The 129958-nt window shown below is 35.5% G+C and overlaps 6 protein-coding genes across 13 annotated transcripts; 3 read left to right on the top strand and 3 right to left on the bottom strand.

Moving 5' to 3' along the window:
• The first annotated feature begins 11775 nt into the window (after positions 1-11775).
• On the top strand, positions 11776-19225 carry LOC126821607 (maleylacetoacetate isomerase). Its single transcript, XM_050550070.2, has 8 exons — positions 11776-11819; positions 12416-12467; positions 13112-13179; positions 13534-13614; positions 14227-14304; positions 14758-14884; positions 15392-15494; positions 16266-19225. Exons 1-8 carry the CDS (start codon positions 11787-11789, stop codon positions 16387-16389), a joined length of 666 nt encoding a protein of 221 aa, XP_050406027.1. The 5' UTR covers positions 11776-11786; the 3' UTR covers positions 16390-19225.
• Positions 19226-27728: 8503 nt separating this feature from the next.
• LOC126821604 (potassium channel subfamily K member 16) lies at positions 27729-54831 on the top strand. 3 transcript variants are annotated; one of them, XM_050550065.2, is made up of 7 exons: positions 27729-27847; positions 42701-42810; positions 44030-44502; positions 48252-48419; positions 49285-49620; positions 50875-51038; positions 52062-54831. In XM_050550065.2, the coding sequence occupies exons 3-7, from the start codon at positions 44352-44354 to the stop codon at positions 52236-52238; spliced, it is 996 nt and encodes a 331-aa protein (XP_050406022.1). In that variant the 5' UTR covers positions 27729-27847; positions 42701-42810; positions 44030-44351; the 3' UTR covers positions 52239-54831. The 3 variants fall into 3 exon arrangements, with proteins under 3 accessions (XP_050406022.1, XP_050406021.1, XP_050406023.1); XM_050550064.2 differs by lacking the exon at positions 27729-27847 and adding an exon at positions 31094-31462; XM_050550066.2 differs by lacking the exons at positions 27729-27847; positions 42701-42810 and adding an exon at positions 43787-43900.
• Positions 54832-57849: 3018 nt separating this feature from the next.
• LOC130012819 (endothelin-converting enzyme 1-like) lies at positions 57850-90178 on the bottom strand. Of its 3 annotated transcripts, none has more exons than XM_056100770.1 (18): positions 90029-90178; positions 81814-81977; positions 79151-79281; positions 75344-75547; positions 74641-74760; positions 73760-73936; positions 72207-72380; positions 71340-71429; positions 70539-70663; positions 69827-70049; positions 69226-69402; positions 68465-68568; positions 66137-66247; positions 64570-64637; positions 64008-64132; positions 61207-61365; positions 60424-60500; positions 57850-59164 (listed from the first exon to the last, which is right to left on the bottom strand). In XM_056100770.1, exons 2-18 carry the CDS (start codon positions 81944-81946, stop codon positions 59065-59067), a joined length of 2298 nt encoding a protein of 765 aa, XP_055956745.1. In that variant the 5' UTR covers positions 81947-81977; positions 90029-90178; the 3' UTR covers positions 57850-59064. The 3 variants fall into 3 exon arrangements, with proteins under 3 accessions (XP_055956745.1, XP_055956744.1, XP_055956746.1); XM_056100769.1 differs by lacking the exon at positions 90029-90178 and adding an exon at positions 84719-84851; XM_056100771.1 differs by lacking the exons at positions 81814-81977; positions 90029-90178 and adding an exon at positions 80815-81602.
• Positions 90179-93275: 3097 nt separating this feature from the next.
• Positions 93276-110988, bottom strand: LOC126821606 (leucine-rich repeat-containing protein 57). The gene is made up of 5 exons (XM_050550069.2): positions 110828-110988; positions 103295-103430; positions 101367-101635; positions 99263-99448; positions 93276-98226 (listed from the first exon to the last, which is right to left on the bottom strand). The coding sequence occupies exons 1-5, from the start codon at positions 110909-110911 to the stop codon at positions 98185-98187; spliced, it is 717 nt and encodes a 238-aa protein (XP_050406026.1). The 5' UTR covers positions 110912-110988; the 3' UTR covers positions 93276-98184.
• A 28-nt stretch (positions 110989-111016) lies between these two features.
• Positions 111017-115307, top strand: LOC126821609 (cancer-related nucleoside-triphosphatase). The gene is made up of 5 exons (XM_056100871.1): positions 111017-111140; positions 111845-112007; positions 112161-112266; positions 112948-113148; positions 113749-115307. Exons 1-5 carry the CDS (start codon positions 111104-111106, stop codon positions 113827-113829), a joined length of 588 nt encoding a protein of 195 aa, XP_055956846.1. The 5' UTR covers positions 111017-111103; the 3' UTR covers positions 113830-115307.
• On the bottom strand, positions 114345-129543 carry LOC126821600 (serine/threonine-protein phosphatase 5). 4 transcript variants are annotated; one of them, XM_056100867.1, is made up of 14 exons: positions 129381-129543; positions 127626-127795; positions 127366-127437; positions 126311-126455; positions 125848-125969; positions 124931-124996; positions 124507-124605; positions 123142-123247; positions 122572-122632; positions 121645-121726; positions 121238-121325; positions 118710-118929; positions 117911-117992; positions 114345-117114 (listed from the first exon to the last, which is right to left on the bottom strand). In XM_056100867.1, the coding sequence occupies exons 1-14, from the start codon at positions 129517-129519 to the stop codon at positions 117058-117060; spliced, it is 1509 nt and encodes a 502-aa protein (XP_055956842.1). In that variant the 5' UTR covers positions 129520-129543; the 3' UTR covers positions 114345-117057. The 4 variants fall into 4 exon arrangements, with proteins under 4 accessions (XP_055956842.1, XP_055956845.1, XP_055956844.1 ...); XM_056100870.1 differs by lacking the exon at positions 129381-129543 and having other exon boundaries at positions 114346-117114; positions 126617-127437; positions 127626-127703; XM_056100869.1 differs by lacking the exon at positions 129381-129543 and having other exon boundaries at positions 114346-117114; positions 126311-126898; positions 126981-127437; positions 127626-127703.
• Positions 129544-129958: the final 415 nt, after the last annotated feature.

Genomic DNA, 129958 nt, shown 5'->3' with positions numbered 1-129958 from the left:
GGGGGGGGTGTTCTCAGGGGTGCTGCAAAATTGACGGACAATGTATATCTATTTTTTTATGGTCGAAAATTTTTTCACGTGGGGGGGGGGGGGGCGGGCGGCGAAATTTTTTGCAGGGGGGCTTTGCCTCCCCCACCCCCTGAGCCCCCCTCACCCAGTTACGGGCCTGAGCAAGACATTGTCAGATGTTGCTCTATCTGTCAAGGAGAGGGTATTGGACATTTGAAAAGATAGATTCGGGCAATGTGATAAGAATTGACATTGGAATCAGTGGGAAAACTTAAGTTCTCTACCTCAAACTGTGTATAAAATTATTAGATAGAGCCTTCAAACAAGACTAGTCTTACCGGATATAAATATCAACATTGTCATCGAAGATCACTGACAATCAGAACGTGTTGAACAACTCACACAAATTTCAAAAAGTGCTAGCAGAATTTTGTACCAAAGGGGACAAACTCGAACAATTATTATCAAAAATAAGGTTCTTTCTTCAAGAAGATAGACAATCAATATAAATCTCAGAAAGATGGATTAATAATTGCAGTGTATAAAGTTCTAACAAGATTTCATAATTATCGAAAAATGTTGGAAATCAACAGACAACCAGTTGCCATTTCAGAAAGTTATATGGATTATTGTAGCCTCTATTGTACTTGCAAGAAAGATGAACAGCAAACGGGGTATACACAATCGGATATCTGAACATTGTCAAATCGCATTCAAATAACAAATTGTGAAATTTGGGTTTTAAAAACTCCACGATATTGTTCATTGTGGCATAAAAAATAACCTTATCAAATCTTTAAAATTTCCAATCCAAATTTCGAAGGCATTTGCCGGAGTTGTCTTTCATTTTAGTTTCTGCACAGAGTTCAAAATAAATTGTTACAACTTCCTCTGTGGGATTTTTTAATAATGATGGCCAAGTTATTTTATTAAGCCATTAAAAATGTAATTATACTGATAAGTAAAATTTATATCGGAAAGGATTCATTACGAACAATACATTAAATGGTCTTATACATTATCGAGATCTTAAACATGCATTATGCAAGAGCTAATTCTGCTTATTACAAGTCTTTCTTTAGGCCTGAAATGTTATCTAAATTATCAATTAGACATTAATTAACATATCCAGACCATAATAAACTCTCGATGTCAAGGCTAGCCTTCGATGTTAGCTGGATTAGATTCCTATATGCCGCTAACGGCCGTTGATAATTAAATCCGAAAAAGTGGATAATCGAGACTATGCTGTTTATATTAATGATTTTAGTAATGATGACCGAGACTATACAAAAATTTCACCCGCTTCTTTCTCGGCTCATAGTGGATCAATTTGACTGAAATTTTCAGCAAATTACCTTTACACTATCTAGTTTTTAACTATTATAGCAAGAAATGCCATCTCTTTATCTTATCTCCCATAATGTATCTTTAAATTACAATTCGACATTACCAATCATGTTTGTGATATAGTGGGTATATACTAGAGCGGGTAAGGACATGTCTTGTACTCAAAGTAAATATTTTGTCACCGTCTGGTATTGGATTAAATGGGGAATTCCCCGCCATCTGGTACTATCAACACAAATAGCTTCATTCTCATAATACTTATGAGAATCTAGATAAATTGTTTTAAGAGTCAGTATATCACTTTATGAGAATTTAATAACGAATTTTAAAGATGCATTATCCAGTCGTGTAAAAATGAAATGGGGTTTAACGTCCTATACCGCGGTTCCCATCCAGTGGGGGTTTGCTGATATGCCCAGGACCAACTCCAAGATTGTATGCTCCAAAGAGTCAAGTATTGAGAACTGTGAGAAATGAAGACATTTTAAAATGAAACGGTGAAATAAACTTTTAATGAGATTATGTATACAGAGCAGCATGTAGATGGCTCCTGAAATAGATGCCCCCCCCCCCACCAGCCCCTCTCTAAATGGCAACGGTATTGTCCAAATCCATAAGAGAATAAATGTCTTTACATTTATATCATAATATTCAGAATAAACGTAAATTTGCTTGATTATACCAGAAAATCCCAGCACTGGCACAATTAGTTTGAATATCACTGGAAATAGGCTTTGCAAGAAATTTTTTTGAGATTAAAGAAAATTGAAAACGTCTTTGGGTCTAACCCCATGGACCTCAGATTTTGCACACAATCAAATATGGACATCCATGATTTAACTGCTCAGTCAAATTACGTAAAATCGAAAAGGATTTTTTTTTTTTTTTACAGATAAGCTACGATCGCGGAAGTAAGCACGTCGCTTTATCACAGTGACACCAACCCGAAGTATCATAAATTATTCGGTAGTCTATGTATTTTACCACATCGTACAACAATTGCATTCAGCAGAAGAAAAGATGGCGTTAGGACCGAAATTTCTGGCAAAAATGGATGAATACAACTTCAAACGTTTTTTTAATGAGGCTGATGTTAATAGAGATGGTTGCTTAACGATAGATGAATTTGCCAATGTTGTCACATCTCCCGCCAGAATGAAATTAAAGACATCGCGAATGGAAATTGCGGTAAGATATAAACTGGAAATGAAAATGGGGTTTAACGTCCGAGTTTGTTCGATCCCTGCGTGGTTCCTTCTTGTCAGTGGTGCAGGACCGAGGGCCTGGCAAGGGATAACGTATTTCGGATTGTACGAAAAACCGAGGTAAAAATTCCCTCTTAGCACACTGTATGGCGTATGCCCGTCTTTATTAGCCCAGTCGGAGCAGAACAGTAGGACGTTTAGCCCCATTTCATTTATTCCCTGTGGTGTCATTCCGTTCTACTACACAAGTCGAATGGAATGGAATGGGACAACTGGGGATACTGAGAATGACTGCATGACATATGCCAGTCTTCATTGGCCCAGTCAGATCGGAAAAGTAGGACGTTAAACCCCATGTCATTTTATTTTCCATGATTTCAGGAAGTTTTCATAGATATAGACACAGACAATGACTGGAAAATTACCTTGGATGAATTTATGTTTGGCGTCGACAAATTACGAAAGTAAGTGTATTATTTTATTTGCTTATAACTAACGCCTTGACGTGTTTATTCAAGCGATAATTTTGTCTTAAAGATGCATTATGTAAGAGCTAAATCAGCCTAATGCTGATTTTCGTTTGTCCTCTATCTTTATATATACCATTAATTATACATCTATTCACATACCAAACCCATAATCAACTCTCTAGTTCATCGGATGGCTTTGATTTTTCAGCGTATTTAAACACGAATGCCTGTCAATAATTCAATTAAAATTTGGATAATCGAGACTTTGTTTCTTATCGTAACAACGGTAGAAATGACAATCGAGGCTACATCGTTCTTCAAGCGGCTATAACTACTCTCAGAATGAAGTAATTTGACTGAATTTTTCAACATATTCCCCTTTCATTATCTATTCTTTAGCTGTCAGGTCTTTATCTATATCTTACATAATGCACCTTTAATCTTCTGTATAGACCCTAATATACTATTCAAAAAAAGTAGGGGATATTTGATTTTGGGGGCATAATACTAAAATATGCAAATGACTACGAAAAAAGTCACTATAGAACCTAACAGAAGAAACATTTCCAGTTACATGTGACGCCCAAACGCACCAATAGCTACCGCATGGAATGCAGGTGATGCTTGGGATCATCATGGGGGTCCAACCCAAGATTTGCACGACTCTGACTTTGAATGTTACAGTCATTGTGGCATTGAATTCCAGGGTGGAAACATCAGTTTAATTGTTTTAGTGACCAGAAAACAAATTTTGATATGCGTCGGCTTACCCAAAATGAAAGGTTACGTGCCCTTGGCATGCTACAGATCGGCACAACACAGGCGGCTGTGGCGCGGACGATGAATGTTTCTCAGTCTGTCATAAGCAGGCTATGGTCCAGATACCGTGATACACAATCTGTACAGGACAGACCACGCTCAGGTCGACTAAGGGCAACAACTCAAGCCCAGGATCGATTTATCCGTACCTTGGCCTTGAGAAATCGTGTCATCACAGCAAATCAGATCAGCGCTCGTCTTCAAACAGACACTGGTGTGAGAGTGAGTGGCCAGACGATTCGGAATCGACTGCATAGGGGTCACCTTCGCGCCCGACGTCCTCGCGTGATCCCTTGTTTGAGAGATCATCACATTCAGGCAAGACGTCGTTGGTGTAGGGATCGTCAACACTGGGATAATCGACGCTGGAGCAATGTGATGTTTTCAGATGTGTCAAGGTTCACTGTTGAGTTTTTGGACAGACGTAGGAGGGTGTGGCGTCGTCGAAACGAGCGCTTCCAAGACGTTAACGTCATCAGACATGATCGATTTGGGGGTGGTTCTGTTATGGTGTGGGGAGGCATCACTGTTGCTGGAAGAACGACTTTACATGTTGTTGCAGGGCGTGTTACAGGCCAGTACTACCGGAACAACATCTTGGCAGTCCATGTTGTGCCGTTCGCACGACGTCATGGCCGCCGTTTCATCTTCCAGGATGACAACGCAAGATGTCACAGGGCCAGGATCGTTACAGGTTACCTCCAACAACAGAACATCACCACATTACCTTGGCCAGCACTGAGTCCCGACCTCTCCCCCATCGAGCATGTCTGGGACATGCTTGGACAGAGGTTACGTCAACGTCAACAACGTCCTGCCAATGTCCAAGAACTTGCTGCTGCGTTGCAACAGGAATGGGACAATCTGGACCAAAATGACCTTAGACGTCTCATTAGGAGTATGCCACGTCGGATCAATGCTTGTTTGGCAAACAGAGGAGGATTTACCCGTTACTGACTTGGTTGTGATGCTGTGGTAACTTTGCTGTTTGACCCCGGGTATCATTTTACCCTTCTAATGGTCAGTCTGTGCCTTACTTAGTCTAACGATCATTTGGAATAAATCGATGAATGTGAACTTCATTTCATTTTGTCATTTTGGATACCTGAATGCCAAATTTTATATTCTTATGTGAAACACTGAAAAGATCTATCATGTTTTAAGTAGTTTAATCATAAAGATATAAACGCTGGTCATTATCCGTTACTACTGTTCATGTACTTTGCGTACGGAAAGTCCATTTGCTGATTAGGCTATTTTACCGATATTTCCTCTAATCGTTTGGATATGGCGGGAGTGGCGTCAGGCGTGGTAAGCTTACTCATCCGGACATCTGTAAACAGTCCATTTGCTGATTACATTATTTTGCCGATACCGTTTTTTAGGACTTCGAATGTTGTCTAATGGTTTGTATTGTTCGTACTTGGTTTTATTTTATTTCATAATAGATAATGAAAAATGAATATATTGAACGTTTCAGTCATATTACTTTCTTATGAGAGAAGTTATGAGTGTTTGAAGTTTTGAGAAGAAATCGCCGATTGTCAACTAACATTGCCAGGATAATGAACGAAATCTCTATTGTCAGTCTTTTTATGAAACAGTCATTATTCAAGAGCTAAATCTGCCTATTGCGGGACTTTCTTTGGGCCTTAAATGTTATATAAATCATTAATTAGACATTTATTAACATGGTAAGACCATAATCAACTCTCGATGTTATCCTAAAATGGATAATCGATACTTTGTTTATTATCGTAACAACGGTAGCAATGACAATCATGGCTACACTGTTCTTCTAGCGACGATAACGAGGCTAAGAATGGAGTAATTCGACTGAAATTTTCAACATATTATGTAACTACTATAATGAGTACTACCAGCTCTTTATCTAATCTTACACTTGAAGTGACGTCCATCGTAACGTTAATGACTAATGTATTATTTGGCGTGGATTCAATACATGCAATAAATCAGTTTCTAATATCAAGAGAGTTGATAACGGGCTTGTCACGTACACAATAAATGTCTTAAAAGTGCATTATAAGAGCTAAATCTGCCTATTTTGGCGTCAAAAAATTTATACATGTATAAACTATTATTTAGACATTTATTCACATGCCAAGCCTATCATCAACTCTCTAGATCATCTAATGGCGGGGATTTAAACAGATTAAATTACGGTCGCCATTTAAAGATTTAATTTTAAAATGGCGAAGCAAGGCTAAGTCTCGAGTAACAAAACAAGTACCTTTGTAATGATAACAAACAATCTATGCCACATCCTGACAAACGTTCAAACCGTGATAACTCCGCTCAGAATAAAGAAATTTTCAATATATTCATTTTGCATTATCTATTTTTGAACAAGAACGGTCAGTTCTTTATCCAAATCTTACATAATTCATCTTAAAAGGAGCTAAACCTCATAACTCAATATTTTCCATGAAATTTGAAATTAAAAACACACATTAAAATTCAATATTGGCCAAAATCAAATCAATATTGATGTTATTATCTTGCTGTGAAAATATGGGGTCCTAATATCCAATATTTAAGACATAATGGACATTTTAAAATCAGTACACCAGTAGTGTATTTCTATGGTATCGGGTGACATTTGTATTGGACAAAGAAAAATGTATCCTACAAAACAATGCAGAAAATAATAATGGCTGATTCACAACCAACAAAATAATAAGAAAACGTAGACGTAAACGACTTCAATATATTTCACCGAACATAAATGAATCTAAATCACTTGATATACATTCATATTACATTAATAAGGGCGTTCCAGAGAATAGAGCCATACGCCCTTTATATAATATTTTTTATTTTATGATCAGTAGTGGAATACCGCGTTTTATCAGTGAAAAAAAAGTGTTATTCCACTGGCTAGTTGTTTTTACCTAAAATGATTGTAAAATCATAAAATAAATAGAACATTTGTCGTTTTGTCGTGAATAACATATTTTATTTCATCTCTAAGCAAGAAAACTTATATTTTCACTCATGCATGAGTTTTCTTGCTTCTCGATGAAATAAAATATGTTATTCACTCTAAAACGACAAATATCCTCTATATATAACATTTTGAGTCAGCAAAAAGACCAGTGATTTAGGTCTTGCGTAATTCATCTTTAACCTGAACGTATATGGTTATTGTTTTATGAGCATATTTATTTCGTTGTTTTTCCTGATTGAACTACTTATGGGAGATTAGATAAGAGCTGGCAATTCTCACTATAATAGTTAAAAACTAGATAATGTAAAGGCAATTTTCTGAAAATTTCAGTCAAATTGATCCACTATAAACCGAGATTTTAGCTATTGAATATTGGGGCTAGCCTCGATCATCATTACTAAAGTCGGTATGATAAAAAACATAGTCTTGATTATCCACTTTTTGATTTAAGTATGAATGGAAGTCGAACAGCAAATCGGAACGCAATCCAATAAACATTGCAGGCTGGCGATGCCATCGAGAGTCGATTATGGTCTGGATAAGTTAATTAATGTCTAATTAATAATTTAGATAAAATTTCAGGCCTAATGAAAGACCTGGATTAGGCAGATTTAGCTCTTGCATAATGTATGTTTAAGTGTTATTACACGAGTGTAAGCTCAAAATGACGGCGTGGTTCATGATTATTACTATATTATCTTAAAAGTTTAATTTCATACCATGTCATTACAAATTAGGAAACGTTCATATTAATGCGCTATTTGGTTCCGACTCTCACTGTAGACGGAGGGCCATGTTGTACAAAGTAATTTGACCAAAGTGACTAGAAATGATCATTTGGTTATGTTTATTCTAGAATGGACTACCTTCAGAAGAAAGTGACAAATATCAAGCAGGATGATTCAATATACATTTCCCAACTAGCAATTGGAGATTCGCCAGATTCACCATTCACACAGGAAGAAGTGGACCATGCTTTGAAGGATATGAATATCAACAAAAAAAATAAAATCCCACCATCCGTGGTCTTATCAACACTCCTGAAAGTTGTCAAAAATCTTAAAAATAAATAAAATTTTCTGAATATGTATATTATAATGTTAGCGAATTACAACCTTAATTTACTTGGACATGATGATTTTATACTCACATATTATGCATTGTCGTCGTTATAAAATATTAATTTGGTCGTTTTAAGTCTTTTTTCTTATAGACTGGACGATAGACCTGCAGTGGTTTGCAACAGGGGGCACATTGGACGATGGCCCATGGCATCCAATAAGACGGCATCCAATCAAAGTTTGAAATTTATTTTGTTGCACAATCTGCCCTATTAATTTGAATAAAAAGCTTATTTCATCTTACCCATTGAATACACAAATACCCCATGGATGAACCCTGCATATAGTAGAGTAGAACGGAATGAGACCACTGGGGATACCGAGGATGTGTGCCCACCGGAATTCAAGATTTTGTGAAGGGGGATGGGGGGGGGGGAGAAATGAAATGACACGGCGCCAGAAACGTTTGAAACCGCGTTTTCCTGCCATTCTACAGCATCTCGAAAGTGGTACAAATATAGCCTTCTTTATGTGGTTTTGCAACCGAAATCCCAAACTAAGCCCACCTGAATTCGCCGGACACTAGAAAATTCACTTCTGAAATTCTTGTAATCTTGTTGATTTTCTTGTGTCGGTAATTGTCCAAAATCACATTCCTGCAGTTCCAGTCAATTCAGTGGTACGTCTTAATATATATAAAAGGAATAGAAAAATGAAAACGAATACAGCTAATATGTCGATTTAAATCGTATTATATATAGTTTTAGTCGTCCGGTCAGCATATACTTTCTGGATTCATCAATGTTCGGCTGAGAAGAGGGGTTTACCGTTTACTTAAAAAGAAACAGGTTTCGGAACTAGAGAGAGAGAAATGGGGTTTAACGTCCACTCGACATAAACTTGGTCATTTCGGGGCTAACACATGGTTGAATTTTATTTCAATAATTCGCTTGCGCGTAAGGGTCTTTAGCAGTGGGAGGAAACCGGAGAACCCGGAGAAAACCCACGAGGTTGGACAGGCGCCCCTACTCCTTGTCACGTACAACCGGGGAATCGAAACCACGCCAGCTGACTCAATGACAGACCGTATGATACAGCGCGCACATGCTAACCATTCGGCCATCCAACCCCTCATTTCGGAACTAACTTGTGGAATTTATTTATTTCAATAATTTGATATCGCACTGGGTTCATTAGCACAACACTGGAAACGAAATTAAAAAACATACAAACATCAGTTGATCACGCAGATATTTCAAGTATGAAGATAAAGCACAATCCTGGAAATAAACTTATTTAACTGATAAAGGGTATTCCCCTGATTATTCAGCGAAACCATCGCGAAACTTTATCTGTGAGTAAAAACACGTTGGAGCACATATAAATTCCTTTCACGTAAGTAATTGTTTACAAGCTTTATGCAGTTTTTAAATATCTCAAATACATAATCACTCGTAGGGGGTAGTTTAGAGAGTATTATATACTATTCAAAAAAAGTAGGGGATATTTGATTTTTAAGTGTTATTAAAGTCACCTAATGAAACTGACGAAGAAACAAATGACAAAATGAAATGAAGTTCACATTCATCGATTTATTCCAAATGATCGTTAGACTAAGTAAGGCACAGACTGATCATTATAAGGGTAAAATGATACCCGGGGTCAAACAGCAAAGTTACCACAGCATCACAACCAAGTCAGTAACGGGTAAATCCTCCTCTGTTTGCCAAACAAGCATTGATCCGACGTGGCATACTCCTAATGAGACGTCTAAGGTCATTTTGGTCCAGATTGTCCCGTTCCTGTTGCAACGCAGCAGCAAGTTCTTGGACATTGGCAGGACGTTGTTGACGTTGACGTAACCTCTGTCCAAGCATGTCCCAGACATGCTCGATGGGGGAGAGGTCGGGACTCCGTGCTGGCCAAGGTAATGTGGTGATGTTCTGTTGTTGGAGGTAACCTGTAACGATCCTGGCCCTGTGACATCTTGCGTTGTCATCCTGGAAGATGAAACGGCGGCCATGACGTCGTGCGAACGGCACAACATGGACTGCCAAGATGTTGTCCCGGTAGTACTGGCCTGTAACACGCCCTGCAACAACATTTAAAGCCGTTCTTCCAGCAACAGTGATGCCTCGCCACACCATAACAGAACCACCCCCAAATCGATCATGTCTGATGACGTTAACGTCTTGGAAGCGCTCGTTTCGACGACGCCACACCCTCCTACGTCTGTCCAAAAAATCAACAGTGAACCTTGACTCATCTGAAAACATCACATTCCTCCAGCGTCGATTATCCCAGTGTTGACGATCCCTACACCAACGACGTCTTGCCTGAATGTGATGATCTCTCAAACAAGGGATCACGCGAGGACGTCGGGCGCGAAGGTGACCCCTATGCAGTCGATTCCGAATCGTCTGGCCACTCACTCTCACACCAGTGTCTGTTTGAAGACGAGCGCTGATCTGATTTGCTGTGATGACACGATTTCTCAAGGCCAAGGTACGGATAAATCGATCCTGGGCTTGAGTTGTCGCCCTTGGTCGACCTGAGCGTGGTCTGTCCTGTACAGATTGTGTATTACGGTATCTGGACCACAACCGCCTGTGTTGTGCCGATCTGTAGCATGCCAAGGGCACGTAACCTTTCATTTTGGGTAAGCCGACGCATATCAAAATTTGTTTTCTGGTCACTAAAACAATTAAACTGATGTTTCCACCCTGGAATTCAATGCCACAATGACTGTAACATTCAAAGTCAGAGTCGTTCAAATCTTGGGTTGGACCCCCATGATGATCCCAAGCATCACATTCATTCCATGCGGTAGCTATTGGTGCGTTTGGGCGTCACATGTAACTGGAAATGTTTCTTCTGTTAGGTTCTATAGTGACTTTTTTCGTAGTCATTTGCATATTTTAGTATTATGCCCCCAAAATCAAATATCCCCTACTTTTTTTGAATAGTATAGAAGCAAACGAAGGCGGGGCTGCCAACGACTGCTAATCGTTTGGATATAACGAAAACCGTATTCCACCCTTGTACTAGTTCGATGAAAGGTAATAAGTTTTATTTTGGCTTCAAATGTTTATACATTTATTAAAATGACAAACCCATAATCAACTCTCTAGGACATTGGATAGCTCCGATTTTAAGTAGATTAGAACGATTCGGCCATTTAATAATTTAATTTAAAAATGGAGAAGTGAAACAAAGTCTTAAATAAAAAGTACCGTTGTTACAATAATACTGTCAAAACTCCAAACAGTGATAACGTTGCTCAGAATAAAGTAATTTGAATGAAATGTCCAATATATTCCATTTTTATTATCTATTTGTGAACTATAATAGCAAAAATCTTACATAATGCATCTTTAAACTAATTTCAGTTTTCAAAATGTTACTATTGCACTGGTTGCGTTTACCAGCGATTATTTTCATAAACGTTTAGGCACGGATTCATTTGACATAGACAACAATCCGAATCTTATATTTAAAGGTATATTATGTACGAGCTAAATCTGCCCGTTTGAGTGATTCCTTAACCCCAAAAGTTATGTATATTATTAAATCACATGATAAGCACATAATCAATTCCCTAGATCATCGGATGGTCGCGATCGATTTTCAATGGACTGAAACACGATCGCCATTTTTAATTTAATTTAAAAATGGATAGAATCGTAACAATGGTATAGCCGGTACATCCATGGTTTGTAATGTTTGCTATCTTTGTAAAGGTTTTCTTTTAAGTTGCCTTTTTATTTAAATAAAAAAAAATTAGTCATATTATTCATTTTCCCTGATATTGTGGTCAACTATTTTTGATTGCCTGGTAAATTTAAAAAGTCCGTGTCTAGTCATTCGTACGGCAAGAGAAACCGACGTGAACCGAGTGTACCGAATGCTTACAAATCAATTCGCCATGTCAGCAAAGGTGAGTTTTTCATTACTGTTTACTGGATCATTTTCATTTTATTATAGACTGTCAAGTGATGTATATTCGATGGACTTAAAACTGGAGCATGCACATATGAAATAGCAACGTAGTGGCTTGTAATGATCGTAAATATTTCTCGAAATTCACAAAACAACTGGAGTTGAATAGGCGTGTTTATAGTCAGCCACTCGGTCATACCTCGGATTTTAAACCATTAAATATTTCACCTTGTCGGATTTATATGGCGGCAGATTTATTATTTAGCAGCACGAGATCTATTACACATTTATTGATGAATTTTCACACTATAAAATCATTAGAAGAACATTAATCTAGAATTACCTTTGATTCAGTATTAAACATTGAAACTAATATGAATGTATTATAAATGTTCACCGCAAATGATGGTCTAAGTAAGTAGATGAATGAAAGAGTATCATTTCTATAGCGAAGCAAATTTTGTACAAAATTTCAAATAGTAATTTCTGTAATATAGCGCTTCTATTAAAACCATCATGACTGATCAATGCCTGAATTTATTATACCATACATGTCATGCATATTTAATAATATTTTCTACCTTTATATTTCAGCCGATTTTATATTCATACTTCAGAAGTTCCTGTTCATGGAGAGTTAGAATTGGTAAATAATTTTACTATTTAATCTTTCCTATTTTCTACTGTTATGTGAAACAAGGAAAAGATGGGTCATGTTTTTGTAGATTAATTATTAGGTTGGTTTTTTTAGGAATAAGTAACAATTGCATAAGGATTGAATAAGCTTTTTTGGATCATTTTAGAATTTAATTTTTTAATTGGATAATCTCTACCATTTTATGCGACTTATCTTGACAGATTTTTAATTTTAACAGTTGGTTGAGAGTGAACATCGTTGCGAAACAAATGAAATGAAATGAAATGGGGTTTAACGTCCTACTGTTCTGCTCCTAAACTGGGCTAATGAAGACGGGGTTGCGAAACAAAAGTTATTTCTACTCATGACACTTTAATATAATGAAGTTGATCAAACATGGAAAAATGGCTTGTAATTATATAATTATGCAACTTCTGCATTGTGTTGCCCTTCATTGCACGGGTAGAGTTTTTATTCCCATTATTGTAACATCCATCCATAATAATGCAATAATCATCAATATTCAGTTTCACGCTACACCAAATACAAAATAAATAGACCATTAAATTTCTTGTATAAAACTTCCGATAATCTTATCCTTTAAGATTTTAGACTTTCAAATAGATCGTTTATGAATGTTTTTAAATTTACAGCATTAGCAATAAAAGGTGTAGAATATGAATATAAAGCTGTACATTTGATGAAAGATGGCGGCGAACAGGTATGTTATACTTTCTTGACAAGGGTTTTTTGGTAATCATGTGGGATAAATAGCTTTATGATACTTTAATCCTGGACCATCGATGGTGGTGTATTTAATTGGCCGGGGACAGTACGATATATTAAATGTTGTGTTTGGCCTAGAACCCCGATTCTAGAACTTATTACTCCAACCTGTCTTGATATTACTTTTGTTTCAAGGTCTCTTGTGTTGTAAAATAAAAGAAATGGTAGTCGCGTCTCTCTCTCTCTCTCTGCTAGGTGAAACAAACACTCGATTTTCATTTCAATACGTGCCATTGCCTTTTCCCCTTATGGCTCCGCTATTGCGCATACAATTTGTTGTTATTTTCAGCATACTGAAGATTTTAAAAGTAAAAACCCAATGCAACAAGTTCCTGCATTTGTGGTTGACAACCAAACTCTTGTACAGTCTGTAAGTAAAGAATAAATAAATAAAAAAAAACCCACAAATATACTGTTCAAACGTATCGTATCATTAGCCAAATCATATGAAGAATTGTTTGTCGCCGACAAGATGTTTGGAAAAATACTCCCCAAACACTACACTGATGTTCCATCGACAATTTTGTCATGAATGAGAATTTTCCATCGCCATTTTGATATCATGGTGACGTTCAATAAAGAGTAAACGCATGGAATGATTGGTCTATGCAAAACTAAACCCAACAGCTTTCGTCAAAGGATCAAACAATTAGTCTCTGTATATAAATGCATTCATTAATGCATGCATTTGGAAATAAGGTTTTTGGTGAATATTTATGATTTTAATGCGGATGCATAACAGTGATAAAGGGTTGGTTACATTGAAATGTGCGGTGCATAATTACATTTTTACTAGTATGCTATTTCTTGTTTGTGTATCTCAAGATTTCCGTGGTGAACTACATACATGTTTTTGAGCAAGATGTTGCCACAAATTGCTCTGAGTTATCTCCCATCATACACTCAGTTGTCTTTATGAATCCATTTGTCTTGAATACAAATATATGTATATTACTCCATTTATGTTTTTGATACAATATAGCTACCAATAATAGAGTATATAGAAGAAGTTTATCCTGGACCATCTTTATTACCAAAAGACCCAATACAAAGAGCAAAGGTAAAGATGCTATACAAAAGTGAACAATATTGATAATGTACTTTTAACTTTACTATTTAACTACCTTTAAAATACAGATGTGACGTCACCCTTTGATGTTGGCGTACCATTATTTCAAATAATCGTACGGGCAACTTGCCAATAGTACTTTATTCATACCGGTGAGATATTGGACTAGTGTGACGTAAAAGCTCGTGCGGAGTGTCAGTATTTTAAGATGTTTAATGGTCTCGAGCTTACGACATTGCGTAATATATTGTAAAAACATTCGGGCCTACGGCCCTCATGTTGTTACAATATATTACTTAATGTCTCGCTCTCGACCATTAAACAATACTTAATCAATTAAATGAATTTTAAATTGCACTTCAACCAGACATCTCAAAAGGTGTCTCGACAGAAGTTTTAGTTTTTGATGAATTCATACCAATAATACTTATTGTTTTTCTTCAGGTAAGGGGTTTGGCAGAAGTGATAAATTCAGGAATTCAGCCATTGCAAAATCTAACCGTTCTTCAGTATCTTAATGAAGACACTAAAAAAGACTGGGCCAAGCACTGGATTCATTCTGGATTTGTTAGTGAGTTGAATATAATTTGTTCGTACATGGGGTATTTTTTAACCACGAAGATCTATATTATTTGTTTCAGACTTTGTCAAGATCATTTACATAATAATAATGATAATGACTTGAAGGATTGAAGATTAGCATATAATAGCCTTTCTAACATCCCACTCTTTATAGAAAATATAATACAAAATATATAGCCTGATAAATTAAATAATGTATCACAATGAATTAAAATAGAGAGGGGAAAATATACAAAATCAGTTAAAAAGATTAAATAAGGTATATATGTGAGTCATAAAATCAGATAGCTTAAGATAAGCAAATATCTCACTATCCTCAACCAGGAAGTAGGTACACATGTAATCCAAGGGGCGTGCCATTAAACCTACAGAAAAACAGTCTCTAAAAACAGTCTCAGCACTTCTCAAATAAGAACAATAAATGGGTTTAATTATTTACAGTAAGCTTTCTTTTGTAACTGTCAAACATTGAGAACCTTGGGGTGTTTTTTTTCAGACCTAGAAAAGATGTTAAAAGAGACAAGTGGTAAATATTGTTTTGGAGATGAGATTTCTATGGCTGATTGTTGTCTACCACCTCAAATTTTTAATGCCAACAGGTTAAGTTTACATTTTGTTTTAGCTGTCATATTATAATAAACAACTCCAAGTTCAAGAAACATTATTATAAATTTTGGTAACCAGGACCCTGTTTCTCGAAAACTATAGTAGATACTTCAATTTTGATTGGCTAAGCACTACAATCAATCTAATATTATCCTATCAAATTACTAAAATTAAAATCAATCTAATATTATCCAATCAAATTACTAAAATTTGGATTTTATCTTAGTTAAAATTTCGTGAAACAGACCCCTGTTTATTAACTTTTCGACTGGTGAGTGAATATTTAAAAAGTGGGTTGACTGATAAGGATTACAGACTGCTAAACCCTGTGTATACCAATCACTAAGAATTGAGTGCACTAATCTTAAACATTCATTAGCAAGAGCTAAATCTGCCTATTGCAGGTCTTTCTTAGGCCTGAACTGTTATCTAAATTATTAATTAGACATTAATTAACTTATCCAGACCATAATCTACCCTCGATGTCAACGCTAGCCTGCGATGTTTACTGGATTAGGACCCCATTTGCTGCTCCACTTTCATTCTTGATTTAATCATGAAATGGATAATCGAGACTATGATTTTTATCGTACCGACTTTAGTTATGGTGATCGAGGCTAGACCGATTGACAATCGCTAAAATCTCAGTTCAGAGTGGATCAATTTGACTGAAATTTTCAGCACATTCCCTTTACATTATTTAGTTTCTAACTATTATAGTGAGAACTCCCATAATTTATCTTTAATATTTTGTATTTTGACAGATTTCAAGTTGATATGAATGAGTTTCCAATAATTTCAAGAATCAATGAAGAGTTATCTAAAATTGAAGCCTTCAGAGTTGCTGAGCCTAAACGGCAGCCCGACTGTCCTGATGATCTGAAATAATTTGTGGCTATAATATAAAATCTGTCGGGGTCTTCTTTTTTTGAAAATACTCGAAATATTGCTGCAAATATATACACATGGAAAAATACAAAATATTACATTTGTATTATAAAATATTCGTATATGACATAAGCCACATTCACATTAAGAATTGGTAGGCACTAATGTATGACGGGGGATTTGAGTCAAAAGTCAGTGCTATGTTGTTAGTGCTTTTACATCTACAATGTTGCAAATGTTGAATGTAATGTGTAAATTGGAGGACGTCAAATGTAAAAAAATGATATGTAATACTGACAAATACATCATGTAAATTAACATCTACTTTTTGTCATCAAACATTTCACATTAGACATTTCCAAATTTCCACGCCTAACTCCATCTACCCAGATCTTTAAACACTGAACTCTCACATCTTCTCATATGACACGCGCACTATGTATTGTACCGTTCAACATTTCACTTTTACATCGTAACACAGAACTTACGACATGAAATTAGCCAGTTCACACGTGACATCTCGCGTGAAGAAAACATAATTTTCAAGCAGGGAATTCCCCCCGGTATGAGACCTGCAACCGGATGTTGATTTCATGATTTTTATACGCCCACATTGAAATGTGGTCGTATATTGTCGTCGCCCGTCCGTCCGTCGGTCCGGCGTCCACAATTGCATGCGGACGCTCTAGAGACTAAAGTTAATATCCGATTGACTTTAAATTTAAGGTCATGAGACGAAGAAGCCTATTAATTTTCAGCCATTTCCGATAATTACTGCCAGAGTGATGGCGACATGATCACTTCAAAAAATCTTGTGGACGCTCTAGAGGTCAAAGTTAATATCCAATGGACTTTATTTTGATACACAGTGTTTAAGGTCACGCGACAAAGACGCCTATTGATTTTCAGCGATTTCTGATAATTACTGCCAGAGTTATGGCCCTTGATCTCTTCAAAACATCTTGTGGACGCTCTAGAGGTCTAAGTTAATATCCGATTGACTTTAAATTTATACATAGTGTGTAAGGTCTTGAGACGAACCTGTACATGTATATTGATTTTCAATGAATTTTTATGACTTGAACAGCTAAACCCATGATGTTAAAAGTTTTGTATACTAAACGTTAGCATTGGGCAGAACTTTATCAAAACCAAACAAATTCTAATGGTTTTCTGATAATTACTTAATGAGTTGTTACTTTTAATCTGATTTTAATATATTATAAATGTTTCATTACCGAAAAAAGTAAAAATATGCGACAACTCTTGTTGACTGCCGGACGATTTAACTGCTGTGGGCGTATGTTTCGTTGCCTGGCAACCTATCTTTTTTCTACATAAAGAAAGAAAAGTAAAATATCTCGGCTTCCACATATAACACAAGAGATTGTTCGTAGAATTCATAGACTTTATCGCCTGTCCAACCTCGAAGGTTTTCTCCGGGTCCTCCGGTTTCCTCCCACTGCTAAATACCCTACGTGCATGCGAATTATTGAAATAAAATTAAACCATATGTTAGTCCCAAAATGACCTAGTTTGTGTCGAGTGGACGTTAAACCCCATCTCTCTCTCTCGCTCTCTCTCTCTCTCTCTCTCTCATAGACTTTACTACTGAATAATTTTACTCTGAAGTCACGGGGTTTTGTGTGAACGTGTGTGACAGTCTATGAGCAATGTGGACATAGAAAGTTGCCATAACAACCATCCTGCCCTTCATGAGAAGTATACATAATACAAAATATAATAGCTCAACAAATAAAAGGAGAAGAATTACAATGGCCCATGGATGGGTATTATATAATTTATAAACAGGATAGCATTATAATGCAAAAGATGACAGCACCAAAAAGAGACAGTCATACAGCTTAGATCTCGCGTGATTAAAAATAGGTACCGTATGAACTAATTTGCATACTGGCCAATTTCATTACTTGTTCTGTGTTACGATACACAAGACATATGTCGAAGGGTACAATACATAGGGCGAGTGTCAAATGAGAAGATGTCAGTCAGAGTTCAGTGATTTAAGTTCTGGGTAGATGGACTTCGGCTTGTTGTGAAAAGTCTAATGTGAAATGTTTAATGACAAAAATTTACACGATGTATTTGTCAGTATTACTGGATTTTTTACTTTTGACTTAGTCCAATTTACACATTACATTCAACATTTGCAACATTGGACATGTAATAGCACTAACATACAACTGACTTTTGACTCAAATCCCCCGTCATACTAATGCCAGAAGAAATTTATTTTTAATTATCCAGGCTCTTGATAATAAATTTTCACTGAGTTCATTCTACTCTTATTTGACTATTTCCGGAAAATAGACAAGTAGGCTATCAGCCGATGTATGAGATTTTATAACGTCGATTGTCGGGGTGATGTCGATTGTATGGACGATGATGTCGATTGGATGTCGATTGTATGGACGATGATGTCGATTGTATGGATGTCTTTGTGCTAAAGTAAACTGGGCATGTACATTTTAACTGCGATTACTTATATATTGATGCAGTATAAGCCGGCAATACATTTATTGGATGATGCATTTAATTTGTTTTGATGGATGTGGTTCAAATATTGAGTAGAGTTATAATACATGTATGTCTCTTTCAGTTATATATTTATAAATATATTGTTAATTATCTTTACTGTACTGAATTATGGATTTTTGGCCTGGGACTAGATCTTACATGGATCTTCAATCAGATCTTAGCCTTAGGAAAGTTGCAGACTAATTTCCGTTATATATATTATGGGGACATATGGTGCTTACTGATATGGCAGCTTATATAATTTGAAATAGTATTAATAAAATATACATATGATTTATTAATCTCGTCGTTATGTGGGGGGTTGGATGGCTGAATGGTTAGCACGTGCGTGCTGTATCATAAAGTCTGTCATTGAGTCGACAGGCGTGGTTTCGAATCCCCGGTTGTAGGTGACAAGGAGTAGGGTCGCCTGTCCAACCTCGTGGGTTTTCTCCGGGTCCTCCAGTTTCCTCCCACTGCTAAAGACCCCGTTGCGCAAGCGAATTATTGAAATAAAATTAAATCATATGTTAGTCCCGAAATGACCTAGTTGTGTCGAGTGGACGTTAAACCCCATTTCTCTCTCTCTCTCTCTCTCTCTCTCTCTCTCTCTCGTAAAAATGATTACAAAACATAAACGTACATGATTTTGGTGACCGACGACAGCGTCCTTTTTTTAAAGGAGCTAAATCGCTAATATTTGGGACCTAGAAATTAACACAAACGGGTCGCAACGCATATAATAATGTAATATGAATGTCTATAACTGATTTACATTCCACTGTAATTTCTAATCAGTTATGTTCGGCGAAATACGCCAGAAGTCTCAATCGAATGGTAATCTGTAGCGTCTGGTTATTCCAGTCTACACCGATAATATTTATTGCGCATGCTCTCCAGACAAGAATATGTCGTCACCGTTCAACATGACCTTGTGGAATATGTCTAGCCTCGTTCTTTGAGTCCCTTGTCACAAGGGGGTCACGGTGGCTAAGTGGATAAGACGTTGACTCGCTAGGTGTTCGCTCCCTGCATTGGCCGTGAAAGTTCATCCAGATTTTCCGGCGTGGTTCCACCTTGCCAGTGATGCAGGACGGACGACCTGACAAGGACAGCTGTCTAGTCGTTCGGATGGGACGAAAAACCGAGGTCCCGTGTACACATTGGCGTGCACGTAAAAGATCCATTGACGGCTGGAATTTGATATAGGAGTAGGCCGTAGTGCCGCTGTCCGGGCAAAATTTCCTTCATAGAACACTCTATGGCGTATGCTCGTCTTCATTAGCCCAGTTCCGAGCAGAACAGTAGGACGTTAAACCCCATTTCATTTCCCTTGTTACAAATGGTGCTGAAACGCATTATGGTACACGATTCGTGTACGAATGGAAAAAGGCTTATTTTGTCTTAAATATTGGATATCAGAAGCCACCAATTCCCGGTAAGACCACAACATCAATGTTGATTTAAACTGACAAATAATTTGTGTTTTCAATGTCGAAGACTTTGGATGATATTGAGTTCGAGACTTAGCTACTTTAAAATACTTCAATGTACACAAATATATTGAGCCTAGATCGTGGATGAACTGAGACGGAGTCTTTGAGTATACTAAGTTAGGATCCTTAAAGAAGTTTATATTCTTACGTAGTTTGGTTGTCCTTTTTATACGGAGTCTTTGAGTATACTAAGTTAGGATCCTTAAAGAAGTTTATATTCTTACGTAGTTTGGTTGTCCTTTTTATACGCTCACATTTTCATGTGGACGTATATTGTCGTTGCCCCTGTCCGTCCGTCCACAATTTGTCTGTGGACATTCTACAGGTCAAACTTTTTATCCGATTTTGACGAAACTTGAAATATAGGTCTATCTCCCAAAGATCTCGTTTCCTTTCGATATTGGCATGTATCGGACCGTAACTTCATCGATTATGGCCCCTGATTGTACGAACAATCACATTTTTAACTTGTCGACACTCTCGAAGGCACAATTTTTATCCGAATCTGATGAAATTTTATTTCATCTAACTTACCTGACAAATACGTATAGAATATCTAGCAAAAACCGGAAGTAGCGCAGTCATGCGCACTCATAACTTCCTTTACCTGAGTGAGTGCGCAAACACCCATCACTTCTTTCTCGGCGATAAAACAAGTCACACGTGTTTTAGTTTAGTTGTTTGACTTAGCAACAATCGTTGTTACGATGGATAATATTTCGAAAGAAAGATCGGATTCTGAATCTGAACCCGATGAATCAAAGGTTGGTAATAAATCATCGAGTAGTTGTAGAACGGACGGTAGAGGCCGTCTTAGTACAAGTAATAAGGTATCAAATTTAGAAAAAAAGTTTGATTTATTACTTAACGATTATCGAGAAATAATGCAGTTTCGCCACGAAGGCGACCAGCCATGATAGTTTCTAGTGAGGACGAAGACCTCATTTCCCTTCAACCGGGACAGACGGAAACTCTGACTAGTGAGGACGAATCAGGGATGCCTCGTTTGGATCCACAACTGTCTTCGGATTTTTCAAAGAGTACTAATAAAGGGCTTTTTGATTTGTTTGGCAAGGATGCCCTGACTAAAGCATCAGAGGACAATACACAAGGGATTACTCTAGACAGCTGTCAGAAGGAAGTTTTACTCCAGAGCTGGAGGGCTGCTAATCCCAGTAATGTTTCAGCTTTTTCTGAAGAAAATTTTGAGACTTTTTCTGTGTCAAAAGAGACACAAGAGTTTTTAAAGGTGCCATCATTAGATGAGCTAGTAGAATCCTGTCTAGTTAAAAAATTTGGGAACAAGGCAGCTTTTACCAAGTCAGGAGCCTTCCTCTTTTCTCAGCTGTTTAAAATGCTGGAGAAAATGGCATTTAGAGGACAGCAGTCCGCTTATTTAGGAATTGTCATTCAGTTGTATTTACAACAAAATTTAGCCTCTTTGTTGGAAGTTGTGCAAGACAAGGAGTTTGACAAGGCAGACACAGTATCTCGTATTAAAGATATTTTTGCTATGTCGACTAAGGGCCTGGATCAATTAGGTCGAACAGGTGCATTCCACCATATGACTCGTAGAACGGTAGCCATGATGGGGTGTTCGGGGTAGACTTAGAGAAAACTCTAAAAGAGAGAAAAGAAAAGTTAAAGTCTGTAGCAGACATTTTACCTTTTTCTGCAAAAAAACGTAGAGCCCCTATGGAAGAAAGCCATAACTCAAAGCGCCCACGAACATCGGGTCAGAATAATACGAACTCTAATTTTTCAAAAAACTATAACCATAATAATGATTCCTTTCGTTCCTATGAACGAAATAGCAGAAGATATGGGCACCGTACAGACGATCAGGGTAGAGGTTTTAGAAAACCGTCAACCACAGTCACGAGTAACAGTCAAGGAACAGGGAAAAAGCCCTCCTTTCCCAGACAGTGACTTGGTAAGTTTGAAGATGAGACCAGACATTCCTGTCGGGGGTCGCCTGTCATTGTTTTTGAAGGAATGGAAGTTGATAACGAAAGACATGTGGGTATTATCAGTAATAGAGGAAGGCTACAAACTAGAATTTGTACAAATACCACCTTTTTTAGGGATAAAACAAACAATTTTAAGAGAAAAAAATTCAGATATTATTTTGGCAGAAATAGCCACTTTATTAAAAAAAAGGGGCAATAGAAACTGTGTCTTCTTCTCAAGCAATGACAGGTTTTTACAGCACACTTTTTCTGGTCCCAAAGAAAAATGGGGAAATGAGACCAGTAATCAATTTGAAACCGCTCAATCAATATTTGAAAAAAATTCATTTCAAAATGGACACATTATTGAAAGTCTTGACATCAGTAGTGCAGAAAGGGGATTGGGCAATATCCATAGATTTGAAGGACGCATATTTTCACATCACCATTTTTCAGAAGCACCGAAAATATCTACGCTTCAGTGTAAACGATCAGGCGTACAAATTCAAGGCGTTGCCATTCGGCCCAACATCAGCCCCACGGGTATTTACGAAGGTGTTGTCAGTAGTTGTGGCCCACCTCCACTTCATGAATGTCCGAATGGCAGCTTATTTAGACGATTTATTAGCAGTAAATCGGCAGAGACAGGTCCTGCTAAGAGACAAAAGGGTGGTGTTGGATTTTTTAATACGACTAGGGTTTGTCATAAATATCAAGAAGTCCGAACTGGTTCCGGCCCAGAGAATTGTGTATCTGGGTACCGAATTCCATTTGGATGCAGGCTTGGTGTTTCCCACTCAAGAGAGGGTAGCCCTGTTAGTTTTAGGGATAAAACAAATTTTCCGTCCAATGTCAATAGCTAGGGACTATCTTCGGGTTTTGGGAATGATTGCCTCAGCATTGAAGATTATACCAAACGCAAGACTGTTTATGCGACCAATCCAAATGTATTTGTTGAGAAACTGGAGACCTTCTGTAATGAGTATGCATACTCCTATCCCTTTTTCTCAAGACCTGGTAGTACACTTAAATTGGTGGTTGCAGGATCAAAACATTCTAAAGGGTCAATTTTTGCAACCCATGCAGTGCACGGTTTCTCTCACGACCGATGCGTCGATGATCGGTTGGGGTGGACACCTCGCACAGAGAGGACCATTTGTTCAGGGGATTTGGCCTCAGGAATTATTTAATCACCACATAAACTTTCTAGAGATGAGAGCGGTTTATCTGTGTCTGGAGTATTTTTTACCACATTTGAGACACAGGGGAGTTCTAGTGAAATCAGACAATTCAACAGTAGTCCAATATATAAAGAAGCAAGGCGGGACCCGTTCTCTGCTTTTATGTCAGGAAACTTGAAATCTCTGGAATTTAGCGCTGTCAAATGGGATAATCTTAAATGCAGTGCATATTCCAGGGGTCAAAAACACACTGGCCGATTCATTGAGCCGGAACATGATGCGAGCAACGGAATGGTCTCTGAATCAGGACACTGTTCAAAAGATCTTTTGGAAATGGGACCGCCCGTTAATCGATCTGTTTGCCACAGAGAGCAATCGAAAGGCTCCAATATTTTGTTCATGGAAGTTTCATCCCAAAGCTCTAGCAATAGATGCGTTGACAATCAGTTGGGAGGGAATGTCAGCCTATGCATTTCCACCAGTTTGTCTAGTCCCATTAGTACTTCAACAGTTCAATTTGTGTCAGAACTGCGAAATGATCCTGATAGCCCCATTCTGGCCGCGACAAATATGGTTTCCAAACCTTCTCAGTTGTCTGGTCGATCTTCCTTTTCGATTACCCAACCGGACAGACCTACTACAACAGGGACACCACCCAGTGGTTTATCACCCAGATCCACAAACACTGTCGCTGGTGGCATGGAGGTTATCAACAAACGTTTCGAAAAGGAAGGTTTTTCTTCGAGAACTAGGGACTTGCTCTCAGCCTCTTGGAGAGCGGGAACCTGTAGGGACTACAACTCAAAATATAAAAGATTCTATAGCTGGTGTAGTGGGAAACAGGTTGATCCTTTTTCAGCATCTCTGAATCAAGTTGCAGAGTTCTTATCAGGATTATTCGATGAAGGTTTAAATTACAGAACAATAGCTGGCTACAGGTCAATGCTATCATCTGTCCTTGAACCTATTGACAAAATACCTGTCGGACAACATCCTTTAATTATTAGACTGCTTAAGGGAATGTTTAATACTCGACCTCCATCCAGACGGTCGGCACCAGAATGGGATTTAAATAAGGTTTTATTAGTGTTACAAGAGCCGCCTTTTGAACCTATGCACAAAGCAAATTTAAAGTTTGTTACTTTCAAGACAGTGTTTTTATTTGCCATCACGTCTTATCGTAGGTGTAGTGACCTTAATTCTTTAAGATTAGGAGAAGGCAATGTAAATGTCCTGGCTCAAGGTTTACAGTTTATAAGATGTGGGTTGTCTAAACAGGCAAGAATTGGCCATGAGGAGCCTATCATTTTTATCCCGTCTTTTTCGGAAAATAAAAAACTAGATCCGAAGAGGGCTTTCAAATACTATTTAAAATTGACAGAGCCTTTTAGAGCACAAAAAAGTGTAAATAGTACAAAAGTTTTTCTCAGTTACACCAGACCGCATTTACCAGTATCCACTCAGACTTTTTCCAGGTGGATAGTGAAAACAATAAAGATAGCCTATCCAGATATGGTTAAGGTACATGCTCATTCAACCCGTTCTGTTGGGCCATCTTGGGCATTATTTAAGGGATTTTCAATGAGACGCATTTTAGAGAGTGCGGATTGGTCGGATTCATCAACTTTCATAAAATTCTATTTGCAGGATAAGCATACATGTAGTAATATAATGAGTTAATGGTGTTGGTGTATATATGTTATTGGTACAAGCCACAAGGTGTTGGATATATAATATATATGTGATTGGTACAAGGTGTATATATGTTTAAGAAGGTTAATCTTCTTTCCCCGGCGAGTTTTTTCGGGTATGGTTTTTACAAGGTTTGATATAACCTTTGTGGAGGTTATTAATACAAGGTATATTAGATGAGTTTAATGCTTACACTCTGTTGTTCCCACCTCCTTTTTTAAGGATTGCTTAGAAATCAGGTATATTCTATACGTTTGTCAGGTAAGTTAGATGAAATAAAATTCATAAATTTGAAATAAATTCAAATTTTATGAATATACTTACCTGACAAATACATGACACCCTCCCTGCCTACCCCTCAGAGCAGGTTTCAGCATTTGGGCGATTTGTTTTAGCGCCTCGATCAAGTGATGGGTGTTTGCGCACTCACTCAGGTAAAGGAAGTTATGAGTGCGCATGACTGCGCTACTTCCGGTTTTTGCTTTTACCGGAAGTGGCGAGTTTGTGTGACAAGCGAGAATAGATATTCTATACGTATTTGTCAGGTAAGTATATTCATAAAATTTGAATTTATTTCAAATTTATGAATTTGAAATGTATGTTTATAACCTAAAAAGATCTTGCTTCCTTTCAATATCAGACCGTAACTTCCTGGATTATGGCTCCTTTTTGTACGAAAAATCATATTTTTTTAGCTTGTGGGTTCTCTAGAGGTCACAACTTTTATCTGATTTTGAAAAAACGTTTAAATATATCAACGTTCCACCATAATGAAGGTTGCATTAGAATTTCGGAAAAATCAAAGCGAAACTGCCGGACAAAATGGCCGCTTCTTGTACGCAGATTGTGTAAAGGTATGTATATACGAAAGTTGTGGAACCTCTAGAGGTCACAAGTTTTATCCGATTTTGATGAAACTTAAAATACATGTATATCTTTAAATCCCAAAGATCTCAGTCGATTTCGATATTCGCACATTTCGGAGCAAACCTTCCTGGGTTTTGGCCCCTGATAGTACGAAAAATCGCTTTTTTTTTAGCTTGTTCTCTATCCATCTCTTGCAAAATGTGGGCGTATCTTGCCTGACAACCGCTGGGCCAGACTGGGAAGCCCCCGGCCCCGGGCCCATCCCTGGCCTAGATGCAAAAGGTGAGGGTCGGGGGCTAAGCCTGTTCCCCAATCCCATTCAGACATCCTGAATAAAAATATTGTTTATACCCCCCCCCCAAAAAAAAAACATGGGTAACCTATGCAGTGCAATTTCGTCACATAAAGGGTGGGTATAACACGCAATGGCATACGTTTCTAGTTTCAAACACATTCTCATTAATTGGTCGTTTATCAGAAAGTTAAAACTTGATTCTATCCCGGCTTTGGCATTGCAAGATTTTGCAGTGGCACAGGACGCAAGGAATGGCGTCTAGTCGTCGTTAGGATGGGACCGAAACCCGAGGACGCATGTATACCGTTAACTACTCCCTGTCTGTTGGGAATGGAAGCAAGAGTATCTGGCAACGTGTCTGGTAAAGTTATAGTTAATCGAATCCCCTCAGTTGCTTTAAACCGATACAGTTAGTTGTTTGTTTCAGAAAAGTTGCTTTATGACCCGACAAAGATGTATTTCTCTTCGGGATAATTAGTTAAATATATTTTAAAGTTATGGCCCTTGATTTTACGTTATATGTATAATAGCTGTCTCCATGTCATAAAACTTGTTGTAAATGTTGTGAATGCGATAGAGGCTACCGATTTGTATGGATTTATTTGAAGCATTGTGGTCACGAAAGGGCGAACCTTGTCGATGTTCCGCGAACTTCTGTGGTAGAGGCTACACATGTTTCGAGACAAAGCTGCTATGTGGGCGTGTAGTAGGGATACATAATTATTCTTACAGTCATAGCTCGTCAATGCAATCTTTTAATGCTGGGCTATTTTGTCCGCTTGTTTTCAGTATAACAGTGTTATTATCTCTAGCGCTAAATTCAACAGATAAAAACACGACTTCACACATAAATGGGACCTTGTTCTGTTAATGGGACCTTAGCTATATGAAAATATAATATATATTTGTGCTTCACACATCGCCCATAACTGATTTTTCATTCGCCTGGTATATTTACACTTTTATAATATTAGCTTCTTTTCCAAGCCGACATTCTTTCATTTCGTTGTTCTTTTATCTCTGGAGAAGGAATGACTGCCATTTTTTCAATAAATCTTTATAGAACGCGGCGTCCTATGAGGCTGTATTACAATATTCTCCATTTAACCCTATGGCTGACTGGTTTATTGAACTGGTAATTGAATACAGCAATTGTCATAACAATAGTTCGTAACTTACATGGTATAAATATTATTTATTAATGTTATTCAATTGTCCCATTTTTTACGACACGGGGGCCGTATATCGGGATAAAAAGGCATATTTTATCAACTAGTCTCTACAGAACCCTAAATATTTTTTGTTGTTGGTATATAAGTAGGGTACTTGAGCCTTAAAAGTAATCTGATAAAGGTGTGTGTGAGAAAATAGACGAACACCATTTAGGAATAATGAATGAATGAACCACTTCTAGAAGAATCGCCAAGTCCTTTATTTTCTGTAAGTATGTTAAACATATGCTTTGGAAATAAGAGTAATTAATAAGAAATATCTGGATTGGAAATTAGGTGAACGTGGTCATTTATTAAGGTTTTTTATTATATACTTCATATACGTATAGAGCGATTGAGATGTGTACTGATATGACGGTAGGATATTTGATATTACTTTTTTCCCATTTTTAAACTCCAAAATTAAGGTTAGCTTAACGTAGTAACGATAACTCTATCTGATTGAAATCAAGTGACAATGCACTACACCACAATCAATGAAACGTACAGCATATCAATCACGCGTTTCGTTTTATTATTTTGTGTGGTGAAAGTGCATTGACATCTGACATTCAGATCACATCAACGTATTGACCAATATCGAATTGTCTGTATTGGAATACGAAATTTCGTTGTGTTATACATTATGTGAATTCTAAAGCAAGCATATATACTCGTATATTAATGGAATGGGGTTGCGAACGCAATATTTCGTTTATGTTGACAGTATCAAACGTTTAATTGTATTCTATGATGTTCTAATTTTATCCAGATAGCGCTAGAGGTGTGCTGGACAGGTTTAGCAGCCGCCCTCATAAATGCAAGAAACAAAAGTAATGTGTGATATCCGATGTGATTTCCAATCGCTGCTGGGTTACTTTCATTCACTGGGACGGGGAACCAGTCAATGGTGCTGGTGATCGATTTAATGTGGCTGGTATTTCTCTGATTTCCTTTTCGACTAGGGTGTGCGACAGTCAACCTGTGCGTGGATCAGTATGAGTATTTCATGCAACGATGTGGGGTGGGGGGGGGGGGTGTCGTCCCCTGGAAATTTTAAAAAATTACCTCGTCGTAGATAAGATTTAGAGTTCTTTCCTGTGGGTTTTAGATAGAAACTGGAACCAAGGATTTCGTTGTCCAAATCTGTGGATAAACAAATGAAATTGGGGTTGTAGTCTATAAGTCAACATATTTGAATATCATGCAACCTAAAGTATCCGACAACAAAGTGCCCAGCCGTTCATAAAACAACCCCCGTCCTTCATAAAATAACGTTTGTTACCCAAAATGCATCGTCCACCACCAAAACAACCACCCCCTCCATAAACCAGCAACGCCCTTCATCACAACACAGCACTGTACTCTAGAATCACTGTCGCAAATGAACTTTCGCCCCTCGCAACAGCCACCATCATCGCATCTTCGGTATCCCCGTTCTACTCCACTATACTTTGGTTTGATCCATGGAGTATGCACGTATTCAAATCATCTGTCCTTGATGGTAGATTGGTTCTAAGAAACAATCAAACAGTTTACAAACCAGTCTTAGCCAGGGCCGGCGGAAGCAATTCTTGATTGGGGGGGGGGGGGGCTTCCATCCTAGGTCCTTATAGGCAAGGGTCCAGGGGCCGCAATAAACTGGAGAAAAGAGTACTTGCGGCCCGGCGTTTTAGCCCCATTGTTTACGTTCACAACAATATGGCGGCTTGTTCGTTCGATTATGAGAAAGTTTGCAAGAAATTTAATATAAAAGAAGTGACCTGCACACAAAAAAAGATGCCCTAAAACATCTTTTCGATGTGAAAGATGTTTTTATATCAGTCCTTATGTATTTAACGATTTTTTCGATTGGTCGATAAAAATAGTACAAACATCAAAGGCAGATAATTTGAATACGTGTCCCATCCACGGATGAACCCAGGGTTTAGTGGAGTGGAACGGTATGAGACCACTGGGGATATCGAGGATGTCATCCTCTATAACATACCCCTGTTTCATAAAACAACCCATATCCCCCACATGGGCGTAGCGTGTTACTTCCGGTCCGGTGAAGTTTCTAATTGCCAAGTGATATCGCTTCAGGTTTAATTTGTAATTAATAACACTGTAAAATGACCAATTTAATTACCTCGGAAGCTACACAATGATCGAATAGAGTCTCGTTGGCAATAAAAACGACGGGAAGTGTTATAACTAGTCAGTATTGTCAGATAATAGCATACGAAATGTCGTCAACGAGTCAAAACAAGGTGGTGGCTGATACACGTTATTACTGTAGTATATGGACACAGATCACGAAACAAGGGCCAAAGCTATTTTTAGTCTTCCTCTCCCTTTTCCTTTTTCCCCCTTTTGCATGGCGATTTTTGTTGACTTTTTGGTGTAGAATCGAGGAAAAGGGTTTGAAAATACATTTTCTGCCAGGTTTTGGTGAATATTCATAATTTTGATGCGGAAGGATACAAGAGTTGAGAGGTTGGTTAGGTTGAAATGTAGGGCCTGAAATTGCATGTTTATTTGTCTCTACTTCCAGCTTGTGTATCTCAAGTTTTTCATGAAGAACCGCATACGTGCTTTTGGGCAAGTGGTTGCCACATGTTGCTCCATCTGTGGTAGAAAGCGTTCTACCCAACGAAAATTTGGGAAAAAGTTAGAGCCGGTCTAAGATACGAGAATTAACATTGGAGTCAATGGGGAAATCTTTAGTGATCTGTGTCCATATAGTCCAGCAATAGTAAGAAGTTTTATTTTAATCCCTTCAAGTGCCTGTGGCATTATGAAGCGGCAATATTTAAAGCTAAATATGGCACCGTTAAGACTTAAGACGTTTTATGGAACTAGATAACATCAAGCGATGATTTCAAATTATGAAAAGTTTGTAACACATCTTGACAAACCGCATGAAAAGCACGAATTTATGCCTTGTGAAGGCGATTAACACATACTATAAATGTTATACTTGTATAGTGAGAAGTCTATTCATGAAGCACAATTAAGCAATTTTCACTTATTTATTTGCGTAGTCATTGGAGGAGTGGTCATTCACCATATTGAATACATCACGTAAAGAAGTACCCATTGGACATTATAAGTAAAATATATCTATATAGTATACTTTTACTAGGCACTCCTATAATTGTCGAAGGACGGATTAAAATTTCACGTTTTGAAATTTAACTAATGATTCGTTCACTTACGTATTCTATAGTATATAAGCTATTGTATGTATTTAGACGAACGCCCAGACTTCACACTTGTAAACAAACTACTGCTGTGACTTGATATTAAATGCTATTTAATGAATGATCTATTGATTATTATAATAACAATAACGAGTCGTTCTTAATAATTTACACCACGAGGTTATCAGTACATTAAATAGTTTCTCTCTCTGTTATAAACTTAAGCAGATCTACAGATCAAGTGTTTCTGTGTATAGAAACTCGGGAACCTCAGGACACGGAATTGTAATCATACACAAAGCGTACATACACCCTTGGGATTATTTCTGTCACCATTTCTAAACTTGCCAACTTAGAATGGCTAATAGTAGAAACTATTTAATAGTGTATTGAAAATTATGTATTGTATTGACCATTTTCAAGATGCCGTTATTCCCAAGGAGACAGCAAGTGTGAATAGTTAACAACTTCTGTGCGATCTTGATATTTCAATAGCAATCTGTTCGATTTATATTTTCGTGAGATCTTGATATCATCGACTTAATCGGAAATGACTAAGGAATTGTACAGCGAGGAAGTTATAAATAATAGTTTCCGTCTTGTACAGATAACACGTAAATGTTTATTGCGTTTACAATGCAGGGATAACCATTCTGGCAGTAAGTATATTTTAATCACGTTAAACTCTTAATGTTGAAAGGATTCAACCGCACAACATATTGGAATAGAAATCGACAGTCGGGAAATACAGGACCTGCCTTATATTATGTTCTTTTGATTAATAATGCTTTGACATAATGTTACCTTTAAATGTTTTGACATGAGGTTAGTTTTGGTTAAATGATTTTAAATAATGTTATAATTAAATACTTTCACATTTTAAAATTTGACATAATGTTATAATAAAACGTTTTGAAACAATGTTATAATTAAACGTTTTGAAACAATGTTATAATTAAACGTTTTGAAACAATGTTATAATTTAAATGTATTAATGTTATGATTAAATGTATCGATGTTATGGCTCTAACACCAAAAGTAATCATCCGATCTGTATGAAATTTATTTGCAGCATTTAAATTTGTGAAACGGAGGCCTATTGAATTTCAACAATTTCCGTCAATTATTTCTAGAGTTATGACCCTTTTTTTACTATGTGAACCATGTCAACGTTCGAATGACAAAAGTTATCATCCGATATGTATGAAATTTATATGCATCATTTAAATTTGTGAAACGGAGGCCTATTGAATTTCAACAATTTCCGTCAATTATTTCTAGAGTTATGGCCCTGGTTTTACTTTGTGAACCTTGTGAACGTTTGAATGACAAAAGTTATCATCCGGTCTGTCTGAAATTTATATGTATCATTTAAATTTGTGAAACGGAGGCCTATTCAATTTCAACAATTTCCGTCAATTTTTTCTAGAGTTATGGCCCTTGTTTTACTTTGTGAACATTGTGAGCGTTCGAATGACAAAAGTTATCATCCGATCTGTATGAAATTTATATGCATCATTTAAATTCGTGAAACGGAGGACTATTGAATTTCAGCAATTTCCGTCAATTATTTCTAGAGTTCTGGTCCTTGTTTTACTTTGTGAACCTTGTGAACGTTCGAAGGACAAAAGTTATCACCCGATCTGTATGAACTTTATATGCATTATTTAAATTAGTAAAACGAAAAAGCCTGTCAAATTTCAAAATTTTCTGTAAATTACTTCCAGAATTAAGGACCCTGTTTCAGTTTGTAGAACCTTGTGAAACCTCAAACGACAAAAATTATAATCTGATCTGTATAAAATTGTATGTAAATGGCCCCAGTTACCTACAAAAGAATAAATATGCGAGAACCCTTGTCGACCTCCGGACGATTTAGCTGCCATGAGCGTATGTTTCGTTGCCTGACAACCTATCTTGACATACTGTTATAATTAAATATTTTGACATATTGTTATAATTAAATATTTTTACTTTATGATATAATTAAAAGTTTCGGTATAATGTTATAATTAAATATTCTTACATAATGTTATAATTAAAAATATTGTCATTATGTTTTAATTAAACGTTTTGACATTATAAATGCTTAAATGTTTACACTTTGCATAATTCTGGGTATGCTTACTATTTCTCTATCAAAATCTGAAATTGATTGATGATCCCTTACACACACAATATCCACAAAAAATATAAGTATATGTATTTAAATAGGGGAATTTCGTATAATTTGTCGTTCAGTATATGAAAGAAAGTTTAACGTCAAAAGCTCCAACAATGCACGTTAAAGGAAGGAAACTGAAATCATATAAATATAAATATTAGTTATCATACTGTAGCAGGAATTGTTTTAATATTATACCTGTTATCAGTGACAATGAGATAGAAATTTAATTAGTTATGTGTTATTATTGCAGCGTTTAATCGCCTTCCATTTCAATCCATAACGTTATGTGATATTGGCAGTCGTAAAGCCTCCTCATTAAACTAGAATTAATTTGGAATCGGACGAGTCTCTTATTTCTTAATGCATTCTAGATGCTTTATGGTGTTGCGTTTCTAATTTAGAGCGTAGTCACGATATTGATGATTCATCAAATTCTCGTTAGATAGAAATCGGCCGGAGCAAAAGCTGATAAGGTACAGGGAGTGTGCACATCATTTAAAACATATAGTCAACAAAAACATGATCCCACGTACACATTACCGTGATTTTTATCTGTACTGTTACCGTGATTTTACGTGTGGATTGGTTTCAACTATTCCGTTATTTCAATGATAGAAAAATATTATTAACTCATTGCTCGTGATATCTCTGTAATTAAAAAGACAGCATGACGAAATACTAATAAATATTAATTAATTTTGTTTACGTAAACGTCAGTCAAAGCATGTAGAATGAATAACATAGAGTTTGAAAGACCAAATGCAATCAAAAGTACATTTATTGAAATTTACATTTTAGTTCAAATCGATAAATTTTTAGTTAAGTTTACTTTGGTTTCTATTGATTTTACATGCCGACCTATACACAATATATAATAATTCCGCCATTATTTTTTTTCGGCTATGCCAATCCCGTTTTTAAAGAGTGCTGTTTCAAACAAAACTTTTCGAAGATTGAAACAAAAATTGTAGGGTAGTTAATATCATGGAAATCTATAACTTTAGACCATTATCTATTTTGGTAGCAGTACCTTTGTGCGTGGCCTTATTTGTCGTTTATCATGGAAGGCGGTCCCTTTAAATAATCTTAAGATCTCAAATGTTCAGAGTTTGTCATTTGAGATACAAAATAAAGAATGACCAGACTGTAACTAGAGATATAATTAGAACGGTCTCTGGTCGGACCTATCCTCTGACCGTTCCTATTCAATCCCTATTACCCTCATCTCTGTTCTAACTAAGGCTATTTTGGAATCTTTGCCTTCCATTTTTCACCGTGATTCTTCTTTGGTGGCCATAAGGGTCATTTCTTGCCACATATTACACAAAGTTTTAATAATTCAAAACTATTTTCCAGTAAAATTTTGCGATTAAAAACATAACCAAAATGCGTTTGAACTGACCCGCCATTACGATGCTCAGACCTCTTGCTTTTTTTAATCGCAAAATTCTACTTGAAAATAGTGTTGAATTATTATAAATTTGTGTCGGATGTGTCGGGAAATGATTCCTTTAAAAAAATAAAAATAAATTGATGGTAAATATTCCAAAACAGCCTTAGAACAGAGTGGGGTAGTGCGGTATTTTCATATTGCAGCTTAATAGGGATGAATAGTAACGACCAGAGGACAACTTCTGATCAGAGACCGCTCTTAAAGGAACTACTAGAGATGGTCCTTTAAATTGGATTCATATTGTTATATGGGATTTGGGTAGAGTCCTCTTATTAATAGCTTACTTCAGATTCGGGTGGAAGATTCGCAACTTATAAAACTCCCAAACGTTGAGTTCTTTGAAATAGCACATTTATTTTTGTGCTATCGCGTATGGAGATTGTTGAATAAAATACGTAATATCAATATGATGATAAAATGATCCCGACAATTATATTCTATTTAGCATGTGTTTATATTTTATGACTATATTATACTAACATTAATTATAATACACCATCCAATTTATAATAAGTTATAAGATTAAGCTGCATACTATACAACGCCTACCCGGGATGATTTCTCAAAGACTAGAGGTTGGGTTGTTTGTTTATATCTGCTTGATATTACCAGAACACTAGTCTCTATAATCTAGAAAAGTATGAAGACTAGGAGGTTCTGGATGACCGAGACTACCAGAACGCGAACACGGAGGCAATATAGACCTTAAAAATACTTTCCCATAACAGTATTTATCGGGGAGTTATTTCCAATAAAAGTATGTCATTTTCGGTATGGAAAGTAGCGACACCCAATCTTACTAGAAAAATACTGGATTCCTTGAAAAACACCCATGGAGCGCACACAGGACAAAAATGAGTGGGTGTCACTGAATGGCAGCCTGACGACTAAGGGCTGTCTTCTTGAGTAACGTCAAAGGTTGCACGCGTATTTCCGTATTTTTCTTTTTCAATTTAACTTTCCAATTTCAATTTTATGGCCTGAAAGGGGGTGTGCATGTCAAATGCAGGTGCAAGGTAAGGGTGATATTTTCGCTAAAATTGAGGTGTATATTTGCGCCACGATGAACATCACCAGGACTCTGACCTGATTTTGAGAAGGCGTTTTTGGTCAGGAAGTGGTCCCCAAACTCATCTTATTGATGTTCTTCTTCGGGCTACGCTCTTCGAAAAAAAAAAGCCTAATACTCAACCATTTCAAGTACGACAGACATGAAATTTGGCACACTTGTTTCTTGGACAATTGCGCATCATTTGACGGACTTTGATTTCTAGATGGTTTTGATGAAGTCACGCCAGGTTTCTGGTCCATACAATACGCTTATTTTTGTTTTAAAACCTGGCTTATCTTTGCTGTCTAAACGAATCTATTTCAAAATGCGCCTACAGTTAAGTTTTCTACCTTGCAAAATGACATGTGCCCATGCGTACTTAAGTGTAACCTCTAACCGACGAGATAATCCTCTATCGCCTTGATTGTTTTTTGCGTTCACCCACACAATGCGTTGTTCATACAAAGCTATATAAAGTAAACTCCATTAAAGGCTTAAAGGCTAACATTATCTATAATATTTGACATTCATAAAAAAAACCCAAAAAACAAAACAAAACAAAACAAAATAAAAACAAAAAAACGAATGAATAATGTGGTCTTGATTTGTTATCTTACAGTGGAAATATGAGCTCCAGGCATCCAATATTTAAGATACAGTGAATACTTTAAAATCAATTCCCGATGTCGGGTTCTCTATGATCTCGAGCGCCATTTGCCATGGGAGACTTGATGAACAAATCACAAAATATCCCGCACTTTAAAAAAAGGCTGATCTACAAACAATAAAAGAGATAAACGTTTAGACTAGGCTAACCAGATGCAAACGACTGCCATTTAAATTGAACTGCTCATGAAATAATAAGGGGTTGAAGGTCGCACTTTTCTGGGATAAGGACATGCACCATGAAGTGTGCTATTAGGAGAAGGATATTCTTCATCGAATTCCAGCTTGGTGATCAGATGATCTATTGGTGGGCTGTAGTTAAAAAAATCTGTCATCAATTGTTATTGGAGTGTTTGGTTTCGATCCCACGCATATCCCTAATCCCATTTTTTTTTTTGCCACCCCCACCCTCCACCCTCCACCGCCTATAACTCCCACGTCCGCCCCACCCACCCATACACATACACACACATTGCCAAATAAAAACAACCTTATTAAAGATACATTATGGGAGATAAGATAAAGAGATTGCAGTTCTCGCTATAATAATTAGATAACATTTCAGGCCTAAAGAAAGACTTGTAATGCATAATGCATGTTTAAGTTGATAACATTAAATGATGAACAGATTGTTTACATGAGTTGTTTTTTATTGTTTTATATTGATTTTTTGTTTTAACAGAACAAAGGGTGGATTTTTTGGATGACATGTTTTTTAATTTTTAATTTGAGAGTATTGTCTGTGACGTTATCTAATATCAAACAACGACAAATCAGAGGCGTAAAGTTCTTGAATTAAACATACATAATATACAGAATAAAAGATGTAATAAACAGAATCAAACGCAATAAAAATGCAGAATATAGGGAATGAATTTTCCTCCAATTTTAAAGCTGAAATGGCAAATTTAGAAATTTCCCACGTTTAGATGCTTGTCATTGGGGCATGTGTCGTGGTTTATATCCCAGGCAAGGAGACTAACCTTGTCACTTTTCTCCGCGTCCTACGGTAACTTGAGACTAAAAATGTACTATACTGTATGTTAGTCCCAAAGCAAGTCAATCTGCATCACGGTGGGCTCGCTAGTCTGGAGGTCGCGGGTTGATTCTCTCCCGGTATTGGCCGAGAAAGTTAATCGAGATTCTCCAGCATGGTTTCCTCTTGTCAGTGGTGCAGGACGGAGGGTCTGACAAGAACAGCTCTCTAGACATTCGGATGGGACAAAAACCGAGGTCCCGTGTACACATTGGCATGTACGGTACGTAAAAGGTCCCTTGGCAGCTGAAATTCGATATAAGACTGGGCCGTAGCGCCACTGTCCGTCTTCATTAGCCCAGTCGGAGCAGAACAGTAGGACGTCAAACCCCATTTCATTTCATTTCTGTGTTGAATGGACTTTAAACCCCGATTATCCCCGTTTAATTTTAAACCACTTGATAGATTTCACACAAACGGATAACATTCAAGTTTGTTTAAATGAAGCAGCTCTTTCCGCCACGGGCGTTAAAGTCCATTTATACTAAGCGTGATCGCGATCGCAACCACAACCTCGACGAACGCGGCGACCGCATTTGTTTGCTTAACTTTAAATGAAGTCGTTCATACTAACGGCGAACGGGAACACGGCCGAACTTTTGCTCGCGTGGAAAACCGCACAGATTGCACAGATCGCGCGAACGATTTTCAGCTTAATACATGGTGACATATCTGTAGCAGGTGGCTCTAGACGTCTTCGTCATGTCGCAAGTGACAAGACAAAAGAGGGAATTTCTGTGCATATCGTCGATCGTCGCTTTTAATACGACCGGTTTTTCGTTCGGAAAATCGCAGAGGTCGCGGTTTGCGTCCGCGTTCATACTAAAAAATCGCTGAAAAGGATGGAGAATCCCACATAAATAAATGAGGATTTCTCTTTACCAGCATGGAGCCTGGCACTGCCTTTTTATAATAACACCATGTCTAAAATCTGCCATTTGCCAGCAGAATTTACAATAACAATGTGAATACTTCAAGCGAGAAAAAACGCTACGGAAAACTCACATAAGGATTAGACCGACTTATATAGCCGGCGAAAACGCGCGTGGAAACGCGTACATGGAAAGCGAACTCTAAGTTTCACGTTGTAGAGGAAAATTTAAACACTTCTACATTCCATGGACCTTGAAATTTGTAGAAAATGGTTGTTTTTGTAGTTTCTACATAATAAATGATGTGTCGATGATAGAGAAAGATTATATAGAACTCAACCCCAAGGGACACGCGTCGTTTACGAGATGTATTATGTGCATGGATGACAATGCAATGATGCAAAAAGGCAAAATTTGCGACTAGTATGAAAGTAAACTTTTATTCCAAAACCGGTTTCTACATGGCGTTAAACATTGATTTTGGGTGTTCAAACTCCTAGAAGGTTTAATCTTATTCCAGCCATTTAAATCGTTTTAGAATAAGATATAAAAATAGCTAAAATCGGTTGTATTCCTCGAAATGTATCGATTATCTTAATTGTAATCGATCAGTGATTGTACTCGGAGCTCGATACGCTTATAAAGTCTAACGGTGTCACTATCAATCATATACTTAAAAAGAATTATCATTTAAAGATGCATTATGTAACTAAATCTGCCTGTATGCTTCTCTCCAGATGTAAATGTTATATAAACATTTAAACATTTATTAACAAGACAAACCCATAATCAACTCTTTTGGTCATCGGATGGCTCAGATTAGAACACCGCGACCATTTAAGTACTGTTGCTACGATAATAAACAATATACGCTACATTTTGTCAAAAACCCAAAAGACGCCTAACTCCGCACAGAATAAAGTAGTAATTTGACTGATATATTCATTTTATTTTTCATTACCTATATTTGAACTATTATAACAAGAACGACCAGCTCTTTATCTAAACCTTACATAATGCATCTCTAATGAATAACGACGGATATACACGCTTCGATTTGGATGTAAATCATTGAGATATAATTGGTCGTACAAAAGCCAATGTGTGTTATTTCAATAAACAATGGAGCATGGTTAGCATTTTACATGTATGAAGCGAATTTTTTTTTATTGATGTTGGCTAACAAAAAATAAGTTTTAATTTCTGAATTTGGTGAAACCTTACTGCAGGAGGTCTCGGTTTCGCTCCCGGTGTTGGCCGAGAAAGTGCCGGTGCAGAATGGAGGGTCGGACACGGGCAACTGTCTAGTCGTTCCGATTGGACAAAAAACCGAGGTCCCGTGTACTCATTGGCCTGCACGTACAACCCCCACCCCCCAAAATCCTTGACAGTTGGAATTCGATTTAAGAGTAGGCCATAGCGACACTGTCCAGGATAAATTTCTCTCATCGCACACTGCATGGTGCATGCACGCACGTCTTCATTAGCAAAGTCGGTGCAAAATATTGGTATTCTTATGACTGTGTGATAATATATATACCGGTATACTGGTATTCTGTGGTATTATGTAGAAAATATTATATATTATTCTATAATATTTATTATTGATATATATAAGTAACCAGAATCGAACCCGTTACCTCCTGGTTAGTGAGCCAGCGCTACACTAACCAAGCCATTCTAGTTACTGTGTTATGTAAACTGGGTATATACTGGTATTCTGTTGTATTATGTAGAATAGTATTGCGGTATATTATTTATTAATGATATGAATTAGTAAGTCAAATAATTAAACACAGAATTGGGTTAGAAATATATCCCCAGGGTATCAAGATAAACAAGCAAAGGTTTAACATTTACTTTTTACAAATAGTATAAATAAAAAGAACAAAACAACTCCATACTGAAAGCATCCCGTTAGTGTGCTAGACAATACTAATATTTTCAACAGTTCTACTAATCATTACTTTAGTTACTGATCGTGTTTATTTTGGGACATTTATCGGTTTGATGTACTGGTGTCAATTGTTGCTTTATGACTAATAGACATCCGGTTTCAGATAGATTATATTGGAGAAAGGTGCGATAGGTATTGACTGGATAGAAATCGATGTTATACTTTGCTACCTTTCTCTGGGGGGATCACGTGGCTAAGTGGGTAAGACGCTGGCTCGCTAGCCTGGAGGTCGGGTGTTCGATCCCTGCATTGGCCGAGAAAGTTCATTCAGATTAAAGTTCATCCAGATTTTCTGGCGTGGTTCCCCCTTGTCAGTGATGCAGGACAGAGGGCCTGACAAGGACAGCTGTCTAGTCCTTCGGATGATACGAAAAACCGAGGTCTCGTGTATACATTGGAATGCACGTAAAAGATCCCTTCGCAGTTGGAATTCGATATAAGAGTAGGCGATAGTGCCGCTGCCCGGGCAAAATTTCCCTCATAGCACACTGTATGGCGTATGCCCGTCTTCATTAGCCCAGCACAGGAGCAGAACAGTAGGAAGTTAAACCCCATTTCATTTCATTTCTGCTACCTTTCTCAGGTTTTTTTGTGTCCGCAAGAACATCAATCTTGAACACAAATATCGAAACCAGGAGGCTTTTACCATGATCCATTCACGGAAAAGTAAATAAAAAAAAGGTATATTCAGTTTAACGTCTTAATTTTCTCCACAAACCGGGGTAAGGAAGACAGCCACACGCCATGCAATTATGGAAAGTTTGCCCTGGCAACGACCTGGGAATAAACAGAAAGAAACAAACATAAAACAACCCTTTAGGCTTTATATTGTTAATAGACAATAAAACTAGAAAATGTATCATCTTTCAATTACAATAATTGTAATAGGTAATATCAACGAGGAGGACCGTGCGCTTTGATGTTTTGAATGTGTTTACTAATTAATAAGACAATATTATCTACATTAACGTCTACGGACTTGTATATGAAGTCCATCCTACCCATCATAAATGCCGGTGAACTTTAAGATACTTTTGTAAGCAACTCCAGACGTAAATCACTGGATTTCATTAAGATTTTTGTTTGGGTTATGCATAGAATCTCTCCGCACCGGTATATTCGTCATAGAAGAGAAATCTGGGAACGGTTGATGTTTTGCATTTTTCACACCAGTGGCTACTCAACGCATCCTCATTTAACATACCTGGTTACAATTAGGCACACACATACTGGGCTCTCTTAGTCTTATTTAGTATGCCAATACTTCCTGAAGGTCTAAAATAGATTAAATGATTGCAGTTGAAGTATTGACCGGTCATGTGCCCTAAAAGTGCTATATCATTACTATATTATCGTTTGGTTTCAGTGAGTGTTTAGTTTGTATGGATACATGTTTTAGTTTGCGGGTAAGTTTGATATAGTACACGAGAATGCTATTTATTTCTTTTTTAAAATATAGCGCACGTATTATAGTATAGTTTCAATGTATCTTTGTGCTAAATGATGTATTTTTGTATTTTCTACTTGTAACATGAAGGATATTATAATACTTTTTTTTGACGTTAGACTTACATAAAATGTATGTATTACAAGCGGTGGTATATTATGTATCATTTTATGTTAACAATATGTTACATATTATTCGTATCACAGATGCATTCAGCATAAACACGATAAGGTTATATACTTTTGTATACCGGTATTGTAAACATAACATTACCTGTATTACAATAGTGTGAAACGTCACATAAAATATCGTAAACATACGGTAAATGTAAGTGTAATCATAAAGTTACATAATGTTTGTGTAATCATAAAGTTACAAGTTGTTTGTCCCATCGTATTGTAAACATAACATTAACGTATGCTTGTATTGATCAATTTAAACACAGCGTTGCTGAATTTTCATATCGCTGTACTGTAAATATAAGTTCATTACTTTATGAATGTACCGCATATAACGTTACATGATGTTTATATCATAGTATTACAAACATATGTTGACATGATGTTTATATCATAGTATTACAGACATACGTTTACATGATGTTTATATCATAGTATTACAAACATAAGTTGCCACGATGTTTATATCATAGTATTACAAACATATTATGTTTGCCATGATGTTTGTATAATATGAAAACATATTAAAGTTTACATGATGTTTATATCGTACTATTATTAACATAACGTTACACAATGTTTATATCGTAGTACAATAAACATGGTGTTTATATCGTAGTATTATTAACATAACGTTACACGATGTTTATATCATAGTATAATAAACGTGGCGTTTATATCGTGGTAATAAATACATAACGTGTTAAACGATGTCTATATCATAGTACTATAAACATAATGATGAAGTTAAGTTTTTCTTAAGTTATAAATGACAGAATCTCATAATTGATAACTTAACGTTACATTACACAACATTTTAAACATTATGTTTCCCCATTCTTGAAGTACAGCACTGTAATTGGTAAACACAAATTATATTGTGCATGCTCGGATTTACATAACGCCACGCCCACACGCCCGTATCCTTGATCTATATAATGTTGTATACTGATATAACACAAGTGGATACAAAATGTTACGTGTTTGTATTTGTTTACTGCATTCGCTTGGTTGAATTATACATTAATACATACATTTATATTCAAATTAGTCCCTTTCTTCTTTCCAGTGTTATTAGAAATGTCAAGACAGACCACACCTGAGCTAACTGGTCACATATGGAACTGAATAACATTAGTTCTATACCCTTGATGGTTGATATAATAACGAAGTGTGAAGGTAATTATATGTATGAATATATTTCAATAGTTAGGACATTTGATTGTATATTCGGACATCTTGGAAGAGGAAGTGTTACGATTTAGAATTGGATAATCCTCGCGTGATGAGAATCAATTCATGGCAAATCACTAAACATTCTACAAGAGTCGATAATAGTTTGTTGAAATGTTTATTTTCTTTACTAGTTGTAGGTTTGTTTGAAAAAAAAATTAGATACCAACCATCTATTGACGGAAAACGCTTATTAAAGATACATTATGGGAGATTAGATAACGGTTGGCAGTTCTCACTATAATAGTTAAAAACTAAATAATGTAAAGGCAATTTGCTGAAGATTTCAGTCAAATTGATCCACTATGAACCGAGAAATAAGCGATCGAAAGTTCCGCATAGCCTCGGTCATCATTACTAAAGTCGGTACGACAAAAATCATAGTCTCGATTATCCATTTAATCGTTAATTCGAGAAGGAAAGGTATGCAGCAAATCGGATCATAATCCAACAATTATCGCAGGATAGCGCTGACATTGAGAGTTGATTATATTTGGATACGTTAATTAATGTCTAATTAATAGTTTATATAACATTTCAGGCCTAAAGAAAGACCTGCAATATGCAGATTTAGCTCTTGCATAATGCATGTTTAAATAAGCTACAGTTTTATCATTCTTACAGTTCGGTTATCATGTCGATTTACGTATGCAGATAGAGATATAAACTTTATAGTTACTCGAATATTGTATAGAGTGCATGACATACCATACTTTCTATCAACAGGCAAACAAAACCATGGTTATTACGGATTAGGTATAATTGTGTATGAATTACTTAGTACAGTTCTTTCCTGCATAAATGTTCATAAAATAAAAACCTATTAGCTTACATTTAAGGACACGTGTGGCGCAATCATTTAATAATACAATAATAATTATTGGTTTCCATAAAATTGTGTCAATTATATACATATAAAAATTGAATATGCACAATGTTAGTTAGTTAGGGAAGTATTTTAAAGAAAGGTGGCAATCAGAACAGATGAAGATGAACTGAACAGCAAATTGAACAATCTGTTACAAAATTCGGACGGGTATGCCATTATTGCCAATGTAATCCGCCCATTTCTCTTACGCTTGAAGTGATAAGTATGTTATAAACTTTTACAACAAATGTCAGTATAGCATTTAATAAGTTTAATTGTTCTCCTTATTTATTTTAGCTTGACTAATTTCTGTTGAAGCTGAATATACATCTGAAATAGCAATTAGCAATATGTTTCCCAATTTTATACTCGAATGCACCGATAAATAACTGTAATGTGGTAAGCTTTAAAAACACCCTGAAGTTATTTGCATGTGTAAGTTCACAGCTGGGAGTTTGATGTTTACAGATAAATCATATGGACGATATTTAAAAAGAATAATGTTTTTCCATGTCGCAACTGTTGGGCGCGTTTCTGTGCTTGACTGGATATAGATCCTGTTTCAGAACGCGGATGTGTTGTGATAATTTTGTGATAGTGTAACCAAATTGTGATCAATATGGATGGAATGGACGGTAGAAAATTATTATTATTAATTATTGTTCTGGTGATTTATCTAAGTTTGGGGTCGGTGATGTTTAGAATGTTAGAGGGTGAAGCTGAAACAGAAAGACAAAGATCCCTAGACTCCTTCCTTAAAACATTTTTGTGTGAGTATAAATATTGATTTTTGTTTTATCATTTCAAAACTAGAATTGGCTTGGTGAGAATGGAGCTTGCTCTCTAACCAGGAAGTTCAGGCGCGTGGCTAGAGGAGGAGGCTGGTGGCGCAGGGCATATTCATTCTCTATACATTCATAGAAATAACGTTGAAGTATTGTCGCCGTTTTTGGCTCCCTCAACTGTAATCCTATACATGTATGAACCTAAATGAGCATAAATATTGTCTCAAAGTTTCTGATTTTATCAAATTCGCGGGTAATCCCCGCCTCCTCCCACCTCCGACCTAACGCCAAACGTGACGATGTCTCCACCTTGGACTGCTGCTCCTTAAATTTCTGGACAAGTCCCAGAAGTTCTGGGTTCGATCCCGGTGTTGTCAGAGAAAGTTCCTGGGGATTTTCCAGCCTGATTTACCATTGTCTGTGATGCAGAAAATGAAGTAAATGTATGTTTAGCCATTGTAATAAACTAAGATTTCATGGAGTATTTGATATAAATACATCGTGATACTGATAGTCCCTGTGATAGACCAAAGCTTCAGACAATTCTTTAACTGTTAATCCTCTCAGAAATGACGATAGCCCAAAATGAAACTTGAAGGATTATACTATGCAAATCCATAATTTAAACATGGTGATAAAATTTATAAATGAAATGAAATGGGGTATAACGTCGTCCTTTTCTGTACCGACTGGGCTAATTGAAGACGAGTGTACGCCATAAAGTGTGCTATGAGGGAAATTCTGTCGATACTGACGCTAGGGCCTACGATTATCGAATTCCAGCCATATGAATGACAAGGGGCGGGGGACCACGGTTGAAAATTCTGTGGAACTATCTCGGACGACACCGGGATCAACCCCAGAACCTCCTATTACGAAGGGATTGTATGATGAAAACGAAAGTTTAGAAGGATACGACACCTATTATTAGAGATTAGGGAGCTGTGGTGACTAAGTAAGTAGGACAATGACTCGCCAAGCTTGAGGTTCCGGGGTTGATCTCGGTGTTGGCCGAGAAGGTTCCGTAGGATTTTCCGGTGTGGTTTCTCCATGTCAGTGGTGCAGGATGGAGGGCCTGGCAAGGAACGGCGTCTTGTCTTTTTTTATTGTGTGAAAAAACATTGGCAGTTGGAATTCGAAATAAGAGCAGATTGTTTTGCCGCTGTTACAAATTTACCTCATAGCATAAGCCCGTCTTCATTAGCGCGGACAGAGCAGAAAAGTAGAAGGTTAAATACCATTTCATTTCATTTAGTAGAGTTTACTATTTATTCAGGGGATCACGTGGCTAAGTGGGTAAGACGCTGACTCGCTAGCCTGGACGTCGGGTGTTCGATCCCTGCATTGGCCGAGAAAGTTCATCCAGATTTTCCGGCGTGGTTCTCCCTTGTCAGTGATGCAGGACGGAGGGGCTGACAAGGAAAGCTGTCTAGTCGTTCGGATGGAACGAAAAACCGAGGTCCCGTGTACACATTGGCGTGCACGTAAAAGATTCTTTGGCAGTTGGAATTCGATATAAGAGTAGGCCGTAGTGCCGCTGTCCGGGCAAAATTTCCCTCATTAGCGCAGTTCGGAGCAAAACAGTAGGACGTTAAACCCCATTTCATTTCATTTCATTTCTATTTAATCAAATCGATTTATATTATGTTGCACCAACTAATTCAGTTTCTGTAATTAAACCAGAGTAACAGGTGGTTCACACACTGATAATATAATATACCAACTGTATATTACTAACTGAAGTATGAATTTCTATTTACACTATAATACAACTTCAGATCTCAGATACAATGTGTGATCTGTTCTCTGTGATGTTTATGGGGTATAATTGATTTATCATTAGCATGTTTTGTAAAGAATGTAATAAAAATGGTTCATGCATTTTATTCAAATATATATATTTCCTGTAGTAGTCTGGGTCAGATTCCGCCGATTTTCAAATCATGCCTTTAAAAGAACTTTTATAAATTCTCAATCCATTTATTTCTTTAACGATATATGCTCATTTGAGCATAAATCGGTTCTCTATACTTATTGTTATCTGCAAGTATGGTATTTCTAATGAACAGTATTGGTTCAAATCGTATAAGTCAGCAATAAATAAAATAAGTTATTAGTTACACACTGTCAACCACTGCGGATCAAGCTCGCCTCTGTGACAGCTCCAGTGGTAATCATAGGTAGTTATTGCTATAATTAAACCAACATTTCGTTACCAAGATTAGTCTCCTAGCTGAATGTATTATGGAAGGGCATCGCTGCCAATATTAAATTCTCTGCTACAATGTCTTTTCCATTAATTATATGTAAAGTAATACCGGTAGTGATAAAGTCAAAATACCTCTTAGGCAAGAGTTAAATGTAAAACGTCAAATGTTAAGTGTTAAATGACAAATGTTTTGAGGGAAAATGCTTTTTTTGACGAGTCTACATTTTACATTTCTCTCATTACATTTTACATTGTCGCAGAGCATTTAATATTGACAGCGATAACCTTCCATAATGTATTGCTCCACATTATAATTTAGTTTTCTCCGTTAAGTATAAAACCATTCAGAATGTTATTATTATTTTTTTTTATCTTAACAGTATAAGCATTGGGCGGCTTGTCTTTTAAAAGATTGTTCGAGAAACCTCGTTTATTTCTTAATATAAAACACTCAATCACACGTTCGTGTTTTCCGTTAAACCATATTTACCAATTTCTAATGAGATTTTTCCTGCCAAATATACTAGACATATTTTATAATATAATGAGTGCTGTTCCATTTATACAGGCATTAGACAAATAATTATTATACATGATAAATAGTTTTAGCGACGTAATCGTTTATTAATTTTTTACCGATATATTGTAATTAACCATAAATTAACTGCTGGCTGAATTCAGTTTATTCTAATGACTGGATTTCACGCAGTTGTTTTTTTTCTCGAGTTCTTACAACGGGCTTTTTTTATCCCTCAGTTTTATTCGACTTGATCATTTCCTCCACGAAATTATTTAAAGATACCTTTAACGTTATCGGTATTAATCAACATATTTCTATATTTTCCGAGAGTATGTATAAATTGTCGTCACCATATACTGCAGTTGCATCGCCAATCGAGCCGTTGTCAATTTATGCAGGAAATGTTTGAAATCGAAAATGCTACTGAAAAGTCATGGCATCTTCATTGCTCCTTATCGTCGGCCCGTCTTATGAACATGATTGACTTCTCCACTATACTGAATGAGAGTTTTGATGCATAGATCTTGAAGATTTATATGACGATTTGTTATGTCACAGTTATTATCTAACTTCTCTCTAATATGACACTGAGGCCCATTGCGGGTAAGAGAATGGAAATGATATTAAGAGCAAATACTTTTAAGTGGTGTTTGCTAAAACTTAGAAACAAGTCCATATTTAAGGGCTCTATCAGTCTCCAGATGGTGACCTGGCGGGCGACAGTGGTTCTATTAGGCGTTTATTGAGGACTCTGACTAGCTTTCAGAAGGTGACACCATTTATTTACTTGACGGGCATTAATGCCCATAACATTCCGTCCAATGTTATGACGTCACCTTCCGGTCAATCCATAACGTCTTTTCTTAACACGCAAACTGTACAGCGATACTGGACCTGAGGACTATGAAATCAGTTCTGGTACAGGAAACTATATTGGGTCCTTTTTGTTATTTTATAAACCGTCTAGGTGAACCTCTAATTTTGTATATTTTCTTTTATTTTCAGCAAATCATTCATGTGTATCAGTCGAGGCACTTCGTGGTGTATTGTCTAAAGCTACTGAAGACAGTGTTCTTGTAGAATTTGCTCTTCAAAACACCACTCATAATCAAATTGATAGATGGCAGTTCAGTGGTGCTTTTGCTTTTGCCGTCTCTGTTGTAACCACAATAGGTGAGATTTAACTAGATACTAGAATCTGTCCACTACTTACGTTACCTGTGCTGAACAGGGAGTGGGGTCCGGTAATGTATAGATGTTAGCAAATTTGATTAGTTGTAGGTTGGACTGTCTTCATCAAATGCAGTCTCCAAAAGATGTCGTATAATTTAGATGGCAGTTCTGATTAGGCATGGTCATTCAAATGTCCTTACTAATCTGTACGACTATTAACCCCAACCTGAAACAAATTATGCAAACTCTTTTTTATCGAATCTAGACCAAAATCTCAACAAAAACTGATATACAAAACAGTAGAGGTTGGCACGGTGTTGTATGGGTATAGCCTGAACGGGAGTAGCATACCTCAAAAATCGGAAGGGGTAGTGCAACACCACCGACCTTTATGTTACTCTTGGGTTCATGCTGCACTTATAACTTATACCCCGAATTTCCATCCCAGGACAACCCCTAGTATGGTTATCTGGCGTCAAATGGATATCTAGTCATTAATTATATGGATGTTGTTATCAGAATATATCTCATTTATTTAAAATACCGATAAATATTTCGTTTCGTTTTTTACATTTTCGATGGCCTGTACTACATGAAGATCTGGCCGGATGTAGTGAAAGGTCGCGTCAGAGGTCACACGAGCGATTTTTGGCCCTATGACGTCAGACATTTGATTAATCAATCAGCGTTGGTGTTTCTAGTGGCTTACCCACAGTTCCGTGCACCTCACGCCAAAAACATTGGCGAATACCTCACATCACCCAGAACGCAGGTTATATAACAACGCTTCCGGATCCTAGTGTAGTAAAAAACGAAACGAAATCGGATCTGTGTTTTAATCAGATTGTTAAACATTCCATTGCAGGTTATGGAAATATGGCTCCATATACATTAGCCGGGAAAGCTGCAACAGTGGCCTATGCACTAATTGGCATACCAGTTACTTTAATTCTGCTTAATGCTCTGGGAGAAAAACTTGCTGCACTTTTTGCCAAAATAAATAAACTGAAATTGTGTTCAAAATCGAAACCGGGTATAAATAAAACAGTGAACATGGTGTTAATTGTGTTATTTGGTGTGTGTTTAATGTTCGTAGCACCAGGGTTTATATTTACGCTTGTAGAAGAATGGAATTTTCTGGAGACTCTCTACTTTTGTTTTATTACACTGAGTACCATAGGATTCGGTGATTACATCATTGGTAAGCGATATTAAGCTCATAAATAGGTATAGTCAGGTCAATATATGGAAAATACCCCCTCAACCACCAAACAATTGCTACAAAGGGTTTCTCAACTGATTTTGGTAGGATTAAGTGTACTTTATAACATACTAAAAGTATACCAAAGAAGGACCCCCGGAAAAGTGTTTTTTCAAGATGGCGTCAAAGATGGCTACCGAAACGTCTTAAAATGATCATAACTAAGTAACTACCAACTCAAATTTGATGTTGGTGTCTTTTCTTAGGTTTTTTGGGGAAAAGAACACATTAAGATCATTAAAAATGATGTAGGCCTATTATGTAAAAAAAATGGCCGCTAACACCTCCAAATGACCGCATGTCCATAACTATTGACTCAAATTTGATGATCTTGATAAGTCTATCCCCATTTCGACGATTTTAATCGAAAACACTATGTATACTTTTAGAGTGTGTATTCGGCTTTCATTTTCCTAGGTAAAGAAATTGAAAATGTTTAATTAGTCTTTAGGGATATTTAATGGATTAGAATCGCATAATTAATCATTACACTTTCAGTATGGTGCACGTTAAGGTCATAGATCAATTCTTAACGTATATAGTTTTCTGTGTGCAGATTCCGATACCTACATATGGATATTCTTTTATGATCATGTCCGCCATCGACGGTAGGGTTATTTTTCGGGGCAACGATGTTTCCGTCTATATATACGCTACTTTAATTTACAACTGTAATGGGTTCTTTTACATGCACTCTTGTGAATATATGGATGAACCATTTGTTTTCTTACAACCCGAACGGGTTCGCCCCACGGGCGTTGCCCCTGACAAGTGGGAATCAGGACAACTCTTGTATGACAGTTCCAGTTTCAGAGAGCACTGTACTCCGGCTTTTAGAGCAGCTAACATTGTACGATAATTTCAGATACAGTAAAGCATTTCATCACTTTGTCACGAAAACACAGGCTAACAAGTGAGCTCATGGAATATGGCCATCGTACCACAGTATCAGTTTCTCGTATTACGAAATGTCAATATTAATGTACAATTTGAAAATTCGAAGACCTAGATTTTTACTAGACGTGCCCCGATTCCAAATTGACAAGTAGCTAACTCTTACAGGCTAGCAATAGAGCAAAATCTTATCTGTTATCTTCAACGAGAATCTTTAAGTACATCACAAGTTCTGTAACATATATATCGAACATAAATAAAATCATCATCACCATTTATCTATGTTATATATTATTTCAGCCACACACAGGAACAGCGCTGGTAAAGACGCCTACACTATTATAGGTTATGTATGGGTTCTGTTCGGACTCGCCTATCTTTCATTGGTCATCAAATACATCACTGATGTTCTTATGAAAAAGGCCAACAAGGTTGTCAATCAGAGGCATTTCAAACGGGTGGAGGTAAACACAAAGAATTCTATTTATCCTGCTGTGGCGTCAGAGGACCACACCCTTCCCCCACCGACCTACTTAGAATATTTAAATTTTATAATACTTTTCATTCGATGCTAACCATAACCAAGCCCCATGAGCTAATTTTCCCCATTTCTGATGGATGCTTATGTTATTAGTGTAACACTATCTTAGTGATAACAGAGGAGATCAGTTTATTAAATATAGGATTTATTTACAACGGAAACAGAATATAACATTACTACATCAATACTACAGAAACTAGACAAAACTGGAACTAAACTACATCCAACACATACAACTATATTAAATCCACCATTCGGCCCTTCTGCCAAGGCAGCGGCCGAACTCGTCCAAGCCTCTCTTTTCCGCCCGTCTGTGGTCCCCTTTAGTCGACTGCCTAACTGTCAGTAAACTCCTCAATATATACACCTCGTGGGTTTTCTCCGGGTCCTCCGGTTTCCTCCCACTGCTAAAGACCCCTACGCACTAGCGAATTATTGAAATAAAATTAAAAACCATATGTTGGTCCCGAAATGACCTAATTTGTGTCGAGTGGACATTAAACCCCATTTCTCTCTCTCCTCAATATATACCCTCGGACGATAGATAAGACACATGGTCATACATGCAATGGTCTCTTTTATTTCGTCACGACATGCTTACTGGCCAGTGCACAGATCATATGTAGCTTGTAAAGTACATATTGAATTAATTACATGTTTAATTACAACACAGACAATCGCGACTTAAGAACAGTGCATACAGAGTTAAAAGGTCAATATTATATATATTATCAAGAAGCATGGCTGGAGGTCAATAAGTTCAATTTGATAAAAGTTATAGATCACTTTGTTACATTATTAGGTTTAGGTACATCCACTTGATGCTCTATATGTTTAAGATCGAATGACACGATTCTGTTATGCAGCAAAGAAATAAACTCATTGACAGTTTTGGTAGTTCGCCTAGTTGAATAGCACCTCCCTAATACACTTTTTAATATTTCAGGGTGAACTGACACAGCTGCAGAGTCTGGTGGAAAATGGTATAAAAGATAAATTAATCAAAAGTGGCTTAACACAAAAAAGAGGTTCACATGACAAAGTTGTAACAATCAGTGCTTCTAAACTCCCTGATATTGCTGTCGGTAATACTGCTTATGGTGTGGAGTGTACACACTTATAACTAATCATATACTTAAAATCCCAAAACTTACCAGTAAACATGGCTGTGATATGAATTTGTGTTATTTGATCACTACAGACTCTGTGTGTGGATCCGTTTCAACTCATTTACAAAACAGCCTCCTTTGATTGGATTATAGTTTGATGTCCAGTGTTTGTTGACCAGTACTCGAGTATAATAGGGACCTTTCGCATCGGTACGAAAACGAACACCAAAACGAACATATGTTCCTTTACGTTTTCGTGTTCGTATCGTCTAACACGCGGTTTCGCAATCCGACGTACGATATTCGTACCGATGCGAAAGGTCCCTAATAGTTCGTAGTATTCAGAACCTATTGAGGTAAATCAGCAGGAGAGGGAATCTTTTCAGCTAGTGTGCGCTGTGTAAACGTAGTTCTCTTTCAAAGGAGTACAAAGGTTGTGTGTATTTTTAATACCGTTTGGTTTATGTAATGCGACTTTAATATAATGTACTTAATATAACCGGCGTTGTCAATAGTTTCTTAAACTTCGCCAAAAATGAACCAAACTGTTTTACTTAAATTACTGGTATACTGGACAAGACAAAATCTATTCAATTGTGTGAATATGTTGTGATATCGCGATGTAAAACATAATTTGCCAAAGGATTAACACGATTCTCATCACGGGGCTATAAAACAATGTTTTATGTTTTAGAGGTCGAGATTAACTTTAAGATACAAATAACTACTCAACATGATTGTGTGAAACAGCTGATTAATTAGAAACCGGCAGGAAAAGTAATTGCTATGTTCTTCTCTTACTACGCTATTAAAGACAAATTATTTCATTGTTTCTTCTAAAGAGAGATAGAAGAAACCTCCCGTTTTAACGGTTGTTGTATATTGGATAGACGTATCTATCAAAAAATGTTATTTTCTTACAGTATGATCATTTGTGGGATATATCATACCATAAATTCTACTGAACAGCACACATATCGGGTTAGACCAGTGATTCTCAACCAGTGTGCCGCCATATTCCTGAAGCAATGGCCCGAGAAATCCCTCTCTGGGATTAGCTCTAATCAAACGAAACACTGCGAGAAGTATGGTTTGCCTCGAGATCTTCCTAAGTGTGCCGCAAAATTTTGAACGCCGCACTAAGAAAATGTGCAAAAATTGATCCCAATTGAGTATTCACTGGTGTCTACTGATAAGTTCATATAGCTGTGTTTTTCTATATTTAATTTAGGTCATTCTATGGCTATGACTAGTCACTGTCTACGGTTGTATTCCGTCTGACTTACCATGTTTTTATTTTGCAAAATTTAGATATTTTTCATATATATTTAGCCAGGTGTGCCGCTATTTTTTCATGTGTTCCAAGGTGTGCCGCATGGCAAAAAAGGGTTGAGAAACACTGGGTTAAACGATTGATCGGGGGAAGAGAAAATAATTATGAAGCAAATTTTATATAAAGTTCCATCGACCCCCTTTGTTTAGGGAAAAATCCCCAATTTTCTATTAAGATTATATCGAAATTTTTACCAGTGTCGTATGTAGAGTTTGGATCAACTGTTAAACAGACGGGGATATGTTATATGATTGTGTCATATGTCTTGTATCCTTCTGCGGCTGCGGCCTCGTTAGTGAACCGAAAGTGCACAAACACAAACAGGTCACACCCTTCCCGCCGCTGTCTTAGGGACGCTACGTCATTTTGACACCACTATTGGACTTTCCAGGAGTCGAGATAGAATATGATTGACACTTTAAGCAATAGTCAAATATGTGTTGACGGCTTCAATATATTGTTTAGAGTGTATTAATATCATATGCCAAAAGGAAAATATATATGCCATTACATTGAGTGCTAGCAAAAACTGAAATCAATTTGAGAAAAAATTGAGTTAAGCCGTTTGTCATAAGGGTTGATGCCATGCCATTTTGAATTGCATATTTTACCTTGAGTGCTAGCAAATACTGGATGCAATTTGTCTTAAGGGTTAAATAGATACTATATTTTCATTTTTAGGGTATTAAACCTGTCCGAATTGTAAATAGTTTTGTTATATATATTTTTTATGTATGTATTTATAAAACGGTTTTAAGAAGATGCATTTTAATGTTGTGCATTTATTCATTTTAATATGAACTTCGCGGTTTGAATGACGACTAGTTTTAGTTTCGTTTTATGATTTGAAAAAGACTACAACAACTTAGCGTTCGAAGATCTCCTTATAACCTTTGACAATGCATCCAAATTTACTGTTATTTAATGCGGTCAAAGAACTACAGACTGGAATGACCCAGACTAATATTAATGGTCTATTTTTTTTTACATACCATAGCCGCCACGCAAGTTTCATACAAACATAAAGATGATCGGGATGTGGGTTTTTGTCTACATTATTCATATACTGATTAGTATAGTATTCCTCGGGATAAATTAAGTGTCTAAAACAGAACCATGGTTATTGTGATATTAATTTCCTTGGGGGCTACAATTAATTTAGATGAAAATTTTAATCCAATGGCGTCTCATTTAGATTTCTCTTTATAATATCAAATTCGTTACCAATTTTTATATATAATGTTTTTTTATAGTAAATAAATTTTAAAAGATTGTATGTTTAGTTTCATTTATATAAACACGCCTTGTACCATAGATTAATATTATTAATTTATTACTAATTATTTTAATTTCGCATCTTTTTAAACTATCCAGCCTGTATTGCTAGGTTCCCACTGTCGTATAGGATTGTCCCTGATGAGTCTACGATCCAGTAAGTAAAAATACGTTCGGATACGTTTCGATACGATCAACACGATTGCTACGACTGACCTCAATATACTTATGATAAGGACCACCACGATTAACCCACGATTAAAACCACGATTTCAATCGTAGCGCGAATCGTGATAGTAGGAAGATGGGCTACTTCCGACAATAGCCCACGACAAAGCACAAATTCGGCACACTGTATCAGTCTACGATTAATCAGGTATATTGTCACCACTCTTGTCCGTCGGTCCACACCTTGGAGTTGAACATTGACGAGATTCTTCGATGTTTCGCGGTGTTATTCACTAGTCATTCCAGTATAGCCACATTGAAAGACACGCAGCGGCACTATGCCTACTGTTATACCGAATTCCAACTGCCAAGGGGCCTTTAACGTGTACGCCAATGGATACGCGGGACCTCGACTTCCCCTTGTCAGCGCTCCAGGACCTCTGTGTGTGTGTGGGGGGGGGGGGGCAGTGGACAACGTATATTCGTTCGTGTGGGACGAAAAACCAAAGTCCCGTGTACACATCAGCGAACACGTAAAAAAAAACCTTGGCTGTTCGAATTCGATTAATAAGAGGAGGCCGTGGAGCCACTGTCCATCAAAATAATCCCTCATAGCACACTGTATGGTGTTTGCCCGTCTTCATTAGCCCAGTCGGCCCTGTAAGTAGGACGTTACGCCCCATTACATTTCGTTCTATTTTCTTATATTCAACATAGTTGCTTAAATTGTTTATAAAAGTATCGTATCTATTTACTCACCAGGGGAGATATATTAATATTACATCTCCTCATTTCCCATATTGGTAATAGGTATTTGATCATTTACCGTAACTGATGTTTTCCTATGAATTATTCATTTACAAAACTCCCCGAAACTAGTTATTGCACATATTAAATTTCGTATTCATTAAAAACATTACCGTAAAGTTTGTTTTGTTGATCGTATCATGCATCGTTGCATTTACAAAGATGGAAATACGCCCACACAGCAGTTTGTTTGGAAAAGATAGACAGAAGTTTATGCCAAAAGAAATCTCGGGTGTTGATTTGATCTCTATTGTGTTCACAAGCTTTCCCTAACAGGTAATATATCTCTGGAACAAAAAGTCTTAGAATGCTGAAAATTAGCCGAGTTCATTCTCTCCTATCCCAATGCTTCACACCAAAAATATCCATTAGACAATGATCGCATTCACGGGGTTTTCGGAAAATGTCACGGAAATGAAATGGGGTTTAACGTCCTACTGTTCTGCTCCGAACTGGACTAATGAAGACGAGCATGTGCCATACAGTATGCTATGAGGGAAATTTTGCCCGCACAGCGGCACTACGGCCTACTCTTATATCGAATTCCATCTGTCAAGGGATCTTTTACGTGCACGCCAATGTGTACAGGGGACCTCGGTTTTCCGTACCATCCGAACGACTAGACAGCTTTCCTTGTCAGGCATCACTGACAAAGTGGAACCACGCCGGTAAATCTGGATGAACTTTCTCGGCCAATGCAGGGATCGAACACCCGATCTCCAGGCTAGCGAGTCAGCGTCTTACCCACCTAGCCACCGAAAAAAAACCCAAGAATGTCACGGAACGTTGAAAATCGATAGGGCTCGTCGCTATGCTTCACATATTTTCTTTTACAAAATACGTTCAAACTGTAGCTTCTATCGCTTTTACAAAGTTTTCGGAAAAGGGGGTTCGTCCTCTCATCAACCCAACGCGTTCACAAGCCAATTATTGCGAGAACGACCGGGGCACTAAAATTTGGGCGTATAAAAGTGTATTTATACCAGCAGGCAATAATATCAAGAGTTTTTTTTTTATCTCACAATGACATAATTAGCCTGCATTTAAAGTATAGCCTATATTCCGCCTTCTAGATCAACTCGCACCACTTGTTTCAGTATGAATTGGCTAAGTTACACAAATCCACTGTTGACACAGTAAGCCAAGAATTAAATAAAAACTACTGAAAATAAATCTGACTCCTGCTTAATCTTTGGGGCAGAATAAAAAAAAGGCGAAAAATGGCCGGTAAATCAATGTCTTATTTCCCCTTCTTTTAGGCAGTAGGCTGTCGCTGTTTTCGGTGGATCAGAGACACTATAAAAACCGTACTAAAAAGTACAGATCGAGGGACATAACTTTTTCTAAACTATTCTGGATGCAGACCACCATATTATTTGTACATATCGTTGTCTTTTATATAAATAGCGATTCTCTCCCATTTTGCATGGTCATCTGTGTTTATTTTATTGATTAGAAGCGAAGAAGAAGGTTTGAATTAACATTTTCAGTCAGGTTTTGGTAAAAATGCATGGTTTAGAGGTGGAAGGTTAACGACAGGGTTAAGTATTCTACATACATGTACATACAGATGGGTCAAAAAATTATAGACGACATAATCAGGATTCAAGGCATACTCCATACAGTTTAGCCCCCTCCTTCCCCCCGCTTAACTATTCTCGCTATTCTCGGTCGGTAGTTAGAAGATTATAACCTGAACTCATTGAGTACTAGTTTATGCTAGTTTCCTACTATCATGATTCACGCTACGATTGAAATCATGGTTTCAATCATGAAGATCCTATCAGGTCTTATCATATATTGAGGTGAGTCCTAGCAATCGTGTCGTTAGCATCGAAACATATCCGAATGTATCTGACAAGATCGTGGACTTAATAAGGACAATTCTATCGTAATGCATCTCACAAGTTAGTAGGTTAATCTGTATTCACCAAGTACATTGGTTTTTCATCCGTCTGGAACTACTGGAATTTGGTTGAAGTTATCTTATCTGATAATATAGTATAAGTGTAATATAATAATTGAAACACAGAACAACTGAAAACAACCTTATACTGTATTAGAAGTAAATTCAGAAAATATTTTTAACAACTACATAACATTAGGACACTATGAAATATGAATGTTATATGGAAGACATTTGATTAATAAGACATCATGGTAAACATATTGTATATACAATTTGTATGAAACTTGGTTACAGAAATATAAATGAAGAATCTAGGGGAAGAACGATCTAAGTCACATTTTTGTCTTTTCACATAAAAGGCAAAACAGACTTCTGGACAAGAATGCCTGACACGAATAGAACAACGCATGGGTTTAATTACAACTTTAAAATGATGTTTAATACGAATCATAATTACCAGTACAACAACTGACTTCCACTTTTCAGCCAAGTTAAGGTCAAATAAATGGTACGATGGACGTATTTGTCCGGGAGGCCATTTGAGAAGGGCCTTGGTTCAATGTGACTCCAATTGTTTTTACCTGAAATTGATTGTTCCACAGAAAGCTTATACAATTTTCTACCAGATGGCACCATTAACTGGGGTTCGTTGAAAAAGTGACCTAGATCGTTTTTCCCCGGGGCTCTTCAAATGTTTTTTTCGTACACTACACTCTGTATTATTATTAAAATTGATTGAGCTTTGTTCCTTTCAAAGTTCGATAATTTGAGCACATATGTTATAGGAATATATATCTATTAAATAGAAAATATCTTTACAAATAAATAAACAGCATATACTAAGTTTGAGCTTTTGAGTATTACCAGTTGAACAAGTAAATATGCTTGTACACTGGAACATCACAATAATAATGCTGTTTGCTTAAAGGCAAGGTTTTTAGGGGCATATCTAGCAAATACCACCACCAAAACCTTTTTTTTATATCACACATGTTCAACAGCTAATTTAATCACCCCAAATACTGCTCTTTTGGTAGTATTTAACTTTTAAAAAATACCCAAACAATTTACATTTTAGAAAATAATATGAATCCAAACTCTTAAATGTAGCATTAAATTGGATTGTTATTTCAATAAACTTTTATAAAATTGCACATTAATAAAATAAGGTCCGACAAAATAAAATCTTCGATGAGATTTCAGCTTGGACAGATTGTTTTTCTTTAAATTATCACTATCAAAAGTCAAATTCGATTGTTAATAAGAAATATCATAAATTTATAATCTATTAAACATTAAAGCAGATCTAAATCTTCCCTATAAGTTTCTCACTATAATATTGTTCACATCACCAAACAGTGCATTTTTTCCCTGGATTCATAGGCGAATTGGCTGGACAATTAAAGGCACTTGAAAACTGAGGAAAATTTGACAGTGATCCAATTATTCTGAAAAAAAAAATATTATGAAACAAAATGTATTTTTTAATATAAGAGATAAGGTGGCTATGAAGACCTGGTTATCCCGAATGTCAGGGACTAGTTTCGTTCGTATTGAATTCTTCAGACTGATTGGACTCACGTGTTGGGTGTTTTTATTTATACTATTCCGGCAGGGTTACCGGGGTTGCGGCTTGGCGGGGTTTGCGAATTAGTTACCAGGGTCGATAGCTCGCTTACCGGGGTTGTACACAGGTTTGACAAATTGGCGGGGTGCCTAATTTGTTACCGGGGTCGCTAGCTCGCTTACTGGGGTTGTACTGATCGTGTAGATTGAAGTGCTAGTGTCCATAATTTTGCCTCGGAATCAACCACCATTTTGACGGAAGATAATCTCTCGGCTAAAAAATCTTCTTTTTCTCTCAGCTACGAGAGATACGTAGAATCAAACCGGTCCAGAGCCGATCGTGTTGATAAGAATCTGCTTCTTTGACATTGACATAAAACCGAAGGTGAATAGGCCTACTCGTCCAGTTAATACAACGGACAATCTCACATCGGTCCACATAAGAGAGACACATATTAGTCACCTCCCACTTCCGATTTCCAAGGCATTATAGTCTAAACCTTGACTCTCATACCAATCCACCATTTGGTACTATTTCGTACCTATTTCATATTAAACCCCTCGGGCGCCATGTTGAATCACACAGTATTTAACGTTCTAAAACCTAACTACTTCATGGAATCAACCACAAATCTAAACTTGGGCACTCCAACCATTTTTATTTTTGTATCAAAATGTATTTTTTATTGAAATAAAAACTGTTTACTTAAAACAAATATCAGTATGTAAATTATAACCATATATTTGTACTATTATCATACATTATGTATTGTAAGTAAGTGAATGGTACTATAATGATACAATACATAGTGTACTGTAAGTAAGTGAATGTCAGTATTGTAAGTAAGTGAATGGTACTATAAGTGGTGTATTGTAAGTAAGTGAATGTAACAATAACATACGTGGTGTATTGTAATTAAGTGCATTGTATTGTAGTGATACTATAAGTGGTGTATTGTAAGTGAATGGTACTGTAATGATACTATAAGTGGTGTATTGTAAGTGAATGGTACTGTAATGATACTATAAGTAGTGTATTGTAAGTGAATGGTACTGTAATGATACTATAAGTGGTGTATTGTAAGTAAATGAATGTAAGTATGATTATGTAACTCATGAGAAAAAAGTGAACAAGTCCTACCTATATCTATGAAGAGAATGTACATCAGACATTATACTCAGTTTTGTCTGTTGAGCTGTATTTAATGAACACCATGCCTTTAATTATAAAAGTTAAAAACAACCTTTACATTTTTCAAAGAGAGACAATCCAAATTGGCTTTATGATGAAGGGGTATAATATATTCTTCTAAAACATACTTTTTACCTGGATATTTTTATAAGCTGTACCGTTTCTTCACATCAGAGTTGGCACATGTATATTTTTTGTATACTTCTTCCTATACCTTATTTCTGAGAAATAATGTTCATGAAGAAAATGTACAAAAAAACAATTAGTACATTTTCTTCCTGACAGGGTTTCAGAATTTAGTTATTATCTGCCCATTGCAAAAGGAAGAATATATACCCCTGAAATGATGTCGTAAATATGATTTGCACCTATGACAAAAATACCAATGAACAATTTATTAACTGTCATCCACTGAATATATATGTATCTATGAATTCATCATAAAGGAATGGACCAGAATCGCATTTAATGTCTCGTCAACATTTTGAGACTAATTAGTTATTTTTATTCATTAGAAATGTTTCTTAAATCCAATTAAAATTAGATGGTTGGTTATTCTAAAAACAAATTAAGAAAGGCGTGTTCTAGACCTGTGACGACAATCAATAATCAATTTTCAAGAACATTTTCACAGAATTTTCTGTAGGCCTATTGATTGGTGGGTTGATCTGGAGTTGACCAATCACAAGGTGGCTTGTACATAGATAAAATGAGTAAACACCATAATCTTACCTGAGCAAAACCTAGAAACAATAGTTGGTCATCTGATAGATCAGCAAGACCAGGTAGTTGTATATTACTTGTGTGACCAGATAATTTATACGCCATATAACCAAACTTTATACCACCATTATCAGCTATATTCTCAGACAGAGTATATTCACCATTTAACTAAAAACAAAATATATATTATCAGCTATATTCTCAGACAAGGTATATTCATCATTTCATATTATCAGCTACATTCTCAGACAGAGTATATTCACCATTTAATATATATTATCAGCTACATTCTCAGACAAGGTATATTCACCATTTAATATATATTATCAGCTACATTCTCAGACAGAGTATATTTACCATTTAATATATATTATCAGCTACATTCTCAGACAGAGTATATTCACCATTTAATATATATTATCAGCTACATTCTCAGACAAGGTATATTCACCATTTAATATATGTTATCAGTTACATTCTCAGATAGGGTATATTCACCATTTAATATGTTATCAGCTACATTCTCAGACAGAGTATATTCACCATTTAATATACTATTCAAAAAAAGGAGGGGATATTTGATTTTGGGGGCATAATACTAAAATATGAAAATGACTACGAAAAAAGTCACTATAGAACCTAACAGAAGAAACATTTCCAGTTACATGTGACGCCCAAACGCACCAATAGATACCGCATGGAATGCAGGTGATGCTTGGGATCATCATGGGGGTCCAACCCAAGATTTGCACGACTCTGACTTTGAATGTTACAGTCATTGTGGCATTGAATTCCAGGGTGGAAACATCAGTTTAATTGTTTTAGTGACCAGAAAACAAATTTTGATATGCGTCGGCTTACCCAAAATGAAAGGTTACGTGCCCTTGGCATGCTACAGATCGGCACAACACAGGCCGAGGGATCGTCAACACTGGGATAATCGATGCTGGAGCAATGTGATGTTTTCAGATGAGTCAAGGTTCACTGTTGATTTTTTGGACAGACGTAGGAGGGTGTGGCGTCGTCGAAACGAGCGCTTCCAAGACGTTAACGTCATCAGACATGATCGATTTGGGGGTGGTTCTGTTATGGTGTGGGGAGGCATCACTGTTGCTGGAAGAACGGCTTTACATGTTGTTGCAGGGCGTGTTACAGGCCAGTACTACCGGGACAACATCTTGGCAGTCCATGTTGTGCCGTTCGCACGACGTCATGGCCGCCGTTTCATCTTCCAGGATGATAACGCAAGATGTCACAGGGCCAGGATCGTTACAGGTTACCTCCAACAACAGAACATCACCACATTACCTTGGCCAGCACTGAGTCCCGACCTCTCCCCCATCGAGCATGTCTGGGACATGCTTGGAGAGGTAACGTCAACGTCAACAACGTCCTGCCAATGTCCAAGAACTTGCTGCTGCGTTGCAACAGGAATGGGACAATCTGGACCAAAATGACCTTAGACGTCTCATTAGGAGTATGCCACGTCGGATCAATGCTTGTTTGGCAAACAGAGGAGGATTTACCCGTTACTGACTTGGTTGTGATGCTGTGGTAACTTTGCTGTTTGACCCCGGGTATCATTTTACCCTTATAATGGTCAGTCTGTGCCTTACTTAATCTAACGATCATTTGGAATAAATCGTTTGTTTCTTCGTCAGTTTCATTAGGTGACTTTAATAACACTTAAAAATCAAATATCCCCTACTTTTTTTGAATAGTATATATGTTATCAGCTACATTCTCAGACAGAGTATATTCACCATTTAATATATGTTATCAGCTGTATACTCAGATAGAGTATATTCACCATTTAACTACAATCTGATTAAAATACAAATCTATATTTCATTTAGTTTTTTCATACTTTCGATGGTCTACACTACAGGAAGATCTGACCAGTTGTAGTGGAGGTCATACGAGCGGCTTTTGAACCTATGACGTCAGACATTGGATTAACCAATCAGCGTTGCTGTTTCTAGTGTAGTACCCACGGTTCTGTGCAACTCACGCCAAAAACTCGCAGTAACAGACCGTTCCATTGGCAAATCCATCACATAATCTAGAACACAGCTTATATAACAACTTTTCCAGATCCTAGTATAGTAAAGACACGTAAAACGAAATTTTGAACTATAAAAAACGAAATGAAATAGGATCTGTGTTTTAACGAAACCATATATATATATATATATATATATATATATATATATAAATATATATATATATATATATATATATATATATATATATATTATCAACTATATTCTCAGATAGTGTATATTCACCATTAAACTTAAACACTTATATATATTTTTCTCATTAATTAAATGGGTGAGAACAAACAGAAATTTGTGATTTAGTTATATTCTGGACATTAGTAAGAATTACGCATTGAATCCAACTATTTCTGATAAGTAGTTTTAACTTTTAACGCTAACTCATAACTGTCATGATTTATGAAATTTTGTTAATATGCATAGGACTGGAATGAAAATGACCATATGCCATGTAGTGTGCAAGAGGGAAATTCTCCCCAGACAACTGCTCAATGGCATACTCTTATATCAATTTCTAACTGTACACATCTTTAATGTGCTGCCATTTTTCATTGACATGGCTTCCATCCGGCACTAATAACAAGGCGGAAACTAAGATTGACAATCCAGAGAAACTTTCTTGAGTGTACACCGGCATCAGACTCAGGAAAGACCTCCTGGTTAGTCAGCCAGCACCATACTCACAAGCTACTGTGCCACCCCGCCCCCAAATGTCATCTAATACCATCTAAAGGAGTTTAGTAGATATACCTGTGTTCCATCCACACTGTATTTGCTGTACTGATCTTTCATACATTTTGATTTTTCTGTAAACTGTTCAGCTGATGAATTACTCCACCAATTTTTAAGATTACCATACTTATCAACTTTACGTCCTGAAATATTTTTCAATGTATATCTTTAAAACCACAAACCTATGCTACCCTGAGGCATACCAGTAAAGCTTGTTGTTCTTAGTGCTTAATGTCCGCTTCCACCGAGGGTGATATCGCAGACAAGTTGACTTATTTTTCATTTTTATTATCTTAACCCAGGGGTCTTTCCTTTGGGAGGAAACCGGAGTACCCGGAGTAAACCCATGAGGTTGAGAAGGTGCCCCTATCTCCAAGCCACATTCGCTCACACCAGGGATCAAAACCACTACCGCAAGCCAGAGGTGACCGGCTAGCTAGAGATCGAAGCGCGACACTCTAGACCACTAGGCTATCCCATCCCCCCTCCAGTAAAGCTTAACAATCTATTCTTAAATACTACATTTAATTTACTATTTATTACTCTACATATTTGGTTTAATAAGTAGTAACTATCTTACCATGATTATCAAAACCATGAGTTAATTCATGGCCAAATACCATACCTATTGAACCATATTTTATCATTCTGAAATAACAAGTACAAAATTACTATATGAACCAGGAACCGAGCATCGCAAACATCTTGGAATTGTGACGTCATCCCAAAAAATAAATTCTGTCAGTACGGAATTGTCGAAGAGCGGCGGCGCCTCCCCCACCAAGAAGGAAAACGAAATGAATAGCTTTTGGTGTCTAGTTTTTGGTCCAAAATTTCTAAAGACAGATAATAACACTCAGCTAATCCAGTATATATCGAAATGAAATGAAATGAAATGGGGTTTAATGTCCTACTGTTCTGCTCCGAACTGGGCTAATGAAGACGGCCATACAGTGTGCTATGAGGGAAATTTTGCCCGGACAGCGGCACTACGGCCTACTCTTATATCGAATTCCAACTGTCAAGTGATCTTTTACAGGCACGCCAATGTGTACACAGGACCTTGGTTTTTCGTGTCATCCGAATGACTAGACAGCTGTCCTTGTCAGGCCCTCCGTCCTGCATCACTGACACCCGACCTCCAGGCTAGCGAGCCAGCGTCTTACCCACTAAACCAGTGAGATCCCTCAGTATATATCAAGACAGATAATATATACTGAAAATACATTTTACATATATAACAACACAAAACTGTCAATTTCAATGGATCTTTTAGTGGAGTAATATATAATAAATTTTAAAATTTATCAGAGCTCAATCAGTTCAGATTTGGTTGGGATGGAAATATTTTTAGAAAATGATATCCTGTATCAATAGGTGACCAGATCTGTAGCGTGTCTTGATGTAGGTTTTTATTGGTTTAACTTTCTACTTTTCTGCACCATCAGGGTTAATGAAGCAGTTTGTACACCATACAGTGTGTTAGTAAGGACATTTTTCTTAGACAGTGGTGCTACAGACTACTCATATTTCAAATTCCAACTCTCAAGGTTTCTTTAAGTGTGGGGGGTTGGATGGCTGAATGGTTAGCATGTGCGTGCTGTATCATAAAGTCTGTCATTGAGTCAACTGGCGTGGTTTCGAATCTCCGATTGTACGTGACAAGGAGTAGGGTCGCCTGTCCAACCTCGTGGGTTTTCTCCGGGTCCTCTGGTTTCCTCCCACTGCTAAAGACCCCTCCGCGCAAGCGAATTATTGAAATAGAATTAAACCATACGTTAGTCCCGAAATGACCTAGTTTGTGTCGAGTGGACGTTAAACCCCATTTCTCTCTCTCTCTCTCTCTTCTTTAAGTGTACGCCAACATGCAGACAGCTAGAATTACTGTTTCCCTTCCAATCCGAATGACTAGACACGTGTCCTACTGATGAGGGGAAATCATGCTGGAAAATCCCCTGGGGAACTTTCTCAGTCATAACAGGAATCGAACACTGGACATCTTGGTTAGTTAGCCAGCGACATACTAACTGAGCCACTGTGGCTCCCTATTTTTGATGAAGATCAGTTATAGTTCAACATCATCACAAAATAAAACTTAAAATTAAATTGTTTTTCAGTTTATGACAAAGTAAACATGAAATACGTACATTGGCATGTTTGGATCATAGAAGGGTGGCTGTAGAATACCAGCAGGAAATACTATATCATTATTAGGTGGGTTATAATATGCATTGACTTGATCAGGTGACATTTCCCATCTAAAATAAACAATTTTAGGATAAGTAAATTTATAACCATTTATTGATGTATATTAGTAATTACTACACCTTTCATAATATATGTTAGATATTCTGACAACTGTTTAGTTTATTTATTGATGTATATTAGTAATTATTACACCCTAAACTGGAGGTTTCATAATATATGTTAGATATTCTGACAACAGTTTAGTTTATTTATTGATGTATATTAGTAATTATTACACCTATACTGGAAGTTTTTTATAATATACAGTGCACTCTGTCACATCCGACATCGTACGGGATCATTACAATATGTCGGATTATGCAGAGTGTCGGAATACCCAGTTTTCTCAAAACCGGAAATATTGTAACTTCGAAAACCGGAAGTATTATTGTAATGTAGCTTCGGACATAGAACTTCGAATCACCAGAATGTTATTCCCTTTAAAAATGATAAACCTTTCTGTACATTCAAAATTGTATTACATTAATTTTTATTTTATTTAACATGCGTAGGCATTTTGAATAGGCCAAGTCTGTCTTTAATTTATCTTCTTCGCCGTCTTGGGTTGATCGCACTCTTGTCTTTGCTATCACGCGTTCATTGATAATGGGCGTACTCGATTGAACGTTCTGGAATTGAATTCTCTCAATCCCAAAAATAGTGACTAGGTCAAGTCTGTCGTTAATTTATCTTCTTCGCCGTCTTGGGTTGATCGCACTCTTGTCTTTGCTATCACGCGTTCATTGATAATGGGCGTACTCGATTGAACGTTCTGGAATTGAATTCTCTCAATCCCAAAAATAGTGACTAGGTCAAGTCTGTCGTTAAGTTATCTTCTTCGCCGTTTTCAGTTGATCGCACTCTTGTCTTTGCTATCACGTGTTCATTGATAATGGGCGTACTCGATTGTACGTTCCGGAATTGAATTCTCTCAATCCCAAAAATGGTGTCAATTGGGTGAAATTGGGTAATTTGGGCTACAACGGATGCGTCGACTGGATATATAAATATCTCATCCAACCATGCAGCCGCAACCTGTTCGTCGCGTTTAATTACATCACAATTCTACTCACACAACCTCTGTCGTTGAGACTGACAGAACTGTGACAGGACTGAATTCCGCGTCACTCGATTGCAATTCTGTCAATTCGGGACGTTCCGGACTGTGAATCGAGCATCCCCAGGTCGTCGTCACACGGTTCGAAGAGATCCGTAAGGTGACCAAACTTATAGGTTATTCAGGTTCAATCGGCATGCGCAACAAATGTTTCCAACGGGTGCTAGGAATATTTTTACGACTGTGAATTCGGGGGAAAATTAGTGAATATTCTTGAGTATTTGTCACAACTGTCGTACAAGAGATTAGAACTATCAAAGTAATCAACAAAGACCCCCGGTAGCGAGTTTTAATCTCACAGATAATTGATTGGTGATTGCTTGTTAATCTTTTGTGGCTTCACACCCATCCAGTTTTAATCTCACGGATAATTGATCGGTAAGTGTTTGCTTCACACCCACCGATTGAAGGCTGGATTATACGGTGTCGATTCAATGGAAATCGTATGACGGGACGGCTGATTGAACTCGTAATCCGGAACGTACAGAGGTCGTAATAACCAGAGATTGTTTGGCTGAAGTAATAAGGAAATAAATCGGGACACGAAAATGGTGTCAGATGTGACAGAGTGCCGGAATGATCAGAGGTCGGATGTGACAGAGTGCACTGTATGTTACATATTTATTGATGTATATTAGTAATTATTACACCTTAAACTGGAGGTTTCATAATATATGTTATATATTTATTGAATGTTCTTAAAATGGTGTCATTTTGAATTAAAAGAAAGTGCAACATATATTATTAACACCTTGTATAAAGATATTTACTTAAAACAAAATCATAACTTCAATATCATAATTTTCAATTTAAAGAAACACACTTCAAACTTCAATAGGTCACTTTGATATGATGAAAGCCAGTCTATGAAATAAATGTTGAAAAAAGCAGAGGATGCACTGAGGATATGCCAACAATCTGACATTTGTGGGCATATAACACCAAGAAACAATCCAAAAAGGCTACAAAATTGAAAGAAAGCAACAATTTTGTCATGTTAATTGAATAGAATACAGTGTACAATATCATATTAAGTAAAAGCATCATTTTAAGTAAAATTTCAGTGTAATTGCACCAATTACAAAGAAAAAAAAAATGAAACCAAACTCACTCAGTCCTATCAGGTGGTTTGTGTAATTTTTCAATGTTTTTCATCACATCAAAGCTTCTCAAGGCTAAATGACTAAGCAGAAAATGACCTTCCGTTATATTTATCTGAAAATGATGAATTCAAAATTAAAACTTATAGCTAATTTAAAATTTAAATTTATCACATCCTTTTGAAGACGAGAAAAAAAGAGGAAAATAAAAAGAAATAATCATAGCTCTACCCTGCATCTCATCAAATATTGTCAGAGCTTTCTCCTGTATCCAGTTCACAAGTTTGAAAAGTAATAATGTGAACGGAAAGATATCTCTATAAAAAGCATTCGTAACTTCTGAGCAGACGCCCTGATGAACAATCTCATGAAATTCTTAAAAAGTTATTCAAAAAATTTATTCTGTATTGTGTTTACAAGATTTCATAAATTTTATTGAATAGAGGTAACTGGGTGCTTTGTAATTGAAAAATTTGGTATTTCAAAAGGATTCTTTTTACAGTTAAAATGAACAATTCCAAAATGCCATCAAGAACCTTATCCTATATTGAGTTCACACAAGCTTTAAAAGTCTGACGGTGAAGGAAAAAATAACCCCACAAAATGTGTATATATGTGATAGGGTTCATCCTTACACAATAATAATCTATCCCACCAAGTTTCATAAAATTATATTATAACTCTGACTTGGATCACAGAAGCTGTAAATCAAAACATGTTGGGGAGTTAAAGCTATGACCCACTGCAGTGAAGTTGGTATTCCAGTACTTACATTTTCATAATATTCATCTAGTTTTTCTGGTTGTAGAATCCAATCTGGGAATCCAATCATATTTCCCACAGCTTTAGCTTTATCTATAGCTATCTGTTTGGTTTCTTCATCCATCCAGGTTAAATCTTCTAATCCATTAATAAAGGCTTTTTTAACATTATTCAACATTTCATCAACCTGTATTAAATAAATGTATAAAAATAATAAAGAACTGAACAAAATCTAGACATACAAAAAGTAAATGACTTTAGAACAGTTCTGCTTTGCATGGCATCACACAATTGGTATCTTTCTAGAAAGACATTGATGAAATATATTGTAGACGGCCTTTTGCTGTAGCAACGCTTACATGCCTGCTTGCTACAGGCCATTGCAAACAGTTGATACTCGCGGCAGTTTTAATTTTGTTGTCTGAACTGAAGACAGTTACTGTACACATCTAATCACCTTCTGAGAAGAATGTAAAATTTCTGTAGGATATGCGAACATGAAGAAATCTCAAACCAGCGATATCAGACCATAGTCCATGTGAATGCTATAATAGCCTTAATTAAAATTGCTCTACATAAAGCAGAAATAACAACAGCAATAAAAATATTACCTCTTTTCTGTTATCTTTAGAGAACTTTTTGTTTACATAGAGTGCTCCTGTAACAAAACCTAGTTGATTACTCGTTTTACCAACACATCTCTTCCATCTTGGTGCTATATCTTTTACTCCTGATTCAACCTTTGATAACCCTAACGCTGCATTCGTAAATTCACCTGGTAAGTAGGCGGGTAGCGCTTGAAGCATATTCCATACAACATAGTTAGCTAATACTCTATAAAACAGGAATAGATTCACAGTAAATAAAAATGTTAATGTACTTCTCTATTTGAGGATTAATGGGTCAAATATCTTTTGGATTGTAAAATATGATCTATTGGCTGGAGCATTTTTACTAAAATGCGTAAATTTGTACTAAAATGGTTTGATTATTGGACTGTATTTTTAGTCAGAGAGGATTAGGAGAATTGTTCTACTGAATATAAGTGGGGGTGGGGGGTGGCCGAATGGTTAGCGCTGTATCATATGGTCTGTCATTGAGTCAACTGGCATGGTTTCGGTTCCCCAGTTGTACGTGACAAGGAGTAGGGTCACCTGTCAAACCTTGTGGGTTTTCTCCGGGTCCTCCTGTTTCCTCCCACTGCTTAAGACCCCTACGCGCAAGCAAATTATTGAAATAAAACTGAACCACGTATTAGTCCCGAAATGACGTTAAACCCCATTTCTCTCTCTCTCTGTGAATATAAGGTGTTTATCAACTTACTCTCTATCTGTATTCGCTAGTAATAATCCCAGTTTACGGAAATATGGTGGTGTTGTGACAATTATCTTGGTACTGGTACTTATATTACTCTTTGTGATTCGATCTAGATATCTCTTTATATCAATCTAAAACAAACAATCATAAAATACTTGTCTTACATCTCATTGTAATCATTCATAAAATATTCCTAGTTGTCTGAGTAACTTATATAGCTTAATTACGGGTAACCTAGATGCAGAACAAGACACACAATACAAAATGAAATGAAATGGGGTTTAACTTCCTACTGTTCTGCTCCTACTAAATGAAGAAAGGCATACGCCAGACATTTTGCCCAAACAGCAGTCCTACAGCCTACTCTTATTTCAAATTCCAACTGTCAATGGTTCTTTTGAGTGCACGCCAATGTGTAACAGGACCTCCATTTTTCATCCCATCCAAATGATTATACCTTGTACCTTGCCAGGCACTCCGTCCAACAAAGGGATTGAACACAGGACCTTCAGGTTAGCGAGACAATGTCTTACTCACTGAGCCACCATAGCTCCCCGACACACCATACACAGACATTTAAGTAATAAATAATAAAAGTACTATCAAATTAAAATGAAATGAGGTTTAATATCACTATCAAATCAAGGGAATGGGTTTGACTGTAAATGTCCACTGCAATACAGGCTTCACATAAAATTGATAAAATCTCACAAAAAGGGAGAGAACCCAAATTACAAAGCACTAAACAGGGAGTTAATTTACTATTATGGACACTATCTATGTGATTGTTCATCAATATATATATACCTGCTCATTAAGCATATTTTGTAAATCAGCAACAGTTATTTTGTGGTAGGTTTTTTCTATATCTATCAATTCTTCTTTTGGAACAAAAATCTGAAAAATAACAAATAATCATACGTCAGTACTTGAAACACATATGCGCTAGGTGTCTCCAAACTATATTTGACTTCAACATGTACATGTATATATCTCATTATATCATGTTATTTCAATATATTATTCCATGTAAAATATATTTTTGTATTCATGTATATTGATGTATGTGTATGTTTTGTATACTGTTCTTAATGGACGTAATATGCAAATAAAAATGTTGAAGTTGAAAGTTGTGATTGCAATCGTATTGTTGATGCATACACACTTAGCAATACCGTTTGTTTTCTTTTGAACCCCGTTATATTTTGAACACATTTCCTAGATTTTATTATTATATTTTGAATGGTAGTATGTTTTAAAATAAAGATTAAACAAGCCATACATATTTATTAATGTCACTGGGTAAATGGAATAGCATAAGTAATTTTTTGGATGAAAAATAAAGGCTGAAAAGTGTGCAATAACTTTTTTGTGTGAGTGCCATTTAGCGGAAGATATCACACAAGAGAATGCAACAGTTTCTGACCTTTGTACACTTATAAGTAGGAAGAGAGAGAAAGGGGGTTTAACATTCACTCAATTTAACACAAACTAGGTCATTCCTTGGCTAACTTATATGCTTCAATTTTATTTCAATAATTTCCTTACATGTAGGTGTCTTTAACAGTGGGATGAAACTGGAGTACCCGGAGAATACCCACGAGGTTAGACAGACGAACTTATAAGTGGATGCAGAGTATAAAACTTGTAACTGAAGAATATGATAATATTTACCTCGGCCAAACTTTTCTCAAAATCATACAATTTATTCATTTTATCTGTAACCGAATCATCAGCTCCTAAAAGACGTCCATATTGTATTGCAAAATCCAAAAATCCCTTTTTGTATTTTTCAGCATTTTTAATATATTCTTCTCGTTGTCTCAAAGTTAAACCAGCTTGACTAATCTGAAATATAGAAATGAAATGAAATGGGGTTGAACGCTCGACTTTTTCTGCAATGACTGTGAGCTAATGAAGATGAGCATGGGACATACAGTGTGCTACAGGGGTAATAGACCGGAGGCTCAGCGCGGGGGGGGGGGGGGGGGGGGGTCCATTAAATGGACATTTCTATGGAAAGTGTGATTACTTTCGATCATTTTCAGCTTATTTTCTTGATACAAGAATGACTGCGCATTCACTTTCAGTGCAAATGAACCCATTTGACCTTTGACCTCAAATATCTCTAAAACGCCCCAACGGTGGACTGATTACCACTCGGCATCGTATTCTATGCAAAATTTTACTCTAGAAAAGTCGGGTCTGGTTTTGTGCCCATTTGATGGACACACCCCCCGCACTGAGCCTCCAGACTATCAGTTTGTCCGGACACCGGCACTACTTCCTACTCTTATTTTGAATTCAAACTTTCAAGGGTTCTTTTATGTGCATGCTAATATGTACCTGGGACATGCATTTTATCCCATCCGAATGACTAGACACCGTTCTATGTCAGGTCCTCTGTCCTACACCACTGACAAGGCGAAACCAAGCACGCTGGAAGTCCAGAGGAACTTTCTTGACCAACACCGGAGGCAAACCCCGAGACCTCCACACACACAAATGTGGACCTTGCTTTATGTCCCATTCTAACGACTAAGCACATCTTCCATGCGAACTTTGCAGTTGCCACCTCTGCGAGTGAATAGACCAGGTTTAAAAATTCCTAAACCCAGGAAGTTCTAGTCAACAGTCCTGGATTACCACTGTCCCTTGGAAGAACAACTGTATGATCTTGAGCATGTGATATAGTTCCAAATGAATATCTGTCTTATTTAGGAGGTACTATGTTTGTAATGTAAATTTTTGGTAAATTCATTGCATAAGGATATAATGTCTACAGATTAGAGGTATTAGAAATTTCAACAAGAAAATAAATATAATCAATATCAGAGAATGTCATATTCAAAATACCCCAACTCCAAGCCTGGAACTAAGGCAACTGTCACAGATAATGTCCATCACAAATTTAGGCTTTGCCAGGCACACAAAACCTCCTCTTCCTCTCACTTTGTCCAGGACTGTTTTTTTTTATTTTTATTGATATGTCCGGCAAAAAATTTAATATGTCAAGTACCAGTTTATTAGTGGCCTGTCTGACTGGTTAAGCAATGGATTGACAGACTACCTTTCCCAAATTCAGCATTATATCTCATTTGAACACCCTGATAAACTCTACAGTAAAAATCACGACAAATCGAAAAAAAATCATTTTTTTTCCAATCATCTAAGATCTCCCAAGTTCTAATGCCTTTTTATATATAGATTCTTCAAATACAACTGACCTGCATTATGTTGGCACTACTGTTTTTAGAATCTTGTTGTACATACATAAATAATAATGGATGTATGCCTAGACTAGCGGAACTAGATATAGCTGTTGTTAAATCCCAGGTCTCATTGTTCCATGTACCCGATACAGCATCTGTTGTTACTGTCCAGGATCCCAATTTATTGATAAGCTGTAAAAATAATTTCTAATTAATGACCATCGTCATTGCTTGTTACATCTTGTTCACAATTTAAAATATTGGTACATACAAACTGTGAGTGTATCAAACGTTATTTACAACTGGTGTTTATTGTATTCACAACCAGTAACAATTACAAAATTCAGATGATTTAATGGATCTTGTTCAATTATGATTAGGACAATTCTTTGACCAATTGAAAGCTGTCTATCATTATAGACAGTAGAAACATGGGTAAACTTTTGCAAACATATGGGCCGGTATCCTAATGTACAGAACCAAGAAATATCGTACAGACATATGGGGTTAAATGTCCACTCGATACAGACTAGGCTAATTTGAGCCCAGTATATTATGATACAATATCCTACAGACATAACACCGATAGAGGGAAATGGGGTTTAATGTCCACTCGATACAGATTAGGACAATTTGAGCCTAATATATGGTACAATTTTATTTCTGTAATTCGCTTGCACGTAAGGATTTTTAGCAGAGGCAGAAAACAGTAGAACCTGGAGAAACCCATGAGGTTGGGAAAGTGTGGGATCCAAACTACCAAACTATGCCACTTGACTAAAATTACAGATCTTATGATCTAAAGCTTGAAATTTAGCTCCCCCCACCCCCACCCCCGCCCTCACTGTCATCTACTTAATTTTCAAACCAAGATAGATTGTTGTAAGATAATTTACCTTTAAGACTTCAGTTGTACCTAATTTCTCTATTTGTTCTGCATTCATGCACATTTGATAAAATTCCTTAGCTTTCTTAACTGCTTCAGAATTGAGCTCTCCATTTTCTTCAGTTAACAACTATAAATAAGAGAGATATCATTTTACAGTATTCTCTCTCTCTCACTGTTTCTTCCAGTGGAGGTTCAGTATATTTATTGTAGAAGAACGGTCTATGGTTGGCTCTATTAAGTCATGTACAAGCCAATAATTCTTTTTTTTCAAAATAGGTCTGGCTTGCTTAAGTCGTCTGCAGAGGAAGCTGAATGTTACGAAATTTTCAGTCCATCAAATCTTTGTATATCTTGAACGGAACGGAACCATGTTTTGACTGATATTTTTTCTAGTGATTAAATGGTAGTTTGCAAGGGATTTAAAATCCCTCTTTGGGGATACTCTCAATCGCAAAAATAGTGACAACCGAGTGAAAGGGGGATTTCGGGCAATAACGCATGTACCGACTGCATAAGAAAATATCTCATTCTCAACCAACCACGACAGCTGAAACATATTGCTTGTGTATAATTATGTCACGCTTCTACTCACACCACATTTTTTGTGGGGACTGACAGAACTGTGACAGGACTGAATTCTGTGTCACCTGATTTCAATTTTGTCAATTCGGAATAAACTGGACAGGCAATCGAGCATCCCTTTAACTTACCTGCTGTGTAATTAAATTAATTTTTTCATATGAAGTATAGAATGTATTATATGACGATGTGTCTGGAGGTATTATAGCATTATTAATCCATTTTCCACATGCATATTCATAAAAGTCTGTACAAGGATCAACGGATAAATTCATCATAGCTATAATAGAGCCACTGTTCATCACACACTGTTCTGTTAGACATGGTTGATCTACCTAAAAAATAAAATTCCAATTTTTTTGCTAGAAAATAAAATACAAATTTCTTTGCTAGAAAATAAAATACCAATTTCTATGCTGGTAAGCATAAAAGAATGTCACTGCCTATGCAAAATTCACAACCGAGAGAGAGAGAGAGAAAGAGAGAGAGAGCGAGATTGGGTTTAATGTCCCCTCAACACAAATTAGGTCGTTCTGGCAGTCACATATGGTCTTTAGCAGTGGAGGAAACTGGAGAGCACAGAGAAAAGCCCTTGATCTTTTGATCTAAAGCATACGAGTTAGATCATTCCCACCCCCCACCACAGCCCCATGGTAGTTGCAAAATGATCTAATACATATATATGAAAGATGTTTACAAAATGTTTTATGCACTCCATCTTTGATTGGGTGAAAAATAAAATTGTCAGTTTCAATGGATTTTATATGTTTGGTGTAATAACAGTCTGTCTTAGTTCCAAATGTTACATCAATAGATAAAGCATATGAAATGAAATGTGGTTTAACGTCCTACTGTTCTGCTCCGACTGGGCTAATGAAGAAGGGATAAAGCATATAATCAAGTGTATGTTACTGTATCGATATGGTAAGCCAAAAAAATGAATGAGTAAAACAAAACTTATATATATATATATTATAATCAATATAATACTATTTCATTCCAATCAAAGTTAAAGTAGTCATATTGTTATTAATTTACAAAAAAACAAACAACCGCATCCAGCCACTGTACGGAGTTAAAGTAGCTAAGTCTCTAACTCAATATCATCAAAAATCTTCAACATTGAAAACACGATTTATTTGTCGGTTTAAATCAACATTGATGTTGTGATCTTACCGGGAAAAGACGGCCTTCTGATATCTAAGACTAATATTTAAGACAAAATAAACATTTTACAATTGGTACACGAATCGTGTACCATAATGCGTTTCAGAGCTATTTGTAATAAGGGACTCGAAAAACGAGGCTAAGCATATTCCACAAGTCATGTCAAACGGTGACACTATATTCTTATCTGAAGAGCATGCCCAATAAATACTATCGGCGTAGACTGGAATAACCAGAAGCTAGAGATTGAAATTCGATTGAGAATACTGGCGTATGTCGCTGAACCTAACTGATTAGAAATTACAGTAAAAAAGAAACGATTGAATGTAAATCAATTTATATACATTCATATTACATTATTGTATGCGTTGCGACCCATTTGTGTCAATTTCTAGGTCCCAAATATTAGCGACTTAGCTCCTTTAAAATATCATCTATAAAATTTTTGAATCTTAAAAACTCCACATTCCTCAAGTACAACTTTAAAAACTCTAATTCTTTAATTTGTTTACTGTAAGTGGCATCATAGAGAGATAATCTATGGCCATTAATCAAGAAGTTTGTAAGTATAAGAGTATGTTAGAATTTCTAAATAAATATGTATATTCAACAATAAGTACGATTAAAAAGCTACTTTATGATGACACCTCATTCTGACTTACATAGATTAATTACGACTTTAAAACTGTTTGCCATGTTGTGGTCATTTATTCAAAGAAGGTAAATTTTTAACCAACCTTTTGTGCACATGTCAAAACTCTAAACAACACAATCCACACACAACATCGAATCATATTATCGGAACTTGCTTTGTTATAATAAATCGACAGTAGAAATGTAATAACTTATATACCTTACAATTAACATTCAGAATTTTTAAAAAAAACACACACAATAAAATAATTAAATGGGCTATTAAATTTCCCTCATAACTTATACTGAAGGACAAACAAGATTCAAAATCAATATTTTACAGCAGGTTATCAAACCTGTAGTGGTTATAGTGGATATACCCTGTATATTATCATAAATGGTGTGTGAAATCAGTCTATTATATCTGACATTTTCACCATTATATCGACTTAACATTGAAATATTTGCAATAGCTAGAATATAAATTATTGACTGGAATATAACCTTTAGTTGAAGTCAATCGTATATGTTACATTGTTTTTGGAATCGCAGAGGGTCTGTCCAAAGTATATATTACTAACAATTAAAAGTACCCCCCAAAAGCAAAATCTAATTTTTGATGTCATAAAATTGGCAAATTACATTTCCACTAGTAAATTATTCAAATGTACCGTACATTAAGATATTGCATTTGGGAATAAGGAAGAACTCAGTATATTGAGATCACATAGCTCTATTTCTTCCAGTATATTTTTATGCCAGTATAGCTCTATTTCTTCCAGTATGTTTTTATGCCAGTATAGCTCTATTTCTTCCAGTATGTTTTTATATCATCATCATATTTATCAAATATAAGGAGGAACCCTATCAAATTTAAGTACCAAACACTGAGATCCGCATAGCTATATTTTATGTCAATTTGGCTCTATGTCAGCCATCAAGACTCAAGAGCCTATTTCAGCCATAAAGACCCTAATACAGCCATCAAGACCCTATTTCACCCGGTAAACACAGTAATCTGGTTGTTAAGACAATGTGCTCCCTGGTATAATTTCTCATGTTGAGGTAGAGAGAGAGAGAGAAATGGAGTTTAACATCCACTCGACACAAACTAGGTCATTTCGGGACTAACATATGGTTTAATTTTATTTCAATAATTCGCTTGCGCGTAGGGGTCTTTAGCAGTGGGAGGAAACCGGAGAACCCGGAGAAAACCAACGAGGTTGGACAGGCGATCCTACTCCTTGCCACGTACAACCGGGGATTCGAAACCACGCCAGTTGACTCAATGACAGACTTTATGATACAGCGTGCACACGCTAACCATTCAGCCATCCAACCCCCCTCATGTTGAGGTACTCAGCTAGTAGATAGAACCGTGGGAGATTGTACCATGTGTTCTTGTTGCATTGAAACTACTATATCGGTTCATTATTTTTTTTCAAATCCACAAGCTTTATCCCTACCACACAAAAAATCTAACCCAGGGTGGGAATCATTTCAGAAATGGGTGGAGAGAGAGAGAGATGGGGTATAACGTCCACTCGACACAAACTAGGTCATTTCGGGACTAACACATGGTTCAATTTTATTTCAATAATTCGCATGGGCGTAGGGGTCTTTAGCAGTGGGAGGAAACCGGAGGACCCGGAGAAAACCCACGAGGTTGGACAGGCGACCCTACTCCTTGTTACGTACCCCGCCAGTTGATTCAATGACAGACCGTATGATACAGCGCGCGCGTGTTAACCATTCGGCCATCCAACCCCCCGGAATGGGTACAAGAATAAGGAACTTTTAAATACTCTTACTTGGTAAGTGTAACAATATATAACTTCAAAACAAAAAGAGAGAGAGAGAAATGGGGTTTAACGTCCACTTGACACAAACTAGGTCATTTCAGGTCTAACATATGGTTCAATTTTATTTCAATAATTCGCTTGCACGTAGGTGTCTTTTAGCAGTGGGAGAAAACCAGAAGACCTGGCGAAAACCCATGAGGTTGGACAGGCAGTCTTGCTCCTTGTCACATATACTAGCTGGTAATCAATATCATGCCAAATGACTCAATGACAGACCGTATGATTTAAATTGTACTCGTTAGACCACCCTTTAAAAAGAAGAGATGATATACTTACAGATTTTTTATTGTGTTTATCCCATAAAATGAAACCGGTCAACAATAATGTGGCAATAATCAATATAATCAAAGCTATAGGATAAATAGGACATTTCTTCTTTTTCCATCGAGATACTTTATCGCTCCGATCTGAAAAATCATATAATAAATGTTCATATACACTTATGGACCCCATATTAAACATTTATTAGTACATTCCATCAAGATACTTTATCAACTGATCTGAAAAATCATACAATAATCAGTATAATCAGAAGATTTCGTCATTTTCTACTGAGATATTTTATCAGTCTGATTCGAGAATCAGATACATGTAATTTATGTTTATAGACCCTGATAGACTCCATATTGTTCGATCCCTGCATTGGCCGAGAAAGTTCATCCAGATTTTCCGTCGGAGTTCCCCCTTGTCAGTGATGCAGGACGGAGGGTGACAAGGACAGATGTCTAGTCGTTCGGATGTGACAAAAAAACAAAGTCCTGTGTACACATTGGCGTGCACGTAAAAGATCCATTGACAGTTGGAATTCGATATAAGAGTAGGCCGTAGTGCCGCTGTCCGGTCAAAATTTCCCTCATAGCACACTGTATAGCGTATGCCCATCTTCATTAGCCCAGTTTGGAGCAGAACAGTAGGACGTTAAACCCCATTTCATTTCATTTCATTTCAGACTCCATATTGAATATTTCTTGTATATCTCATTAATTTATTATCAAATTCCATCCCAGATGCTTAAGGAAACTAAATATCCAAGATTTAAATCAAATTAAAGTATTGAATTGTATTGTTCTCATGTTTTATTTCAATTTAGTGAGGAGACTTGTTTACTAATTTTAGTTTCCTTTTTGGATTACTGTGTCAACAGTGGAAGACAAAGTCATTCATATCTTAACTGGGCTTGTTTCCTTAAACTTATATACATGTACATAAAAGTCAGAAAAAAGACTTAAGACATCTGTCTTTGTTAAAGATACATTATGTAAGAGAGCTGGCAGTTCTTGTTATACAAGTTAAAAACAAATAATGCAAAACGATTATATTGAAAATGTTATTCAAATTACTTTATTCTGGGCGAAGTTATCATTGTTTGTAGTTTTGACCAGATGTGTGCATTGATTGTTTACTATCTTAACCACCGTACAGGTTGTTCGAGACTTAGCCTCGCTTCTCCATTTTTAAATGAAATCATCAAATGGCCGAACCGATCTAATCTACTTAAATTCGGAGTCATCTGATGGCCTAGACAGTTGATAGTCTTGCACATATGCAGTTGACGTACAAAATCATTGATGTCATTTGAGTCTTTTATTGATAAAATGCTACAATATAGTTTTATGTATTTTATGTAATCATATGTTAGCAAAACATACTCATGTAAATACTCAATTATGGCAGTCATATAATGTACTTCAGTGAAGTTACTGAAATGAGATCCTGGAGAATAATTGTGCCCAATAAAAACAAAATATGTGGCCGACATTTTTAGAGACAGGTGATTTATTTCTAGGCTCAGTTGAATTAAATGATATATGTAGGCCTACATTATGTTAGCGAAATTGGAATTATCTTGGTGAGATTAGCATTATCTTATATCAATTAATTGGTATTAAGCCTAACACTTATTGATACCTCGATCATTTTTAATGAAAGTTAAAAAATACCTTCCTCTTGATCTTCACTGAGTGCTTCATATCTGTAGCTGTCTGCCATAATTCTAGATCTCAATTTATTGACTGGTGAGGTCTTAATATCACCATTCATTGAACAACTATTTGGTTGTAATTATAGGCCTATTCATATTTCATTACCCGATCAATGTAAGCTTAGAGTCTAAAATTGTTACCGAATATCAAATATCTAATTTAAATTTATCTACATCGGTTTTATTCTGATCATGAAATTTGATATAAACTGTTATCATTTACACTAATATAATGGGCTATTATTTACGGTATATATTTCTATTTGTAAACATAAGCTCTCATCCTATGTCAGTAACATTTTCATTGACCTGTGTCTGAAATGATTTCCACTATGATGAAATTGGTATTAATTTAAATAAACAGAATTTCTTGTAGGAAGAGAGACTTAGTTTGAACTCGTTACGTCGCTAGTTACTACCTCTGATTTCATGACTGAAAACAAGTCTACGAATAAACTGATGTACGTTCAAGACAAATTCTGATTATAAAATGTAAGCCAAGTTTTATAACTTTTGTTTACATGATGAACTTCACTTCTAGACTAAACAAAATAACACAGTCCACGGTATATAATTTGAATCACTGTCGTGAATAACTTAACAAAGTTCCTCCATTTTACAAACACTATCAATCCTCATAATCATATCCTGTTAAACTTTCGCCACAAACAAGTTTATTTTTGTACGGATTGTTGTGTGACACGGTGACAGTCAAGCATCACTGCTTTTGCGCGACCTGAAAATTGGGCTAACATTACGATTATCCAGCCGTAATATATATATATATACGTCTTCCTTATCAGACAATTTATCAAAGTTATTGTTGCCAACAGCAATTTTATTTACATGGCCCCGTAAGCTTATTAGATTAAGCATGAAAGACGTCAAATTATGACGTAAGAATATACATCGACTGATGTTTAGAATCTATAAAAAACATCACAGCAAATTAACTTACAAAATAGATCCTCTTCTGAATTCCAGGAACCTTCATCGTCTGATTCTGCGTCGGAACTATTGCCACGTGTCTCCCGCTCTGCAGAATCAATTTTCCCGCCGTTTGGCAGGAGTTTGTTTCTATCGCTAGGCATTATCAATCTACATCAAATATGTTCTTAAAATCTAATTTTGAAAAAAAGACAAACTTTAATATTGTGCGAAAGTTAATAAAGAGAACCATCTTGTTTGTTGTTTTTTGGGGGGATATTTCCTTCGAAGACCAAAAGTTGATATCAGAGGCTGCCAGGGGATATCTGACAATTCATAAAAGTAAATGAATGTCACTAGATAAACGAAAACGAGAAAAATAGAAATAGCCCGTTGGGCGTACATTCCTTTTTTTTATTCATTCTATACTCAATAAAAACATGGTAATGCACGGACTTTTTCTATTTTTCTCGTTTTCTCTTATCAAGTGACAGTCAATTATTTTTTTGAATTGTCAAATATCCTCCCACAGTCTCATATATCAATTTTTGGTCTTCGAAGGAAATATTAGTGAGCAGAAATTCGCCCATGTATCTGTTATCACTCGCCACTTCAGTCAGTTACATAGAAGGATAACTCGTGTTTTCCTTTTGCGTTCGTCACTTCCCTTTCTTGAAGTCTTAATAACACAGCTATCGTAGCAATGATCTTTAAGTATATTTGCAACGTGTTTAACCAGTTCTATCGCATATGTGATAATGACTGGCACCAATATTGTCCTTTAAATACCGAGCATCCAATCAGGCTGTTGCAGCTGCATTCATAATAATAATCGATGCCCAAAAAATCTCGCACCAAATAGCCAATTCAGTACAAATTCTTGGTATTCAATTAAAAGAAAAGTAAAATTAGTGTTTTATTAGATTTCGGGCACTTTATTTGGCCAATCAGATGATATATTAATTTGTTTTTCTCTTTACCTATCTGCGCGAAAAGTCAGATTGCACAACAGTTAGGGGGCACCTGGCAAGGGTTAATGTATAGTTGTTCGGATGGTGCGATAGATCGAGGTCCCATGTACACATTGTTGTGCACGTAAAAAAGATCCACTGGCAGTAGGAATTTGAGCCCTGTAATTATATGTCGTAAGCCCAGTCGGGACACAGTAATAGGACATTAAACGTCATTTGATTTCATTTCATTTCATTTCATTTCTTAATCCGTTCCTAGTTGCCAGATATCGACTTTGTTTAGAAATGTCACATGTTGTACATTAAACGTAAAAGAAACCCAGTTTAGTAAAAATTCCTCGCCTCGATCCGATCGGCAACAAAACAGCCACTTTCTGTGCCCCCTTGGCTCCGCTTCTGGATCGACGGTACTATATTATATTTATTATTATTGCAACATCAAATTTTTCCATCTACATTAGCCCATTCGGAGCAGAAATGTAGGACGTTAAATCCCATTTCATTCATTTCGACGGTACTATATTATTTTTATTATTGTACCTTCAAATCTGTCAGGTGCGAACCAAGCAAAACAATAATATTATTTTATTAATATGTATAAGGCGCGAACTCACTTACAGTATAAAAATATACAGTGTTATTTATTTTTACACCTGCATCGATAGATATTGCTCCATATTCCACTATAATGTCCTTAGAGTTATTAATTTATCACTACTTTATTAATATTAAATAGGCAAATATCCCACACCTGTAAACTTTATAATAGAACAAATGCTGTTAAAAATAATAACCCACCGCAGGCCCAGTTTATGACAATATTTTGTCTTTATTAAAATATATATATATTTAAATGGTATAATAGATAAAAAAAAAACCATCATGTTACAGATCTTAAAGGCTCAATACCACTCTTGTCGTAACTGAATAATATGTCCTAATCTTTATTCTGGTCAACAAATTGTACTATTTTAGAATATTTCAATTAATTGATGATACAAATTTCATCTTAACACACCTTATTTAAAAAATTTGAAAAATTCAACATAATGGTTTGAAACGTCTAACGTAAACCTTTTCAAATGAAACTTCGATTTAAAAATATTTTCGAACCCTCTGGACAAGTAAAATAGGATGTAATGGATAATTTACACAACAGGTAGGACACTTAAACATCTAGTACTTAGATAGAGATATTATTTTTTTTCTGGAGCTTTCAAGCCAGCAAGAGTGTTATTGTCCCTTTAAGAGGTATTATCACTAATTTATCAGTTATATCACAATGGAATATAATTTATTAATCTACAAACAGGGAGATACTAATATAATGTATGAATACGTCGTCGACGTCATATTTTTATATATGGTTTATTAATCAACAGGGAAATACTACTATAGTGTATGAACATTTCCTTCTTCATTAGCCCAGTCGGAGCAGAACAGTAGGACGTTAAACCCCATTTCATTTTATGTATGAACATTTTATATTAATACCGTATTTATGGTTTAATACGTATAACAGACCTGTGTATGTTACTTTTCTGTGCATGAGTATTCTGGTTTCATTTATGTTTGACACGAACTGAATTTACAATCTAAAAAAAGATTCCACATTCTATTTTTGTTCCTCGGCTATTTATTCACATAACCTTGTTTATCGTTTTTTTTCTCATCATATTATGTAGAAATGTTTCACGAGTATTATAATCAACATTTTTAAAAAATTCAAATTCTCTTAATACATGAGGTGTATTGTAAAATGTATCATGTTTGAACTTTACGTAATTTACCAACATATCGCCGTAAAGATGTTTTTCTTGGTAAAAGCGTAGAAATAAAATTTGCCAATATACCTAGAACTTGAGAAATATTTGTTTTTAAGGTTAAAGTTGGCTATATAATGCAAAGATTATTATTATTATTATTATTATTAAGAAGAAAAAGAGAAATAACTAAAAGACATACCTTTTATTCATGTAATGTTTTATTCAGTGTTTCCACACGTAAGTCAGTATAGTCACAGTCGTGCATTAGAATTTTTCTTTCAAAAATGTCAAGGTGATACGATATCATAAGACGTGAGTATGGTTATTATTGGATAATACACATAGAAAATTATACTATAAAATATGAGGTCATTTAGAAAATAGATCACGTTGCCTCTTGAATAGAATTTGGGAGTAATATAAACATACACGTAATATGTTGCAACTATAATAATATTCAATATGTCCCTGCTGTTTCGGGCCTTTTATTAAAAGCAGGACCGTAATTAAGACCCATAGGGTCCAAAAGCACAATAATAAACCATAAACAATCCGTCAAGCACGTGGTTAAAGTTTTTCTGAGGTTATATAAAAATAATTAAAAGTTCTCTATTCATTTTTAAATTAAATATTTTGAATTTTTCATCTAACAAAGCAGAAATTCTATCTTTTTTTTTCTATTTTGCACCTGTAAAATAATATACGATTTATCATTTTATATGGCGTATTTCTACTGATATGCAGAAATTTGCAACACGTTTTAACATCCTATCTTTCCCCTCCCTTTTTAGGGATGGGCTGAACAGGAGTATGGTAGTTTCAGGGGTCCCTAAACTAGTTAATGTTCACGAATTTACGTCGTTTTTGATGAATTGCTAAGGTTGCCGCAAGTTAAATATGTGCAGAAGCTAGAAACACCAAGATATACTCTATAAAGCACAATTTACAGTCAGTTTTTCTAACACTCAGCCCCTGGGGTATCATCAGTAGCGGATTATCAGTGAGGCTGATGAGGCTGCAGCCTCAGGCCCAAAGATTTTGTAAAAAAAATTTTTTTAGACTTGTCTGATACGATTAAAAACGCATAGACAATGAATGTTATAATAGGGGGGTTGGGTTTAGGCCCACCGGGAGTCAACATAGGCCCTGACCCGAAATTAATTAGGCCCACGCCATTTTAAATAGGCCCTATTTAAAAACTGAATAGGCCCTCCAGCAACTGCCGCCTCAGGCCTTGGTGGAGCTTAATCCGCCACTGGGGATCATTAGGACCGACATTAACCACAGGTTCATTTCTGCCTAGTATATTTCTATCTATAGTGTCCACTGCTGATGTAAAACAGTATTGTTGTGGCAATCACAAGAACTTGTGAAATGAATAATAGACAATCTTATCGGAAATTAATTTTTGAACCCAATATTGAATTCAGTAACTCTGAAAACTTTATTTTCGAAAGAATATCCAAAAGAACAAAAATCGCCATATTGGATTCTTTTTTCATTGTCGTTTTAAATTTACCCCATCTGGGCTATTCATAATTAGTTTTTTGGATAGAAATTGAACTCTGCGACCTCAAAACCCATAGGTGGCTTAGTCAGTATTTTGGACTTGGGTGGACACTCACCACGTGGTAGGTTATTCCCTATGACGCCATCAAAGATGGACACCGACGTTATTTCAATTTTATCCTACCTGCTATAGTTTTCTGTCAATGTCCATGAAATAAAGGTCAGAATGAAGCTGTCTATGCGAACTAAAGTGAAAAATATATTTATTATTAAAATTTGATTAATTTTTCACTCAAACTCATACCCATTTCAATGTGGCGGTCTTCAACAAGTTTCGGGGAGCTTTATCTCGTAATCAGTGTGTTTTAATGGTGGGGGAATAACTCTTTATCTAAATTCTTCAAACACAAATGGTAATGGAGGCTAAATGTGCTGAAATAACGAATTAGACCCCCCCCCCCCAAAAAAAAAAAGTAAAACACACAAAAAATGTATTTTTCATGGACCCCCCAAAAAATCAAAAAATGTATTTTTCATGCCAACTATTTCGTAAGATGACTTTTAGCTATAAGGTTTTTGATTTCTCTGAGTTTAAAGATAAATTTTGAAAATCCAATACAGAAGCAATTCAAAATAGCAGCCAAAATGGAATCCCAAATGGCCTAATCGTCATTTTTTCCTATTGGATATGTCATTTATATGGTTTTCGGTGTGGCTGGGTTAAATTCTGATTTCAAAAATAAAATTCAAGAATTCATGATGGCAGAAATGCAAAATGCCACCAAAATGAAATCTCAAACGTCGGAATTTTAATTAATCGTCATTAAATTTTTAACTTCCGTTAGATATGACTTGTAATATGTCTTATAGCCTATAGACTACACTGTTAAAAATAATAAGGTAATTTACACCAATTCGGGTGGAAACTAGTTGCCACCTAAATAGGGGTAACCCCTAGCCTTTAGTGGTGTAGACTGATAACATTTCATTAATTCAGGTAGAAACTAGTTGCCACTGTCAGAAGTGTAACCTGCCTGAAACACTACATTTGGATGGGTGTTGCACTCCGACAGTGTAATAGTTTACACCCGTGGGTGTAGATTAAGCAATTACCCCGCCCCCCCCCCCCCTCAAGGATGTTTTGTAAATTACACTTCCATTTTAATTATTACACCAACGTGGGTGTTATTTGTTTTGTTGGATATTTATTTCAAGCCAACGACTTCTAAGTTCAGAAAACTTGAAATTGGCTATAGATCTCTATGACAACTAGTATAGGGCGTTTAGCCCGACCCAGATTACATATAGACCATCGGCTATTTCGCTTTATTTTAGAATAACATTAAACTGACAAATATCCATCAGGTTGATTCAAATTCAGCTGCTGTTGGGCAATTAGACAATCTGTATCAATTTACAATGAATATAAATCATGAGGAAAAAATCAATATCCTTATAACTTAGCTGAATAATGTGGTTTATTCATTTATACACCTCACCTGAATTAAGAATAATTAATCAAGATATAGTGCTTGGAACATTTTCACGTCGTTAAGTGTATACAAGATTTAATAATCTATACTTGAGGCATTATGAAAAGAATATTAAGATTATTATACATGATAATGTTCTGGAAGACTTATATTCGTTATGAGTAAACACTGTAAAATGAGGTATAGTTGTGGTACTAATGCAATTAACGCTATATTTTACAAAAACACTTAAATTGGAGTACACAAACACTTTTGTGACGCAAGATACGGTGTAAAATTGACAACTTTTTCAGAGGAATGTGTCTCTATTAAAATATCTGTTGGTGTAAATGCAATAAAACGCTTGTAGAGGTGTAGCTCATCCCAAACACCCAATTACACACAATTACACCCATCCTGGTGTTCATTACTCATGAATATCGATTACACTTTTGCAACCCAATAAACGCTGTAAAATTAAAACAGTTCTAGGATTTATTCCCCAATAATAGTTACACCCTTTGGTGTAAATGCAGTATAACACTAGTAGTGGTATAGCTTATCCAAAACACCCAACAATTACTCCTGTCATAGTGTGCAACAAAAATATATTGTTTGTTGTGAATATTTTAATTTCACATTATGGTAGATATGAAGTCCTACAGATGAATTGTGTAGAATAAAAATTAACATCACTCCACCCAAATGTTTTGCACAGGAATATTCCCCCAATTATACTTTTTGTTAATAATTTCATTATATTTCAATTGTAACTATTGTGTTGTATTTTGTTTTATGCTTCTGATCATAGAATGACTACTTTTGCGTACAAAAGTTTTTTTTCATCCATCTGGATGGGAGGGTATTGTCATAGTGTGCAACAAACAATATATTTTTGTTGTGCACTAACAAGCAATTAATTAGCTTTCTTTTAAATTGATAATCCCCCTGGTCCAGTTAAACAACGGTGGTTAGCATGTCTTTGTCTGGATTATAATCTTCCCAATTAGAAACGGATTAAATACTTTAGTATGCACGCTCATTGGTAACCAAAATTAGCATATAAACCCAGAAACTCAAGAAGCATAATCATTATTATCCCATGAAGGCATTAAGACATTATATGTTAACAACCTCTTCTTATTATTAGGTAAGCCATGCTATGTTCAATATATTTCATTTTCATTATATTATTCAGCTACATAGTACGCTGATTATATCTTTCATGTAAATTTTTATTGTTAGCTTATGTTCAGTTAAATATTATGCTGATGTAAGGTTTTAGACATTTTAAATATATATTTTTAAAATAGAAATGCATAAAGTACATACTCGTACATAGCAGTATAATTGATACAATAGTCGTGTGCTTATGGCATCATGTGTCCGTAATAACTAATTATGAAAATAATATTTCTAGAACGCTGATGGGTGATAATTAAAAAGTTTGAGATGCTTTCTCATTATTAATGTTGGTTATGACGTAACCATATTACTAGAGATCTGAACGCGAACTTTTAAGTTATTTGTTCCTGACATTCAATATGAACACGAAAGGTTATTTTATCGAATGTGAACGATCATTAATACTTCGTACAAGAGTATTATCATTGATGATAATTAGTGTAATTCAATTATTATACAATTACCGTTATCTTTATAATTACATAATTGCATATTTTCATAATTGCATATTTATTTTCATAATTGCATATTTATTTTCATAATTGCATATTTATTTTCATAATTGCATATTTTCATAATTGCATAATTACTATATATATTGTATAATCATTATTATCTATTGAAGATATTAAAGACATTATATGTTAACAACCTCTTCTTATTATTAGGTAAACATTGTGAGAACTAGTGACAAATAACCCAAGGGTTGCGTCACATCGACCAAGACAAGATAAGGGCACGTTCTCACACCTATTCGGGTGTTCAGTAGTTATGAATATCGGTTACACTTGTTAGATGTAGCTCTTTTAGTTGGTTTCCCTTGCAATTGTATTACATTTTATAAACTCTAGAGTCGTTTTCAGTGGTCAATGGTGCAGGATGGAGGACGTCTAGTTACTGAGATGGGACGAAAAACGGAGGTCCCGTGTACTCATTGGCAGTTGGAATACTAATAAGTGTAGGAGGAAATTTTCTGGGGCAGGGTGTTCGGAACCCCCTTCCCATGGCGGGATCCTAATTCTGACGATAGCCTGTCCCATAATGTGCCCCAGTTCGCATATAACCAATTTAAGTGGTTATAACTTGCTATGGCTAGCATGGGTATAAAATGGTATCGCACCAGTCAAAATTTTACTCTGTGTATATGCCAATGTGCATTGTTTACCATTTTTCTGGTATTTACGAAGAGTAAATTTAAGGTCATCTGAAGCCAAACTAACAATATAAGTGAAACCGCACGTGGATGTTTATTCCGTTATATTTTATAGTCTACAGGTGGGGACTATTGTATATAAGTATGTAATTAATGACTATCAAGATCAGCTGTAAGCTAATGTACTTACCATTTTATAAAAACTTGACATCCATATATGAAATCTTTAATTAAACATGTTATGCACAGCTCAGATATCATTTGTTCAATGTCGACCTGTGTATGTTAAACTTTGTAATTCATACACATCACTGGATAATGTTGATAATACCATACATATGTTGCTGTATACAGAGTAATAGGTGAATCAGCTGGAAGAAAGTATCTATCTATGAAATCAATAATATATGTTTGATATAACATATCACAATGTAACATCTTGCTATAATAGTAATAAATTATTTACAAATCAAATAATGTTGTTATTTGTGAACCTAGACTTGTTAGTATTAACATATTTTCTATATAATCACACCTGTAAAGGTGAAGAGAAATGGGGTTAACATCCACTCGACACCAACTATTTCATTTCGGAACTAATATATGGTTTTTAATTTTATGTCAGTATTTCGCTTGTGTGTAGGGGTCTTTAGCATTGGAAGCAAACCGGGGGACCCAGAAAAAACTATCAAGGTTGGACAGGCGACATAGAAGCAGGGAATTTATACCCCACCACTTGAATCAATGACATCATTGACATACGCGTTAACCAATGTGCCACCTACCCACCCCCTTGGATGTAAAGGAGACTATATCTATGATTAAGAGGTGACATAATGGAATTGAAATGGGGTTTAATGTCCTACCCTTTGCACCAACAGGCATGATTCACCATGCAGTGTGCTATGAGGGAGGAAATTTTACCTGGGTAGCGACGCTTTCATCTATTCTTTACTGAATTCCATCTGTCAAGGGTAATTCTTTTAGGAGCACACCAATAAGTATACTGGTGGATCTTGGTTTTTCATCCCATCAGAACAACTAGACGCTTGACCATGTGCCATGTCACTGACGAGGGGAAACCAGGCTGGAAAATCCTGGCTAAAGTAAGAATGGACATTTATGTCAAAAGAGCAGAGTGAATAAATGTATTCACAAGTCCAACAGATTTTTTATTTTTATTTATTTATTTTTTTTGGGGGGGGGGGGGGGTTGGGGGGTCTAGTGTGTGTGCGTTAGATCATGTCAAGTGGCATGGTTTGAATAACAAGTTTGTATGTGAAAGAGTAGGGTCCCTGCCCAACCTCAAGGGTTTTCTCTCCTAACTTCCCTCTAACAGATTTTGTAGTGGTATCAGGTCTTCTAAAAATGGTAACAAGTATATATATATAGATACACACAGGCTTGTGCATGGCATCCACCTATGAGGAGTGTTATCAGGTCTTCTATAGGAATGATAATAAGTATAATATACACAGCCCTGTGCATGGCATTAACCTATACTTATAGCTAATTTCAGTGATACACAAACTCCTTAAATGAGGAGTGTTATCAGGTCTTCTAGAAAGAGTAATAAGAGAGAGAGAGAGAGAGAAATTGGGTTTAACTCCACTCTCACAAACTAGGTCATTTCGGGACTAACACATGGTTCAATTTTATTTCAATAATTCAATTGCGCGTAGGGGTCTTTACCAGTGGGAGGAAACTGGACCCAGAGAAAACCCACAAGGTTGGATCCGGCCAGAGAGAGGGAGAGAGAAATGGGGTTTAAGTCCACTCGACACAAACTAGGTCATTTCGGGACTAACATATGATTTAATTTTATTTCAATAATTCGCTAGCGCGTAGGAGTCTTTAGCAGTGGGAGGAAACCAGAGGACCCGGAGAAAACCCACGAATTTGGACAGGCGACCCTACTCCTTGTCACGTACAACCGGGGATTCGAAACCACGCCAGTCGACTCAATGACAGACTTCATGATACAGCGCGCGCACGCTAACCATTCAGCCATCCAACACCCCCCCCCCCCCCCCCCGGCCAGAGAGGTTAAAGAGGTGCTTACTGGTGCTAATAGGGGACTAACTGGTTATGGTTAAATCATCTGTGGTCTGTTTAAAGTATAATAAATAAATGCTAACTTACCTTATTAAATGGTCTAATTTCAACAAATAATTGGATCAACATTATCAGTTATTGATAATTTACACACCTGCTGCATTCTACTCAAATTAGGAAATTTTAACAGGTAAGCATGAAAACATTTACCAGATAATGCCAATTATTTTTTTCAGCTAACAAGTGGTTGCCATACAACATACATCAACATTTTGCAAGAGATGGACAGAGAAAGAGCTCAAATGAAAAAGTGATTTTTCGTACAATCAGTGTCCATATCCAGGAAGTTGGGGTCCCAGATGTTTGGGACACAAACATATATTTTAAGTTTAAACAATATTGGATAAAAATTGTGCCATGCAACATAGGTCAACATTTTGCAAGAGATGGACAGAGAACAAGCTCAAATGAAAAAGTGATTTTTCGTACAATCAGTGTCCATAATCCAGGAAGTTGAGGTCCCAGATCTTTGGGATACAAACATATATTTTCAGTTTAAACAAAATTGGATAAAAATTGTGACCTCTAGAGGGTCCATAACTTTGGTATTACTTACTTTTACATTATATGTTCAGGAGGAGCGGCCATTTCCAGTACGATAAATCTGAACAGACGTCCGGACAGACAGAAGTGACGACAATATACGTCCACACGAAAATCTGTCAATGAGAAAGGTCCATGGTACTTTACAGGTTAGAGAGGCATAATCAGTACCAGATAAAGGAAGTTGGAGAGGGGCGGGAGGGGGGGGGGGAGAATGTGGGACATATGTCAGAAGTGGGACACATTTTGGGGTTGAGATAAAGTTCAAAAGTTCCATTTACTCGCCCAGAATATAAATCTGAATGCACCCAATCAAATCTTTTTTTCAAAATGTTCTGGGAAACGATTGCCCCCCACCCTCCCTCTAAGCTTTGAGGCTATGCACAGCGATGTTTTCAAGCTTTTTTCTAACACCAGCCTCTGCCCAACGTATCCAACTTCCTGGGCCTCCGACAAGGTTAATCTGGCCCTGGGCACCCACAACCGTGGGTATAGTTCTTAGTATATCATATAATAACTAAGAGTGTTTATTGTAGTTATTACACAAATTGCTAATTTCTAAATGAAGTACTCAAAACTAAACACGATGTCCCCAAAACTAAATGATTGTATTTAAACTAGACTAGTTAAGTAACCTTATGCTTTCTGTGAATAATAAACAATTTTCACAACTTTCTAAACAGTCGTCTTGTATTTAAACATTGCCTCAATGTTATCAGTCTCTAGTGTAATACACCAAGTAAGTTTTCTTCATGAATAATAAACTAGTCACACTTCAATGATTTTCAAGATCTATTTATTTACAGTCTTATATAACATAACAGATAGTACATGTAATAATAATACAAAGGATAAAAGTTGGGGTTATTATAATTCTATCTCCCTGCTTGAATAAGAGAATGTCTGAAAAAGATCAAAAACTATTTGTATCTTTATTTGAATAGGCAGAAACTCAAAGGAGCTATACTGAACTGTTATTTAGGTCAAAGTAAACTGTTGAATTCGGTTGATCTGACATATTATATAGATTAGGGATGGAACAACGTTGATACATTTAAATTTTCAGTTAGAAATATTGAAACAAAATTAGTTTGTTTACTTATTTTAGTTTCATAGTTGGTTTACTGTGCCAATTATATCTCAACATTGGCTCTATCTGTGAACATTTTAAACATAAACAGATACTTTCTTTACAAAACCAATCAAGACATCAGAGTTTATTATATCAGCAATTTCATTTGTTTAAAAATCAAATTTGGTCATTTTAAAGATGGGTTCCCAGAAAAGTATTTATCTGGTGGTTATTTCTAATAAAAGTATGGCAATTTTGGTATATATGGAAAGTAGAGATATCCAATCTTACTAGAAAAATACTGGATTCCCCGAAAAACACTCATGGAGCGTATACAGGACAAAAATGTAAGGGTTCCCCTAATCAACAGCCCGACGATTAGGAACTTCTGCACGCGTGATGTCAAAGGTCACAAGCGAACATTGAGCGCTTGATGTACAAGTTGATAAACTTTATGAAGAGTTAGACGTACAATACTTTCTGAGATAAAAATGACGGAAAAAGACGCGGGTAGTGGATAATCGGAGAATTTAATTAGGATTCGATATTTGTAATAAATAGTAAGCGATTAAAGACAACATCGTCTTATGTATGCAATGAATTCTCCTCTGACTCCCAAGACGTGACGAAAACATGACCTGGTTTGATCGATTTTTAATAGCAGGGCATTCCTTCGCAATTACAATGTTTGAGAAGGATTTGAAGCATAATTATGACAAATTAATTAGTTTGAATATGTTTTTGGCCCATATATACCATTAGATCACCCAGTTTGTATGCGGCAACCGATCTTTAAATAAAAGGTTGTCTCAAATAAATCAACTTCAACAATAATAATGACCCAGCCATGGGCATGTCCAGAGTCTATTTTTTTTCTCATAAATTCATTGAATTACCGTCAAATAAACAAACGTGCAAAGCATTGTCTCAGTTTTGGGCTCACTTCACTCTAATCCTATACATGTATGTAGCTAAATGAGCAGAAAAATTGTATCAGACTTATGATTTTATACAATTCCCTGGTATTCATGCAGAGCTCGTGCCAAACTTAACGTTTTCTACACACTGCCTTCTGCTCAAATTATTGAACACATCCCTCAAGCCTTACATTTCCACTGATATAATTAAATACTAACATAAATATGTAACAATTTAGCCTTAATAAAAATATTTTAAAACAAATTCAAGGACATGACTGGAGCACAATTGCTTAATAACAATAATAGACTAGAACAGATTATAGTTATAGTTATCTATTATTAAAATGTTGTAAAGAAATAACTAAATTTAATAAAGTTTTAAATCCCTATAAAATTCAAATTTCCATTACATTTAGCTATTATATTCTTTTTTATCAACAGAGAAGCTAAAGTTTAAACATACATTTGACAAAAAAAGTTGAAAGTTATTTGATAAAGTGACCACTTTTATAAATAGATGATTTTCAGTCTTGTTTGAGAGAGATGCTTTAATCTTGAAATTTTGAATATAATATCAGACAATCTGATTAAAATACAGATCTATATTTCGTTTCGTTTTTTTTTATACTTTCGATGATCTACACTTCATGAAGATCTGACCAGTTGTTTTGGGAGGTCGCGTCAGGTCATTTGAGTGACTTTTGACCCTATGATGTCAGACATTTGATTAACCAATCAGCATTGATGTTTCTAGTGGATTACCCACTGTTCTGTGCACCTCACACCAAAAGCTCTTCATAACAGACCGTTTCTTTAGCTAATCCCTCACATCATCCAGAACACGTCAATGATAACAACTCTTCCAACTCCTAGTGTAGTAAAGACAAGTAAAACCAAATTTTGAACTATAAAAATTAAACAAAAAAGGATCTGTGTTTTAATCAGATGATGATGACAACAAGCGAGATGGATGTTTTCACGATGTGAGAACTAATAAAAACAAATAACATGTTAGTGCCTAGTTGTGTTGAGGCAAAGCTGGTTAACGTGTGTTTCTGTATACCTACTTTATGTAGATGTTTTATTGCAGGATTTTTTTTACAGAGGTGGGGCCAAGGTAAGGGCCTTAGAAAAAAAATTCAAAGCCATATTGAATAATTGACAGGTTTGCGACCCCAAATCGTACGTTTTTTAATTAATTAAGTAATTGCCATGAATTTATGTATCTTTTTGGAGGGAGTTTGCACCCTCCATACCAACTGAAAGATCCTGGTGATGAAACATGATTTATGTCAATTCCCCACAGCAGATAATATAATGCCAATTACCAATATCTTTACTAAATACTATTATATAGTCAAAATTAGCAGTAGTATCCCAATAACTGACAATTAATATACAGTACTATACTTATATTAAATACCGGTAGTCAAATATAATTAAGATATAACATAATTAACACAATAATATATACATGTATTACAAGGTTTTTGTAAGACAATAAAACATAAATATAATAATAATAATAAGATTCTGGTTTGATCATTTCAAAAGTTGATTAAAGTTGACATTATATATATATATATATATATATATAAACTCAAAAATTTCTGATAATGAATTAAAAAATATTTTGTTTTTGAAACTGGATTGTGCTCCTAATACATTATAACAATAATCTTGTTGACATTAAAGGCCCAGTTCAAATTGCAGAACAAATATACTTTCATCAAGTGTTGGAAACCTCTAATCCATCAGAAATGTGCAGTGTATAAAAACCACTGATCTAATCCATCAGAAATGTGCAGTGTATAAAAACCACTGATCTAATCCATCAGAAATGCACTTGAATAGTAATAATTATTTGAAATTATTCTGTTTTCTATGTTGCGGATGAAATACAAAAGTCGTTATCCCCACCCAAAATGGAGTATATACATGTTGAAGGAGGGATTAGAATAAAGACAGAGCTTGTTTTAGGTTCTGTTATTAAAATTACTGCACACTATTTAGTCACAGCCGTTAAAGGTTGGGTTATACGGGAGGAATAATTTACGAGATCAATTTTATGTTCAGTTCTATCGGTCCCCTCCCCCCTCTCCCTATATATTCAAAATAATTACCAGTTGATTTAATTAGATGTTAACCTGTACCTTTAAATTAAATAATTATATTATTTAATTAAATTTAATCAACTAGTTATACTAGTGTAGGCATATATATATAATTATTACATAATACATGAATTAACATTAATTAAAATAAATAACTACTTCTTGGTACATAGAAAAAAGATTGTTATCTTGTGTAGCTGGCCCCACACAAAAAGATATGGACTCTAATATCAGTTAACCATACTCTTGTGAATGTTTAATAATCTCAGCTGACAATTTCTAAAGTAATTATGTACCGTAACAGTTCCAGTGCACATACATTTGTCAGCAGAAGCATGTCTAAAGTCTACAACTATGAATTACAGTAATAATTATCTTTTAGAGGCATTTAGTAACTGGATAGAGCAATACACAAAAACACATACTTATGGAAAAACAATTAAATCCGATTTATTTTTCATTTGCTATTTATCAATCATGCCCTTCAGAGCAGCATAGATTGATTGATATTGTTGGCAAGAAATTAATATAAATAAGATTATACAAATATCAATCTACATGATTCTAAATTCTGATTTTCACCCTAGCTCTCTAATGCATAGTGGGAGAACAGTTGGTAGTACAGGTACAGACCTATCTATTATCAGAGACCTGCTCAATATCTAAATGACAATAAAATTGTCCTTTATCTACTGATTAAGTATATAGTCTTAGAATACATTTTATTTCTAACTACCATTCTCCCAAGCAGAGTTGTCCTTCCTTACAAAATAGCGGGATATGCATTGGAGAATGCCTAAATACTAATGCACACAATCGTTTTAGCCATCATAGTCTTGTCAAAATACACCAATATAGGGGTCAACCCACCACTATAATTCCTTTAGAAGTTTTTTTGGTACCAACTTGTAAAATCCATTGAAATCCACTTAGGGATTTTGGAGTTACAACTTGGCAATATAAAAACTTCTTAAGGAATTAGTGGTGGGTCTATCAGTATTTTGACTACTAGACAATCTGAGACAAAGACTTGGTGAGGAAGTTGATGGATATTTGAGAATATTTATTCAAGCTTAAAATTCAATTCATTCAAGTTTGATTTTTCAATCATCTATTTTATTGTCCATTTTTGTTTTGATCTTCAAGAATACAACAAGAATTGATTGTCTTATTATCACGAAGATTACAAAGTAAATTAGTCATTAATGTACTATCAGTTCATTCCTTGGTTTGTCCAAATAGATTTAGTTTTGTTTAATTTTGATCTTCTAGTTCGATATATTTTACAGGACTGATAGTCTTATCATGAATATTAGAAAGTAAATTAGTCAATAATACACAATCAGTTCATTCCTTGGTTTGTCCAAATAGATTTTGGTTTGTTTAATGTTGATCTTCTAGTTTTACAGCAGTCAAAGGATTGATTGTGTTATCATGATGATTGTAAAGTAAATTAATGATTATCAATAAACAATACACAGTCCGTTCACTCCTTGGTTTGTTGATATAGATTTAGGTAGATGAAAAGATGTTTAAAACATTCAAATTAATCCCATTTAATCCAGAATTTATTCTGATGTTTTCAGTTGAATTTCTTCTTTGTTGCTGTGAATCTTTCCATATACTGTAAAAAAAAAAAGAAAGTATATTATAAACCCTGTCACAATAAAATGAACTGAACTAAGTATCAGTCGATTTCGTGAACCCACCAGATTGCAATATGTTTTGATAAAAGATAGATTGCCAGGCAAGTAAACACACACTCAAAGCAGTCCATAAACAAAAATCTTTATACTGCTTAACATCTGACAAAATCCTATAACACAATTACGGACAATAACTCTATACAATATCAGGAATTTAATATGTTTTTTTGTTTCGCTAGTTTGAACTGAACAATGTACATAAATTTTGAACAGATCGGATGATAACCTCTTGTAAGAGTGTTCACAAGATTCTACAGGTCAAAAACTATTAACGGTATGAAAAATTACTGGAATTCAATAGGATTCTTTCTCTCACCAATATAAACAGCATACATGTATATAAATTTTATAAAAAGGACCGGATCATGAATATAGGGTGTTCACAAGAAATAGCCTCAGAGAAATGATATTTCAATAGCAAGAAAATTAGTTAGGCTATACAAAAGATAAATCTAATGTGGGAGGGAGGTTTTTATTTTTGTGTTTTTGTGAAAAGATCATTACTAGGCTAAATGACTTCTAAATGACTTATCTCATCACACTGTTTATAGGAATTTATAATTATCCAGTATCATTCATTAATGCCAGTATCATTTATTAATGCCAGTATCATTCATTAATGCCAGTATCATTTATCAGAATTGCGTATTTGATAAATGAATCTACAGTTTACTTCTAGTTTTATTCAAATTGATTCCAGTAATTGAGGGAAAATATTTATATGAAGTAATTGTTGAAATTGTTTAAGGTTATATGCCCCCTATTTAATTGACATGGGAGCATCTAAGAACTAGAATATTGTTTTTGTATGGCCTTAATTTATTTGTTCTCAAAAGATCAGTTGTTTGAATATTACATAATTTCCAAAGTAAGTTTTTGGTCTACATAGTCTAAACTGAGAATTATTTTTCTTGCCTGAAGGATTGTCAAATAAAAAGCAAAAAGATTTCATACCTCATCGTAACCTTCAATGTTATGGAATGCTTTCATATCAAAAACATTGCCTTCTATAGCAAACAGGGCAATATTTGACTCTTTGAGAATTTTTGGCGTAAATGCTTTTAATTCCAGACAATTTTCTTCCAGTCTAATAACTTTAAGCCTTGGACAACTGGCTATACTTTCAGGTAAGGTAGACACCTGCAACATAATCACATTTATATGTAAGAAGAATGGTAGTCTCCCTTTAATTATATATATGACACTATAAGGTCTGATTTTCTAATTGCTCAATCATGTCAATGAACATATACTGAACGCCATAGAAAACGCATCACTTAGTTTTTCGTATAACAAAATAATCCTGTAAACATATCTTATTTATTTTGCTTCTTATTGTGAACAATATTCAAATGGGAACACATCAATAACAACACATTTGTACAGATGTCAGTAGCGCGTGTGTCCTCCACGGGCTCTTACGCACGCTGTGCAGCGATATCGCATGGAATTTACCAATGTTTGAAAGAAGGCCTGGGGCAAATTGTTCCATTCTTGGACAAGAGGAGCTTCTAAAGCAGCAATGGTGTGCATCTGTGGTCTCCGATACAGACGGCGTCCAATCTCATCCCAGACATGTTCTATCGATGCCATGTCCGGAGACATGGCTGGCCAGTCCAAGACATTGATGTTGTTAGCAGCCAGGTAGTCCATACTAAAACGGGCGGTATGCGGACGTGTATTATCCTGTTGGAAGTGCTGAAGTTGTGGGTGCGCTCGAAACATCGGAACAACAATTGGTTGCAAGACATCATCACGGTAGGCTACAGCATTAACGCGACCCCTGCAAATGTGTAGGGCTGTCCGGTGATGAAATGTGAAGCCTCCCCACACCATTAAACTTCCCCCACCCCATCAGCAAGACATTCCCCAAGACGTCTCCACACACGTTGACGGCCATCAGCGTGATAAAGATGAAAGTGACTCTCATCACTGAAGAGCACACTTTGCCAGTCTACTCTTCTCCATGTCTGGTGTCCTTGAGCCCATATCAAACGCCACTGACGGTGATGATCCCTGAGGATAGCTCCAACATAAGGTCGTCGTGCATGGAGTCCAACATTTCCTAATATGTAAACCGGTGCCTCATCGCAATTGTATAGGCGTAGGTACATATCACTTACCGTCATACAGCCGAGGCCAGATGTAGAGTAACGGAATCTGCCGAGGTTTGCCGAGTGATACTTATAATTCATAAACTTAAAACCTTAATTTGGAACTACATACATGTATATACAAAACAACCTGATATTACAATTATTTGTTGAGAAAATGTTTGTGTCACATCAGTAAAAGAAAGAGAACTCAAAAAAAAGACAAGAGAGAGAGAGAGAAATGGGGTTTAACATCCACTCGACCAAACTGAAATTTAATAGGATTGTTCTGTTTACTAACTTGAATGGCACATATAAATTTCATACAGATCGGCAGATAACTTTAGAGGTTAGAGCCTAGAAGGGCCATAACTCTAGAAGTAATTGACGGAAACTGCTGAAATTCTATATTCTTCCTTCTTTCACTAAATTAAATCATGCATATAAATTTCACAAAGACCGGGTGATAACTTTCGGCATTAGAGCGTTCACAAGGTTCAATAAAGTGAAACAAAGGCCATAACTCTAGACCTAATGAACGGAAATTCCTGAAATTCAATAGGATTCTTTGTTTCACTAATTTAAATAATGCATATAAATTTCAGAAAGATCAGATGATAACATTTGGCGCTAGAGCGTTCACAAGGTTCAATAAAGTGAAACAAGGGCCATAACTCTAGACGAAATTGAACAGGCTTCTTCGTTTCACTTTCAGAAAGATCGGATGATAACTTTTGGCATTAGAGCATTCACAAGGTTCAATAAAGTGAAACAAGGGCCATAACTCTAGACGTAATAAACGGAAATTGCTGAAATTAAATAGGCTTCTTTGTTTCACTAATTTAAACTAGTTGCTGTAAATAGGGATATAACTGATCACCCTGCCCATTTAATCTGTTATAATAAAATTATAGATTAATAATATAATGAGTATAAATAAATAAATAAACCCTGATTTAAATTACCTGATTTTGATTAAGATTGAGCTCCATAGCCTGAAAGTTACTAACATCATCAGGTAAAGTTGTTATTTTATTTCTAGACAGATCCACTACATCCAGTTGGTTTAAACCACAAACCTCCATTGGGAAATATTTAATATGGTTTCCTGATAGATTTAATGTACGTAGGTGTTTTAAATTTGTGAATGTGCTTGGTAGTGCAGTTAAATGATTTATATCCAATGACAAAACTTCCAGTTTCTTCAAATTACCAATTTCATTTGGCAGGTTTTCTGAAAAAGAAAATGAAATGATTGCAAATGTTTGATCTACTTTCCTGCATGACCTTTAATATGCTACCAATGGTATAAAAGGAACACAAATGATCTTTCCATGCCAGGTTATCAGACCTGCACCACTGAAAAGGGGAAACCAGACTAGAAAATTCCAAGGTCAATAATGGGATCGAACACCATACTCACTAAGCTAGCGTGACTTCTTCTGAAAGACATTCCCTGGTTGTACATGACAAGGAGTATAGTCGTCTGTCCAACCTTGTGGGTTTTTCTCCTGGTCTTCCGGTTTCCTCCCACTGCTAAAGAGCCCTACACGCAAGCGAATTATTGAAATAAAATTGAACCATGTGTTAGTCCCGAAGTGACCTAGCTTGTGTCTAGTGGACATTATCCCCCCCCCTCTCTCTTCTAAAAAAGATCATCTATAAACACTATTCGTTGCTTAGACTACCTATTGATTATTCTATTGTTTTGAATGACAGATTTTATTATGACACTGCTAATTTGTATGGGTAACTACAACATGATTTAAGTACTTCTACAAAAAAACAAAATGCACAATGAAATAAAAGTAATTAGAATCCGGTACTGTTGTACATATCAATTTATTGTTTTAAGGTAATGAAGTACTTTACTTCCATGTCGATCAAATATGGGTGAATAGTTTAGTATAGATGATGTCGGCTCACATCAATGCGATTAAGATGCCCGACAAATGAGGAGGATTAAAATTATAATCATTCTTATTGAATTGATGAATAGTCTGACAAAAGGAAAGCAATGACTTCTGTTTAAGATTAGATTGATGAATTGTCCGACAAAGGATTAAGTCAGTCAATCAAGGCAGATTAAGTAGTTAAATCAAGGTAGGTTTATACTATAGACGGTATAACACGATAAATACGTTGATCACTTAATTACCTAATAAACCCAGCGTATTATCGACGGTAATCGGGTTGAGTGGTAGTTATACACTCAGTAAACTATATTAATTTCGGAATTTTGAATATTATTCACCATGTCTTGATGTCCGATTGGGCATATTCCCGGTCGGACAATTTTGGGCGTTTGGAAAAAAGATTCGGACAAGTCCGGAATATACGGGCAAAATCCCATCACTGGGTGAATATAAATGAGGGTTGGTACATACCGAAAAATTATCTGGAAAAAGCACAATCAGATGTGTGGCCAGGCTCTAGAGTTAAGGTGAATGAGCACATAAAAAAAGGCACCACAACATGTTCTGAATAATTTTAAATTCATTATACCTTATTTTTTTGGTTGGTAGAATAAAATTATGAGTCAAGATAGTTCTTATAAGCCATAAGATAAAAAAAAGCAAGTATGACCAGAAACTGACTATGTTGTTGGATGATACTCAAAAATCTAATTCACCAAATCGATGCAGAATTGTTCAAAGAACAAGCATGCCAATTTTCATGTTGATCGGACTTGAATTGACAGTGCCTAAAGCTTTTTCGAAGAGTGTGACCTCAAGAAGACGATGAGTAGCGGTTAGCGGCCAGTTCCTGGTCCAAAAAGCAATACAAAAGAAATGAGATTCAACTTTTATTACTCAAATGAACTAAAAGAGCTGTGGTCACTCCCCTTGCTCTCCCCCTAACTGGCCCACAGACTTCAATATCATACACTTACCTAATTTATTATTACTTAAACTCAAATTTTTAAGGTTGTCAAATTTGCCAATAAATGATGGTAAATGTTGGAATTTGTTGTCCGATAAATCAAGGGTTCGTAGATTTTTATGGAGGCATTGTAGTTCTTCTGGAAACTGTAAAACAAAACATAACGCTAACGCTACAATATACGTCCACATTCCAATTCTGCTTTTAATGACGAATGACACCCAAACAAATAACCGGTATAAATGCTTGTAACACTTTTATTAATTTTCTCTGGTTACAAAGCGTTCTGAAACGTCAACAAATAACCGGCATAAATGCTTCTAACACTTATTAATTTTCTCTGGTTACAAAGCGTTCTGAAAAATAAGTTTAACAAAGGCTATCAGAAAACACTCACAAAAACCCGAATTTTACATGGGAGACAACTCTTTAAAGCATATCACGCCGAATTTTACATGGGAGACAACTCTTTAAAGCATATCACGCCAGTTTGACATTGTTAGACGGAGTTATCTCCTCCGAACCAAGTGAAACCGAAGTCTGAAATTAAATCCCAATCTGACAAAAGTACTTAATATTCTTAAAAGACAAATTATTAATAATAAATTTGGTACTAAATTATAATAACGAATGACACCCAAACATAAGACTTTTTAAAAATGTACATCCTGAAAACGCACATGTACTTGCAGTTACATGAATTTATAATTTATTTAGTGTGAGAGAGAGAGAGAGAGAGAGAGAGACATTGTCATTGCAGTACCAAAAGGTCTTTAGCAGTGGGAGGAAAGGGGGAGAAAACGGTGGTTTGAAACGTCAACAAATAACCGGTATAAATACTTCTAACACTTACAAAGCGTTCTGAAAAATAAGTTGAACAAAGGCTCTCAGAAACCACTCACAAAAACCCGAATGTTACATGGGTGACAACTATTTAAAGCATATCACGTCAGTTTGACATTGTTAAATGGAGTTTGACATTGTTAAATGGAGTTATCTCCCCAAAATCGGGCATGCACCCAAAAGAAAAGGGACCAACCTCAGGGTATAAGGAATATGTATTTTAAGTTTCAAGATGATCGATTTAGAATTGTGGCCTGTAGGCGACACACAAAAAGAAAATTGGCATGGCTCTGCCCCTGGGGGTTGGGCATGTAGGGCCTACTCCAAATGATAAGGATGTTCCAAATGATAGGAATGTTCCTTAGGGTACAAAGAATAAGTATATAAAGTGTGGCTCTGCCCCTGGGGGTTGGGCATGTACCCCAAACGATAGGGATGTTCCTTAGGGTACAAAGAATGTGTATGCAAGATTATAAGTTAAGAAATGTGGCCTGTAGACGACAAACAAACAAATACTAGAAATGGGCGTGGCTCTGCCCCTGGGGGTCGGGCATGCACCAAAAACAATAGGGATCTTCCTTGGGGTATAAGGAATAAGTATACCAAGTTTGAAGAAAATCCAGTAAGAATTGCGCCCTGTAGGCGACACAAAGACACACGAAAAGAAAATGGGAAATGGGCGTGGCTCTGCCCCTGGGGGTTGGGCATGTACCCCAAACGATAGGGATGTTCCTTAGGGTACAAAGAATGTGTATGCAAGATTATAAGTTAAGAAATGTGGCCTGTAGACGACAAACAAACAAATACTAGAAATGGGCGTGGCTCTGCCCCTGGGGGTCGGGCATGCACCAAAAACAATAGGGATCTTCCTTGGGGTATAAGGAATAAGTATACCAAGTTTGAAGAAAATCCAGTAAGAATTGCGCCCTGTAGGCGACACAAAGACACACGAAAAGAAAATGGGCGTGGCTCTGCCCCTGGGGGTTGGGCATGCACCCCAAACGATAGGGATGTTCCTTAGGGTACAAAGAATGTGTATGCAAAGTTTCAAGATTATTAGTTAAGAAATGTGGCCTGTAGACGACAAACAAACAAATACTAGAAATGGGCGTGGCTCTGCCCCGGGGGGTCGGGCATGCACCAAAAACAATAGGGATCTTCCTTGGGGTATAAGGAATAAGTATACCAAGTTTGAAGAAAATCCATGAAGAATTGCGCCCTGTAGGCGAACCACAGACACACACACACACACACACACACACACACACACACACATACATACATACACACACACACACACACAGACAGGGGCGACGGCATAATACGTTCACATTATGAATGTGGACGTATAAAAAGGATTCAATGAAAGTGGTCATTTGGGACTAACATGGCAAATCTTTATACATTATCTCCCCTGAAAAATTAATAATATTAGTTGCACCCAAGGACTAAATATAAGTGCAGGGACTTATTAACTACAAGCTGACATTATGAAGCTTTTTATTGGACGGTTCTTATTATAAATATCTGGAAGTGTCGTTTGTTATCTATCCTATTATCAAAAAGAAGAATCCTATTGAATTTTAGTTATTTATGATCCTATCTTCCTGAGTTATTACCTATGTTACAAAATCGTTTTATACCTAAAGAGCAGAGCTTTCACTTCAAAAATTTTAAAGGACTTTAAATGCAGAAGGTGATTTTTCTTTTGAGCATTATCCCAATTTAAAGTATTTTTGTAAAGTTTTAAAATTCTTTTTTCATGGAATGTAAATTGACTGACAGGTAAATTGCCCATACAGTTATATATTTTCACTCTCACATATGACCAACACAATTGTTCCAGACATTGCATTCTATAATTATGCCTTTTTGCCATAATAGCAGTTTTTGTGTCTGATGTTACAAGTTTCAATATGATAGGTCTAGGCATATCTGTGGGGATTTGGTGGATAGCGATCATTTCTGAAGGGTAAATCTTGACTGGTGCGAAATTATGACAGTTGCAGAAATTTAGTTCTTAAATTTTCTCTGTGCTCTTGTATGCCTAGTATTTTAATGGATTTTTTTCTTGAGTATTGTCCATTCCGATAAGCAGTAATGAGGACTGATTTGGATATTAAAACCATGTCTATGCAGTGTTTTTTATAACAATCTATCTCATCTTGTAGAGATTCATTTATTTCCTTTTGTTTTGTAATCTCGCATTTCACCTTTTCTCTTCCCATTTCAAGGACTTCCAGCTCAACAGATAATTCCTTTCTTACATGCACTTGAATTTTAAAATTTATGTCATCTAAGAATCTACTCAATGTCTTTTCTAAAATATTGTTTAACATATTCCCAGTCACCATGTTTTTTTAGTTACATCTTATCTAACATACCAGCTGTTACCATATTCTTCAATTAATCTTTTATTTCACTCAGCGACTTGAATATAGATATAAGATCTTCTGATAAAAAGTTTCATCATCCCGCCCACTTCTTGTTATTACAATAGATGTACTCAAATAGTTTTTTTTATGTTTTGAGCTCATTTTTTTTAAATCACTATCAATATTCAACTTCCTTGATACAAAAAAAATCTGAATAAAAATATTGCTTAAAAAAAAAAAAAAAAAATATTCTCCACTGTAGTGGGTGTTACTCTCTTTTGTTCAGCTACAATCTACCACCATAATGTTTGAAAGTGCAATGACATAAACATATAGATTTTTCTTCTGTAAACTCTTGGGAACACTCACTTAATCATTGTTTGTTATTCTATCTCACTCCATGCAAGAAATAGCCATATACATGTATCTTTCTTTTATTTCACACTTTTATCAACAAAACATCAGAGCTCATGCGTGGCTTTTACATGTCCGCCATCTGTCCTTCAGCTCAAAACTGGTTTGATGACTTACCTGCTGGCGAAATATATGTTTCGACAGGTTGTCATCGCACAAAACAAGCCAATACATTCAACCGAATCTGATTGTAAATTTTATTTTCAAGTCATAATAAAGAGGGAATGCCTAAATTGACCACCTTTTAATGACTCATATACATGTGATAAACCCTACTTCAGGTACATTGTCAGCATTACAACAAGGGTATAAGGTGAGCATCGTAGTCACAATTCCTGGAGAATCCATATAACTTCAAGGTTTGTAATAGTATCCTGGGAGGGGTCTTTTTATGGACAATAGCACATTCCTTCTGGATCTAAGAAAAGAATAATGTGCATAACTTTAATTTTATAGCAAGAGAAGTTTGATTTTCATAATTTCTTGCATATCTCAGACGTGACCAAATCTATTTGTGTATCTACATTAATTGTTAAAAATGTTCACAAGCCTGTCGTTTTGGCTATTGTTGATGGTGATTTTATTCTGTGTGTATGATTTTTATCAACACTTTAAGCAAGAGAGACAAATTATTAATCAAGTCTGGCTAAATTATGAGTTAGAAAGAAGATATTCCACAGAATTAATAACTGGCGGGTGATCAACACAACTCAATTTTCGGATATCTCCAAATGTGGACTATAAATTACTCAGCTATCATGACTCCACTGTCAATCTACCTTATGGACTTCCACAAGGTTCTGTGCTCTGGCCACTACTTTTTACTGCTTATACAGCACCATAATCTTGAATATTTTGCTGGAATCTCAATCTGCTGATACATGTATCACTGATCTGGAAAAATGTGCTTTGTCTATCAAAGAGTGGATGATCAACAACTTTCTTAAATGAAATGATAATAAATTAGAATTGTTTTTGTTAAACTTTGGATCAAATCAAAAACTGGAAAAATTTCAATCACTGAAATTTAAATTGGCAGTTAGTTCCAGCCTTTCTCCAACTGATAATCTGCAGTTCTGCATAATCTTGGTTTATACTTTGATACGAATTTAAATATGAACACTCACATAGCATCTGTATGTAAATCAACCAATTTTCAATTGTATAACATTGGACGAATCAGAAATATTTTAGATATTGTTACTTGTTAAATGTTAATACTCATGTTACATCACGCCTTGACTACTGCAATTCTCTTTAATATAATCTTTCTTCTAATTAGCTCAATCTTCTCCAGAATATTCCAAATAAAGCAGTGCAATACTATAGAGGTTATTTTAGTTCTAGGAAAGGTAACAACGAGAAATAGGCTAAGTAGGTATTTTGCAAGATTCAATTTTCTTAGACTCACAAACATTTTCTCCCACAATCAATTGCTGAAAGTAGGGTACTATCATCCAGTCATCTATTGGAGTCTGTGACCATGGTAGTCACATCGGTACCCGTAGTGTCACAGCAGCCTGTATTATTACCCAAACTAAAACGACAGAACATATCACTCCCGTGCTTCATGATCTTTATATAGACTCCCTATATAACATCACATTAATTACAAGTTTCTTTCTTCATAACATATTCTTCTTTACACTTTGATGACTCTCCAGCTTATCTTAAATCTTTACTTTAACTTCACACTTCAACTAGTACTCTCTGATACCAGAATAAAAACCTTCTTATTCCTCTGTATCCTAATACATCCTATGGAAACTGTTCTTTTCCCTTTGCTGTTCCATTTCTTTGGAATTTTCTTTATGTTAAGCTATCAGATTCAACTTCTATTTGTAAACATAGATTAAAGACACATTTTTTTCAAGATTATTGTAGTTTTTAAAAGATTATTACAGTTTTTAGGGTTTAATTTATACTTTTTATATTTCTTTTACGGTTTTAGTCCAGTAGTTACATTTACATTTTATTTTGATTTTTTTAGTTTTTATACTCTATTTAAATTGATGCTTATTCTTATATGTTCTGTTTTCATATAACAAAATGTAACCAGTGCCAGAGAACAGTAATTATATTACTGGCAATAGAAATTATATAAATTAATTATTACTATATAGTAGTATTATTTAAAAATGGATATTTTACCCAGTGGATGGTTTGAAAATGTCTTGTTAGGAGACCTCCTCTAGACGACTGTTACCCAAAATAAATGAAGGGAGATGAATGGTAAAAAAACACTGTCTTCAAAATGGATTAGCTCGATTGTTGTCAGGTTAACAATCTGATTAAAATACAGATCTATATTTTGTTTTGTTTTTTTATACTTTCAATGATCGGTTGTACTGGAAGGTCGTGTCAGGGATCATCCAAGTGGCTTTTGAACCTATGACATCGGACGTTGATTAGTCAATCAACGTTGACATTTCTAGTGGTTTACCCACAGTTCTGTGCATCGCACGGCAAGAACTCGCCGTAACAGACCGTTTCATAGGCTAATCCCTCACTTCAACCAGAACGTCGGTGATAACAACTCTTCCAGATCCTACTGTAGTAAGGACAAGTAAAACCAAATTATGAACTATAAAAATCGAAAGGAAATAGGATCTCTGTTTTAATCAGATTGGTCAGGTTAATATACATGTAAGTGCAGACTCCTAAAAACATGTGCCTGCTTGAACATGTCACAAGAGGTCATTCTGAAGGTAATTATCTGAAATTGTTGAAAATAAGTAAAATTCTTCATCTCATTAAAATAAACACTGTGTATAAATTTCAAGCGGCTAACTTTTGTTTGCCCCTACATGTAGACAGGGTTGAAGACAATATACAACCACATACATGTAAATGGCAAATTTTAAAATATTCAAGAAACAAAAATGACTTGATGAATATGGACGGATAGAGAGAAAACCTATATAGAGTAATATAGACTAATAAAAGGCATGGGAGAGGTTAAATATTTTGGACTGATAGATTTCATAATGACTAGATAATACATGTAGGCTACATGTATAGTTCTCTAGCCTTTATGTAACTAATGCATAATTGGCATGTGATCATAGCTTTTGCCGCTAAAGCATCAGCATATAACTCTGCAAATTATTCAAGAGCAATTAGAAATTGTTGAAATTCAGTCTTGACTCCTTTGTCTGAGTACTGGTTATATCTAAACAACTTGTTCAAATTTTAAGAATTAATTATTACAGTAACTCTGTTCTTAAAGTAATTCTTGATCATCTACAAGAGTACGGTAATCAGTTTTGTTTGTACACTGATTTGTTATAAATTTTACATACAATTTAATGACCATCCTCATTATAAGACCTTGTCAAAGCAAAAAATTATTTTATTAGGCCCTACTGATCTCAATTATCGAATCAATACGGGTGCTTTTCCTGCAGGTAATCAGTAAAACTATAATTGAAAATACTTCAATCATCCAATGACAGTTATCACCCCTATCTTATACTAAGAGTCTCTTAAAGACAAGCAATACAAGTAGTCTACTGTACATATATATATCAAAAGTAATGATTGAAAGTTAAATTTTAATTTATATAAAGGAAGTGTCTCTGCCTTATATAAATGCGACAGTGCTTGTTCCGGCAATGGAAGCGGACGTAAAATACAACTAACTACTAGTACTACTACTGTTCCGGCAATACCGGCATCCTGCGAATTTTTGCATTGGTGAAATGACACATTGTTTGCCGTTCTTAGTCACTTCTCGTATTTACATTTTCTTTGCAAATTTGTGCTTCAAATGGAATTTGCACAAACAACAAAAATGTTTTGAGTTCTGAGAAAAAATAAAGTAGTCTATGGCCTGTCCTGTGGTATGCAGTCTGGGTGACAAGGGAAAAAAATGACATTAGTTTTCTTATAAGAAATGTTGTTTTACTCACCTCTTTAATTCCAAGCTTACATAACTGGCAGACACCAGTTTTTTCTGCTGTCTGAATGTGCTGCTTGATCGGGGAATTTCCCATGATATGGTAAAATAATTGTTTTATTGCATTTTCCGTCAAGAAATAGTAATTAAAAACAAATACTTAGAGTTACCTCCCTTCCTAATCCGGTCACTGTGGCGCATGCGCAGATTATTTGTTTTGATGTAACACGTGTTAGCTGTCAAAATACTGCCCGAGTTGATATTTTGATACACGGGACTGCGTTTTAAAATGACTGCCAAACATATTTTGCTTACAGGTCCACCAGGTCTGCTTTTAAATGTCTCTAAATAGCAACTCACAGACATTTCCCACCGCGTATCCTCAACTGATTACACAGGCAAAACAATTAAGTCAATCTTTATAATTGTTTTTACTAATTTAGACCTGCATCTTGTGTTATCCATCATAATAACTTATGCAGATATAACAGGCGCTATTGCACTTTCGCACCTCGAGGCCTACCAATTCCTGTGGTCGTAGAGACTTGAAATTTTCAGGGGGTGTTAACGCTGTAGTCTACACAAAACGAATTACAAATTGCAATTCCGATTTTATTAAAAATGTACAAATTATTTTGATAGAATTTTACTGTACATAATTTTACAGTGTGAATATTAATACAAATAATTATTAAGATGCCTTCCCAAATACAAAATGTGTGATTTGATGATATATTTGGACTAAAAACATATTCAAACTAATCTGTCTATCAAAAGTTTACTTGAAATCCCTCTCAAAACATTTTTTTTTATGTCAAGAAAATGCCACATTTTTTAGTAGTAGGCCCTAGGGCCTATCCAATTAAGAAAAGTTAAAGAATCTTGGTTAAGGCTAATTATCCCATAACTCTTTACCAAAGTTGCTAAGAACTCTCTAATGACTGTGGTACTTACAGTGTCTGTGACTTATTTCTAGTCTTGCACATTTGCTTTTACTTTGGAATTTCCAATTCCACCTCTTTCTTTTTAGGTATTGGTAAAACAACTCTAATCAATAAGATATGTGATGCCTTACGATCTACAGGAATAGAATGTCAGGGATTTTATACAGAGGAGATACGATCAGGTGGAAGAAGAACAGGTTTTGATGTGGTTACTTTGTGTGGTAATAGAGGCCCATTAGCAAGAATAAGGCAAGTCTGATAGAAATAATGATACATGGATGGCTGGATTAGAAGTTTGTTTATTCTATTATACAGTTGTACATTTATATTGTAAATTTATACTGTAGTGCATTTATTGTTTTGTTCATATTAATTAAACCTTTTGTTTTCATACGTTAATAGTGAGAGAGAGGAGATTCCTAGCAGTAATAGAAGAGAATATAAAGTGGGACAGTACAGTGTACAAATCCAGTCATTTGAGCAGACTGCTCTACCATCACTTCAAAAGGTAGTTACATGTACCTACTGTCCTGTTCAAAGTTGGAAAAGTTACTGAATCATCGCTGTCAATGTCAGTTAGCACGAGATAGTCCCCATCCGGCTGGATTTTGCTAATACCCCATGTTCCTGAAGCAACGACTGTGAGTTTTACAACATCTGGACGTTGCTAGATTGCTTTACAATTCCCAAACTTATAGCTACGTTATCTCCATTTACTGCACACACATGAACACTAGCTTCCAGAGGTTGTGACACAAACATGCTCAAATCAAATATAGCGACCTCCACGGAAACCTTGACATTAACAAACCTTGAACTTAGCAACTCGATTATCACAGGTAGACATTTTAGCTGGAAAGTGCGAGACTTGTTATTCGTGATGATCGAGGAATCTGATAGGCTCTCAAACTGGGTGAATACCCATTCAAAATTTAGTGTCAAAATATCCAGGGTATTACGTGAATGCCTTGATAAGATGTACAGAGCTAAAGTGAGATCAAGTTTTCTATTGAAGATGCTAATATTCAGGCTCTGTACATGTGTAGAACTAAAAAAACAAAAAGTTTATCGTTTTTTTTTTCCTGTCTGCGATATCACCTTCGGTGGAAGCGGACGTTAAACACTATGAACAACAACAACACTTTTTTTCCATTTCAATGTTTTGAAAAACTGGGTTTTTTTCTTTCAGAAATCAGGTGATAATAAATCTGTATTTGTCATTGATGAAATTGGAAAAATGGAGTTATTTAGTCAAACTTTTGTACAAAGTGTTAAAAGTATTTTTGATAAACCTAATAGTACCATATTAGCAACCATACCAATAGCTAGAGGGAAACCCCTACCATTTGTAGAAGAACTTAGGCACAGAAGTGATACACTAGTTTTTACTGTAAGTACCGTAATATACTGCATATTACAATTGTTTTTATTATTCTAGGCATTATGCACAAAAAAAGGTTTAAATTATCAGGCATTTATATAAAAAGATTGGTAGTCAAATCGTACATAAATTTCGTAAAAAAAAATCAATCATTTGTATTATTCTACTAAAGAAAAGAATTTTGAAATTTTTCCTGGACAGCGGTGCTACGGCCTACTCTTGCATTGAATTCCAACTGCCAAAGGATCTGTTACGTGCACGCCAATGTGTACACAGGACCTTGGTTTTTCATCCCATCCAAATGATGACATTTTGTCCCTTGTCCTGCACCACAGGCAAGGAGGAAGCATGGCAGAAAATCTCGATGAACTTTGGTGGCCAGAAATCGTGTTAATTACACCAATCTATTGCTAGAAAGTTGGTGTAAGTATGCAAATGCTAAAATGTAAAGAAAAACAGCACTAGACTATGATAATGTTGTTAATAGTTTTCCAAAAATAAAGAATGGTTTTATTCACTAAAAGATATCTGCGATCTCTCCTTTTCAGATTAACCTTTGACACTTCTTCATTTTAGTATTGCTAATAACCTTGTATGTTTTTCTACTAGATATCACAAAATAACAGAGATTCTATTTTACAAGATATAGTGAATGCTGTTAAACATTCTGCTCAAAGTCAATCATCTTGAGATTCAAAGAGGAATCTTATAGAGAAGTAACATGACACCTGGTTAGAGGCCTGAATTTCATCCCCATGAGTGTTTTTTGTATGGCATACAACAAACTAAGTGTATAATTCCTTGTTTATATATGGAAGTGAAATGATATGTAATTGATATTTTTGGACCCGGAACTGGGTCTTGTTCTTCTTGGGGGACACCTTTCGAAAAATCCCTGAAGGATCTGCTGATTCTACTACAACTGACATAAAACTTGACATGCTTTTTCCTTGGACAATTGTGCATCAGTTGATGGACTGGACTTTGATTTTTGATATGACATCACGATTCCAAGATGCTAGGTTCCTGTTCCATAGTTCGCTCTTACTTGTTTTCATAGACAGTATATTGCAAATATATGGTCATAGTCAGACATCCGTAGAATAGGATTAATTGTTTCCATGGTAACAATATACTTTAGACCGAAGTAGAGGATTAAATAAAGACACAAGCGAAAATAAAAATAGTTTATTTGTCTGATGATGGACAAGGTAAAACTGGTGAACAAGAAAAAACAAACAATTTATAAAGAGCACTACAGTTGACATACAAAATAATAACCAGCCGATGATATTTATCTGTAAATATATGCAATAAATATAGCATTTTAATATTATGTATTTACATGTTGGTGATGTATATACAATAATTTATATCATAAATCAAAAGTTCAATTTTATGATACTTTAACAAAACAATAAATTTCATTGTTAGCGGCAATTTACTACTAAACCTGTTGTACTTGAGGTTGCCTTAAAACATGCCATACATATTATATAATGAACAATTACATATATCGATAAGCTTTATTAGCACTTATTTTATTATTTGTAAATAAATTTATTAAATTTGATTCATTTTGAAATTCTCACTTTTTGATATCTGAATTAAAATGCATATTTTGGCACTTAGATTAAAATACTATAATTAAGTAGTATTTCAGGCCTAAACAATTTGATTTTTAGTGTTTTGGGATCCAGATCAAGAGCCTCAAATGTACTAATTTGAAAACTTGAAGCTCAGAGCTTTCAAGAAGAGCAACAGGTATTATTTGTTTTTCCAAGAAATTGGCAGCAAAATTTGAATAAGTGATCCCAAAAAACTAAATTTCAATTTAAAATGGCCTAACTCCAATTTTCTGTTGGTGAAAAATATATATGACAATTGAATTGAAGTATTATTGCTTTTGTATGATTTAATGACTGTAACCAAGTGTGTTCACATGTTCCCAGTGTCGATGACAAAGGCATATTATGATAAAAAGTGATGATATACTATTATTCATGTAAATAAAAGTTGATGATGTCAATCATAAGTACTGGTGAATGACACTACCACACTTAATAATCAATGATGAAGCCTTTGAAATTAAGCAAAATTTAAACAATGATATCTTAGGTTATCTTTTAAATTATTGGTGTTTTCGTTTGACAACTTCACAAAATAATGGGCTGATTTTGTTTTGTGAAAATGGCATATCAGATTATTATTTATTTGCTTAAACTTCAATATACAATTCCTATTACATGGGTAATATTAATAATAAACTTAGTGCTTTAAGCATTGTTGTTCAGAATTTGTTTGAATTACATAAATTCATGATTTGAGTTTAACTTAAGGTCACCAAATTCAACAATTCTCATTTAAATTGGGTTGAACTGATCAAATCAAGGAAGTCATCATACTTTTAAATTACTTTTTATGTATACCAATATCTAAATTCATTTAATTAAATATTATAAATTCGATCTCTCAAACACTTTTTGAACAACTAAATCCATGGGCTTGATTCTTAAACCCTACTCTAGTTATAAATTTGAACACAATATGAATGTTTATGACATTAATTGGTTCCAATCAATGCTACATGTCAAAGTTTCTTTCCTCTTACTTTCATCATTTAACATGCATTATAATCCTTGAGTGGCATTTAGCAAATTAAAAAACACAGCACTATGAAACGTCATGCTATATCTGTATAAACCAGTGATTTTTTTCTATATAAATCGTGTTGTGTTTTTTAACATGCATTATGTAAGATTCAGATAAAGAGCAGACAGTTCTTGCTATAATAGTTAAAAAAATAGATAATGGAAGGGGAACGCGTTCAAAATTTTAGTAAATTTACTTCATATTGAGCAGAGTTATCGTTGATTGCAGAACAGTGTAGTCCCGATTGTCATTGCTACCGTTGTTACGATACTAAACAGCCTTGATTATCAATTTTTAATTAAATCATTAACCACAAATTGTATTTAAATCTGTTGAAAATCTAGAGCATCCAATGGCATTGAGAGTTGATTATGGTCTTGGCAAGTTAATAAATTAATAATTAATATAACATTTAAAGCCTAAAGAAAGACATGGAATAGACCAATTTAGCTCTTCAATAATACCCCTTTTATTAATTTTATAGATTGTATGAAAAGCCCAGTTTCTTTAAAGAGGCAATATTACTTTCAATCAAAAATGAAATAGCTTGAATGTTATACCACTCAGATAAGGGCATGCATACAAATAAGTGCCTAGTTACCACCTTCCATTTCTTGTTTGCTTGTAATCAACCAAACATGTGAAGCAAATGGGTTAAAGCATGTAACATGGAAGTAGCAAAGGGTGTGATGAAACTGTTATGTGCCCTCTTATAGGGTTCCCGTCTTCATTAGCCCAGTATAGGAGCAGAACAGTAGGAGATTAAACCCCATTTCATTTTTTTATAGGGTCTTATCCAGTCAAATACAGATTAGCATGCAAGCTCTTATTCAATCAAATACAGTAATTTATTAGCATGTAAGCTCCTATTCAGTCAAATACAGTAATTTATTAGCTGATGAGCTCATATTCAGTCTAATACATGCACAGTAATTTATAATCATGTAAGCTCTTATTCAGTCAAATATACAGTAATTTATTGTCAAAAATGCAAGCACTGTAATCTATTATTTACACTTTACAGCAACATGTAGAGCACTTTTGTTTCATGTATCTTCTACAAGACAGCTTCAGATTCGTGTAATATTTCTTTTACCAGAAATAAGAGTATGGATCTCAGATTTTATACACTATTTAACATAAATACACAGGATCTGATCGTGTAGTCAAATCCTTTCATATTAGAAAATAAATTGCTGATAGTGAGATTGCCTCTTTACAGTCTGATGATATACAAATGTATATATAGCTAATCTTCAAACTTCATCAAAATAATCCAAACAAAGAACTAGCATAGGCCATTGGTTTAACATTAGGATGTGGCTGAAACACAATAAATAACCAAATATTTAAACATACATTATGTAAGATTTAGATAAATAGCTGACAGTTCTCTGTATAATAGTTTAAAAAAAGATAATGAATATATTGAAATGAAATGAAATGGGGTTTAACGTCCTACTGTTTTGCTCCGAACTGGGCTAATGAAGATGGGCATACGCCATAGAGTGTGCTATGAGGGAAATTTTGCCCAGACAGCGGCACTACGGCCTTCTCTTATATCAAATTCCAACTGTCAAGGGATCTTTACGTGCACGCCAATGTGAACACAGGACCTCGGTTTTTCATATCATCCGAATGACTAGACAGCTGTCCTTGTCAGGCCCTCCGTCCTGCATCACTCGGCCAATGCAGGGATCGAACCCCCGACCTCCAGGCTAGCGAGCCTGCGGCTTACCCACTTAGCCACCGTGACCCCCTGAATATATTGAAAATTTCAGTCAAATTACTCCATTCTAAGTGAAGTTATAGCTATTTGTAGAATAGTGGAGTCCCGATTGTCCTTGCTACTGTTGTCATGTTAATAATTTTCTAATTAATAATTTATATAACATTTGAGACCAAAAGAAAGACCTGCAATAGGCAGATTTAACTCTTACATGTTTAAGATGTACATGTATTAAAAGATTACGATATTTGAATATACATGGTACTATATATGCTTCATTGAAAAATATAGTATAATTAATACTTCCAACCCTACGATTATAATCCTACTCTGCCAAATTACCATTATCAATTTATTTAAGAACGCTATCTGTTCAAATTTGGTACTTACCACGGCTTCGTAAGATGTATATTTAGGCGTTAAATCTCCTCCCTTTATTGTAATAAAAGCACCTTTATTTTTCATAGTATCACTGACAAAAGAAAAAAATAAATTTATTAATCAGATATTCTGTTAATTTACTTAAAGTTGATGATTGTCATTTGAGAGATTTTGAATCCCTTGCCAATTACAATATTGTGACAGTTTAATTTTTAGATATTGTCTGAAAAATGGCCAATTAGGTTAATAATATGATATGATTTTTGATCAATGATGGGGAAAGTCTGATAAAAAATTTATTTTGACAGATTAATCAGAAGTCAGTTTGTTAACTAAATTTAGTTTTATTTTTGGCTTGCAGTGTCGAAAAAAACACAAAATATGTTAAATCTCAACACTGGCTTCCATCAATAGAGAGAGAGAGAGAGAAATGAGGTTTAATGTCCACTTGACACAAACCAGATCATTTCGGGACTGACACATGGTTTAATTTAGGGGTCTTTAGTAGTGGGAGGAAACCGGAGAACCCAGAGAAAACCCATGAGGTTATACAGATGACCTACTCCTTGTGGGGAATAGAAACCACGTCACGTCACCCCCCTCCCCCAGGTTTTTCAGTAGGAGAAAGATTTCCATCCCACAAAACAAATCAATGTATAACATTCAATTAGATCAACAATATTATTTTTGACCAATGTCTCCAGTCATTTAAAGACAATAATTAATACAGTTACAACACTTGTCAGCATAATCTGTGAATGGATTAGAAAATTGATTCAATTTTACGAGAATAAAAAAATTAACCAACCAGTAATTTGGAGCTGAGAAAACAGTTATACACTTTCCATTATGCATAATCTCATAACCAGCATCTTTAACTTCATGACTTCGAATGATATAATCAAGGTTGTTAACTCGGAGGAAATTTTCTGTTACATCTGGACCAAATTGAACTCCGACCCCTCTCTTACTTGGTGCTGTACCAGGTACAATTTGTGGATCTGACCATAATAACTCGCACATAATACCTGAATGAGATAAATTTATGAAGCATATTGGGCTAGAAAAATCGAAAAAGATCTCTGAATAAAACACAGATTCTATATCGTTTCGTTTTTATAGTTCAAAATTTTGTTTTACTTGTCTTTACTACACTAGGATCTGGAAGAGTTGTTATCACTGACGTGTTCAGAATGGTGTGAGGAATTAACCAATGAAACGGTCTGTTACGGCGAGCTTTAAGCGTGTTTTGCACGGCACTTTGGGTAATCCACTAGTGACATCAATGTTGATTAGTTAATCAAATGTCTAACATCATAGGGTCAAAAGCCTATCGTATGACCTCTGACGCGACCTATCGCTACAAGCGGTCAGATCTTCATGCAGTGTAGGCCATCGAAAGAATAAAAAACAAAACGAAATATAGAGATTGGGACGGGGGTTACCAAAAATGAGTATCGAAATTGAATGAACAAGGCGTTGGTCTCTGGCTCGCTAGCCTGGAGGTTGGGTGTTCGATCCCTGCATTGGCCGGGTCTCGTGTATACATAGGAATGCACATAAAAGATCCCTTGGCAGTTAGAATTCGATATAAGAGTAGCCGATAGTGCCGCTGCCCGGGCAGAATTTCCCTCATAGCACACTGTATGGTGTATGCCCGTCTTCATTAGCCCAGTATAGGAGCAGAATAGTAGGACGTTAAACCCCATTTCATTTCATTTAATAATAACCCCAAATATAACCCTAACCAGTTACCTCCTAATTGTTAGCTCCAGTTAGCACCTATTTAACCTATGTATTCAAAATGGATAACTTATTTCATTCTCACCTTTCTTTCTTTTTAAGGTTGGGGTGGGTTGGGGGGGTTAATAGAATAAAAAAAATATTCAGTATTAGCAAATTCCCTGCCCGGGATCTAAATTTTGTTATACAAGATGGTATATCTTAGTTTGAGTTCTATGATTAAATTATTATAGGCGATGAATTTTGACCAAGCAAATTGATTTCTGTTAATTAAAGATGCATTATGTAAGTGCTAAATCTGCCTCTTGCGGGTCTTTTTTTTACACCTCAAATGTTATATACATTATTAATTAGACATCTATTTGCAAGACATGTCCATAATCAACTAGGGGAAGGTGGGGTAATATGGGACATAATATTTTGCTGTGGAATATTTCATAGGTGTAATGTGATATTGAAACAAATCAACTTTCTAGTTAAACTGAACTCATCTTTAATTTATAAAATATAAGGACAATGTGAGTTGCTAATTTTTTGCTATAGGACTTGAAAAATAATGGGTGATGGCCCATTTTACCCCACCTGGATGGGGTAATATGAGCTGACAGCATTTTACAGATTTCTGACACTGCTTCCAGAACAAAATGAAAAATTTGGAGGGCAGTTTCAATTGAAAGATATTAGTTTAGTTTAGCGAATCATTATACCTACAAAATATTCCACAGCAAAAAATTATGTCCCATATTACCCCCTCTTTCCCATATAGCATGCTTCTAAAACAAATAAAATGAAATTGCTAAAAATAATTGTAGCTTATATGATTAAGCTATAAATCATTCAAAAGAAATTTAAGATTTTGTGGACAATTTGTTTTTAATGGTTTGGGCGGAATATGAACCATGGCTCATATCACCCCAATTTGCGTGTCCCATATTACCCCAAGTGACAAGGATTAGATAAGTCAAAATTTCACAAAGACAGACCAAGAGTTCTCTCCCTGTAACTACAGGCTAGAGCCTAACAGTAAAAATCTATTTTAATGCTCAGACGAGATTTTCTTTACAAGGTAAACGTTTCATGAAATGGACTGATGGTCTTCAACCCCCAAAAAACTTTCAACGTAGAAATTTTTTAAAATACTGAGATTTTTTGCGTAATGTATCTGTGAACTTGTTATGATGTGTAACACATGTTTAGAGCTTTTAGAGGTCTTGGCAAATAACATTTTAAAGAAATGTCATATGGCAAGCTTGTCAGGGCTGTGGCCCATATTACCCTCATGCCCATATTACCCCCGCTTCCCCTATCTAGGTTATTAGATGGCAGATATTGAATGGAGTAGACTATCCACGCCATATAATCGCTTATGGTTAAAATGAACATAACTCAATAAAAAGATTGACAACTGAGACATCATGGCAATGGTGTACTTGACAATCCTCTATTTCATGTCAAAACTTCAATAACTCATAACCTTGTTCAGAATAAAAAGTAATTTGATTGAAATTTTTAATACATTCATACTTCATATTTTGTACTCTTTTTATCTAAATCTTACATAATGCATCTTTAAGAAAATAATTTTATACTGACCTGATTCTGGAGGTTGTCTATTTCTATCTACTTTTCGTATATCATCTAATGTTACTGCTGGATCAGAAAATAGACCGCCATGACATACCTTTAAAAAAACAAACATAAATACAGTGTTTCTAGTAGTACTCTATTCCAAGTTTACAAACATAATCAGACAGGGAAAAATACTTATAAAGAATAGAATAATTAATCATCATAAGGAATATATATATCCCAAAATTATCTGTTAATATTCTCTACTACAATACTAATCAGATATGGTTCAAAGTTTTGGAAGTCAATGGAGAGAATATTTCTAATTATTCGATAAAATTCTTAATTATAGCAACGATTGGATACATATTCAAAGTGGGTTGAAAGTCAATAGGGGAATGCTTTCAATTCTCAATTTATTGAAGTTTTACCATTATTTTCTTATTAATACAGTGAGCTAATGGAATCCAGTTAAAAACTTCAGTAAATAAATCACACATTTGAGAGGTATATGTAAGAAGAGTTGAGGAAATATGGTAAAACACTTGATAAAAACTTTATAAATTACAATGTCATGGCTGCCTGCCACCTTAATCCCAAAATAAAGAGATGATATTAAATAATTACTAGGACATTTATCTTTTTATAAAGCATTGAGTGATCAGTATGCTTATCACTCTGCTTAACCTGAGCAGTAAATACTCATTATCAGTTTGGATGAAATTTATACACCAAGTTTCATCACCCTCAGACCGACAAACAAACCCATTTCATAGTCCTGTGCTTTTGCCGAATGGTTAGGGCAAAAGGAAACAACCATTTTGAATGATATTGTGTAAAGTGCAGGTTATGAGAAAGAGAGCTTAGGTTTAAAGTCTAATCAACAGAACTAGGTACAATGAAACTAACAGTACACACATGGTAAATAATGAATACTTTATATCGGATCAACAGTAGGAGTAATCTGTTAAAACTTTGCACGATATGCAGATTCCTGATCATCTAGGCCTAACTGTTAGATAGAGCATGTGATAGCAGCAGAGGCAATCAGCATAGAATATACTGGCTTTCTCAAACCAGGTTCGCAATGTCAGGGGTGGGGCCTTGAGGACTCGATAGGCAAGTGTGCCAAGAAATCTGGAAGGAATGAAAAACTGTAGTCCATATTGGTGTGCACAAAGAATAACCCTTGCACATGGAATTATAGAAATGATTTTATCATATATTAAGTCTCAAAATGACAAGACACTCTCTCTCTGTCTGTCTCTCTCTCTCTCTCTCTCATATCAGATCGAACAGAATTTCAATTTTTTTAGGAAATAATTATTGCTGCAATGCAATAAAAACTCAAAGGATATTTTGATTTGACTTCTCCATCAAAACCATACATTTGATTCATAGTAATACTTTCATGGTTGCCTATAATGATAAAACATAAACTACATATTTCATGGTTATCAACATTTGCATTACCACAATATGTAAACATTCAATCATATCTTTTACATCGATAAATATTACTGTGTTCTGATACCCTAATTGTGGACATTAAAAACACAGTTATTGGTACAAATTAAACAGGAGAACTCAATCATCAACATTCCACCCACTTGTCTACCAAAAACTAAGTCAAATATATTTCAAGGAAACAAAAATAATTAAATCCGAGAAATATATGATTAGTGAATAGGCACAAATAGCTTGATTTGTATACAAACTTTTATAAAGATACATTTATGAGATATTCTCTGGATACAAAACCTGGACAGATGGATGGAGTATAATTCAATAACCCTTTATTCTGCATGGGATAATAACTGGGTGGACATTATATGAGAGTTAAGATTCATTGTGTACAACAAGTTCTCAGCTTAACTAATTTTAAAAAAACCCACTGATATTTCTCAGATAATTTAGTGTGTACTTACCTCTAGACATATAGAAGTGTTGTGGATATAATAATTTTAAACTTAATAACGATAATATACATTCTACAGAAAATGATCCTCTATCAACAAAATCACCATTAAATAACTAGTATACTGGTTAAAGAAAATCTAGTTTAAATATTTAATGAAACATATATCTGATAAATGTTCAATTAAAGCTTAATGTTTGCTTAATGTTAACATAAAGATGGGTTGCCAGGCAACGAAACATGCCCACAGCAGCTAAGTCATCTGGGCAGTCAACAAGTGTTGTCACATATTTTTTTCTTTTTGTCAGTAATGAGAACATTTACAACACATGAAAATCTGATTACGAGAAATAATAACCCATGAAGTAATTATCAGAAAATATTAGAATTTATTTAGATTGTTTGTATCATGACCTTAAACAATTTATATTAACTTTAGCCTCTAAGACGTCCACAAGACTTTTCAAAGTGAACAGAGGCCATAACTCTGGCAGTAATTATCGGAAATCGTTAAAATTGAATAGGATTCTTTGTCTCATGACCTTAAATGCTGTGAATAAGTTTAAAGTCAATCAGATATTAACTTTGGCCTCAAGAGCTTCTACAATGTTTCTCAAAGAGATCAAGGACTATAACTCTTGACAGTAATTATCGAAAATAGTTGAAATCAATTGGATTCCTCATCTCATGACCTTAAACAGTGTGTATAAATACAAAGTCAATCGGATATTAACTTTAGCCTCTAGAGCATCCACAAGATTTTCAAAGTGATCAAGGGCCATAACTCTGGCAGTAAATGAAATGGGGTTTAACGTCCTACTGTTTTGCTCCTAAACTGGGCTAATGAAGACGGGCATACGCCATACAGTGTGCTATGAGGGAAATTTTGCCAGGGCAGCGGCGCTACGGCCTACTCTTATATCGAATTCCAAATGCCAAGGGATCTTTTACGTGCACGCCAATTCGTACATGGGACCTCAGTTTTTCGTGCCATCCGAACGACTAGACAGCTGTCCTTGTCAGGCCCTTCGTCCTGCATCACTGACAAGGGGAAACCACGCCGGAGAATCTGGATGAACTTTCTCGGCAAATGCAGGGATCGAACACCCGACCTCCAGGCTAGCGAGCCAGCGTCTTACCCACTTAGCCACATGATCCCCCAACTCTGGCAGTAATTATCAGAAATCGCTGAAAATCAATAGGCTTCTTCGCCTCATGACTGTAAACACAGAGTATAAATCAATAGGCTTCTTCGTCAATCGGATATTAACTTTAGCCTCTAGAGCATCTACAAGCAATTGTGGATGCTGGACCGACAGACAGAGGCGACGACAATATACAACCACATTTCAATGTGGGCGTTTAAAAAGGATACATAAGGATTATCTTTGGAGGGTAATCCATTTAATTCAAATATATTTAAGAGATCATAAAACTGACCATGTATATCCCCACATATTGTGAATTTTGAATCCTGGAAAAAAAAAATCAGTTCTTAGTTCAGACATTTAAAGATCAAATTCATGTTTTCTTTATTAATATAAACAGTCTTCATTAGCATGGTTGACGTAGAACAGCATGATGTTAAGACCCAATTTCATTTCATTGATATGAAAAACATAAATTAAAAGGTTAATTATAAATGATAGACAGGTAAGTACAAAATGGACCATCTTAATTTCTAGAAATTTACATTATGATCGATTGAAAAATTCTGAAGGTTCCTCTTGAACTTGGAACATTCTACATATAGTACATTTGTTACAGTTTTAGGCAGCTTAAATATAAAATTGAAATACCTTAGGAACATCTATATCTACTAAAGTTAGCTGCTTTGAAAAGTATTCTTTAGCTTGTATCAAAATCTGAAATAAATTTAAAATTGTCGATTTAGTTTGAATTATTTAATTCATGGCAGAGGAATATGTTGATTTGCTTTGTGAATTGAGTATCTGTTGACATTTGAAATTTAGGTCCTCAGATGAAACTAAAACAAGTAAACAGACAAAATGAATAATATGTCACCCCATCAATTAACATATTCAATGAAACATACATTATGCAAGACCCTATGAGATATTTATTAACATGAAAAGGTCATAATCAACTCTGGATGCCATCGGATATCTCCAATATTAAATAGATTAGAACCCTTCAGCCATATTTTGATTTAATTTAAAAATGGAGAAGCGAGTCTAATTAACGCACACATCTTGTCAAACCTTTAAAGGGCTAATATCTTCGCAATAGAGTAATCTGAATGAAATTTACAATATATTCATTTTGCATTATCTATTTTCGAGCTATCATAGCAAGAACGGCCAGCACTGTGTTTAAATCTTACATAGTGTATCTAACTAATTTAACCTAATTCTTCAATTTCTTTTGACCTACAGGGAAGAGGTTTGGGGTTTGCAATCTTGTAAGACAAACATCTTTTAAAAATGTAAAAGTGTTTATATGATTCAATTGACATTGGAATTTAGTTTTTTTTACCAAAATTTCTCTGAAATTAGGGAATTCAATTTAATGAAACAAATACTTTTACATTTACGAAAGACATATATATTATTGAAAAACATGAAATTAAAAGCCATGAAAACATAAAAACAATGGAATGGTACATGAACACAGCACAGCCAAGTCAATATATTAAAAATATGACAAAATTACAGTAACTAAGCAGTTTAAAGTGGACAAGAAAGAGTTGACTTACTTGGTATGCAAATTTTCTATGTAATTTTTTCTGATTTTTAAATGTGTCTAAGAGATCAGTTACAAATTTCTCAGTGACTTTATTATTTTCTAGTGCTGGTCCATTATAATCATCTTCTATAACTGAAATATCAAATTAAAACATGTTATTCATTAAGTTGTGCCTGGCAAGGACAGTGTCTTGTGTCCTTTATACACGTTGGCGCACACATAAAACAACCCTTGATAGTTTGAATTTGAAATAGGATTAGGCAATAGGCCGTAGTGCTGCTGTCCAGACAAAATTTCCCTCCTAGCACACGTACATCTGTCCTCATTAGACCAGTCGGGATGCAGAAAAGTAGGACGTTAAAAACAAAAACATTTCAGGTGTACTGTAGCTGACAATATACAAAACAGTTTCCCCATTCAATGTTTTTCTCTTTAATAGATTTTTTTCACTTTCAAATATTTATGAAACCTACCCATATTTTCTAAATCTAATTTTTCCACTACAGACTCGGAATCAGATGAAGAAATGGCTTTCTGAAATGCCATCATTCTGACTATTTTAGCACATTCGTTGTATTTTGCCCTTGCGTCTTTGTCATTTGGTTTCACTTTCACTACCTAAAAAATACAGAGCTATGTTTAATACTGTTTTTTAAGACGATATACATCTATGTTGAATTTAGTTTATTTTCGAAGTTTTTCCGACCATAATGGACTATTTGAAGCAGAGTATAATAGGAATTATCGCCGACTCCATGGCTATACAAGCACCAACTTACCGATGAATATCTCAATTTATATCAATAAAATAGAATCAGCTACTAAAAATCGTGTTGTCCTTAGTTCACCTGATCAAGTTTTAACATCAAACAGCTGACAAATAGTAGACAATCTTCAATTTCACCCATCAGAAGAGTGATAAAGTCAAAGTTACCGATACTAAAACTGAAATGACTAGAACTCATTTATTAACTGGACAATAAACATAACTTACGTACATTCAGGTCCTCCTAGTTCCTAACTTCCTATAATACAATTTTTCTGGTTATTTGAATTAAAACCTAAACATAACTTACGTACATTCAGGTCCTCCTAGTTCCTAACTTCCTATAATACAATTTTTCTGGTTATTTGAATTAAAACCTAAACACAGTAATAGTCTCCCAAGGTAACTTCCTCTTTGGTAGTTCGGTTCTATTGAGATAGCACTTTTTAGATCTTATGATTATATTTCTAATCAAATACATTGTATTTACAAGTGTCTGCTATCATTTAGAACTGTGTACAGACCTTCCTTAGATAATACATTTTCATACTATAGACAATATAATTTGTTCACATTGATAATTAACTACTTATTGTAATAAATGTAAACTGTAAGTAAAAACCATATATGTACAAATGAGGGACCCAAGTTCAACAACACAATCTTAAGTCCTATCAGTCAAAAAATACCCACTATCCTACAGAGTGCAGTCTATTTTCATAAATATATTTGTAACAATACAACATGAATGGATGCACTTACTGCTTCAAAGTCTTTTAATGCCAGTTTGAATTTCCCTAATGCCATATTAGCGGAGGCTCTTCTGTAGTAAGCCTGGAATTACAAATGACAAAAATTCTTTAATTTGGACAATAAATGCCAGTAAGGACTGACTGGTATGAAAACGGAAGTTTTGAAAACTTCATGTGTCAAAACCATGTAGAACTCACCGTCGTTAAAGAGAGAGCCAAGTTTAGATAGAAAACTGAATTAATAATCTAATAATAAACAAACATAAATACCTTTATATAGTTTCTATCAAGATCCAATGCTTTGGATGCATCTTCTAAAGCATAACCGAAACACTCAGTTCTTAAGTAGGCAAAACTTCTATTTCCATAATAAGGGGCATTATATGGATTTAATTCTATAGCTTGTGTATAGAAATTGATTGCTTCATTATACTGCTCATCTGCAAAATATTTACATAATACATGAATTGGAATATTTATACCGATCTGTACAAGACATCTTATAAAAGATACATACAAAAAAGATGTGCCTAGGACCGAAATAGTTAAAGAATTATTTAATACAAAAAAGTCAAATTGGCAACATCTGGTTAACATAATAAGTGACTAATTCTTTCATGTAGTTACATGTATATGTTCTGAATTCTGAAAAAAGCCAGCATATAAAATTTAACAGTACAAGCATATAAAATATAGTAGGCCTATAGTTGTAATGGGGTAACCCGATTTATCCAAATCCACCAGTATTTCAACTCATATCAAAATATATAATATTGATGGTTCTTTATGCCAAATTGTTGTCTTTAATTTAAAATTGTAGCTTTTTGGTGGCAAAATGCAATTTCCAAGCAAGTTTGGAAGTCGTAACCAAGGAACATAACTTAATTGTGTAATACAACAATCTACCCAAATCCACTGTTATTTCAAGATAATATCTGAACATAAAAATGACAATTTGGCATAAAGAATGGTAAATTATCAAATATTGATATAAATTATTATTTTGTAAGTTGAAAAAAGTGGTGGGTTTGAGTAAATCGTGCTACTGTACAGTTGTCATAGATTCTCACAAATAATCGGGAACAGAAGTTCATATTAGCAAAATTGCAGACAATTTACAGTTTCCTGAATCAGAATAAAATTACATCAACAAAATAAATGAAATAAATCAATACCCCAATTGTGGGGCTCAACATTAAAGTAGCTAAGTCTCTAACTCCATATCATCCAAAGTCTTACACGTTGAAAATACAAATTATTTGTCAATTCAAATCAACATTGATGTTGTAATCTTGCCAGGAAAAGGTAGGCTTCTGATATACAATATTTAAGACAAAATGAACATTTTACCATTGGTACACGAATTGTGTACCGTAGTGCGTTTCAGCGTCCTTTGTAACAGTGACCAGAAAGAACGAGGCTATAAATATTCCACAACTCATGTCAAACGGTGACGCCATATCTTATCTGGAGAGCAGGCGCAATAGACTGGAATAACCAGATGCTAGAAATTGCTATTCGGTTGAGACTAATGTCGTATTTCGCTGGACATAACTGATTTGAAATTAGAGTCAAAACGGAAACAATTAAATGTAAATCAGTTTATAGTTTATATACAATCAGATTACATTATTTTATGCGTTGCAACCCATTTGGGTCAATTTCTAGGTCCCAAATATTAGCAATTTAGCTCCTTTAATGTCTGTCTGATTAAAAAGGGCAAAAGAGTATTCTTCCTTGCTACACCTGGATTGGCCCGTGATTTCTGTTCAATTAGATTAACAGTTTGAGTTATTAATTTTGACAAGAAGTGAAAGTTATTCGAGAATCGAATGTCTGTCACAAGAAAATATCCGCAGGAACATTAACCTTTATTATTTTAAACACCGAAAGGGAGTTTATGGACTGCATGATTTAGCTTTTAACAACGTCCTTGGCCCATGTGCCAACTCCTGGTTTTCCAAAACCATGCCTGACACTTTTCATTCTTGTCTGTATTATTGTGAACAATTATAACTTGATTACTTTTAAAATATGTGTTGGCTTTATCCTTGACTTCATCTGCTTGCTTTCTAATTTCTTCACTTAATGAGTCGATGCAATTTTTGTTAGAATTCACAAGATCATTACTAGAACCATCTAAATTCTGTTCTAACGCCGCCATTGTTGTAGTATTGCAGAGCCAAGGATACCGTATTTGTTTCTAATACCGAAAGGCTTGACAGGGGAGACAACCATGATTTAGAGTAAAGTTTTCTTCAAAAATCCATCGATAACAGCAATTGATGGATTGATGAATGGTATACTGCGACGACCAGACAATGTAAATAAATGCACAAACAGTCAAAAGCAATAACATTATAAATTTCTATACTGTGCGTGATTTTGGAAACTCTTTATTTCAAGATGAAGACCATGTCCTTGAACTGAAATTTCAACAACTAAATGCCCTTTTTTCATATTGTTTGACATCACCTTTCGAAAACGAAAATTATCTGTGGAGTAATGAAGTATACATAGTATTTAATTTTTCATTGTTTGATCCCGGTGTGCGTCGGTCGGGGGAAGGGGAGAGTAATTTATGTTCAGCGTCTGGTTGTTCG

This window comes from Patella vulgata, chromosome 5 (genome assembly GCF_932274485.2).
Source record: "Patella vulgata chromosome 5, xgPatVulg1.2, whole genome shotgun sequence".
Lineage (NCBI taxonomy): Eukaryota > Metazoa > Mollusca > Gastropoda > Patellidae > Patella > Patella vulgata.
Note: the sequence above shows the minus strand (reverse complement) of the source record. Positions and strands in the feature narration are given on the sequence as shown.

Bases quoted from the DNA above. Each gene is read 5' to 3' on its own strand.
- LOC126821607 (XM_050550070.2), top strand. From the start codon at position 11,787: ATGCTTACAAATCAATTCGCCATGTCAGCAAAG. The intron at 13,180-13,533 runs GTATGTTATACT...TGTTATTTTCAG, and splicing joins TGAAAGATGGCGGCGAACAG to CATACTGAAGATTTTAAAAG. The intron at 14,885-15,391 runs GTGAGTTGAATA...GTTTTTTTTCAG, and splicing joins GATTCATTCTGGATTTGTTA to ACCTAGAAAAGATGTTAAAA.
- LOC126821604 (XM_050550065.2), top strand. From the start codon at position 44,352: ATGGATGGAATGGACGGTAGAAAATTATTATTATTAATTATTGTTCTG. The intron at 48,420-49,284 runs GTGAGATTTAAC...ATTCCATTGCAG, and splicing joins CTCTGTTGTAACCACAATAG to GTTATGGAAATATGGCTCCA. The intron at 51,039-52,061 runs GTAAACACAAAG...TTAATATTTCAG, and splicing joins GGCATTTCAAACGGGTGGAG to GGTGAACTGACACAGCTGCA.
- LOC130012819 (XM_056100770.1), bottom strand. From the start codon at position 81,946: ATGCCTAGCGATAGAAACAAACTCCTGCCAAACGGCGGGAAAATTGAT. The intron at 73,937-74,640 runs GTAAATTATCTT...TTATTTTTACAG, and splicing joins GTACAACTGAAGTCTTAAAG to CTTATCAATAAATTGGGATC. The intron at 70,050-70,538 runs GTAAGTTGATAA...CCTGTTTTATAG, and splicing joins CTAGCGAATACAGATAGAGA to AGTATTAGCTAACTATGTTG.
- LOC126821606 (XM_050550069.2), bottom strand. From the start codon at position 110,911: ATGGGAAATTCCCCGATCAAGCAGCACATTCAGACAGCAGAAAAAACT. The intron at 99,449-101,366 runs GTAATTTAAATC...ATTATGTTGCAG, and splicing joins TCAATCTTAATCAAAATCAG to GTGTCTACCTTACCTGAAAG. The intron at 98,227-99,262 runs GTATGAAATCTT...TTTTTTTTACAG, and splicing joins ACATTGAAGGTTACGATGAG to TATATGGAAAGATTCACAGC.
- LOC126821609 (XM_056100871.1), top strand. From the start codon at position 111,104: ATGACTGCCAAACATATTTTGCTTACAGGTCCACCAG. The intron at 111,141-111,844 runs GTCTGCTTTTAA...CTTTCTTTTTAG, and splicing joins TTTGCTTACAGGTCCACCAG to GTATTGGTAAAACAACTCTA. The intron at 112,267-112,947 runs GTAGTTACATGT...TTTTTCTTTCAG, and splicing joins CTCTACCATCACTTCAAAAG to AAATCAGGTGATAATAAATC.
- LOC126821600 (XM_056100867.1), bottom strand. From the start codon at position 129,519: ATGGCGGCGTTAGAACAGAATTTAGATGGTTCTAGTAATGATCTTGTG. The intron at 124,606-124,930 runs GTATTTCAATTT...TTTTTTTTCCAG, and splicing joins TAGATATAGATGTTCCTAAG to GATTCAAAATTCACAATATG. The intron at 123,248-124,506 runs GTATCCTTTTTA...CCAGTATACTAG, and splicing joins CCTCCAAAGATAATCCTTAT to TTATTTAATGGTGATTTTGT.